Raw genomic sequence first — 144,179 nt, 5'->3', positions numbered from 1 at the left:
CACAGATGGATTATAATGGTAAACTCATATTGATGTAGATTGGGATTAAAATAAACTTCTTCAGTTTTCGGACCCCCTAATACAGTAAAACTGTACATTTTAGAGTGGCCTTTTATTGTGGCCAGCCTAAGGCACACCTATGCAATAATCATGCTGTTTAATCAACATGTTGATATGCCACACCTGTGAGGTAGATGAATTAACTCAGCAAAGGATAAGTGCTCACTAACACAGATTTAGACAGATTTGTGAACAATATTTGAAAGAAATAGCCCTTTTGTGTACATAGAAAAAATCTTAGATCTTATTAATTAATAGTGGGAAATAATCAGTTTTTACAGTTCTATCATCGTTCGCCAGACGTTCTGCTTCAGTTTGGGTTTATTAACCCTTTAGTTTCACTTCATCACACAGCTATTCCCATTAAAGGTATTTGTTAAAAATATTCTAGTATGTGTTCATTTCTGTCATCGTTTCTTCAAAATTAAGTTTTATGTTGGGTGTTTTTAATTTTCATTTTCAATTTTCACTTCGACTCTCCTGAAAAGTCCGCTCCCCTTCTCACTCTTATAATGGGAGAGGCAGGGTGTTACTGCGCCGAGTCGAAGTACTCCCAAACGTGCCATTACGCCATAAAATATAGTTCCTCTTTTAAATCCGCTTAGAAAATGCTACGTTTTATTTTTTACCACCAAACTTGCTCGTATAACTACTCATCTTAAATAGGAAAAACGTTGATGTGTTTGGTCACTTCTAACTTTATCTCTAAATGGTACCATTGAATGAATGGGGCTAAGCTAAATGATATCGAAGCGTCGCAGCGCGCTCCAGCGCTTACGTGCACGCACACAGATGATAGAGGGATGTATCAACAATTCTTTTTGTTAAGGTAATAATATATTTTAATATTGAAAATGAGTAGACTATTTCTTTAAATTGTTTTTATATCTCTATATGTAAAGCCTTTGAATTATCTCTGAAATGTGCTATACAAATAAACTTGCCTTGCCATCTTTACTATATGCACAAAAGTCTTTATTAATATTATTATTGAAATACTGATGGCACATGGACCTTTTTTGGTTTGTGAAAAACAAACTGCAGTTTACGGGACAGTCACAAGCCTCCCGGTTTTAATCAAAAATATCTAAAAATGTGTTCTACTTGGTGGTTGAGAACGACACAGGGGTAAGTGACTCGTGATGAAATTGTCATTTTGGGGTGAACTAACATTTAAGGGTTTAAATTGCTCAAATACACCATGTGTTGATTTAATAGGGTCTTTAGGGCATGTAAAATAAAATGTTTTGATTAATACATTACTTAAAAACCATGCCAAAACGCTACATTTCTTACGTTCTTCACAAACAATAGATGAGTTACTAAAACTTTAGCACATTGGTTCCAGATTAGTCAATGGCATGCCTTTATTCACTATTAGTCTAGAAACTAGTACAAAATTTGTGCACCACTAGAAATAATATTTATTTGCAGTTATATTATTGTTCACCTTTAAGAAAACAATTCATACAGCAACACTAACTGGATGAGTTGACTCTGGATATGTGAACAATGCTGTTGCAGATCAGTTGCAAAACCTGTCTGGGAACACGTGCATTTCTAGATATGTGAAATTGTCCTTGTTATGTCTTGTTTCAGAGTGTAAGCTTTTAAAATGCCAAGACATTCACACATGGAAAGGATTGGATCAAGTTCAGCCATTATAAGCTCCCCTTTTTTTAAGTCTCTGTTATAGTGAAAATGGCTCTACAATTCAAAGGTATGTAGAAGAAACATTCACATTTATTTATACATTTGTGTATTACATTTTGACCGTTTTTTCTTGTAAGCAGAAGAGATTAGGATTGTCATGATGGGGAAAACAGGGGTTGGGAAGAGTACATCTGGAAACACCATCCTTGGACAGGAGGTTTTTCAAAAAGAAACAAGCTCCAAGTCTGTGACCAGGGAGTGCAAGAAGGCGACTGAAATTGTTGATAATAAAGAAATCACAGTGGTGGACACTCCTGGATGGTGTGATGCAGACTTATCTGATGAAGAGCTTATTAAGGAAGCATTTAAATGCATTGACATGTCCTACCCTGGACCGCACGTCTTTCTACTTATTCTGGCAATTGGTCGTTTCACAGAGGAAGAGAAAGAAGCAGTCGAGAAAATACAGGAGGTCTTTGGTGAAAATGCCATTAAATACACAATGATTCTTTTCACAAGAGGAGACGATCTGGAGGACAAAAGTATTGATGAGTATATAAGAGAGGCTGAAGTAGATCTTAAAGCTGTGGTTGACATGTGTGGAGGCAGATATCATGTTTTCAACAATAGAGATAAAAGTCATCAACAAGTGTCAGCACTCATCCAGAAGATCCAAAATATGGTGAGGGACAACAATGGTCAGTACTTTTCCAACAAAACATATGAAATTCTGGGAGAACATAAAAAAACTCAAGGTGATTTACAACAGCAAATGCAAGCTGCTGAACAAGAGAAAGATATAAACATTGCTGAGTTTCAGAGAATGATGGAAGTGTTTGATCAAGAGATGCAGCAGCTGAAATTGAGGGAATCGCAGCTGCAAGAACAACTGAGAAGCCTGGAGACTAAAAATACTGATAGGATAAGTTGTATGCGGACGGAGCTGGAAAAACAAAAAAATAGAGAAGAGACATTAAAGCAACAGTTTAGCTTGAAGGAAGCAGAGCTAAAAAGTATCAATGAAAAGCATAACCACAGAATGGATGAAAAGCTTCAGAGGTTGCACATGGAGAACCAAAACATCTTAACAAAAATACAAGAGCTGCAACTAAAGCAGCACCAACCATTCTCAAAAGCTGCCTTGAACAATATTCGCTGCAATATTTCATAAAAACCTCTCTTAATCTATTAGACCATTTAAACAGGTTTGAAAAAAATGCACACTCCAATATTAATGAAACATCTGACACAATTATAAATGTTATACTATTTACAAGTATAATAGTAATTGAATAAAAGTATTTTGTAATAAGCAAAATTTGACCCCCATCATCTGTCTGTAAAGAATCAAGTTCTTTAGTATGATTTTGTGTACATTTATTGATTTGTCTGCAAAGTATGTATAACAATGTTTATAAGTGAAATGTTTAATCAGCAAAAGCAAATTCTAATAAACAAAAAATGTAAAATATCTAAATATATGTATCAACTGTTTATAAAATATATCTGAAGACTAAAGATGCTTTTGTCAATACACAGAGCCGTAAAAGATAAATGTTACTGCAAATGTATTTATATATCAAATTTTGTATTATGTACTTGAATAATCAATAAAAAATAATCAATAAAAAGTTTAACAAATATGAAATATCACTAAACTACAAACCTATTTTTATATAAAAGACCTGTCTGAAAAATGCTTGGCATGTGGGCACAAATATCCTTACACAGAAGACACATTTTTCACCTTACTTTAAAACATTCAATGTCACAGTTTTTTCCTTCAAATTTACTCTGACTAGTGCAATGGACAGTATCACTGGGAATCCAAAAACAGGCCCAATAAAAATTTTATTTGTCAGGGATGCCAAGCCCTTTTTTGTTCATTTTGTGTACAGGTATGCATGTCCATAGACAGCATTGTTTGAAAAAAAAAACTTTTCATGTGTGTTTTTAAGTTATAAACCTGGCCTTTATGAGTGTTTTTTTTGTCTTGTCCTCCCTATTAAGAAAACATGACTGCTAAACTGATAAGATTAGACATTTACCTTTAAATTTTGATTGTTCCCATTCGTAAAGGCTTTGTATAGACATTTCACATGAGGTAGCCAAAGCACTTGTGACTTCTATACATACATGAATGAATGCAAGCAAACACTATGACTGAATATCAGCCATTTACAAAGCAATGCAATAATTAAAGGTGCAATTTGTAAGATATTTTCAATAAAACATCCAAAAACCACTAGGCCAGTGTTATATACATTTTGTTCAACTGATTACTAAACAGGAACACGGGGTAGTGCAGTCGCCTGTCAATGAGGTTAATATCCACGTGACCCTTTGTTACCGCCTTTACTTACGTAAAAAGCACATGACAACCGGGTGTGCCTCATAAGCCTTGAAAAGTGAAGCCTCTGGCTCTTTGATCGCCTCCTGGTGGCTGGCTGCAGTAGAAGTCATAAACCCCGCCCTCTCCATTCAAACGAATGGGACTCTGCTCTAAATAAAAAAAAAATTTACACTTCCAATAAAAGTTTCCGAAAGATGGTTTTGGTCCTTTCAAGTAGTTGTTATCACGCTGATATATGTTCAAGTCTTCATTATTAGCTTGTAATTTGATGCTATAGAAATGGGGCGTGTCATTATGATTGCCGTGGTTGAATTTGTCGCGCGAGCGTTTGGGCGGAAGTTTGATACCGCGGCTCCGCCTCAGGGCTCCACGGACGATTCCTTTTTCACATGCCCTGGCTCCAAACTGACATTTTTGAGTAACATGGCAGCGCCCATGGCCGGACATTTTTGGCTTCAATTTATTACAATGGTGGGAGGCGATGTCGTGTCGTCCATCTTTTTTTACAGTCTATGATGACAACAGTGTCGTGGGCAAATGCGGAACTTAGTATATAGTGTCTGTTGGGCTACGCGCTCGTTTATAGACTACGATTACTCTTTATCGTCTGACGCTTTACCATACGGCCCAACCAAACGACCCAAGAAGAGTTTGGGACAAGAAAAGAGAAAGAATGAGGATTAATATGGGTGTTGCATTATCTGGATGGAGAGAGCTTTGCGACAACATTTAACTAGACAGAGATACTGGTCTTGCTTCTGTTTTACGCGACAGGTGAGCTGTTTTGATTCGTAACCCTTCAAAAATCGTATGCTATTATATCAATCACAAGATTAGTTTTTAGAATGTAATCAGTGCGTCTTCCCGCAGACGATATAGTGCACATCAAGAGGCATTGTCCTGCAATATAACATAACACACAACATTCAATGGTGTCGTGTCAAAATGGTCATTTTCAGACATTTACTAAGTCCAGTATTGGATAGAGTTTGGTACCGTAGCAGCTACACTGCAGCTTTTATAATTAACATCATAACCTCGCAATAAGAATTGTACTGTCAATACATATTATGTGAAAAATCATTGTAGATTGAAGTTTGAACACTTAATTCTGTGCTTTGTTAACACACCATCGAATTGGACTAATACTGTAACATCTATGACTAACAATTTAGTTTTGAACATTACATGAAACCTTACATAATGAAATAAAACAATGTCATCAAACTTTACCTCATGTGTTAACATGATTTCTCATCCCTAACTGATTGATGGCCATCAGCGGTTGAATTAAAGGCAACAAATCCCATAATTCCACGCTGCTTCAGAGCGTCATTAATCTACGTCATTGTTTTGATCTGGCGCCCTCTAGCGGTGGATTCTACATATTGCACCTTTAAAAACCTTTAGCAGTTTACAGCAAAAAGCATGCTTTTATTAGTGTTAATTAGTGTTGATACTCAGGGGCAGGTCTAGACAATTTTGGGGCACAGACTCAGAGAGGGGTGGCACATATATACATATAAACAGTGAACTATAGTGTAACTAGCCCTACATTGGAGGTAATAATAATGTATATTATTAACAAAGCATTATTCTGTGTGAAAAGGAATTCAAAATAAGTAACTTGAAATGGGATATGAAATAAATGAATGGACAGTAGAAACATGTGCACTGTAAAAAGTCATTCTGCAGGTTTGTAGATTTTATGAAATTGAATATGTAAACTTTATTTAATAAAATTAATTTAATGTTTTTTGGTCATTTTTGTGTTAAATGACTGGAATAAAAACTACTACTTGTTTTTGTGAAGGATTAAGCTATTCTTATTGTGAACCTGCAAAAATAGCAAATGCTGAATAAATCCAACGTAATACAAATGAGCTGTTTTAAATTAAAAACCATTTCAGGTTGATATGCAGGTTGTGAGCGCTGACCTGACGGATTTAGGAAATATTACTGTATTGTGACACAATTCAAAGTTTTCCATACTGGAAAATCCAGCTAAGACCAGCATAAGCTGGTAGCTTGTTTAAGGTGGCAGTAGCTGGTTTAAACGGGTCCTCCCAGCCTGGCAAAACTGGTCAAGCTGGTGGGTCAGCTGGTCTTCCAAAAAAAGCTAGACCAGTTTAAAAGTGACCAAAACACAGCTAGACCAGCTTGCTACACCAGCAATACCAGCTAAAACCAAGTGGGGAGATCAGCTAAAACCAGCTCAACAGCTTATGCTGGTCTCAGCTTGATTTTTCAGTAGGGTTGAAAGCTTTTCAGGTGAGAATGTATGTTTTTAAAGCAAAAATCTGCAGTAGGTTCATAAAGATATTGTCTATTTAAACATTTCCTTAAAGAAACTTATTGACTAATAGTAATGTTACTGGAGTTATCTCCTGCCTTCCTGAGGGAAAATGTGTTCATTTAATTACACAAAAAGTGAGACGAGTAAATCAAGAATTTAATATGTGGATTATTTCAATATTCAAGCTGTAAACATTTCATAAAAGTATTCTAAAGGTTTTAAGACATAAATGCTGTTTAATGTTCCAGTATAATGAAGAGGCGGGATTTGAGCAGCTTGTGATGGCTGTAATTGTATAGAATGGATCTTCTACGAGTGACAGCACAAGGAAAGCTGGAATTGTTAGAGGCCTTAAAGGTGTTCCCAGTGTATGCTTTATCCTCCTCGTATATCCTAATCTCCAGTATCCCAGGCATCTAAAGTATATCTTTTAAGTTGTTTTAGAAACGTTTCTTGGAGCTGGATTCTTCCAAGTTTATAAACAGATTACAGTACCTCAAGTCTAAACTGCTGTCTGATGTTTTGGGTGTGAATCATTAGCTGCGTTTACATGGACATTTGTAATCCGTTTAAATGATCAATCTGAATAAAAATGCTCCATGTAAACACCTCAATCGGACTAAAAAGTGCCAATCTGATTAAAAATCTAATCCGCTTGTTAGGGGTGGTTTATACCGTTTGTAATCCGCTTAAAATGACATGTATACACTTGATCGGATGGATAACTGAAACTGAGATGCTCTGCGCATGTGCCATCTTTCCTTTTTTTAATGGCGGTTGGCAAACCCACTGAAAGGTGCATTTCCGCCACCTACAGGACGGGAGTGTGGAGCATATCCACACGTGCAATGACGTAGAATTGCCGTAATGACATGTGACACAAATAACTCAAGTTTGTTTTGTTGAAGGGAGTCACAAGAAGTGATTGTCTTGTTAATCTTGTTCCTATTATCCGTCCAATTCCCCATAAAGTGATACAAGACAGCGTTGTCCGGTCAGTCTATGATTTCTCTGATCCACAAACGTGTGTGTTTGGACTCGCTCTCGCGAACGGTCCCTGCAGCACTGCGTGAAGTAAAATACGCTTTTTGAGCACACGTGAATGTGTGTTTTTGCTGCTGCTGCTTACAAAGCAAATCTTGAAACAGCGTGAAACTATATTTGTGCAATGTGCGCATGTCAAATGATCAAATCTGATGTAAATCTTGTGTCATATAAACACGCACATCAATCCGATCACATTATTAAGTGTTCATGTAAACGCTATGATAGGATTTATTAATCGGAAGGATTTTAATCCGATGGAGGCAAAATGTGTCCATGTAAACGTAGCTAATGTAGCAGTACACAAACATGGAACCTTCCGTAGTCGGGAAATGTGGACAGATTTCTTTAAAGACTGTAAAGTACTTTTTGAAGTTTACACTGTTACACCATTAAAAATGTGATGCTTTTCTGCTCTTTTGACTGCAATAAAATAAGAATTGATTCATCTTTGTCTGTGATTCTGAAATCAGATAAAATTAACAATACTCAATATTAATAATAGTATTAATAGCTAAAATAGTATAATTGCAAAATAGTATAATTAAGTATTATTTATTGTATAGAGCTAGTTCTTTGTCCTGAATACCCAATATTTTTGTTTAAATAAAAATGTATTAGTTTATCTTTTTGAATGGGTTACTATTAAGGAGTTTGTTAAGTAATTCTAACTCAATTTTGTTGAATGTAATTAAACGATAATGCTTGTAATCTGTTGCCACAATTTTATTAAGTAGATATGACATATTATTGTTTAAAGTGCAGTTATACTGTAATTTCTACACACATTTTTTAAGTGTAGGCTAAAGGGATAGTTCGTCCAAAAATAAAAATTCTGTCATTTCATCATTCATCATTTTCTGACCCTAATGTTGTTCTAAACCTATATGAGTTTTTTATTCTGATGAACACAAAAAAATTATTTTGATAAATGGTAAGCACACAACTGACGGTACCATTCACTTCAATAGTAGGAAAAACAAATACTATTGGAGTATTGTGACAAATGATAAAGATATTTTAATAAATAATGGTAAGCACAGTTGTTTGAATGAATGACTCAATAATTGAGATGGCCATATGTCGCCACCTATTGGCAGTTTAATTTCATGATTAAATGTATCATTAGGTTACCACCAACATTTCTTAATTGCATATTCAAAATGTGTGTCAAGCTACTAATTATTTAAACTAGAGGAGCCACTTGGATATAAGGAAATTGAAGCTTGACTGTGGTTATTATTGTTTCTGACAGATTTTAATTGTTTATGACAGACTATTCAAACCTGTGTAGCTTTAACACTGACTTTGGCTGTGTTTATGTGAAATAAACATATTGTATATTTCAATGTTTTAATTTAAAAAGTATAAGGAAAAAAGTCCTTTGCTTCATTGTTGTCACTGCCACCGTGACCCTGAGGCAAATTACCCATGCTTTGTCTTTACTAAGAGTTGTAGGAGGAAAAAACAAATGTCAGAAAACTAATCGGCATGATAAAGGATTCTTGCATGATTAGTCTTTTCCGGCGTTTAACTGATGACATAATTTAGGTAGTGTTATCTGACTCCAAAAGATAAAATGTCACTGTGTACGAATCAGATTATTACTTTTACACTTACAGAATTTACAGTTATTTTGGTTTAACTCTGGTATCAGTGATTTGGTTTAAACAAAATAAAGAAACACTCACCCTGTCTCGTTCTCGACCCCGAGGACAATGAAACAAACAGACCCAGTTCCGGTAGATGTGAAAGTCGGCACACCGCTGATCTACTGGCCGTCCTTCAACGTGATGCCCAGCTGATGCCTGACCAACGATCACCGGCAGAACCCGCTTAATCTCCTCTAAATCTCTGCTTAATCTCCTTATCCGTTTATATATATATATATATATATATATATATATATATATATATATATATATATATATATATATATATATATATATATATATATATATATATATAATATCTCCCAAGGGTTTTCCCTCCTAGGACTTTTTTTTACTTCCTCGGCTAAAAAGCCCGGGTTTTTTCTCCTAGGGGGTGACTTAGCTTCCTCTTCTAGGCGTTACTTTAGTAATACGTTCGCTTATAATGTTGAGTCATAGCCGCAGCAAATTTAACTGCTTATGCTATCGTGTATTTTGTTGTGCTATCTGTCGTTTTTCTGTGCTTTTCACTGCTTCTATTAATGTACAGCTGCTTTGAAACAATTGACTTTTTTGAAAAGCGCTATATAAATAAAATTTAAAAAATTGAACTTTATAGTCAGACGTCCGTTTATCCCTGCAGGTTTTGGCTGTCGCTTTCAGTTTAGTATTCTAAAATATGTATCCAGGACGCCGCTGACCCGCTGTCCATATACGGTACGAAGCTTGGGTAGGAGCAAGCTTCATTCAGTTTCTGATATATTTTTGAGAGTGCTTGGCCAAACATGTATATTCCCAAAGAAGAAAATGCTGCATCCTGCATACAAACGTGTCCACCGCACAATATGTATACTCCACAGACGCGCTGCAGCACTTGTGCTCATAAGCCTAAACACATCTGTGAAATAAACACACCCAAAGTACATTTCTTGCCCGGGACCATTCACCAAACAAACGTACATATCTTGATCTGATGCAGAAATGTTGTACAGAGAGTACAGGCACTACTAGTCCGTCCAAGCTCAAGCCAGTCCATGCTCCTCTGCGCAGCTGAAGCCCAGGCTCTGGCCTAATCCTCTGACTTCTGTTCCTCCATCTGCCTCAGCTCTTTGCTGTATTGTGGCTCATAAAGGTGCCACGAACAGCTGATTAGAGCATCAAGCTTGCGAAATCACCCTCTTCCATATCATAACGATTAAGTTTTTTTGTCTGTGTTCGTATATTTTCGTAAGTCACACCCACTGATCTGTAATAGGTCTGTTCATGCTCATTCTTTTTGAGATTTCTTTATAAGTTTGTATGGGCTGGCGAAAAGCTTGAATTCTAGGATATTTTAATAGTCATGCTTCAGTAAAGTGAAATACAGAATCATAAGCGTGTTTAGGATGAGCTCCAGCAGATGGTGCTCTTGATTTACAGCGTATGTGACATCACACAAAAAGAGGAGGAGCATCTTTTCAGAGCTCTGCACCAGAGAATAAAGCTGTTTGTCATTTTAGCAGAACAAGAAAGACAGACTGCACTGAAACTAAACAGGTACTCTGATAATTACTCATTTATAGACAAAAAATGTATATGTTCACTGTATTTTTTATTTTCTGGAATATTTGCTCTCTTAAAAAGAGAAATTAGAAAATGGTATGTAACTGTAGAATTAAGTTTTTAAAGCTATCAAACTATATGTTTCAATAAAACTGAGTCAAAACTTTGTTTGATAAAATTTGCAGACTTTCTCACTTTGTCTACATTTTCAAGTTTTTTTTTACTTTTACCTTTTTCAGCTGAGAGCTACAATGGATGAAGTGAGAATTGTTCTGTTGGGTAAGCAAGGAGCAGGAAAGAGTGCGTCAGGAAACACTCTTCTGGGTCAAAAGCTGTTTCATACTGCAGCCCACACAGATCGAGTAACCCAGACCTGTTCAGCTCAAACATCCACTGTGGACAACCAAAGCATCACAGTGGTTGATACACCTGGATGGCCTGATTCTTCATCTGAGACTGAAATCAAGCAGGAGATCATGAAATGCATTGACATGTGCAGTCCTGGACCTCACGTGTTTCTCCTGGTGTTGCCCATCGGAAGATTTACTTATGAAGAGATAAAAACAATCATAGATATTATGATTGAGTTTGGTCCTGAAGCTTACAAACACATGCTACTGCTCTTCACCAGAGGAGATGATCTGGCGGGGAAGTCCATTGAAGACTACCTTAAAAATACACAAGAAGATCTAAAGAATATACTTGAGATGTGTTCTGGATACCATGTGTTCAACAACAGAGACAAAAACAAAAACATTCACAATCAAGTTTCTTCTATTTTACAGAAGATCAATCGTATGATGGCTAGAAATTGTTACACAAAGACTATGTATCAAAATAAAGATCAACGAAGAGAACAAGAGGCATGGCGGAGAAAAGAAGAGAATTTGACAACAAGCAAATATACTACTAAATATAAAAATACAGAAACAAAGACAGGAAAATACAGTGAAATGAATGAGAAAAGAGAAAAACAAAGCCAAATAAGAGAAGTGGGGAAACAGACTGATAAAGAAGAGAGAGACACTGAAACGGTGATGCCCATGAATAAAATATCCAGCAATGATAGTAAGGGAGCACATAGACAAGATTATTATAGAATGGAGCGAACATCTGTTGATAGAAGGGGCACTGAGATGATTATTGAATTACAGAAAACCAATGAAGATATGAAACTTAAACTTGAAAATATGACACTGCATCTAGAGCGTGTGGAAAGGTGTCTACAAGAAATAAAAACTATGCTTAGTGAAAGACTGAATCAAGAGAATAAAAATAAACTCAACACAAAACCTACGGCTCCTAGCAGTTCAGATCTAATTTCTAACCTGTTTAGAAGGCACACATTTTAAAGGGATTTGCATGATGCTTAGCTTTTGTCAGGAAATCACTCCTCATTGCATGCATGATGTTCAGGGAGGGCACAACAAAGTCAATGAGTCATGGGCCCACTAAACCTAAACCATCTGCATTCTATATCTTCACTTCTTTCAGCTTATTACATGATATATTTTTCCACTCTTACCCTTAATTTATTAAAATTCACTCCTCCTTAAAATTCTGATTAAATTGTAATTTATTATATACTATAAGAATATTCATAGTTAGATTCATATAGGAATACATTTGCTCTGATTGATCAGTTGTTACATTCTGTAAACAAATATTTTGTATGACTGCTGAAAATAAATACATACATGTTTGTAAACGTATACCTGTTTTTCTTTGACTGCAAGTGTCTGCAATAAAAACAACTAAAGTGTGTACATCATTTCTTTAAAGTGAAATAAGACAAAGAATTCGTTTTGCAACAAACAAGAATCCTTTAGTCTCCAGTGCCACCGTTTTCCAGAACTGCAACCTGGAATCTACAGAAGTACAAGATTTCAGCTTCCAGGAGACTTTGTTAAATTCTGTGTAATTAAACCTCAGAAAACTAAGACTACTAACCAGTGTTGCCAGATTAGGCGGGTTCCCATCCAATTGGGCGGTTTTGAATTTGATTGTGCTGGGGAAAATTGGCTTGGGCGGGTGTGCAAAATTTGGGTTTGGGATCAGTTGGGCGGGTTTGAAATGTGTATTTTATAGGCTAATAATTTAACAAAAAACCCAAGTGTGCATGAAATTCATTTAACGTTACTAAACACACGCCCACTGCATGTGTTTGTGTTGACGCCAATGCTGCAGCCTCCGGATGCGAATGTCTTAATGCGAATGCTGCATCCTCCGGAGGTCACATTTCTAGGCTCCATACGCCATTAAGAATGTCTTGTTACAGAATATTAACAATTATAAAGTTGACTTTTATTCTTAGTTAATAGTAAATTGTTGTAATATGCTTATGACTTGCGAATGTAATGGTCAGTTAATCTAAATAGATGACGTATGCACCCTGCATATGCAACCTCCGTAGGCTGAAGCCTTAGGATTGAGAAACGGGCATCAATACACGTGGTTGAGCCGTGGATGAATTATCGGAGCATTTCAGGTGAACAGAACCAAATGTTCGGCTGTCATTAAGTCAATTCTGGCACCATGAACTTCAGCCAGACTGTACATAGTTCTGAAAAGTTCAGATGTTCATAGTGTTCTTCAGCATCCTTGCAACAGCCTATTATTGTTCTGCATTTAATGCATAAGGTAAGCCTATATTACAATCTCTCTCTCACATGCACCTATTTATCAGGACTAAAAATACATTATTAATAATAATAATATAAAAGCACATTGGTCAACAGCTGTTGTTTTAAATTGTGCTATATAAATAAATTGTCATTGTCATTGTGCGTGTGGGCATAACGTTAGCTGTATGTCATTTTGCTAGTGTGGTTCTGTTCTGGTGTCGCTAGCTATAATATGGTGCATTAATTGTGGAAGTTAAAATAACTAAATGCTAATCAAAAGAAACCAAAATGTTGGTTTAAATATTTTGGGCGTTTTTTGTGGGTTTGGGACAGTTTTGGGCTGTAAACCATCAACTCTATCTGGCAACACTGCTACTACTTAACAACAGCAATAAATGTATCATTTAGGCCTAATATGTTTTGTTTAATATATTTTATATATTATTCAAAAAAGATAGCTTTATGCCATGAATTGGGGCGTGAAGGTATGCACCCTACACAAAGGAGGCTGCACACCAAACTTTTGAGAATTTAAGGTGGATATTGTTTGAGCATCTTTCTATGATATAGATATACATGTATCTATCGATCCCTTCTGTTATGGATTGATACAAATGGACTGATATTTTACAAAGGACTGCACAATTGTGACAAAACTCATAATTGACCTATGGCTAAGCCACGCCCCCTCCACTCACTCTGACAAACAATCAATATTCGCTGATGGGCGCTATGGCAGCTGTCACAGTAGGGGACATTTCACAGGAGGCAATTGATGATTTTTGGAGACAGAAAAACTATATGAAGAGTTTGTTGAAAAACAGGATAACCACCGTTTTTTAATTGTTCAGATATCTCGTTTTTTGGTTGTGCATTCCAATTAATTTCAATGCAACTGCAGTTGTTTTGATTTAAACTGTCATAACTTAAAAATACAGCTAAGTAGCACCATAAAACAAAATAATAACATGATAACATATAATAATAAACATGTTTTGACAAAAATGTTAAAAAATAGATTTATCTCGTTTTGCAACAAAACTCTTCATATATCATCTTGAAGTCACCAAAAGGGACTTTACTATGCATTGGAGGGTTATATTAATAATTTTATTGTTGAGAATGTTGATGAAAAGCTTCACCTGCAGGCAAACATTTACAGGTCACAGTGTAAACGCGATAAACCACATCTCATTGCCATCATGATCAAATTAAATATGTACAGGTCTAAGTTGCACACGTTTCCGGGACAAGCCTTTTTAACTTACCATTTTGACCAAGAGTCCATCTTTACCAAGAGTACCTCTCCGTTAGTTTGGTGCTACAGTATTTACATGAATCATTCAGCACAACATGCCATTACAAATAACATTGTTATCTCGGTTATTTACAGATACGTTAATAAAACTAAGTGACATGATGTACAAACCAGCTAGAAGCTAACATTAATGTTTTCTAAGGATAACGTTACGTTAGAGATGTTAAAGATAACATTCAAATACGTTGTTGACTTAGCTGAGAACAGATGTAGACATCCTTGTTTAATTTATCCACGTTTATTTGGTGTTGTGGTCTAGCGCATGACTTAATCCAGAGAAGACACTTAATGTTATCTCGGTTGAGATGTGGCTTGGGAAAGGGTAAAAATACACAACGTCACCCAGCCTCTCGGGATACCTAGTTTCGGGTGTTGCATGTACCCCATGCAAACCGTTTGCATTTTAAACTTAAAATGACAAGAAAAACATATAAAACGAATGAAAACTGACTAACTGCAATGCATTTCAATGGACGTACAGTAGGAGCAGAGAATGTCAGAGTGTATTGGGTTATTGGCTCATCTGATGGCTTAGCCATTGGTCAATTGTCAAATGTTTTTTCTGATATTGTATTTACAGTTATCCTTTTAATAAAATGTATTATAATTAATGTTTTCATTCTATTTTCTTACCACAAACATTGCTCTAGTGATCATTTTAAGACATTTTAAGGTAAGGTGTGTGTTTTCCAGAAAAATAATCAACACCCGTAAAACATTTCTCAACCAATAAGAATAAAGCATTCCACAGGCCCGTGGTATAACACTAATTAATGCACCGTGAACTAAGATGAATATCTGTCTTGACATTAATTAACATTAACATATTAGTTAATGCATTTACTAATGTTTACTAAAACAACCTTATTGTAAAGTGTTCCCAATGACATGCTGTCAATAAAGCAGGTGAGAGGAGATCAGAAGTGGAAATACCTGAGACTTTACGTTTTATTTTTAAGCCTTTTTGGGAAAAATGAATTTGAAAAAAATGTGGGCTTCTGTCTTGCTCATACAGACAATTTGAGCATGGACAAGAATGTGATAAATCTTTATTGTAAGTGTTCTGAAAGGGACATGGATTTTGGGTTGATTAGTTTCAGTTGCATATTTAGTTAATACAATCAAGATTATTCACTGTTACTTTACATTTAATTACTTAAAAGCACTATTTAATTTGTTTGATTTTTTTCTTCTATTGTACCTATTTGTGATTTGCTTGTAATTTTATGATTTTTTTAAAATAAATTATTTAATTATACTTTAATTAGTTGTTTTGAACAATATTTAGTTAGGCTAATAGTTTTTAGTTTGAAAATAACTATTATTTAGTACTTTGAAAGTTTTTTATCTAAAACCCACAAAGAAAGGTTATAAAACCTGTTTAGGGAAAGATGTTATGCTCTAACGGGGGCCCATATGTCAGTGTGATCTCCTTGCAGTTTCGGTTTCAGATTGCAAGGCTTTTAAGTGCAACGCTTTAAAATTAAAATTCAATGGAACAAGCAAGCCCAGCCCTTATAAAGTCACTCCTCTCTGATTCTTTGTCATACTGAGTGAACATGGATCCACAATCTGAAGGTTTGTAACAGAAATAAATAAATAATAAGAGGATAAATCATTAAGAACTAAATGTTAATGTTCCTTCTGTTCCCTAGGAAATAAGGTGCGTATTATCCTGGTTGGGAAAACAGGGAGTGGGAAGAGTGCAACAGGAAATACCATCCTTGGAAAGGAGGTTTTTCACAAAGAATCAAGCTCCAAGTCAGTGACCAGGGAGTGCAAGATGGCTACTGAAATTGTTGGTGATAAAGAAATCACAGTGGTGGACACTCCTGGATGGTGTGATACGGAGCTATCTGATGAAGAGCTTACAGAGGAAACAATCAAGTGCATCGACCTGTCCTACCCTGGACCGCATGTCTTTCTACTTGTGTTAAGGATTGGTCGTTTCACAAATGAAGAGAAAAAAACAGTCCAGAAAATACGGGAGGTCTTTGGTGTAGATTCCATTAAATACACAATGATTCTGTTCACAAGAGGAGACGATCTGGAAGAGGACAAACGTATTAATGACTATGTAAGAGAGGCTGCACCAGATCTTAAAGCTTTAGTTGAGGAGTGTGGGGGCAGATATCATGTTTTCAACAATAGAGATGAAAACCGTAACCAAGTAACAACACTCCTAAAGAAGATCCAAGATATGGTGAAAAGCAACAATGGCCAGTGCTTTTCTAACACGACATACCAACTATTACAAAAATACAAAACAAGAGAAGCTGAGTTAAAGGAGCAAATCCAAGCTGCTGAGAGGGAGAAGCGAGCCAAAAAAGCTGAGTTAAAAAAACTGGTGGAGGAGAATCAACACTACAAGAAGAGAGAGGCAGAGCTACAGCATCAACTACAACAACAACAACAACAAATACAACAACAAGAAAATAAAGTCAGAAAATTGATCGACCAGTTTTCAATGATGTCTGCAAAAGATCAAAAGGAAGAAGAAAGAAGAAAAGTAGCTGAACTAAAACAGCAGCTGGATAAAGAAAGGGCTGACAAGGAAGCAATGTTAAAACGCCTAGAAGAAAAGTGGAGTTGCTGTATTTCATAAAAGCCCTGATAATCTAGAGGTTTCTTAAAGGTTTTCAATATTACCCATAATGTATCTCAATGGTAAAATGATTTTGGATTTGAAAAACAGACACTTACTATCAAATCAATGTATGCTTCATTAATCATTTATATTGTCTCTTTTTATTTCTGCTTGCTGCATGATTTAAAACATTGAAAAAAATCTGTATAACGGTTTAGTAAATCAGACAAAATTGTGTTTCTAAAATTGCATCATAAATTCAGTGTAATTTTTGTCTCATAAAGAAAATGTTGTAGCTACTTTCATCCTTCTCCACAAAAACATTGTTCCCTTTCTCACTTTAGTATGGAGGACTCCACCAAAGACACAAAACACAAAAAGTTTGGGCTGGAATAAGTTGTGTTTACTTTGTACATTTACAAGAATGAAATAATTATACTACTAGATAAAAATATCTGAGCCCATCCACTGCACAACAATTTAAACAATATCTGGATCAAATATTAATCATACTACCTAATAATCCGATAATGAAAAAGTTATCTATGTTTATTATGCTATTCAAAGTGTTTTTTACCACCAATAGTTTTACAAATCAGTTTCTCAAACTTCTCAAATGTTAAAAAGATATATTTATATTTTCTTGATACAATCACACGTGCAAGCCAATGTGACATCAAACCAAATGCAACACTTCTTAAGATGACAAATTTTTATGGTTTAGTGATAATTAATATATTTTTAGTGGTTTTTGTATTAATTTTTCACAAGTGTAAAATAATAATTGAATACAATTATTGTTAAATACAACACAAGAGTGAAATGTAAGAGGCGCAGGATAAAAGTCATTTGCTCAACAGTTATTAACAAGGGTGGTTCATTTGGTGGTGTTGGTTCCTTGTTCATGTAATCCACAGAAAACATAAAAAATGAGTTTGCTAAAATATTCATGTATATAATTGTAATTGATAATAAATATTTTTAAAATATGTGACTGTTAGTTAACTACTGTATATGAACTAGCTAAACTATAAATGAACAAACTGAATAAATAAGCACTATAGTGTTTATGTGAATGAAAAACTACAAACTAATGACTTCTGAAAAGTGGTGACTAATAATATTATAAAACAAAAAACTAAAAAGTTAGATTTAGTAATTTATTGGGCAAAGATTTTTATTCAAACAATGAGATGTTGAATTTTTATACTTGCTAAACTTTTTGACATAACAGCTGTATTAATCCTTATTATCTATAAAGTGAATGACACAGCCCTGTTGTTCACTACAGTACATATAAAATATATGAATAAAAATAAATGTACAAATTCAAATTTTAATATATACCCAGAAGTCAATCATCCTATTCTTTGATACTAATGGTCCCAAATGAGGCTGGTGAAATTATGACAGATGTACAGATTTTATTGTCTCATCATTGTTGTAAAAAAAATATTAGGATGTTGATGCGGACACTACTTAAGTATTTTTACTTTCTACACTGTAAAAAATTATTTGCTGCCTTAACATTTTTTGTTGAATCAACTCGGATTTACAAGTCATTTCAACTTACTATTATTTATCTTGACTAAAAATGAGGTGTTATAACTACATGCAAGTTGTTATAACTTATAAAATTAAGTTGACTTTTCTCAACTATATTTTATAAGTTGTGACAACTCATCTCTGTTGACATGACTTGTAAATCTTAGTTGATTTAACAAAAAATTTTAAGGCAGCAAAGTATTTTCTACATTGTACATAAAAGTAAATTTTCATGTATTCGTTTTTTATCAGTGTTTTTCTTTGGAAAACATACATTCCAAAGCATATTATCATAATTTTTATTCCACTACATTTTATAATTTCAAGTTGTTTTATATTTTCTATATACATTTTAGTAAAGTTATTTTACTAAAAGTTATTTAGTTATTATACTAACATTTTTTAGTAAAGTAATTTTTTTCCCAAGATAAACACTCAAATAACATGAAGTACTGTAATCCAGCCTGGTCTCACTGCTAATACATAAAATGTGTTAGTAGTATTTACACATAACTTTGAAAAACACAAAACTTATTTTTTTGTGTTTAAATACAGGCTAAAACGTACATAAAAGTAGCATTATTACGTTTTTACAGCTACAAAATGTAAAACATTTACAAATCTTTCATACCATAAAGATTGCTGTATAATTTCCCTTTAACTATGTTAGCAATAACGTTTCCACCCTAACCCTAACCCAAACCCATAGGCGTAATTTCCACTGGGGACGTTTCAAAATCCTGATCGTATCCCCCCTCTTTCAAAGTTGTTTGTTTTGATTTTTTAACCGCACGTTGTCTTCGCCAAGGAAGAACAGGACCAAGCAGAACAAGGAAGAGTCTGCCGTAAGGGGGGATTGCTTAGGACGATTCTAATGGCCCATAAACTTTTGAAGTCCCCAGTCATGGACTGTGCCGCATGCGCAACCATCCTCATGTGGGCCCTCTCTCCCTCCTGTCGCGTGAGGAGTGAACTTCAAAAGAGAGCAAGCCAAGGTGTGTGTATTTACTGCTATTTGCTATAACATCTGCATATTTCCTTACTATAAACCTTACTATAAATCCAGTTTACATAATGTGACGCTTGAGGAATACAAAACAGATTTACGTTCCCTGTTTTGTTTTATGATTCTGACGCAAAGTCAACCGTTATAAGCTGTTTTAATTAATATAGCCCGTATAAGTAAATTAACATAAACTAAAAATTCTATCAGTTACACACCCAAACGTTTTGTAGCACAATAAGCCAAGGAAATATTTTTATGCATCCAAGAATCGAGTTGATTGTGATGAGACGGAAATGCAATGAATGCTAAACTAGTATTAAACACTAATGTATATTAAAGCTTCTCACCTTGCAACACATTTAAGAACTCAATGGAAATGTATTCTATAATCTGCTATAGTTGTCATCTTCATTGTAGAATCTCATTGATAAAGAACAGTCTGAAGAATCGTTTAAGAGTTTAGCCGTTTTCTCAAATTCACCATTTCAAAGAATACAATTTATGAAACATTATGAATTATAGTAATAATAATGATACAAGCTTTGGTCAAGCATTTATTGACCCAGTCAGGTACATTTCTAAGATGTATTGTTGTTGTTTACAATTTGAAATGTTACAATTTTATTGATGTGTGTGAGTATACAGGATGTCACTGAGACTCTGCCTGTGAAAACTAGAATAAAGTCTCAAATCTTATTGTAAGCATCAGAGTTTGATTTCAAGCATTAATTTCACTATGATTTCAATCGTTGACATGACATTACTCAGTCAACATTAAAGATATCAAGTTTTTATTTTCACCTGTTCTTTACATTATGAAGGGTGATTTAAAGGAGACATATTATGAAAATCTGACTTTTCCATGTTTAAGTGCTATAATTGGGTCCCCAGTGCTTCTATCAACCTAGAAAATGTGAAAAAGATCAACCCAGTAACTTAGTTTTGGTAAAGAATTCTCTGCAAGCATGTGAAAAAATAGGTCATTGTAATTTAGCTCCTATTGTGATGTCAGAATAAGATAATAATTCACAGCACGACTGAGTTTCAATTGCAACACACCATCATCATTGTGATCAGTGTTTGCACTTCATCCGCTCATTTGCATTTTAAATGACACACCCAACAACGGCACACTTTTGCTCAGGTCTACAAAGTGGCAATTTTAACATGCTGTAATTAATTATCTGTGGGGTATTTTGAGCTAAAACTTCAAATACGCACTCTGGGGACACCAAAGATTTAGTTTACATAAAAAAAATCTCATAATATGTCCCCTTTAACAGTAAACCTCCGTGCACGGTCAAGTACCAGCAAAGGGACAGATATGGCGGCTAGATTTACAGGAGATGACAGGAAAAAGCGCTCAAAAAGCAGTATGACAAAAAGTTTTTTTGTTAATAAACATTCTATTTCTCGTTTAATATAAGTGTGTTTGTCACTGCAGGACTTTAATGGTATAAGGAAGTTTTTTTATTTCATACTGTAGTTGCTGTAGCCTAATAGAGAGCTAAAGTTTCTCGCTCTCCGTGCTTATACATTCAGCAGCCTACCTGTCAGGATCCCATCACCATCCACATCATCAGTCACTCCTCCCACTTATTCCCTCTCTCCTGAATTCTAATTCCCAACACCTGTGTCCCATCACCATATCCCTTTAAATATCTCTCTGCTCCCTTTACTCCTTGTCTGGTCTCATCACAAATGGACACCTAGGGCCCTATCTTGCACCCAGCGCAATTGACTTTGTCAGTGACGCATGTATCATTTCGTATTTTGCACCGGCACACAGGGGGTTTTTCCCTTAACAGACGCACGTCGGCAAACTAGTGAATGACCTTGCGCTCCCTGGGTGGTTCAGCGCAAAAAGGAGGCGTGTTCCGGCGCAAACCATCCCTGATGCTATTTTGCAGTTTCAAAAAACAATTGTGCCACTGACCAGAAAAAGCTAGTCTAAAGTCAGTGGCGCGTTGCGCGTGGTTCATTATGCTATTTTAAGGGCGCATGCTTGACCATAATGTATAGCGTGCACAACGCGCACACACTTTGCTTATCTAATCTAGACTCACCCGTACTACTCACCTTGGACTTATCTGTATATCCTTGTTTACCATACGGGAATCCTCAGATCTTCTCCTGCAAAAGAGAGATTGTTATTCTACAGCTAAGTGCATTCCAGAACTTCACAATTCCAGTTTACTCGCCTGTTATTTATCTGCTTCAGTGTGTGTTTCAATTTTATACTGTATACTGTTTATACTGTTATAGTGTTACTATTATACTGACCTTCAGTCTACTTCCTGGCTCTGAGTGTGACAGAAGACCAGACCGAAGAAATCTAAAACACAGCTGATCCCGAGAGGAGTTTGACTCGCAATCCCTTTGCGGAACTGGTCCACGAGGTTCGACTATCATTACTGCCTTCTCCCCTTATAAATCCGCCTTCTGTACCCGAAGACATCCAACACTCTGCTCACCAGCTACTGCTTCCTCAAAACCCTGCTACTTTGTCAGCTGCCTCTGCTAGTCCCATGGCCTTTCCAGCGACTTTCACCGGTGAGGCGGAGGATTGCAGAGTTTTTTTGCTTTAGGTATCCCTATACTTCCAAATGCAAGCACATCAGTTTTCTTATGACTCGGGACGAGCAGCTTTTATCATCTCCCTATCTGGTTGAGCTCTCCAATGGGCACAATCCCTCTGGAATCTGGACTCCCTGTCTAGTTTTCTCCAACACTTCAAGGAAGTATTCGGCCAGACGGTGGCAGACCTCTTTGTTCACGATCAACTCTACAACCTAGCTCATGATGATAACATGGGTCTATAAAATCTCATCCAGAAAACCATACGCCTTTCTCAACATCTGTCAGCCTGGGAGGATGTCCCTACCGCTGCTCTACCTCTGCCTGCGTCCTCGGTTCCTCCAGCACCTGAACCCATGCAAGTTGACTACATACATCTATCAGCCTCTGAATGCCAACGCCGCATCTGACTAAAGCTCTGCCTCTACTGTGGAGGAGACAAACATGTCATCGCAGACTGTCCAGTACGTCCTCCTCGCCCAACGGTAAGCTCCGTTCATGTTCTCCCCATTGTAGAAACCTTAAAACGTACCACTGTGTACCTCCTAACCCCCTGTATTTGTGTCCCAGCCAAAGCCCTCATCGACTCAGGATCAGCTACTACTACAAAAGTGAAACCTCTGAAGAAACGGTTACCAGCAGGACATAACCGTTCAAACTATCTAGGGTAAACCACTGGGTCGAGGTTGTATCCGCCACTTTACGCCCACATTAACCCTTTGAGTCAGATGCCTGCATGTTGAAGAGATCTTCTTAATGGTGCTGGAAGAATCCATCGCAGAACTCATCCTGGGATGCCCGTGGATGTCCAAACATCAGCCTAACATTAACTGGCAAACCGGTGAGATCATTACCAGGGGAGAAAACTGTTTTCAATCATGTTTAACATGCATTCGGAAGTCCCCCTCTCTTTGTTACCCTTCATCTTCCAAATCCAGTTCAGAACTTCCTTTGTTCCACAACTGTCGAGAGCCCTCCGACACCAAGTGGAAATACTCAAGGAATACCGAGCATTCCAGGATGTGTTTAGCAAACGGTTGGCCATTGGACTGTGCCATCAACCTGCTACCTGGAGCCACACAACCCAAGGGTCATATCTACCCTCAGTCCATTCTGGGAACAAAAGGCTGAAGCTGGAGAAGTGCGAGTTCCATACCACCATTGTACAATTCCTTGGATATATCATCGATCAACATGGAGTTCAAATGGACCAGAGAAAGGTGGAGACTATTCGCAACGGCCCCTGCCTACTACAGTAAAGGATCTGCAACAGTTTCTAGGGTTTGCCAACTTCTACCGCAGGTTCATTAATAATTATAGCCTTATCAGTGCTCCCCTCACCTCTTCCTTAAAGGGTTTCCCCAAGTCACTCTCATTAACTCCTAAAGCCATCGCTGCTTTTAAGCACCTTAAGGAAGCCTTCTTGTCTGCACCAGTCCTCATCCATACCAATCCTGATCTTCTGTTCTTCGTTAAAGTGAATGCTTCATCCACAGGGGTAGGAGCCATTCTCTCCCAGTGGCAGGGGAATCCTCCCAGACTGCATCCATGTGCCTTCTTCTCAAGAAAACTTTCCCAGGCAGAGCGGAACTACAACATAGGTAATTGAGAATTGCTCGCCATCAAATGCGCCCTAGAAGAGTGGAGACATTGGCTGTAGGGCGCTAATCATCCCTTCAAAGTCATCTCCGATCACCGAAACATTGAATACCTTTGTGATGCTAAGAGACTGAACTCCCGCCAGGCCCATTTGGCACTGTTCTTTACTTGATTCGATTTCATCATTACCTACAGGCCAGGTAATAAGAACCTCAAAGCAGAAAAACTCTCACGTCTCCATAATTCTCCAGCCATGTTCTTCAGCGCAATCGTCTGGGATATCGACAAATTACCCAGGAAAGTCTCCTCAATCCCGCTCCGCCTGGGGTCCTCAAAGGACTCACCTATGTACCCATGCACCTCCGCAATGAGATCCTGGATTCTGCTCACTCTACTCCGGGCTCTGGACATCCAGGTAGTAGGCGTACGCTCTTGCTCCTCAGTCAAGGGTATTGGTGGCAATCCATTTCCAAGGACGTCTCCCGGTATGTTCAAGGTTGCTCAGTCTGCACCATAACCAACACCCCTAGAAACCTTACTGTAGGTAAATTAGTGCCACTGTCCATTCCTCAACGGCCATGGTCCCACCTGGGCGTAGATTTCATGATCAACCTGCCCAAGCCCCAAAATTTTACCTGTCTCCTAGTAGTAGTCGACAGATTTTTAAAGGGGTGCAAACTTATATCTATGCCCAAACTCCCTACGCCTATGAAACCGGTGAAGCCCTCTTCAACAATGTATTCCGCAACTTCGGAATCCCAGAAAATATAGTCTTGGATAGAGGACACCAATTCATCTCAAAAGTCTGGCGAGCCTTCTTCAAACACCTGGGGTCACTATTACCTTATCTTTTGGACATCATCCACAGACAAACGGTCCGACTGAGCCAAAGATACAAGAGATCGGTCGTTTCCTCCATACCTACTGTCACGTTTCTGTGCACGTTTCTCACTCTCTGCTGGTTGTTATTTGATAGCATCATCAAAGACCTCATTATTCAGTAAAATGTATTTGGCCTTTTCCCTTTATCGGCCGAACAACGAAAATTAGTTTTTTACTATTTTCGGACTAATAATTTCAGTTGCTGAAAATTTGGTGCAGCCCTACTGATAATATAACCTAAAGTGATATTTTCTTATAATGTGGGAGCAGAAGTGAGACTTCGAGAACCAACACAGGTCAAAAGGGGTCTGTGATAATAAAATACATCTGTCTGTCTAAACATCATTCAATCAATTGGGTGAGCACACAGTTGGGTAGCACAGTAGTATGATTATATCAATCTGATCACCAGTTGGTGACAGGGGTCATTTCTATTCGTCAACTTACTTAATTTACATTAAAATGCGGATACCCCATTAGCATTAGGGGTGGATAAACAGGTTTGAAACTGTATAAAGTCTGATAAAGACTTTGTTCAGTGTTTTAATCTTACTCCGCTGGACCCAAAGTACAACATGTGCTTTGTCACTGCTACCACAATAAACATCTTCATTAAGATTTTCGACGCTCCCATTTTTCTTATATTTGTTGAGCCAGCTAGGATGGATTGTGGGGGCAGAGTTGTATTGAATTTTTTTCTGAAGTATTTGAAGCAAAATGTTTAAGTTAATAGGTTTCTAAATGTGACAGAGCGGTATAGTTTTGTGACAAGAGAAAGCAACAGAAACATATCTCAAAATTAAAGTTAATAAAAAAATATTAACCAGCAGGGCTGAGGTTCCCCACTGTAGGAAATGATTACTTAGTCACAACTCAGTTCACAAAGGCAAACACACACACCCCATTGTGCACTCAGATTACACAACTGCACACTTCTAGTGTTACATAGCACACACTGAGGAGTTTGACCAGAAAGGAAAAAGAGGTGGTCAAATAACTGATCACATGGAATCCGGTTCACAGAAGCATGTGATAGTGAGCAATGTTAAAAGAGAAAAATAAACAAACAAAAGAAACACTCAATGCATAAAAAGCAAAGCCAATGGAGGGCTACTTGTTTCTCACACTCTGAGAGCAAACCATGGTTCTGTGATAGTAAAAGTGAAGCGTTAATTCTAGACACACAGCAGAACCAGACACTATACAGTCCTCTTAAAGTGGTGAAGATAATGGTGTTGTCACAGCGGTGTGACACAGCCGTGCAAGAATCAAACCCACAGCAATGAAAGAACACGGCATAGAACGAAAGGGAGAATCCTAAAGTAAACAAATATAATGTTACTACTAATCGTAGCGTCGTACACTCAACATTATAAGTTCACACTAGACATTTACCGAACAGTGCTTTTACCCCAGACATACTGTATAATCATGTACAAGCATGGGTTAACCGTCATCATGTCAACCGCCAGTGTACTGAATGTGATTCAGTCATCTACTGAAACAGCACAACGAGAGCGCCAGGACGATGGGCAAACGACACACTTAAACCAACACATCGTTTTTAATTTCATACACAGATTAAAATTACTGACACAGCATGCTAGCAATGCTCACCTGCCACTATCATTGACGAACAGCAAGGGGAAATTTGGACATGACTCATTCCAGGCAGCAGCCAATCACCACTTAAAAGGGGATTGCACCTCTCTCATCTGTCATTCACAGCTCACCTAATCCAGATACATTCCACCCCCAGTTTCTGCAACTTCTGGTGAACTAAACAAAAACCCACCCCAGGGTGCTCAGTCCCAAGGTCGGAACAAAGCACCAACTGTATTACCCACTCTGCTAGACACAGAAACTGTGCCCACTAATTGTAGGAAGTGGTATCGGTTGAAGTACTGACCTCACATACTCTCCAATGAAAAACAACTTAAACACAAGAGTTTCTCCTGCATTATAAAACTCACCAGATGGTTTCTACCCAGATTCTAAGGCATCACTCAATCCGACAACGAATGAGATGGAGGGACCAATAAATACCTCCTAAACCCATCATAAAATTGAAGTTACAGGCAAATACTACTTCAGCAATACCCTAACTTCAATTTACTCTACTTACACTCTATCACATACAAAGAACATAAAACCACAATTTCCCACCCATAGTAAGGTAAGCTCAGCCTCAGGAAGTTATAGCAACTTTTGCCAGATGGTTCCATCACAGAATCCGAGGGACCTCAACTGATAAAACAGCAAAAGTACAGTAGTACTGTAGTTGTGCCAACCCTAACTTCAGGCACACAGACAATGTCAAGATCTACCCTTCCTACAGCAGTAGAGACCAACAAACCTAGCCTTCTATGATACGCCATGCCCGACATTCCCAAACTTTCACAACCCTGCCCATAAAAACCCAGCTTGCCCTCCACTTGACAATACATTTAGATTATCCCTCTTGTTCCTAGAGCGATTACATATTCTGCCTAGTGGAGCTACTAACTTTCCTAACTGGTGTAATTTGCCCTTCATTGTTATTGTAACCAAGGACCACTTACCACAAACAATAGGGCCATGCAAATTGTGCTGGGATTCCGACAAGAAAGACTCACACTCTGGTTCCTACAAGAGATAAGCCAAAAACATACCCACATACAGTTGTGTTCAAAATTATTCAACCCCAACTGAAATTGATTGTTTTGGCCGGTTTGACATTGATTTTGATCATTCAGTCATCCTGCTTACAATTACATCAAAGAGGCATGTGTAGGTCAGACAAATATAACATAACATTTATAATGAAATAACCACAAATGTCTTTTCTGTGCTTGTCACGGTGATCCGTTTCATGTTTTGTTTGTCTCTCCGATTACGTCACCTGGACATTCACGGACTGATTCATCACACCTGTTCCCTGTTAAAGGGATACTTCACCGATTTAGCATTCAGCTTTGTATCTGTAGAAACCTGGCAGTATTACTGAATGACCATGTTTCCCTCCCTCATTTCCCCCTGAGAGGAGAGATATCTGCATTTTGGTTCTGCAAAAAAGTCCTCCGATGATGTAATATGACGATTTTTGCATCATCGGAGGACTTTTTTGCAGAACCAAAATGCAGATATCTCTCCTCTCAGGGGGAAATGATGGAGGGAAACATGGTCATTCAGTAATACTGCCGGGTTTCTACAGATACAAAGCTGAATGCTAAATCGGTGAAGTATCCCTTTAAGTGTTGTGTATTTATACTGCTGTCTGTTTCTCACCTGTCGCCGGATCATTGTCATTGTCATTACTACCCTGTCTGTTCCCCGTGTCACATTTTGGATGTTCCTGTGTTGCTGTTTTACTCCTCGTGTTTTGTTTCTGTTCATTTTATATTAAATGTTATTTATTTCATGGTGAACCCTGCACTTGCGTCCTCACTCCTGTTACCAGTCGTGACAGAATGATCCGGCCAGACTGGACGCAGCGGGCGGCTCCCCCAGGAGTTTCGTCGAGGGGGAGTAGTGACATCGGGGTTCATTCCCCATCAGCCCCGATGTCTCTTGGGGACCACCGTGAGCGATCGCTCGCTCCTGCGAGATGCGGGAGGAGGATCGGCCCAGGCGGTCCCCCAACGGTTGAGTCGTCGTCGACGGTCCCTCGGAGGACCACCATCCTGCTCGCAGGGGGATCCGGAACGGACCACGCCCGATCATTTCCCCAGGGTGGCTACCGAGAGAGGGTCTCCGTTTCCGCGAGGGGATGGGAGATGACTTCCGGGGGCAGCTGATCGTCGGCGATTCCCAGGAGGGGGGTAATTCGTCTGCCTCGTTTCTCGGAGCGATCGCTCCGGTTCTCCTGGCGCAGTCCGGCCTACCGTTCCTGTTGGTCTCATCCCGGCGGCTGCCGGCTTCGCCAGGGTCCCCAAGCCCTCCACCCCTCCCTTGGACTCTCGCTACCAGACTTTTGTGTTTGTTTTGTTTAGGTGAGTGTCTGGTAGCCACTCTTAGAAGGAGGGGTCATGTCACGGTGATCCGTGTCATGTTTTGTTTGTCTCTCTGATTACGTCACCTGGACATTCACGGACTGATTCATCACACCTGTTCCCTGTTAAATGTTGTGTATTTATACTGCTGTCTGTTTCTCACCTGTCGCCGGATCATTGTCATTGTCATTACTACCCTGTCTGTTCCCCGTGTCACATTTTGGATGTTCCTGTGTTGCTGCAGTCGACTCTTCTTATTCTTTGGAGACAGCAAGGGGGTGCGCCTGGGAGTTCTGGCATGGAGGCCTTCAGTACGCAGGGTGCGCCGTATTGTCTGAGCAGAAACTTCAGTACCCACATCTGACAAATCTTTTCTCAGTTCCTCAGCAGTCACACTCTACGCTTCAGATAGCGCACAGCAGTCGCAGTTAGCATCTTTTTTCTGCCACGACCAGGAAGCGTTTCAACAGTGCCCTTTGCCTTGAATTTGCGAATGATGCTTCCTATGGTGTCTCTTGGTATGTTTAACATCTTTGCAATCTTCTTATAGCCACTGCCCTTCCTGTGAAGATTAATCACCTCTTCTCTTGTCTTCCTGGACCATTCTTTTGACTTCACCATGTTTGTACCCACACCAGTAAATGTTAAGAAGGAGTTGAGTATCACAGTCATTTTCAAGCGGCCGAATGGGTGCTTATTAGGCTTTATTGCTGTTCCCTGACATCCATAGGTGTTTTCAATACCTGATTGAAAACACTTCAATGAACTTCTGTTCTTCAGAGTGGTAGTTCTTTAAGGGGTTGAATAATTGTGTCAATGAAGAATTCACAAAAGAAACATTTACTACTATATTACAAAACCAATTGATGTCATTTTAGTTGCATATGGTTCTTTAAGAAGTCATTGTAGGATTTCATTTTGAATACAATTACAAATGTACACTAAATTCCCTAAAACCCTTAACAGCATTGGGGGTTGAATAATTTTGAACACAACTGTATTGATATTATGAACTCATTCAAATCTTTAATCTTTCTAAATAAATTATAAACGTAACGTGATGAAAACGCTATAAGAAACACAAAGAGGGATCAGACTTCGACAGAACACCGGATATCTTCTCTAATTATTTTCTATTCAAATTATTAAAAGATTTTCAGATGATTTCATCACTCCAGTCTGTCCGGTTGGGGGCTTATTGCAACCATAAACATCTACGTTTATCTTCAAATGGTGTCTTCGACGACGGTATACTATAAAAATGAAGGTTATCTATTTTGGCATTCCTATTCTGACACTCAACAGCACAACAAGACATTTTCTAGTGAGTTATATTGTTCATTTCACTCGTGTCACATTCATTTCCACTGTTTTTCTGCCACCACATTGCGCGCGTGACGTAACTGTGACGTCGACTCGCAAAAGGTCTATACATATGCTTACAAACCAAATGCTTTGGTAAAGTCAAACAAATTAAACATTGAAGTTCATGTTGCACACAAAAAAAACACTTAAGTTTATAATTACTATGTTACAGTGGGTCATAATATATCATATACTATTTTAGTTTGTCAGTGCGTTTTTTTGTGTTAGGAACATTTTTCTGCGCATTTCCTAACTCAAAACATGGATACACCACCTCCTGAGCTGGCGTAGTATTTGAGCGTGCCGTACGCCAACGTCCATATTGATAAATCTCAAAGTCACAGTGGTTTTGAATGTACACCAGGTGTACGCTGGAAATTTGGTGTACGCACTTTTGATAAATGAGGGCCAATGTCCCTTTCTTTATCTATTGATGCACAGAAAGTAAAGGATAGAATTGAGGGTTTTTGATATGGTAATAACTAATTAAGATGTCTTTTATTTACCAGGTTGGTGAGGACACAAGGACACACACACACACAGGAGATGAAAGTGTGATTGAAACAGTGCTCTTAGGTCCCTACGCTGACACAGGGAGAACATGCAAACTCCACAAAGAAAGGCCAGCCGACCCAGCCGGGTCTCTTTTCTTAATCATACACCAGCCCAGAACCTCCACATCCAGCATCTTCACCTCCAAGATCGTCAGAGACCAGCCACCCAGACAGCTGCTGCAATAATCGATTTGCATAACTGAAGAATTTCTGCAAAAACTGTCAAAAACCTCTCACTGAAGCTCATCTGCATGCTTGTTGTCCTCATCTGGGTCTCGACTTGACTGCAGTTCATTGTCATAACCGACCTGAATGAGCACTGCGTAAGGCGAATGGTGGTCCCACCAGATACTGACTGGTTTTCGGACCCCCTAATACAGTAAAACTGTACATTTTAGAGTGGCCTTTTATTGTGGCCAGCCTAAGGCACACCTATGCAATAATCATGCTGTTTAATCAACATGTTGATGTGCCACACCTGTGAGGTAGATGAATTAACTCAGCAAAGGATAAGTGCTCACTAACACAGATTTAGACAGATTTGTGAACAATATTTGAAAGAAATAGCCCTTTTGTGTACATAGAAAAAAATCTTAGATCTTATTATTAATAGTGGGAAATAATCCGTTTTTACAGTTCTACTTGGTGGTTGAGAACGACACAGGGGTAAGTGACTTGTGATGAAATTGTCATTTTGGGGTGAACTAACATTTAAGGGTTTAAACTGCTCAAATACACCATGTGTTGATTTAAGGGCATGGTGCTAAAAAAACAAAGTTTTGTAATGATTGGCGAAGGAATTTCTAAATTACTGCAATACAATACAATAAAATAAAATGTTTTGATTAATATATTACTTAAAAACCATGCCAAAACGCTACATTTCTTAGGTTCTTCACAAACAATAGATGAGTTACTAAAACTTTAGCACATTATTTCCAGATTAGTCAATGGCATGCCTTTATTCACTATTAGTCTAGAAACTAGTACAAAATTTGTGCACCACTAGAAATAATATTTATTTGCAGTTATATTATTGTTCACCTTTAAGAAAACAATGTGTTTAGAAAAACAATTCATACAGCAACACTAACTGGATGAGTTGACTCTGAGCCAGAAACTGGATATGTGAACAATGCTGTTGCAGATCAGTTGCAAAACCTGTCTGGGAACACGTGCATTTCTAGATATGTGAAATTGTCCTTGTTATGTCTTGTTTCAGAGTGTAAGCTTTTAAAATGCCAAGACATTCACACATGAAAAGGATTGGATCAAGTTCAGCCATTATAAGCTCCCACTTTTTAAATTCTCTGTTATAGTGAAAATGGCTCTACAATTCAAAGGTATGTAGAAGAAACATTAACATTTATTTATACATTTGTGTATTACATTTTGACCGTTTTTTCTTGTAAGCAGAAGAGATTAGGATCGTCATGGTGGGGAAAACAGGGGTTGGGAAGAGTACATCTGGAAACACCATCCTTGGACAGGAGGTTTTTCAAAAAGAAACAAGCTCTAAGTCTGTGACCAGAGAGTGCAAGAAGGCTACTGAAATTGTTGATAATAAAGAAATCACAGTGGTGGACACTCCTGGATGGTGTGATGCAGACTTATCTGATGAAGAGCTTATTAAGGAAGCATTTAAATGCATTGACATGTCCTACCCTGGACCGCACGTCTTCCTACTTATTGTGGCAATTGGTCGTTTCACAGAGGAAGAGAAAGAAGCAGTCGAGAAAATACAGGAGGTCTTTGGTGAAAATGCCATTAAATACACAATGATTCTTTTCACAAGAGGAGACGATCTAGAGGACAAAAGTATCGATGAGTATATAAGAGAGGCTAAAGTAGATCTTAAAGCTGTAGTTGACATGTGTGGAGGCAGATATCATGTTTTCAACAATAGAGATAAAAGTCATCAACAAGTGTCAGCACTCATCCAGAAGATCCAAAATATGGTGAGGGACAACAATGGTCAGTACTTTTCCAACAAAACATATGAAATTCTGGGAGAACATAAAAAAACTCAAGGTGATTTACAACAGCAAATGCAAGCTGCTGAAAAAGAGAAAGATATAAACATTGCCGAGTTTCAGAGAATGATGGAAGTGTTTGATCAAGAGATGCAGCAGCTGAAATTGAGGGAATCGCAGCTGCAAGAACAACTGAGAAGCCTGGAGACTAAAAATACTGATAGAATAAGTTGTATGCAGACAGAGCTGGAAGAACAAAAAAAGAGAGAAGAGACATTAAAGCAACAGTTTAGCTTGAAGGAAGCGGAGCTAAAAAGTATCAATGAAAAGCATAACCACAGAATGGATGAAAAGATGCAGAGGTTGCACATGGAGAACCAAAACATCTTAACAAAATTAGAAGAACTGCAACTAAAGCAGCAGCAACCAATCTCAAAAGCTGCCTTGAACAATATTCACTGCAGTATTTCATAAAAACCTCTCTTAATCTAGACAATGTTACCTGGCTTTAAAAAATGCACCCTCCAATATTAATGAAACATCTGACATGTTATACATTTACAAGTATAATAGTGATTGAATAAAGGTGTTTTGTAATAAGCAAAATTTGACCCCCATCATCTGTCTGTAAAAAAGTGAGTTCTTTAGTATGATTGTGTGTACATTTATTGATTTGTCTGCAAAGTTTGTATTACAATGTTTATAATTGAAATGTTTAATCAAAAATGTAAAATATGCAATGTATGTATTAATTGTTTATGAGGGGGGTAAATAAATCCAAGATCTAAAGATCTAAATCCAATCTAAAGACTAAAGATTGTTTTGTCAATACACAGAGCCGTAAAAGACAAACGTTACTGCAATTTTTTATAAATAAAATTTTGTATATGTACTTTAATAATTAGAAAAAAAGCAATAATAGTTTAACAAATATGAAATATTACTGTTAACTACAAACCAATTTTTTCATAAAGACCTGTCTGAAAAATGCTTGGCATGTGGCACAACTATCCTTACACAAAAAACACAGTGGACTCTTAAAGAGCCCCTTTCATGGATTTCAACTTTTTAAAGCTAGTTACAGTATAATGTAGCAGTTTTGAGCATAAAATAGATGTGCAGAGTTACAAAGCTCACAGTCCAATTTAAAGGAAGATATTCCCTTTAACTGAAGGCATTTTTAATGTACTACAGTAAACGCCTGAGATGTAGTTCTACAGTTATTTCCGTGACATGATGACGTAGACGTGTGCATTTGAATAATGCCCGCCCACTAGCTGCTTATACCCGCCCACATGCTGTTGTCAGAGAGAACTGATTTGTTAAATAGCCCAAGTCTGTTTGCTAAAGGTATTGCGGAGTTATTGATTTAATGTAAGAAGCTGTTTTTTATGTCAGGGTAAAATAATATTGTACAGTATGAAGAGTAAGTGAAATAGTGGTTACAGTTTATACAATAAACAGTTGCAATACAATTCCTTCGCACTGAAACCAGAAACTATATTTCTCCTCTCGTCATTTTTGTGATCACTGCTTCCTTAAACATGTAGAGGTCAAGGCTGGATTTGTGCAATATTTGCTCCTAAAGGATTAATCTGTTCCTAATTTGTTACCTAGTGCTTTAGGATCACAACCAGTATACATTATTATGTGTAGATTTATTAGTTGTGTACGATCGTGATGCTGTGGAAACATAACAAATAGTTAAAAAAATTAAATAAACTGACATCATAAATGGGAGTTTTTCACGCGTATTTGCGCCATGTTGTGTGGAGAATTCAGTAAATCATACAAAACCATACACTGTTACAATGTAATCGTTTCAAATCATGCAGTATAGTGTTACATTGTAAACTTGTAAACTTCGGAGGACTGTAAAATAGATCATCTCTTGTGCGTGCACGTTAAATGAAGCCTTTTAACATACTGTAGTCTGTTGTATGTCTTTAACATACTGTAGTTTGCTGTATGTATAACTCAACTGCTGTTTAAACCTGTATAGCTCTAAATCGACAAGCAAATGCATAAACGACGACAATTGTTGGTGTATAAAACGAATGAAGCAGTTCTCGCTTACTAGCTCATTTGACAAGAGCCGCGTGCCGCGGTAAAAGTTTGAGTAGTAAGTGGAGAGAGACGGAGCTTCTATAAACCTCATAACCCCTCTTACATTTATACCCAGTGCCGTGTTTCTCAATAACGTTGTTTTTAATTAAACATAGCGTGCTATGAAGACTTTAAAACCTTTATTACTTACGATGTTAGCGGCTGCTGTCCATGGGAATGGTGCTGAATTGGTAGACAGCGATCTTTCTGCATCCATAGTTCAAACAGGCATGTTTATACATTCATTCATACTTATTTATAACTAGATTGTCTATTCAAAGAGAGTAAAAATTATTTTGTATCCACTGCGCCTTTTTGGCAAGAAAGTATTTGGCTACTTTCATAAAAAAAAACTAGACTTTGCAAAACAACAGTAGGCGCGAAACTATCTGCACTAGAGCTGTAATCGGGCCTTAAAAGTTAGGGCCGAAATGTCCGGAGCCCGACAGAATGCAGCCCGAACCCGAACGTATATTGACAGCTTTTTAAAAGCCCAAACCCGTTTACAGCCCGACATTATTTAAATGTGCGCACACACACAGCTTTTACACAGCTTTTGTCAAGAATGAGAAATTTACACAGGTTTTAACATTATTTATTCATGACTAATAATCTACACGCCACTTGGAAGTTGAAACAAAGAAATAAAATAAGTCATCTGTAACATTGTAACATCTCATTCTAAATAGGCTTATGCAATACACTATAAATATGCCAATAAAATTATTATTTCTTAACGAATTAAATTAAGATAATACATTCTGAATTAAGATGGGTATTTGGCAATAACGAAATTAAGAGAAAGGCTCCGCGGGATTTGCGCGTAGGCACTTCTCTCCATTCATGCCAACATTAGTCTATATCCTCTGTCTAAATTATGTATTTAAGACTCGATTCATATTTAGTTATACATTGAAAAACCTACTCACCAAGATTAGGCTATGTTTTTGATGAGGAAAATCATTAAATCCACTGGAAATGAATTCAGCATGGTCCTGCGCTACTGATACTGCATCCAGCAGCATTGAACTTGACCGCTTATTTACCTCACAAAGCCGGAGCGCAAGCCCGAGCCCGGTCCGAGCCCGTGTAAAATATTACAAATGAAGCCCGAACCCGCCCGAGCCAGTCGGGTCCCGACAGGTCCTGGCAAAGATGTTCAGTGTGTTTACACGAGAGAGTTTGTCTGCGCTGCAGAGAACGGGTGTATGGTATTTTATTTTAGCGCAGATGTTTGGTGTCTGGACATCGACTGTGTTTATTATCATAAAGCAATTCTGCACCAAGGTTTGCCGTCATGCTTTTACACAGTGAACGAGAGTAAGGTTATTATGTGACAGACAACTAGTCCAGTTCTCTTCAGTAGGCTACACAGCAGAGCTTCACCAAAAATGACAGCAAGTGGCCACGATCAGACTGCTGCACCTGTGCTGTGCTCTCACTCTGTCTAAAAAGCCCCGCTGTGACATAAAGCGGTTTTACATTACAGACACTAAATATCTATGCAGACACTTAAATGAAGAATTGTAATACACAATAGATTACCTTTATTTCTGAATATGGAAAATTTACAGATGTCTGAATTTTTGTGACCCTGTTGTTGCAGCCACAACACATCCGAAGTGTAAGGCGGTTACAAATGTAGCATTGTGAAGCATCCTGCTCAATTCGTCCTTGGGAAGGAGTTTCTGTTATATTTGTTTCTTTCTGCAAACTCTCTAAATCTGATTCAGGCTCAAACTGCAAGGCAATACCGATGCAATAGCCTACTAGAGGCAGTTTACAGAGACCATTTTGTTTGATTATCTGTACTCGCTTGAGAAGCAGAAACCCGATTATGGTAATGGGCATTTCGAACGCTACAAGGATTGACCAATCACAATCGTTTAGAATCCCTGACCAATCAGAGTATACTTGCCGTTTGTGGGGGTGGGGCTTTGAAGAGACGCGCTGCAATCAAGCGTTTTAGAGAGAGATGTTGCAAATATCTATATTATGAGAAAAATAATGCGTTTTTTTAACTTTAATTCAAACAACAGATTTGTGGTAGACCACAACAATAAATATATAAAATTTTTTGTGGTCATTTAAGTGGCTCTTTAAGTCTGTTATTAGCTATTTTTTATCTTACTTTAAAACATTCAATGTACACAGTTTTTTCTTCAGATTTAGTCTGACTTCTGCAATTGACAGTATTACTGAAAATAATAAAATAATGCATGTGCATGTCCATAAAGCGTGTAAACTGCATTGTTTAAAAAGTTTACTTTTCATGTGTGTTTTTAAGTTATAAAACTTGGCCTTAATGATTGTTTTCCCAGCTATTAAGAAAAAGTGATTGCTAAACTGATACGATAAGACATTTAGTTTTACTTTTAGTATTATTCCCATTAATAAATGCTCTTCCCTTTGTACAGTATAGAAGTTTCACACCAGGTCACCAAAGCACTTTTATCAATAAAGGAATGAATGAATGCAAGCAAACAAACAAACATTATCTCGATAACTGGCATTTACAAAGCACCTGTAACAATAAAAACACACCTTTAGCAGTTTACAGGAAAAAGCACGCTTTTATTAGTGTTACTAATACTTCTCAACACAGCAAACAATAAATGAGAAACACATCCTATTCATACTGATGGCCAACAGAAATAAAGGTGTGTACTGTATACATCATAATGACTTTAAATTGTTTTGTTATTGCATGAATATTAAGTTATTTTTTACTGAAAATATTTTGTGATATAATACATTCTTTAAATAGTCTTTGTCATTTTTGTAGACGATAAATTATAATATAGAACATACTTATATTCTGTAAGTATTCTGGTAATTTTGGTTCCAACTACTAAAGTTTGGAGCGGTAGTGAGCCAAATTTAAAAAGTCCAAGGTTTTAGAGAGTCAGGTAACAAATATTCAGAAACTTTTACGCATACAAAAAGCATGTCAATACCTGTTTCTGCATAATAAAGAGAGCCTTTAACGTTTTAGTTTAATTTAAACCACTTGTAACATAAAATGCTCTTTTGCCCCAAAGTTACGGCTCTGGTGGCACAAGTTTGGTGGCATATGTTCTTTGAGGTGAAGAGAGTGGCCAGCATAGAAACCTGAGCATGTACTCTTGAATCACAAGAAACGTCATCCTAGCCACCCTAGTTAATGCACAGCAATGCATTTAAAACCACATGTGTATATATAAGTAAACAGAGTTGTTTTTCAATTACAATCTTTGACCACACGGTGGGGCTGTAGGCTTACTAAATTTACTCAAACAGCCACTACAACATTACTTCCTGCTGATCAATTAATTTGTACAAATCTAAGCATTCCTGTTATCATACTCTTATGACAGAAGTTAAAACTTTTTTATAAGATGATCCCCGTCTGATGTCACAATGGGAGCCACATTTCAATGATCAATTTTTCACATGCTTGCAGAGAATGGTTTTATCAAATCTAAGTTACTGGGTTGATCTTTTTCATGATTAGAAGCACTAGGGGCCCAATTATCGCACCCAATTATATGGCAGTGCTTTGGTTATAGTTCTGTGTCTGTCAGAATTAGTGTTAACTGACAATAAATGGGGTGTACTGTTACGACCTCACTTGTGCATCTACAGTAAATGGGCAGTCACGACACTCGTGCCAAACAGTCGGTAGAAAGTTGAACCACATCATGCAGAGCATTTCTGTCTATACAGCCATACCGGTGCCTATTGATTTAGCATGTTGTTTTCTTCCAGATATGCAATTAAACCAACTAAGCCATCCAATAATATATATATACTTGGGCAAGTAAGCCTCCGCCTAGCAACCAAGTCAAACACTAGCAAATGAAACACCTTAGCAACTATAAGGTCTTGACAACACCATGTTAATCAATCACCCACATGACCCCTAATATTGTTGTGGTGGTTTCCTTTTCTTGCCTTAAACCAAAGCAAACCAACACCTTCATTTGATTTCCCGTATTCTAGATTTTAAAACTCAATACATCATTTCATAAATCCTGACACTTTAACTTGACAGCTTGTGCTTATAATTGTAGGCCATATCACCTTGAGGTAAAATGGCTTTTAATGTTTTAAAAGCTGCTGTTAAGAGTCTGAAAGTTATTAACACTGAGGGGCAGTTTTCCAGACAGGGCTTATCCTAGTCCCAGACTATAATGTATGTTTGAGCTGCCTTAACTTATGAACATCTTGCCCTGACATACCTTAACTCATTCCCCGGCAGCCTTTTTTTAAAAAGTTGTCCGCCAGTATTTTTTGTGATTGTCACAAAAGTTTCACAAAATGCCTTCCAGGAAAATGTTCCTCTATAAATATATATACAAACAAATATATCAAATGAAAGAACAGGGGTGTAGTCCAGAAAGCAGGGTTAACGTACCATCAGATTAAACCTATACTTTGGGTTGATCAACCCCAAACTTGCTTACTTAGGGTATGTCGGTTCCAAAACACAGTTTAAGAGTTAGTTCAATCAACCCGCTGAAAGTAACCCAGGGTTAACGCGCGCTCACGGTAACAACATAAAGGCATTGTCAATGGATCACAGATTTCATGAGTCATCATGGAAACGTCAGAGAACTTAAAAGTTTTTAAATGAGAAATAACATTATAAACCAATACTTTCTGTCAAAATCAACGTTTATAATCGGCTTAGAAGTACGTGATTACAAAACAGATGAAATTAAATAATTAATACAAACCAATTTTACTCCATTTAAGTCCAATATTATATGTGTCTCAACGAAAATACACAAAATATTATTTAAATATTATTTAAAAGCCTGTATAAATAATTATAGATTTGATATGATTTTAAATATATTAATAATGTATAATTATATATAATTAAGATTATCTTTTCTCTTACGAAAATTAACAATGGTTTACTACGGTAAAAAAAACATGGTAACCACAAAATAACCATGGTTTTGACAACCATGCTTTTCAAAAAACATACACTGTAAAAAAATCCGTAGAAATTGCAGCCGAGTTGCCAGTAACTTACCGTAGATTTAAATTTATGTTATTTATTGGCAACATTTTGTTCAAAGTTAAATGAACATTTAACATTTACAAGTCTTTGTCTTTACAGAGTAAAACTAAAAAACAGCATCAAGCAAAACATTTTGGAAAACAAAATCTGAAGCAAAAAAACAGAAAAAGGTTGATAATGATTTCTGGTTTCCAGAATGCACTCAAAAAAAATTTTGTTCATTCAACATAATTGAATTAAGGAAAACTTTTCCACGAAATTAGTTTTGGCTTGTACAACAAGAATACAATAAGTTAATTTAAACAAATAATATTTTGTTGCACCAACTTAATAAATATATTTTCATTAGTAATAAAAATATCTTGTTCAATAAACTTAATTCAGTTAAGAAAAACTTTTTCACGCAATTAATTCTGGTCTGTTCAACAAAGACAAAACAAGTTCATTCAAGCAAAAAAGTCTAGTTGAACCAATTGTCAGTTTCAATATAATACTAATTAGCATAAGCACACGTTAGCATGCTAATGACACATTGGATGAACGTGAGAAGACACTGATCTTCAAACAGGCATTAACACAGTTAAAGAAGTACATACGTCACATCCACAACCTAACCACAAGCACCACTCTTCTGGACGATGGTAACCAAACAATTTGTAAAAATATAACACAAACTCCTCTAAATCAATAAGATAAACCAACATTAAACACTATAATGTCTTTCTCTTTACCTAAAAATGCATAAAATAACACTTAATTTAAAAAATTACTCTCCAAAGGCAGTTGCATGCAAAACATGCTGGGAAATACAGATTCGGGCCCAGTAAGTAATAGCAACAAAAATCATTAATGTGGTCCCAATATAAAATGATTAAGTTCAAGTTTTTTTTTATTTAAGCATATTGAACATTATAAAAATAGGTTGAGACAAAAAATAAAAAATTCTTGTATTAACTTGTTTAATTTAAGTTAATTAGACAAGGTGCAAAAATATTTTTTTTGCATGAGGCTGTTATTGTATAGTTTTGCTGATAGTAATCAATGTACCAAAAAAACATGGTTACTACAACTTTACACCAATAAAACCATGGTTAATGTTCGTAAGGGTTGTGGCACATAAAGTGCATAAATCTGTCAAAATGAGGCTTATTTACAGTTTTTTTAAATGATTGTATTGTGAATGCTTAAAATGCAGCACGATAATATTCACTATATTGTACTTATTTTACTTCTGCTCCTTTGGGGGACCCTGTTTAGTTTTTGGACTTTCCATTGTATGACACTGTATCACCATCTTTTTTGACATTTACTGATAGCTGATAAAAGAGCCCTCTTTTAATTGTAAAGCTTCCTTACTGTCCTTACAGGTTTCAATAATTTTGTTATGCTTTTCAGTATACTACAATAATGATCACTTATTTGCATTGGACAATTAGGATGTGCTGTGACAGAAGCGGAGAATAGAAATGTTACATTAGTTCCAATAGTAGCATGTTCTAATATGTCCTGTATCCAGGGGCGCTGCTAAGGATTTTGGGCCCCATGAAAAGAATCTGGACAGGGCCCCCAACACAGCTGAGACTTTTTTCATATTAATTTACATAAAATAATGCGCTTTTATGGTATTTTGACTACCAATGGGGTGAGAAAATTTTACTTGAATTAAGTGTTTAAGAAAAAAGAAATCTTTTTGAAAAAAACAATTTTTTTCTCACCCCATTGGCAGATCATTTTGCTCGTTTTAAGGACAATTTCACTTAAATTGTATATTAATTTGTCTTAAAACTAGACTCATTTACTTAGGTCATTTTGCTCATCAAGTCATTTTGCTTATCAAGAAAAAGCATCTTAATTTAAGAATTTTTTGATATTTCTACTGAAAACAAAACAAAAATACTAAATAAGAAAGTCATTTTTTGCAGTGTTGAATGTTTAACTAAAACTGTGTATTGTTATTTTTCCAGCGTTTTCTTGACCTAACATGGGGAGAAAATTGAGTTCCCTTATCATGCACTTTTAACACTAGAGCGGCCACCAGTAGTCATTTTACAGTTTTTTCGATTGCTAGACGACAGTGGGCACGGCTGGAGCTACATGTGCAGAGCTCTAACTACAGTCTGCAATACCAAAAGTCACGTAAGCTAAACTGTATATCACCTGCAAAACTCACTTCAAGCAACACAACTCTAAACACATGACTCAAAACAGCTCAGTGCAGCCAAACACTAAACACAACCCTCAATGAGATAACACACACTGTCACTCACAACACACTGAGAGGAAAAACACTAACATCAAACACCATTACACAAAATACTAACTTTTTATCTTTACAGATTGAACAATTTCAGTGACTTCATACAAAGTAATGTTTTCTTCAAATAATTATTTATTGATTGATTGATTTATCACATGATTTTTTTAGAACATCATAATTCTTTAAGGTAAATGAAAATTAGCAGTTTGCTTCAATAGTTTGTAGTAATTTATGGAATTACAGTAATGAGAAAGAAAGGTAGAAACTAAAAGTACATACTGTAATTCAAACAAATAATTGAGGGGCTAATCGTGCCTCTCTCTAGCATCAGGCCACTACATGCCACCCTTCTCCCTCCACAAACCCGTCTTCTTTGTTTCATTTCCAAAATTAGTCTTCTTGAGCTCTACCTATCATATTTATACAAAAAGTAATATTTTATATATATATATATGACATTGGACATATATATGACATTGGAATTTATATTTATATAAAATTGCAATCAGCAGTGTTTGAAAGGCACAAGGCTGAAATGAATTCTGTTTTGAATGTGTGGTTCACAGTTTTGACAGCAGTGTGTTAGCATTTGAACAAAGTGCTGTAAATCCACAGTGTTGTGCAGGTTGTGTTTAAAGTCATGGGATAAGTGTGTAGAGTTTTGAAAACTGTGTTCAAGCATTGAAAAATGAACTAGAGTTTGGTCCACATGAACTGCTGCTGTGCAGACTGTAGTTAGAGTTTTGCACTTGTGACTCCAGTTGTGCCCACTGTCGTTTAGCAACCGAAAAAAACTGTAACCGCAACATTTAAACTTATGCATTGCAAAAATGATTTTCAAGAAAAAAATTCTTAGTATTTTTTTCTTGTTTTCAGTAAAATTATCTAAAAATTCTTAAATTAAGATGCTTTTTCTTGATGAGCAAAACAACCCAAGAAAATGAGTCTAGTTTTTAGACCAAAAATATTACCTTTAAGGGATTTTGTGCATAAAACAAGCAAAAAAGTCTGCCAATGGGGTAAGCAAATTTTTCTTGAATTTAGTGTTTAAGAAAAATGTTCAAGATTTTTTTGCTTACTCCATTGGCAGATTTTTTTGCTTGTTTTATGCACAAAATCCCTTTAATTTTAGATATTTTAACTGAAAACAAGACAAAAATACTAAGAATTTTTTCTTGAAAATCATTTTTTGCAGTGTGGTAATAATCTTTAACACTAGAACGAACAAGGCGTCATTTTGACCGTTTGAAATTTGCATAGTCAATAACTTTGTCTAAATAAATCACGTGCATAAATAAACGTGCTTACTTGTCGAAAAATGCTACCGTAGAGACCTGGGGCCTCGTGTACAAAGTGTGCGCGTTAGCACAGAAAATTGCCGTAAGCTATGATCATTGTCACGGACGGGCAGTCCACTAATAATTTAGGCCTACTTACAAACCCACCTTTTCTTGTGAAAAATTGGGTAACAAAATGTCGACCCTTTGCCTCTTTCACTTCTTATTTTTTTCTCTTTCCGTTTTTGAGTTCCAGATTTTTGAGGCATTTTCACTTCCTTGTCAGTCAAGTTGACTATAAGGGAAGTCGTGTTGCCTGGATTATACAATTTGGGCGGACTGAACCATTTTATGACAATTGAGAGGGGGGAAAGGGGCCCACAGACGTTTGTGTTTCCTAAACAAATACATTTTTTGATACCAGGAAACAGCAAATAGAATAATTTAAAGTTAATAATTTTACTATTAAATATTTTTAGCACCACAATTTTGGGGGCTTCTCTGGGCCCCCTCTTACTCGTGGGCCCCGAGAATCGTCATTGTTTACCCCCCCTTTACAGCACCCCTGCCTGTATCATCTGGTATAACCAAATATCTCAATTTCCCTCTTGGCTTAAAAAGTATAGATAGCTCAGGAAAGCAGCTGCTAAAGGCCCATTTTAAAGAAAAATGTGAATTAGATGTATCAGAAAAAGGTGAATTAGAAAAATACCAACTATAGATCAAATGTAGAGAGGGGGCTAAGGATCTGAATTGCATGTTTAAGAAATAAATATGATATATGATACTATGAAATATATAATTTTATTTCATTGCGTACATGATTCTAACTGATAATAGGATATCTCTGAACACTATGCCATGTCTGTGATTCAGTGGGTGTCAGCTCATGCCTATCAGAGACTGCAGGCAGGGGTAACTTCTGTCCCTCAGTAATAATTATTATGATAGGCATCATGTAGTCTATCATGTGCTCCGGAGCAGGTTATCTTCAGAGAGTCAGTTGCTATGGTTATTTACATAACCCGAAAGTTATCTCAGTTTTTGGAACCGAAAGCAGAGGCTTACTTACTCCTAAACTTACCCGGGTAAGTCACATAACCAGCTTTCTGGAATACACCCCTGACCCTCAAACAAACAAAACGTGGGGAAAAAAACTTTTCATCCTATCTTCATTTGTTCTCTTTTTAAAACCTCTTAAATATGGTAGGTTTCTTCAAAAATACAAAATTTTGAGCAAAAAGCTGAAATATTTGCATTTTTGTAAAATAATTTTGTTAAAGATCAGATTCAGAACAATTATCAAAACATACACAGAATTTAAAATTAATTAAATTCATTTTTGCTCCAGTTTTTTTTATAAACTGGGTAAGAGTTAGTTAGTAGTGGATAATAGTGGAATCACAGATTACCGTAAAGTAAAACTCGTCATTGGCAGTGAAATGTTTTTTTTTTTAATTGAGGAGATAACCTGTCAATGGCGGGGAAAGAGTTAACATATCAGTGCCATTGTTTTTTCTCAAGATGAACACAAGTAATGTTTTTTGTAAGGTTTGTTTGTAAAAACTACTAAAATGTCCTAATTTAACTAAGGCCTAGTCCTGAATTAATCTAAATCCTGTCCAGGAAACCACCTTGTTCTCTGCTTTTTGTTAAGAAATGAATACTGTCTTTTCTATATTTAAATTAAAGGTCATTTAAAGCTTGTACTGAAGGATTTCAGATAAGTGTGTTGGATGTTACACCACATTTTACATGTTTTTTATTTACAAATATTAATTTATTTAGAATTTTCTGAGAAATGTATAATGTTGTGATATAAACTTTATATGCATCTATGAAGTATACATAAATCCCTCAGTATATTACATATTCATTTTTAGAGATATGATCACTGTAAAACTTCAGTTTTAAAGGTGCCATTAATTTTTTCCATTTGTTTGCCAGACGAGATTAATTTAATTGGAAGAACATGCTCATTCATTTTCGAAATTTCTTTATAAGTTTGTATGGACTGGCAAAAGACTTCAATTCTAGGATATTTTAATAGTCATGCTGCAGTAAAGTGAAATACAGAATCATAAACGTGTTTAGGATGAGCTCCAGCAGATGGTGCTCTTGACTTACAGCGTATGTGACATCACATAAAAAGAGGAGGAGCATCTTTTCTGAGCTCTGAACCTGAGAATAAAGCTGTTCGTCACTTTAGCACAACCAGACTGACAGACTGCACTGAAACTAAACAGGTACTCTGATAATTAATCATTTATAGACAAAAAAATTAAATGTTAACTGTATTTTTTATTTTATTTTCTGGAATATTTACTCTCTTAAATAGAGAAATTAGAAAATGTTATGTAACTGTAGAATTACAGTTTTTAAAGCTATCAAAATATATGTTTCAATAAAACTGAGTCAAAACTATGTCAAAACTGTTTGATTACTTTTGCAGACTTTCTCTCTTTGTCTACATTTTCAGGGTTTTTATTTGAACTTCTTCAGCTGAGAGCTACAATGGAAGAAGTGAGAATTGTTCTGTTGGGTAAGCAAGGAGCAGGAAAGAGTGCATCAGGAAACACTCTTCTGGGTCGTCGCCCATTTCGAGTTGCAGCTCACACAGATCGAGTAACTCAGACCTGTTCAGTGCAAACATCCACTGTGGACAAGCAAAGGATCACAGTGGTTGATACACCTGGATGGCCTGATTCTTCATCTGAGACTGAAATCAAGCAGGAGATCATGAAATGCATTGACATGTGCAGTCCTGGACCTCATGTGTTTCTCCTGGTGTTACCCCTCGGAAGATTTACTTATGAAGAGATAAAAACAATCATAGATATTATGACTGAATTCGGCACTGAAGGTTACAAATACATGCTACTGCTGTTCACCAGAGGAGATGATCTGGAGGGAAAAACCATTGAAGACTACCTTAAAAATACACAAGAGGACCTAAAGAATATACTTGAGATGTGTTCTGGATATCATGTGTTTAACAACAGAAACAAAAACAATCACAGTCAAGTTTCTTCGATTTTACAGAAGATCAACCGTATGGTTGAAAAAAATGCTAAAAACTGTTACACAAACACTATGTATCAAAATAAAGATCAACGAAGAGAACAAGAGGCATGGCGGAGAAAAGAAGAGAATTTGGCACTGAGACATAAAAGAGAATCAATGAGGGAGAAACACAGTGAGATTAATGAAAAAAGACAAAGCCAAATAAGAGAAGTGAGGAAACAGATTGATAAAGAAGAGAGAGACGCTGAAATAGTGATGCCCATAAATAGCAATGATAGTAAGGGAGCATACAGACAAGATTATAATAGAATGGGGCACATATCTGTTGATAGAAGGGACATTGAGATGATGTTAGAATTACATAGAACCAATACAGAAAAACTTGAAAATATGACAGTGCGTCTAGAACATATGGAAAGAAGTCTACAAGAAATAAAAACTAGGCTTGGTGAAAGATTGAATCAAGAGAGAAAAATCAAACAAACACCAGAACCTACAACTCCTGGCAGTTCAGGTCTAATATCTACCCTGTTTAGAAGGCGTTAGTTATAAAGGGATTTGTATGATGCTAAGCGCTTTTATCAGGAGATCGCTCCACAGTGCATGCATGATGTTCAGGGCCCACTACACCTAAACCATCTGATCTTCACTTCTCTCAGCTTATCACATGATTTATTTTTCCACGTTTAACCATTACTTATTAAAATCAACCCCTTCTTAAAATTCTTATTAAATTGTAATTTACTGTATACCGTTATAATTTTCAAAGTTATATTCATATAGCAATACTGGACTCTTATTGATCAGTTGTTATATTCTGTGACCACAAATGTTGTATAATGATTGCTAAAAATAAATACATACATGTTTGTAAACTTATACTTTTTTTCTTTGACAAGTGTCTGCAATAAAAACAACTAAAGTGTGTACAGAATTAGTTATGTCAATGTTTTGATCACAAATTTTTCATACACCTTTTTACCAATTCCAAGCCACATTAGTCTTAATATATACAATATTTTTATATAGTCATATAAGTAATATATTATTGTTAATGATGGCTGGAAGCAAAACACCTTATATTTAGATGTGCAGAATAATTAGGCACGTTTTCTTTTAAAGGTAAAAGGGGCCACGGTTTAACTCACACTGAAAATTCATTATTAAATGTCCATGAGAAAAACGAAATGCTATAGAAAGGTGTGACCAATAGACTAGAAATGTACATCGGGGCAGCAGGGTGACAAAAATAGGATGAAAATGAAAGATATTAACTTTAAAAATTATTTTAAGCGAAATAACAAAGTATTAGTTTTGTAACCAACAGGAATCCTTTAGTCTCCAGTGCCACCATTTTCCAGAACTGCAAAAAGTACAAGATTTCAGCTTCCCAAAGACTTTGTTATATTCTGTCTAATTAAACTTTAGAAAAAAAAAGACTACTAACCAACAGCAATAAATGTATCATTTAGGCCTAATATGCTTTGTTTAAAGTGATACTCCATCATTTTGTCATATTAAACTATGTTATTACCTTAACTAAGAAGAGTTGATACATACCTCTATCATCTTAGTGTGTGCACTTAAGCGCTGGGGGACATGGCAACACTTTGGTAGCACTTAGCTTAGCCCAGTTCATTCAATGGTACCAAACAGAGATGAAGTTAGAAATGACTGAACACATCAATGTTTTCCCTATTTAAAATGAGTATATAAACAAGTTATATGATCAAATATGATGGCACAAAATAAAACGTGGCCCTTTTAAAAGTTAAAAAGGGTAACTATAATGTATGATGGAATAGCCCTTTTGGGAGTACTTCTACTCGGCGCAGTAACACTCTCTCTCTCATTATGATGTGTTTGGGTCACTGAACATGTGGGAGAGGTGCGAGAGGGTGAAGTTAAATCTGTCAAAGAAAAGTGCCCAGCGAGCCTGATGAGATGTTAACCTCCTGGCTGAACGGATATACTCGAGGTTCTTATGATCCGTCTAGACCAGGAAGGGTTCCGAGGTCCCCTCCAACCAGTGGTGCCACTCACCCAAAGCTAGCCTGACGCCCAGCAACTCCCGGTTGCTTATGTCGTAGTTGTGCTCTGCTGGACTTAGCCGATGGGAGAAGAAGGCACAGGGATGCACCTTACCATCCTTAGAGGACCGCTGAGACAGTATGGCGCCTACCCCGACATCCGATGCATCCACCTCAACAATAAACTGTTCTGGAATGGAAAGAACAGGAGCAGTGATAAACCGGGACTTTAACTTATCAAAGGCCTCCTGAGCTTCATTATTCCAGAGGAATCTCTCCTTAGTGGAGGTCAGAGCAGTAAGGGGCTTAGCAACCTGACCGAAGTTTCTGATGAATCGCCAATAGAAGTTGGCAAAACCCAGAAACCGTTGCAGTTCCTTACAGGAGATGGGGACTGGCCACTCGGTGACCACTCTGATCTTGGCCGGGTCAGGACGTATCTCTCCGGCAGCGATGACAAAACCCAGGAACAAAACTGACTTCTGCGCCTTAACGAATAGCTGGTTCTCTAAAAGACATCATAAAGATGTACACAGATACACAAAGACAAACCTATTAATCATGTCTCTCAGCACGTCATTAACCAGAGCCAGACGGCGCGTTTGTTAATCCGAACGGTAAAACGGAGTATTCAAAGTGCCCGGAGGGAGTATTAAAAGATGTCTTCCATTCATCCCCCCTCTCTTAAGCGCACCAAGTGATAGACATTCCGCAAATCTAACTTAACTCTTTCACCCCAGCGTTTTTAAAAAAAGTTGTCAGCCAGCGGCAACGTTTTCCATGATTTTCACAAAAGTTTAATGCCTTTCAGAAAATGTTCTTCTTCAAATATGTAAACATACAATATACCAAATGAAAGAACAGACCCTCTGCTTTCAAACAAACAAACCAAAAAAGTTTCATCCTGCCTTGAGTAGTTTTTTTGTAATCAGCTTTTGAATATGGGTAGGTTTCTGCAAAAACACCACATTTTGAGCAAAAAGCAGAGATAATTCAATTTTTGTGACGGACTTTTCATAGAGATCCCATTCAGAGCGATCTTTAAAACAGACACGGACATGCAGCAGCTTGCCATAGGGTAATCCTTCCGGGTTTAAAAAGTTGCGGAAGGGCACCACCTAGTGGATATTAGCGGTATTGCGGAAAGACGGAAATACTCGTCATTGGCGGGGAAGCGTTTTTTTCTTGATTGACGAGATATCTCGTCAATGGCGGGGAAAGAGTTAATGAAGAACTGTGCCCCCTGCAGAAGCTCAAAAGCAGAAGACATTAAAAGTAATGTCATTTAAGCCTCTATAATCAATGCAGGGACGAAGGGAACCGTCCTTCTTAACAAAAAAGAACCCCGCCCCTGCGAAAGAGGTGGAGGGATGGATGAGACCGGCACGAAGGGCATTACTAATATAACGGTCCATGGCCTCTCTCTCAGGACCGGATAAAGAGTAAAGTCTATCTTTAGGCGGAGAAGTGCCTGGGATGAGATTGATGGCACAATCATATGACCGGCAGGGAGGAAGGGAAGTGGCCTGGGTTTACTGAAAACCTGACTGAAAACCAGACAGCCAGCGGAACATCAAGGGGAATGGTGATAATACGGCAGGCTCGAGCCAGTGAAGCATCCAGAAAATTCCCCTCTGCCCCAGAATCCAAGAGGGCACCAGAGGACTGTACAGTTTCATTGAAGGTCACAGAGACAGGCAGATGGGTGCTAGAGACGCAGAAGACTTCATTCGCTGCGGTACCAACCAGTACTCTCCTTGGGTGTGAGTCACATGCATCCGAGTTGCATTGGCTTATTGACTGCCATGGAAGATGAGGGTCCCGGGTGAAGGGGAGAACTGGCCGCCTCACCCAGGAGGGTGCGGTGGTGCAGCATGCGGCGGCGATGTCGGAGATCCATACAAGCCTCGACACGTGCACCAACTCGATGAGGAAATCTAAAGATCGAGATAAATAATGCATGGCGATTTCATCCTGGATGTCTTCTTTAATCCCTCGAAGAATTGAGCTCGAAGCGCTGCCTCGTTCCAACCGCACGCTGCAGCCAAGGTCTGGAACTCAATAGAAAAATCCGTTACCAAACGGTTCCCCTGGACAAGAAGGACCAGTCGAGCGGTGGCCGCCTTCCCCTGTACTGACCGATCAAATAGTTTAAGCATCTCCTTCCTGAAATCCTTGAAGGATCGGCAGAAGGGGGCCCGAGCGTCCCAAACGGCGGTAGCCCACTCCTTCACCCTGCCAGTCAATAAGGTGATCATGTAAGCCACCCGGGTGTCCTCGTCAGCATATCTGCATGGTAGAAGGGCAAAAACCAACAAGCACTGTGACAGGAAGGACCGGCAGAATTTAGCATCACCGTCATAAGTGGGCGGGTTGGTGAAGTGGGGCTCCGAATCAGATGGGTGAAGGGAAATGGGAACCCCCAGACGAACCTGTTCCAGCCGTGAGGAAAGCTCGGCCAACCAGGTGGAGAGATGTCCGACCTCCTGCGTGGTGGATATAAGATGCGTATCCTGCTGGCCCAGCCAGACTCCCTGCTGTGCGAGAGCGGCCCAAACAGGATTGGCCTCTGCTGAATCCATATTCCTGGCGAGTTCGTCTGTTGGGATTCAAATACACAGACAAATGGATTCAATAGCAGATGAGTCTTTATTTCACAAAAGCCACTGGGCAATGCCCAGGTGGAATAGAACAAAGTTAATAAGAATCAGGAACCAAGATGCACGAGGAGATAAACCGCTACATGTAGACCGGGTAATTTAAAGCACTGCGCGCCGGCAGAGAGATGTATTGCACTGCGTGCCGGCAGAGAGATATGAAGCACTGCACGCCGGCAGAGAGATAAGAAGCACAGCATGCCGACGGAGAGATATGAAGCACTGCACGCCGAAAGAGGGAAAGTCCTGTGAGAGCCGGGGAGAGAGAGAGAAGTCAGATAGTGAATACAAGCAGGGGAGCTGCTGGACAGCGGCTGAGGTGACCGCTGGCCTCCGCTGGACAGCGACATTGAAAAACATCTGTACTCCTTGGTACTGAAGAGAAGACAGAGGAGATACAGTGGGGCAAAAAAGTATTTAGTCAACCACCAATTGTGCAAGTTCTCCCACTTAAAAAGATGAGAGAGGCCTGTAATTTTCATCATAGGTACACTTCAACTATGAGAGACAAAATGAGGAAAAAAATCCAGAAAATCACATTGTCTGATTTTTTGAGAATTTGTTTGCGATTTATGGTGGAAAATAAGTATTTGGTCAATAACAAAAAAGCAAGATTTCTTTCTCTCACAGACCTGTAACTTCTTCTTTAAGAGGATCCTCTGTCCTCCACTTGTTACCTGTATTAATGGCACCTGTTTGAACTTGTTAGCAGTATAAAAGACACCTGTCCACAACCTAAAACAGTCAGAATGCAAACTCAACTATGGCCAAGACCAAAGAGCTGTCAAAGGACACCAGAAACAAAATTGTAGACCTGCACCAGGCTGGGAAGACTGAATCTGCAATAGGTAAGCAGCTTGGTGTGAAGAAATCAACTGTGAGAGCAATTATTAGAAAATGAAAGACATACAAGAACACTGATAATGTCCCTCGATCTGGGGCTCCACGCAAGATCTCATCCCGTAGGGTAAAAATTATCACCAGAATGGTGAGCAAAAATCCCAGAACCACATGGGGGAACCTAGTGAATGACCTGCAGAGAGCTGGGACCAAAGTAACAAAGGCTACCATCAGTAACACACTATGCAGCCAGGGACTCAATTCCTGCAGTGCCAGATGTGTCCACCTGCTTAAGCCAGTACATGTCCGGACCTGTCTGAAGTTTGCTACAGAGCATTTGGATGATCCAGAAGAAGAGTGGGAGAATGTCATATGGTCAGATGAAACCAAAACATAACTTTTAGGTAGAAACTCAACTTCTTGTGTTTGGAGGAGAAAGATGCTGAGTTGCATCCAAAGAACTCCATACCTACTGTGAAGCATGGGGGTGGAAACCTCATGCTTTGGGTCTGTTTTTCTGCAAAGGGACCAGGACGACTGATCCGAGTTAAGGAAAGAATGAATGGGGCCATGTATCGTGAGATTTGGACTCAAAACCTCCTTTCGTCAGCAAGGGCATTGAAGATGAAACGTGGCTGGATCTTTCAGTATGGCAGTGATCCCAAACATACCGCCCGGGCAAAGAAGGAGTGGTTTTGTAAGAATAATTTCAAGGTCCTGGAGTGGCCTAGCCAGTCTCCAGATCTCAACCCCATAGAAAATCTTTGGAGGGAGTTGAAAATCTGAGTTGCCCAGCGACAGCCCTAAAACATCACTGCTCTAGAGGAGATGTGCATGGAGGAATGGGCCAAACTACCAGCAACAATATGTAAAAACCTTGTGGAGACTTACGGAAAACGTTTGATCTCTGTCATTGGCAACAAAGGGTATATAACAAAGTATTGACATAAACTTTTGTTATTGACCAAATACTTATTTTTCACCATAATTTACAAATAAATTCTTAAAAAATCAGACAATGTGATTTTCTGGATTTTTTTTCTCATTTTGTCTCTCATAGTTGACGTGTACCTTTGACAAAAATTACAGGCCTCTCTCATCTTTTTAAGTGTGAGAACTTGAACAATTGGTAGCTGACTAAATACTTTTTTGCCCCACTGTAATTCTGAAATCCAAAGGAGAGAGAGAGACGGAGGAGGAAAACTGTCTTCACGAGGAGCCTCTCTGGAGAGCAAGGTCTGGCAGAGGGCAAACAGCAGAGAACACAGGTGAAATACTTCAAACAAAACGAAAACAACATGCTAAAGCAAACAAAAACAAGACAGGACTAAAATAAAGACGGGGCTTGAAAAAATGCCAATGATCATACAATGACAAACATTGCAGGGAACTAAAGACAAGAGGAGGATATAAAGCAAACCGAATGGCTGACAAATGGAATCAGGTGAGGGACGCAGGTGCAGAACATCAACGAAAATGAGATCGCCTGGGTGACAGGCATGCACATGTAGAGCTGTCAAAACAGAAAACACAACACAGAGCGAAAACAATAGACAAAGCGGCCGATCAGACAGAAATCATGACACAGTAGATGTACATGTATCCATCCATCCCTTCTGTTATGGATTGATACACATGGACTGATATTTTAGAAAGTGCTGCAGTGCATAATTATGATAAAAATCATAATTGTCAAATGTTTCCTCTGATATTATATTTAGAGTTATAATATTAATAAATAATATTATAATAAATTTTTTATCTTATTAATTAACTTGTAATGTGTTAAAACAAATCCAACTGTGTAAAATACTTCAGTCCTGTCAGTTACTAGGAGTTGCTGAGATGTTTTAAAATGGTGCTATGTTTTTAAGCAAAAAGATAGTGATTAAGATAATAAATGATTGGATTTGGTGACTTACACAACCAAATCAGAAATCGAGGGGTCATATAAGGAGATTTTTTTAAGATGTAAAATAAGTCTTTGGTGTCCCCAGAGTATCTATGTGAAGTTTTAGCTTAAAATACCACACAGATGCATGTTAAAATTGCCACTTTTGTAGGCGTGAGCAAAAATGTGCCGTTTTGGGTGAGGCCTTTTAAATGCAAATGAGCTGATGAAATACAAACACTGATCACAATGATGGTGGTTTGTTGAAATTGAAACTCAATTGTGCTGTCAATTATTTTTCTTTCTCTCTCTGCACTAAATGGCAGTGCCGTGGTATTATTAGTCCCTTTCACACATACAGTCTTTACTGGTAATTTACTGGTAAATTGCCATTAACATGTCATGTGTGAACAGAACCTTACCGGTAAATCAGTGCTCCCAATTTACCAGTAAGACAGGTTGTAAGATTACCAGTAATTTACCGGTAAGCGCTGTGTGTGAACGAAAATTATAGGATTACCGGCATTTAGAACGGACGACGTCAGACCGTGCTGACAGCTTCGGACCAATCATAGAGTTTTAATACAGATGACGCGTTTACCCCCGCAGTGTTTACTGACGTTTCCACACACATATGCTGCTTGAAAGTTGAGCACACCTGAAGTTTACGTCCACATTTCTTCACCAAAGTTGTTTAAAACATCTGACTGCCGAATTGCCGACGTCCTTAGCACGCCCTCTGTGAAGCCTAAAGTGCAAAGAGTACTGTTGTTAAAAACGCATTTTTGGTTTGACGTCGTCTCATTCAATGTTGTTTGGTCATGAGCAACTTCGCGACTGTTTACCACAGACGTGAAAACAACAAAATACGGACCGTGGTTATGAACGACGTGGATTGTTTACAAATACAACACGCCGCGTGCTACAGGTACTTCCGCTTTCTCAACAAATTTACCGGTATTTTGATACTGATGTGTGAATGATGTCTTACTGGTAAAATAACGGAACGCCACTGCGTGTGTGAACAGCACATTTTTGTATTTACTGGTAAATTCATTCTGGTAAATTCATGGTAATTTACCAGAATTACTGTGTGAAAGAGGCTATTGTAACCTTTTGTATCCATGTCAAAAACAGGCGATATCTGAACGGCCTAATTTTTCAGATGCTTGCAGAGAATGGTTTACCAAAACTAAGTTACTGGGTTGATCTTTTAATATTTTCTAGTTTAATAGAAGCACTGGGGACCCATTTATGGCACTTAAACATGGAAAAAGTCTGATTTCATGCTATGACCACTTAAATAAAAACTGTAATTATAATATAATAATAATAATTTTAGCACAAATTCATGTGAGACCATCATCTGACTGTGCGGAAAAAAGACAGACAGCACAAATCACTTGTAACTATGTAACCATGTAAAAGTTGAGTCCACCGTACACCTCAGTAGTGGCTTCGTAATGATGGCCGTGTTATATAACAATGTTTTTATACATCGTTATTACGTTTAGGTATTTTACATTTAGGCATTTTGCATACTAAAAAAATATCTTTAGTCTAACAGAGGAAAGCTGTGCAGTGTGTAAACCTTAGTCTTTCATCTAAAGAGCTGCTCTAGCAAGAGACGCATGCCAGACCGATTCACAATTTTAGTTCTGTTTGGAACAGAGAGGGTAGGACTGGTTTCCAGTGTTGAGAATTTTGCTTCAAAAAAGTAATTTGTTATAGTTACTAGTTACTTTTCACAAATAGTAACTATATTACATCATTCTAAAAGTAACTAATTACCAGTAAAAGTAAATTTTATGTTACTTAAAAAAGAAGTTTAAATATTTCAAATAACTTGGATGTGTCAAATATTGAATATGTTAAATGACTTAGTAATATACAATACTATATTTATATTAGGGCTGTCAATCTTCCTCTATTATCCCATTCAAATTTCATTCATTATTTTTTTTTAATATTCGATTTATAATCGATTATTTAATGCTCAAATTTGACTTATTAATATTTACTATACCTATCTACACACGTTGTAAAAACGGGCTTATGCATTGCCAATGCCACTATGAGCTCGTATAGTTGACTTGTTTTAAATTATGTCCACTAGAAGACATTGCAGTATTACTAATAAACATGTAATTATTTAATAACAGGTGATAGTTTTCTTGCTAATTAATGATTAAGCTTAGACACAAAATTAACAAAGTTGTCAACTTTAATGAAAAATTTCATTATCAACGCAGTTCTCTTTGTTCACGTATGAGGGCTGCGTAGATCGCATCATTAGTTATACAATACTTGCACACAGCACACACATCCCCTGGCCTACAATTTCACTATTCTTTTTTCGTTTAAACAGGAAGTGTGATCTTGAACAAGTATTTTGTCACTGGTCGAAAAGACAAACTTATCCAAACAAATTAGCATTAAAGACATTCCCAAAACGGTCGTCCATAGGACTGCGATCGGTTTTCTCCTGACACTGTCCTCTTCACCTTGGCTGCTCCGTTCTCGTCTTCCTCATAACCTTCCTCCGCAATCGCTATCAGCTCCGCTTTCTCTTTCTCACGTACCTCCTGCTGCTGGTCCTGTTTCAAATGAATTAGCCGATGGAAATGCGGGTCGATAAATTTTTTAAAATAATACTAATATTAGTATTTTATTTTTTTATATTCGATTACTGAAATTCGTTTCAACAGCCCTAATTTATATACAAATGTGTAATTTCCTGAATCCATGAGAACCATGCAAGGATGCTCACCAGTGTTGCCATACCTCATAGTTCTCATGCCTTGCCACCCCATAAATAATTTTCTAGATCCGCCCATGTTTGAATGTTTCTTCTATGTGCTTTCCTTGTAATTTGTTAACTTTTTTAATTACTGACTGGTTGTTTTCAACAATATTTGAAATATATATAGTTAGGCAAATAGTTTTATCGTCATATATTTTAGTTTTAAGAATACATTGTTCAAAAACAATGAGAAAGTTTTTTATCTGGAACCCACAAAGAAAAGTTGTAAAACCTGTTTAGGGAAAGATGAAGTTCAGTGTTATGCCCTAATGAGGGCCCATATGTCAGTGTGATGTCCTTGCAGTGTCTTAGTTTCTGTTTCAGACTGCAAGGCTTTTAAGTGCCATGCTTTCTACATTCAAATTCAATGGAACAAGCTCAGCCCTTATAAACTCACTCCTCTCTGATTCTTTGTCATACTGAGTGAACATGGATCCACAATCTGAAGGTTTGTACTAGAAATAGATGAACAGTAAGAGAATACATTATTAAGAACTAAATGTTAATCTTCCTTTTATTCCCTAGGAAATAAGGTGCGTATTATCCTGGTTGGTAAAACAGGGAGTGGGAAGAGTGCCACAGGAAATACAATCCTCGGAAAGGATGTTTTTCACAAAGAGTCAAGTTCCAGGTCAGTGACCAGGGAGTGCAAGATGGCTACTGAAGTTGTTGGTGATAAAGAAATCACAGTGGTGGACACTCCTGGATGGTGTGATACGGAGCTATCTGATAAAAAGTTGACAGAGGAAACAGTCAAGTGCATTGACCTGTCCTACCCTGGACCACATGTCTTTCTACTTGTGTTAAGAATTGGTCGTTTCACAGAGGAAGAGAAAAAAACAGTCCAGAAAATACGGGACGTCTTTGGTGAAGATTCCATTAAATACACAATGATTCTTTTCACAAGAGGAGACGATCTAGAGGAAAACAAATGTATCATTGACTATGTAAGAGAGGCTGCAACAGATCTTAAAGCTTTAGTTAATGAGTGTGGGGGCAGATATCATGTTTTCAACAATAGAGATGAAAACCGTAAACAAGTAACGACACTCCTAAAGAAGGTCCAAGATATGGTGAAAAGCAACAATGGCCAGTGCTTTTCTAACACGACATACCAACTATTACAAAAATACAAATTGAGAGAAGCTGAGTTAAAGGAGGAAATCCAAGCTGCTGAGAGGGAGATACAAGCCGAAAAAGCTGCGTTAAAAAAACTGGTGGAGGAGAATAAACACTACAAGAAGAGAGAGGCAGAGCTACAGCAACAAGTACAACAACTAGAAGAACAACAACAGCAGCAAAACGTCAGAAAATTGATTGACCAGTTTTCAAAGATTTCTGCAAATAAGCAAAGGGAAGAAGAAAGCAAAAAAATGGCTGAACTACTAAAGCAGCTGGAAAAAGAAAAGGCTGACAAGGACGCAATGATTAAACGTCTACAAGAAAAGTCGAGTTGCTGTATTTCATGAAAAGCCCTGATAATCTAGAGGTTTCATAAAGGTTTTCAGAATTAAACATATATCTCAATGGTAAAATGATTTTGGATTTTAAAAACAGCCAATCATTTTCAAATGCATTTATGCTTTTAAAAACACATCATTTATATTGTCTCTTCTAATTCTGCTTGCTGCATGATTAAAACAATCTGCTTAACTGTTTAGTAACTCATCAGACAAAATTGTGTTTTGATATTGCATCAGATAAAATCAATGTAATTTGTTGTGTGTCCGTTTCAAAGAAAACACTGTTGTAGCAAACATTGCTCTTGTGACTTTCTTACTTCAGTGTGGAGGACTACATCAAAGATGTTTAAATACAGTACAAGATTTAGGTTTACAAAGGTGGTGTTAGTTCTTTGTTCACGTAATCTTTTTTCCACAGAAACATTAAGAATTGGTTATTTAAAAATATTTATTTATATAAAAAATATCTTTGTACAGTAATTGATAATTAATGTAACTGATAATAAATCTGTAATTGATAATAAATCTTTAAAATACATTTAACTACTGTATGAAACTATAAATGAACAAACTGAATAAATAAAAACTGTGGTTTTAATTTTAATGAAAAATTACAAATAAAATTTCTGAAAACCCAAGTGAGTGGTGACTCTAGTACACTGATCATTTTATAAAACAAACCACTAAAAGTTAGATTTAATAATTCATTAGGTAAACAGTGAGATATACTGTAGTGAGGATGTTTATGCTTGCTAAACTTTCTTGACATAACAGCTGTATTAGTACCTATTCTCTATAAAGTGGATGGCACAGACATGTAGTCCACTACATACAAAATAAATGGATGGACCACACCCGATGCCACTTCTGACAGCTAAGAACAGGAAACTGTGACTACAATTTGCACAGCCTCACCAAAATTGGACAATAGAAGATTGGAAAAACGCTGCCTGGTCTGAAGTCTTGATTTCTGCTGCAACATTCAGATAGTGGAGTCAGAATTTGGCATCAACAGCATGAAAGCATGGATCCATCCTGCCTTGTATCAACAGTTCAGGCTGGTGGTAGTGGTGTAATGGTGTGGGGGATAATTTCTTGGCACATTTTTGGCCCATTAGTACCAATTGAGCATCGTGTATCGTTTCTGACCATGTCCAACCCTTTATGATCATAGTGTACCCATCTTCTGATGGCTCTTTCCAGCAGGATAGCGCACCATGTCATAAAGCGCGAATCATCTCAGACTGGTTTCTTGAACATGACAATGCGTTCACTGTACTCAAATGGCCTCCACAGTCACCAGATCTCAACCCAATAGAGCATCTATGGGATGTGGTGGAACGGGAGCTTTTAAGTAAGTTTTACATGGAATTTAATTCAATTAAATTTTTTATATAGCGCTTTTCACAATTGTTAAATGTTTCAAAGCAGCTTTACATGAATAGATGTAGAGGAAAACAGAATAATCGATAGATAATTTTAGAAGCAGAATACAGCGGCTAAGAATAAACCGTACAAGCGTGTGTAGTAATAATGTAACGTATACAGTAAAGTGCTAAGTTAAGCCAATGTTGACTGACTCTCCACGGTATGACAAAAAAAACCTAGAAGAAACCTCCTAGGAGAAGAAAACCATTGAGAGAGATACATATATATATATATATATACATATATATACAGTTGCTACACTCCCTAGGCAAGGTCGTCCTGTAAAGATGACTGCAAGAGCACAGCTCAGAATGCTCAATGAGATGAAGAAGAATCCTAGAGTGTCAGCTAAAGACTTACAGAAATCTCTGGCACGTGCTAACATTTTTGTTGACAAATCTACAATAAGGAAAACATTAAACAAGAATGGACTTCATGGGAGGACACCACGGAGGAAGCCACTGCTGTCCAAAAAAACATTGAAGCATGTTTGAAGTTTGAAAAAGAGCACCTGGATGTTCTACAGCACTACTGGCAAAACATTCTGTGGACAGATGAAACCAAAATTGAGTTGTTTGGAAAGAACACACAACGCTATGCGTGGAGAACAAAAGGCACAGCACACCAACATCAAAACCTCATCCCAACTGTGAAATATGATGGAGGGGGCATCATGGTTTGGGGCTGCTTTGCTGCCTAAGGTCCTGGACGAACTACTGTCATCGATGGAAAAATGAATTCCAAAGTTTATCAAGACATTTTGCCAACTGAAGCTTAACAGAGGATGGACAATGCAACAGGACAACAACCCAAAGCATAGAAGTAAATCAACAACAGAATGGCTTCAACAGAAGAAAATATGCCTTCTGGAGTGGCCCAGTCAGAGTCCTGACCTCAACCCGATTGAGATGCTGTGGCATGACCTCAAGAGAGCAATTCACACCAGACATCCCAAGAATATTGCTGAACTGAAACACTTTTGTAAAGAGGAATGGTCCAAAATTTCTCCTGACCGTTGTGCAGGTCTGATCTGCAACTATAGGAAACGTTTGGTTGAGTTATTGCTGCCAAAGGAGGGTCAACCAGTTATTAAACCCAAAGGTTCACATACTTTTTCCACATTGCACTATGAATGTTTACATGTTGTGTTCAATAAAAACATGAAAACATATAATGTTTGTGTGGTATTAGTTTAAGCAGACTGTGTTTCTCTATTGTTGTGACTTAGATGAAGATCAGAACACATTTTATGACCAATTTATGAAGAAATCCAAGTAAGCCCAAAGGGTTCACATATTTTTTCTTTCAACTGTATATATATATATATAAACAAACAGGATAGGGATATGAAATGGGTAAGCGCATTAAACTGGTTCAGCTGTTGGTCGTTGGTCAGGCATCGCCTGGGCATCACGTTGAAGGAGAGCTAGTAGATCAGTGGTGTGATGACCTTCACAGCAGCAGGAACTGGGTCTGTTTGTCTCATTGTACTCGGGGTTGATGACGAGTCAGGGAGAGATAAACAGAATCCTATTACCATAGGGGGCGTTTGCATGTACTGCAAGTGTCATACAGTATTTTTGATTAAAATCCGCTCGGTTCCAGACAGGCTAACTATTGCGGCATAAGTATATTAACCAGATGAGTTATGTGAATGATTTGTTCTGGACAAACTAACTATTGCGGGATAAGTACATTTACTGGACATTTTATGTGAATGATTTGTTAAAGAAAAATGTCTTAAGTTTAGATTTAACTTGATCGACTGTGTCTGTTCTTGAACATTACTTGGAAAAACATTCCAGAGCGTAGGGGCTAGATATGAAAAGGATCTACCACCTTAAGACACTTTTGATATTCTAGGGATAATTAATTGGCCAGAATTTTGTGATCGCAGTTTACATGGTGGATTGTATTCTGATAGTAGTTCTTTAATATACGAGGGCGCTAGGGCATTTAAGGCTTTGTAGGTGATTAGTAATTATTTTAAATTGCATGCGATATTTAACTGGTAGCCAGTGTGAAGATGCCAAAATTGGACTGATGTGGTCATACTTTTTAGATTGAGTAAGCACTCTTGCAGCAGCATTTTGAACTAGCTGAAGCTTATTTACCTGATTTGCGTGACATCCCCCCAAGTAACTAGTTACAATAGTCTATTCTAGAGGTCATAAAAGCATGGATAAGCTTCTCTGCATCAGATGTAGAGAGCATATGGTGTATTTTTGAGATATTTCTAAGATGGAAGAATGCTGTGCGGCAGATGTTGGAGATTTGACTATCGAAAGATAAATTGCTGTTGAGCACCACAACTAAGCCTTGGAAGATGGCACCACAGTGCAGCCATCTATGGGCAACTTGTAATCTCACATATTATGTTTGTAGCAATTCGGTTCGATAAGCATCTCTGTCTTATTGGAGTTTAGCATAAGAAAGTTATGTGCCATCCAGTCCCTAATATCGCTAATGCAGTCTGTTAGGTTAGAAAACTGGTGGGTTTCGCTAGGATGTGACGAGATGTAAAGCTGGGAATCATCCGCATAGCAGTGAAAACTTATGTTATGTTTCCTGATAATGTCTCCTAGAGGTAACATATATAACGAGAATAGGATAGGACCTTAAACTGAACCCTGTGGTATGCCGTATTTAACCAGGGAGAGATATGACTCTTCCTCATTTACATAAACAAAGTGATATCGATTGGTTAGATACGACCTAAACCAGGATAATACCTGACCACTGATACCTACATAGTTTTCTAGTCTATTGAGTAAGATTGTGTGATCTATTGTGTCAAAGACTGCACTAAGGTCTAGTAGTATAAGAATTGAGATTTCACCACGATCGGATGTTAAAAGGAGGTCATTTGTAACTCTAAGCAGTGCTGTCTCTGTGCTATGGTGGGGCCTGAATCCTGCTTGGAACTTTTCATATGTACTATTATTCACTAAGAATGTGCAGATCTGGCTTGTCACTACCTTTTCTAAAATCTTAGAAAGAAAAGGGAGATAGAAAGAAAAGGGAGATTTGAGATTGGTCTAAAGTTATTATCATCTACCTGGTCAAGCAGTGTTTTTTTAACAAGCGGTCTAATAACTGCTAGTTTGAAATCTAATACAGCTGTTATGTCAACCCAGGACTAGGCCTAGTTATTTTAGGACATTTAAGTAGTTTTTATAAACAAACTTTACAAAAACTATACTGGTGTGCATCTTGAGACAAAACAATGGTACTGATATATGTTAAAATATGTCAGTGCAAAGTGTTTTGATATTAAAGCAGCCCAAACATGCATTTTAATCTGGGACTAGGATAAAACCTGTCCGGGAAATCACCCTAAAATGTAGTTTGTTGTGAAAAAAAGGCTTGTTGAATTATAAAAATGTACAAAAATGGTTCTTTAAAGAATCTTTGACTGAAAGGTTCTTTGAAGAACCAAATGGCATCGCTATGAAGAACCTTTTAAGCACCTTTATTTTTTAAGAGTGTAACCTGACTGGTAAGCCACGTTTTATATATATTGTGATTATGGTCTTGGTACTGTGGAAGACCAGGAGTGCCCCTTAAAAAATGAAATGAAGAATCAATTTATCAATTTAATAATTTGAACATAAAATTGTAAATAAACAAATCAATTTACAGCCAACTGTTTATTTAAAACCATGTTTTAAAATGTAGTAATAGATCAATAAAACTGAAAATCATTTTTAAAATTAAAAATAGATGATTTTAAATCTCTATTTAATTCATGATAAAACAAAATAGTGCATTAATAATTTATTTTAAATTGTCTTTTTACATTTTTAAAAGCGTTGGCCAGTTGCTTTGCTTTATTTATTTGCTAGTTTTTTTCTTTTTCGTTTTGCAGAACGCTTTTTTATTTCCACTTGTCAACTGAGTTAAAAAAGGCCATTGGACCGTTCACTAATGAGGCAACCCATAAACTTTCAATTCTGTTTTCTACACACCCCAGACAGAGATATATACAGAATAAAGTTATTAACCGAGGCCGGCGCAGTTATCATTTTCTCGTCCAGCGTCCTGTTAGAAGGCGTAAACAGCTGCTTCACCTGTAGCCTGGTAAAGTAATTGAATGTTTTGCTTTAAACAAATGGAAATATTGCGTTTATTTTAAAAAAAAAATTAAATGCTACCCCACAGATTTATTGTATATGAAGACTTTGTACCTGTGGATATGCTGAGATGAGATCCGTTTTTAAGAAATGCTTTTCAAAACACTCATGGCTCTGTCTGAATGCTGAAACATTTCATCTCTCCACTTGTTTGTAAATTCTTTATCTCCTGTTTGTTACAAATAAAGTATTTTTAGAGTACAAACCTTTTCTTATTTGTAAATTATTCTTTAAGATTTCACTGATCATGTAGGCTATCCTTCCATTTACAGCAATTAAAAGCCTGCTAATTTTACCTCCATGACTGAAAGAAAACTTATTTCAATACAAATAAAAACAATGCAATTTTTTAACACTTATTTTTTAGTTTACAAATTCTGCCATTTAAATAGGTATAAGGCATGGTGCCAGTGCAAGTGGCCTTTAAAGGGAAAGAGAGATGAGACTCTCATTGGTTTATTGAACGTTATACCCAAAACACACCCATTACTCATTACGAGAATAGAAACAACCCTTTTAGGCAAATTTAGCAAAAGTGGATTCGGACACCTCCTAGACTGTGTGCTTTAGACCATGTGCTAATATAGTTAAAATAGGGCCCTAAAACCATCCACTCACTGTGGCTTCCTTGGTATTCTAATCTTTAAATATGGGCAAAAAAAAAAAAAAATCCTTTTGCTTATGACAATGTGAATCCGAGCTAATTGTAAGCGAGACAAAAATGAAATGCAGTCTGAAATTGTGATACTACCAGAACACGACAGTGTTTCCCATAAATTGATTTATTTGTGGTGGCCCACCACAGAATCAACACTGGCCCCCACAAATAGAATTTTCATTATTCCCATTTACATTTTTATTTCACTATTTAAAGCAGCTTAATTCGGCTTAAAATATAATTTGATATATAATACAGATCAAATACAGATACAGATCAAAGAGTAGAAGTGAAACATATTTCAGGTGCCAACACTAGATCAAACGCAAACATGACATGATGAAATCACATATATGCTAATTAGCGGGTGACGTCATCACCACCACAGTCTCCTCAAAATCCTGTGGGAAACACTGCAGCAGAACTGACACACTAAAGGGCCGTTCACATAATAACTATAACGATAAATATATTAGCATTCACATTATAACAATAACTGTATGCTAATTCCTGATACTGCAAGAGGAGTCTTAAGCCCTATTCGGACGGGATTAGTTTTACAGGGGAAGATGGCGTAATGTAATTTTACCACAGGACGTCGGGTAATATAAATGGTCAATTCGGACGGGATTAGAAATCTCTGTAAAACATTCAGAAGTGGGAGGGGTAACTCGTTGGCGCAGCGCGTCACCTCTCGTCTTCACGTGCACTTTACATTGCTTCCAGATATCAGATGTGCAAACAACATGACACAGACAAAGAAAACGCGAAACACTGTGTTAAATTTCAGTTTGGGGAGAACGTCAGTTTCGTAAACAGTTCCGCGCATCTGAGAAGTGAATTTGACTTTTTTTTAAAGTTTGTGTCGTGTTTTATTCAGAAACTGACCTGCCACTGACTTGTTTCTCCGTGTAGAACGCAAGTAAATGCCTCTTTAAGCGCTTTTATATTTAAAAGAAACCCGCAAATTAAAAGGAAATGACGTGATTTACGTGTATATTTACAGCTGGTCGATTCGCACTGGATTAGTATTACCTGAGGTAATTTCTCCGGACCTTTTTACAGAAGGTAAAAGACGCCGTAATCTTTACTGACATTGTCCGTAATGATTACTGACATGGAGCATTCGGACTGGACTAAAATCACAGAGAACCTCTGATAAAAACTTGCTTTACCCCACCTCCCTATGTAAAACTAATCCCGTCCGAATAGTACTTTACACTTACATCTGTCATTGTGGCTGTTTGATAACCTTGGTGGAGGTGACGCTGAGAAGCAAGCCTGGAGCTCCGTTGAGCTTATCATCTAAATCTAATTTTCTCACTATCTTATTCCTATCTATATAATATAACTTATTTGTTTATCTAAGGAATATTTTACCTTGACGATTATTAAATTGTATGACTAAGCGAAATTATTTATTACTAGTAGCACCCAGTATTAGCATATAGCCCGCTAGCATCACCAGTCTGTGCCAGATGAAGTTAGCATTTGATTACCGCGTGTTTACTGTAAATCTGCCTTCCTTGCCGATCTAATGGCGGATTCATTTGATGTATGTTTTCAGACCTGTCCACACCAGATTAGAGCTGTAATTGGGCCTTAAAAGTTAGACACGAAATGTCCGGAGCCCAACAGAGTGCAGCCCGAACCCGAACGTACATTTAGATTGACAGCTTTTTAAAAGCCCGACATTATTTAAATGTGCGCACACACACAGCTTTTGTCAAGAATAAGAAATTTTCACAGGTTTTAACATAATTTATTCATGACTAATAATCTACACGCCACTTGGAAGTTGAAACAAAGAAATAAAATAAGTCATCTGTAACATTGTAACTATCTCATTCTAAATAGGCTTATGCAATACACTATAAATATGCCAATAAAATTATTATTTCTTAACTAATTAAATTAAGATAATACATTCTGAATTAAGATGGGTATTTGGCAATAACGAAATTAAGAGAAAGGCTCCGCGGGATTTGCGTCGGCACTTCTCTCCATTACTGCCAACATTAGTCTATATCCTCTGTCTAAATTATGTATTTAAGACTCGATTCATATTTACTTATACATTGAAAAACCTACTCACCAAGATTAGGCTACATGTTTTTGATGAGGAAAATCATTAAATCCACTGTAAATGAATTCAGCGCGGTCCTGCGCTACTGATAGTGCATCCAGCAGCATTGAACTTGACCACTCATTTACCGCACAAAGCTGGAGCACAAGCTAGAGCCGGCCCGAGCCTGTGTAAAATGTTAGAAATGAAGCCCGAACCCGTCGGGTCCCGATGGGTCCCGTCGGGTTCGGGCAAAGATCTTCAGCTCTACACCAGATTGGGAAACTCTGGAGGAGCTGCTGCCCGGCCTTCGCAGGTCCAACGTGCGGTACAGCGTGCCTCACATCACCCTGGCCCCAAACGTCAGCAAGAGACCGAGGCGTGCCGCAAGCGAGCACCCCACGCGATGCAGCTTCACCGACCGCCTTCGGGTGAACGAAGACGCCATCGCCCAGCATGAAAACGGTAAGACTCCACTTGTTATTGTAACCTGCACTACTTGCCACATGTACAGTTTAGCTTCTTCCGTCATCATAGAGGGTTTTACATGTGCTAAGTGTATTGAAGTAGTTAGGCTGACGGAGAAGGTTGCAGAACTAGAAGCGTGCATTCGACGCTAGTTGAGGACAGTAAGACCGCTAATGTTTGGACTTGAAGTGCAAATAGATTTGATTGGCTGTCAATGGTTTATGGTTCATCAGGTGGAGAAAAAAACGCTCAGAAAGTGATTCCAAAGATATCGTTTGTTGTATCTTTATCATTATAGTTATTGTGTGAACTCCGCTTTTGTCTTTAATATAAAATGATTTTCAAAACTATATATTTTTATAGTTATCGTTATAATGTAAACGGCCCTTTAGAGTATATAACAAAACAGTTCATATGAACTTTGATTTGGTGCTGTGAAAGCAGTCACAATCTTCCATCTCTGTCTTGTTTACAAGCAAGCCTTGATTCATTCCGCTTCGCGTCATGCCGCACAACCACTTTGGGTGTGAATTAATTTTGAATAATTCAACGGCCTTTCATCAATTCTTCGTACATGTTGAACCATTTGTTTATGGAAAAAAATGCTTTAAAAACTTTAACAGACTTTTCATGGGTTTTTAAACCACAAAATATTGACATCTAAGGTATCGGTATGGTTAAAAAAACGTTACTTTTTATAATATGGTTGACATTTGCATGGAATTGCTTATTAAATCATATAAAATCCTTTATGTACATCTTTATTTTAATTACATTGACAATGTACTGTTTATACCACAGCGCTGTTGAATGCTTAATTCTGATGGTGTTCAATGGGTGTTGAATATTTTTTGTAAACCACACAACTAACCTGTCAAATATCTTTAAATAACCACCAGAGCAATGTTTGAGGTAAACATGGTACAAGCAAAAAATTGACCCCAGTCCTTTGAATTATTTGAAAATAATGCACCCCTGGGTTGTAACAGCACCTTGGGTGTACATTATTTTCGAATAATTCAATAGCCCGTCGTCAATTATTCCTTACATATGTTATTGTATGTTCACCTTCATGTAAACAGTGCTGCATGCAAGTTTAATCAAATTGATTATGCAAGTAACTGAACCTACTATTTTAACTAGTATATAGTTTTTGATTACCTCAGATATATGGACAGGTTGATGGATTGTAATTTCGTTGTATTGTAAAGTACAATGACAATAAAGGCTTCATTCTTTCATTAGTGTGTAGTTGACATAACTTATAAACAAGTTAAAATTATTTAATTTGTTAAGTTAAAGTAAAACAAAAAAATATGTTGATATGATTTTTTACAGTGTATCATGTCATGTTTTCTCTGTAATGTTGATCTGTTATAAGATCACTGCTTTAATGTTGTTGATTATAAAGAACTTGATGGTTGTGAAGACCAGGTTTGTTTCATTCCATTTAATGGGAGTAGCTTTGCATTTTAAAAATGTACAATCAAAACACTAAGAGATCTAGGAACACCAAGGAAACTTGCAAGTACTTATAGATTAATTCACAAACAGGTTTTCTGAGTTTTAAGTTTACGGTATCTTTAATATAAAAAACAACAAACAGGTTTCAGTAGAAGAAGGAAGTTCTGTCACCACAAAAAATACATTCACATTTTGGATTTTAAAAAGTACAAATATGACACACACACACACATACAGTAAATATATGCACACTTACAACATTAATTAATAAAGTTAGCAAACACTAACCAGTCTGTTAACATTAATATTTGCCAGCCTCCAAGTTTGGTAGCAAATCTATGCATGATTCCATGGTAAACCAGAGATATTGCATTATAGTTGTTTTCCAAATTATTGTCATTTATTGTACATGGCATGCTACCTTTCATTTTCCAGGTTTCAGCTCAGCAACCCCGGTTTTGCATATTAAGCTAGCCTTAATTTAAACCCCTATTTGTCTGCTATTAGTGATGCACCGATATAAAAATTCTGATCCGAAACCAAAAAATTTAAGATCCACTTGGCCGAAAAACAAAACAGAAGCCCAAAATGGCTTCTTCTGTTTAACTTTTCTCTGTATATTTGCTTGAATTTAATGAATCTGAATTCTAAAACACAGCATGGGGCTATATTTTGCAGTTGCATGTAAATAATTTTTTCTTAATTCTGAATTGCTGTGCAAAACAACAGTGTAAAAACAGCAGTAGAACTTAATCCAAACTCAAAACTGTGAAAATGTAGCCTATTTAGTTAAACACATGTGCAGTAATATGCACATTTAAATGTAATACACACTATACACAGATAATCTGACTGTTGTTTATTTAAGCAAACGTGGCAGGTTTCTTTTAAAACAATGTTTTATTTTTTTTAAATGACATATATTATTGTTTATACACTCTAAAAACAAACGGTGCTATATAGCACCAAAAGTGGTTCTTTGCTCGTAATCATAGAAGAACCGTTTTTAGTGCCATATAGCACCGGTGAAGCACCAGTGAACACCTGTGTAGAACCATATAGTGCTTTGTAGAACCAAATGTGGTGCTAAAGTGGTGCTATATGGCCCCTATTTGGTTCTACACAGGTGCTTCACTGGTGCTTCACCGGTGCTATATGGCACTAAAAACGGTTCTTCTATGATTACGATCCAAAGCAACAGTTTTGGTGCTATATAGCACCGTTTGTTTTTTTAGAGTGTAGTGTTATATATTAAAAAAGAATAAAAAATTGTTTCTCATTATGAATTAAGACGTATGAAGATAATTTCATAATTTTTACAACACAATGTAAACTTTATAATAAACATAACACGAGCATTCGTCTTGTAACTTAAATGGATTTGAAAAGATGATGTGCTGAGTGCTGACTGTCGCGTCACATGGACGACAGAAGTTGACCAAAGTGTTTTACAAGGGATAAAAAACACAATGTAAAACCAATACAAATATATAAATACCAGACAAAACAAAAACATTAATTAAAAATAAAACAGAGATACAAAAAGCAGACTACAGAGAATTAAAAGCAAGTGAATAAATGAGTTTTCAACTGAGATTTAAAAGAGTAGATAGAGGGAGCATGCCTAATACAAGGAAGAAGGCTATTCCACAGATTTGGCCCGGCAACGGCAAAAGCGCGATCACCATGTTTTTTAAGTTTCACTTTAGGAACTGTAAGTAATGTTCAATGTTCTCATCCTCTTGAAGTGGTAACATTTTTGGACCTTGCCATCCCATGTATGGAGATCCTTGACACTGTCCCGATTATGAGGCTTGTGCAGAATCGGTGCCTTGGGCTGCTAGAGCCCCACCCTGAGTGTGATGGGCAATGCGGTGCAATGGAGGTGTACCAGCAGATGTTAGTGAAGCGTCTTAAGCTGCCCCACCTCCCAGCTAATCCTGGCTCCACCGTTGGACCTCATTCTGCAATTGCGTAAACTGATGTTGTAAAGTTTACCACCTGTGCTCTTGTCATTGGGCTTCCCTTTGCAGATGATCTTCTCTAGCCTGCAGTGACTGCATAAAGGAATGTAACATCCTAGACAGCTGCTCTTTGGCCTTACTATTGCCTTCTTGTGGAGACACGCTAGCTGTGCTATGATCTGGGATTACTTCTTGAACGTCATCAGATGCTCTCACCGACGTCTGTTTCTTGGGACCCATCCTGGATCGCTGCTGCGATGTAACCATGAGGGTAAGGGGGAATGGTAGGAAGGCCCAAGCAGGCAGCAGGATAGCTTCTTCAAATGAGTTTTATTCTATAACATCAACAGGCCTAGGAATCCTGACATCGGCTACTGACTGGGGCATGAGAGTTGACCTCAGGAAACAGTTCAAGTTTCCACAGGAGATCACCACCTCAAATCTCAGACTAGACATAGTTCTGTGGTCCAGAGCAACAAAACAGGTGGTGCTGTTTGAATTGACTGTGCCATGGGGGGAGAGGATAGAAGAGGCCCATGAGAGAAAGCTTGGGAAGTACCAACCACTCACCCAACAGTGTCAACAGCTGGGATGGCGGGCATGGAACTTGCCAGTGGAGGTAGGCTGCTGAGGATTTTCTGTGCAGTCACTTTGAAGCTCCCTGTCCAGACTTGGAATAAGAGGTCCCAGCAGGAGACGGCTTTTGGCAAATAAAGGAGCAGAGACGGCATCAAGATGGCTCAGGCTGAAGCGCTGCAAGCGAGGAGCAACCCACCGGGTGGGGAGGGGACTTAAAAGAGCACTGGCTGTGGAGCCCAAGGGCTGAGGGGGCTGCCCGGGATGCTGGGGTTAGCCGTCAAGCCCTCTGGAGGTGTTGTGGGTAATTGACGAAACACTGCTGAAGGAGGGTACCCACCTGATGACCCGAAGAAAGCACCTTGGACCCACACCACAAAGCTCAGTAGTGTGGACATGTAATATGCGAGTGTTGGCCATCACCTCAAATAGGCGGCTGGGACTTCACCCAGACATTGAGGTGAGAGCGATGATCCCATCGTATTTCAGACGCAGTCCAGTTAAACCTTAGTGGCAATACTCAAAAAAAAGTTAACATAAAAAAATAAAAAATAAAGATAATGGAAAAGAAAAAGTAATTAAATAACCTGAATATGCTATTGTTCTATTGACTAAGAACAAAGCCCACTTTTGCCTATTTAGGCTAACTCACTAGCCCCCAACCTCTCCTCTCAAAGTTTGCTGTAAGGAGGACGCAGACAAAGCCGGATCCATTTGCGGATGTTTATTAAAAGGGACACTTCACCTATTTGCATTAAGCTTTGTATCGTTAGAACCCCTACAAACACCCCTTTTCTCTGTCAAATAGGCACCAAATTCTAAATGTATGTTACATTTCGACTACAAATATGACGCACTTTCAATAAAGATTAATAATTCTACTGGGGAAATGCTTCTTTAAAGACAAGCCAGTCTAGCAGACAAATCCAAATTGTGAGGCAAAGATGGTAATCAAAGGCAGGCAGTCCAATCCAGGCAAACAGGTTATAAGGGTAATCCAGAAACAATAAACAGGTAAACAGGCAATGGTCATGAACAGGCAAATGATACACTCTCAGATAAACACTTGGTATGCAGGGTAAACTGGCAATACTTCGCGTCTAAGCTATGGCAGGGTTTAAATTAAATAGGGAGCAAACAGGAAATGATGAAAGAAGCAGAGGGCGGCGCCATGTCAGAACTCCGGAGAGGGCTCCCTCTGGTGGCCTGGTGGTATGGAATCCCTTCTGGCGCTCGGCGGGGTCGTCCTCGTGGGCGTGGTGGAGGTCGTTCGGGTTTGGCTCGACGAAAATCTTTGATGAGATTGGAATCAAGAATGTCGTCCGAGGCTACCCAGGACCTATCTTCTGGGCCGTAGCCCTCCCAATCAACCAGGTATTGGAGTTGACCCCCATGCCGCCTCAAGTTTAGCAACTCCCAGACCATGGGAACATGGGTGGTTGGAACTAAGTACACACTGGAAGGGGGTGAGGTTGGTAGATGAATACCTCAGCGAGTTTTGAGCGTATTCGGCCCAGGGGAGAAGCTCAGACCATCTGTGTTGTTCTCGGCTGCAATATGATCTTAGATAATGGCTGGTTTTACTGATTAAGACGTTTCCACTTGTTCATTTGACTGAGGGTGATAACCAGAAGTTAGACTGACATTAATATCCAGTTGGTTGCAAAATGCTTTCCAAACCTGAGAGGTGAATTGGGTTCCACGATAGGAGACAATGTCTTCTGGGATACCAAAGTTCCTGAATACATGATGAAACATGGCCTCAGCGGTTTCCATGGCTGTAGGTAGTCCTCTAAAGGGAACAAGACGGCAGGCTTTTGAGAACCGGTGCTAACAAGTGCTAAGGTTCTAAACTCCGGAGAGGGCTCCCTCTGGTGGCGTGGTGGGTGCGATAGAAAAACCCAAACAGAACATAACACAAACAATAAATGGTAATGTTAAACTAAACGAGTGTGTTTTGTCATTAATGTCAGTAAACTTTTTTGTATTGAAGTGACTTGTGATATTTGTGGTTATGTGCACCGCATCTCTGTACGTAACTTGAATGGAATGTAAATGAATGATAATCAAACCTCTGTAAACATTAATGCAAGCATGTACAATATTAAATGACAAGTTCGGTATTTTACACTTAAAGCCCTGTTTTCAGATTGTTTATGATGAAATAGAATGGTTTTGACTGAAATTTGGACATATGCTGCTGGCCCGTGAATTTTTGGTTTCTGGTATCACCCTCCCACTCCCACAATGGCTGCATAGGTGCACTGAAACAATCCTTCCTGAAATGCATTAAACTTTCTTTTACAAAGACGTGAAACTCACCGAGTGGTCAAGGATGTTCACTAATAAGCTCACACAAAAATCACTGCAAAATATGCTTTCCAACACGTTTTATCGTAGTTTTTGTCCAACTCCATTGACTTGTATTAGATATGCTGTGAGGTATGGTGTTACTCCGCTGCCAGAAACGGAAATGTAGTTGTTTGTATTCCTGCAATTGGCAAAGGCGGATTATTGCCACCAACTGGGCCGAAGTGTTTATTATTCAAGCTCTCAACGGAAGAATGTACGGGTGTGAGGCGTTTGGAAAAATAGGTCCACAAGTTTACAACGAATGCTAAAACACCTGTTGGAAAGCATCTTTTAACGCGATCCCTGTGTGAGCATACCACTGAACACCCCTGACCACTCGGTGAGTTTCACGTCTTTGTAAACGAAAGTTTAATGCATTTTAGGAAGGATTGTTCCAGTGCACCTATGCACCCATTGTGCGGGTGGGGGGTGATACCACAGAAACCAAAAATTCTCGGGGCAGCATCATATGTCCAAATTTCAGTCAAAACCATTCTATTTCATCAATCAATGTGAAAACAGGGCTTTAAAGGTTCTCTAAGCAAATTCACGCGTTTTAGACCATAAAACATTTGTTGTTACATACAGCAAAAATCTCCTCACTATCTGCTTGCTTCCTGTCCGCTGATCAAACTGTAAAAAAACACGATCTCTGTAGACAGCCCAGCCTCCACAAACTGCAATAACAACAAACTGGCCAAACCTACATCAGAAACCATAACAAAGTGTTCTAACCAATAAACGCCAAGAAGGATTTGGGGGTTGGGTTTGGGCGCGTTCATGAAAGCACGGAAGGGAGGGGGAGGAGTTAACTACGCTCAGTTTGTTTGAAAACACATTTCAAAGACCACACACAGATTCGCTTAGAGAACCTTTAAGTTTAAAATACCAAACTTGTCCTTTAATGTCTCATCGTCACATATATTGAAATTAAAGTTGCCCTGACTCCCCTCATTTATAATTTTCTAATATTTGAAAAAAAAAAATAAGCAAACATTACGATTTATGCATAACTAATGCAGTTTTGGTAACACTTTACAATAAGGTTCATTAGTTGGTGAACTACATTAGTTAACATGAACTAATAATGAACTGCGCTTATACAGCATTTATTAATCTTTGTTAATGTTAATTTCAGCAATTACTTATACTTTATTAAAATCTTGTTAACATTAGTTAATGCATTGTGAACTAATATGAACAAACAATGAACTTTATTACTATTAACTAATATTAACAAAAATGTACAAATACTGTAACAAATGTATTGCCCATGGTTTTTTCATGTTAGTTAAAACATTTACTAATGTTAACTAACCTTATTGTAAAGTAAACTCATTTTGCTAATCATTTAAAAATTTGCTCTTGTCTGTGTGCCACTGCCTCGACCTCTCCATTATTAGCCTATAGTACCCGAGTTTGTTGAGTTTCGTGATGCATGCTATACACCTTCAAGTATGCATGTACATTAAAACAAATGTATTCACTTTAAATTCTTGCATTTAATTCCACTTTACATTTTTGTAATGTACAATTTTTTTTTTTTTACATTTTAGTAAATTGTTTAATTAGAAATATGAACATCAGCCTCAATGACATTTATCTATTTTCCTTATCTCACGTGACATGACGGGCCAAATTAAAGGTCATTAGGGGCCCTAGTTTGGGCACCTTTGCTCTAGATCCCTGCGCTCTGCCACCGAGCAACAGCCTATGGTGCCATGTTATTGGATCACTGCTTTAATGTTGTTGATCATCAATAACTTAAAGGTATTTTGAGATTAAAATAACCAGGTTTGTTTCATTCCATTTCATGGGAGTAGCTTTGCATTTTAAAAATGTACAGTCAAAACACTAAGAGATCTAGGAACAACAAGGAAACTTGCAAGTACTTATAAATGAATTCACCAACAGGTTATCTGAGTTTTCTGGGTATCTTTAATATCTAAAATATACAAACAAGTTTCAGTTGAAGAAGGAAGTTATGTCGCTTTCATAATTGTGGTTATAAACCTAATACCACTGTATGTAGAAAAAAAACATTAGAGCAATTCCAGCATTATGGGTGTGACATTTTCAGTCAAAACATGAAATCTAAATTCTCAGAGAACTAATTACCAATATATTGAACCATTTGTTTATAGAAAATAAAAAAAATATTAAAAAACTTTAACAGAGACTTTGAACGGATATTCATACCCCCAAATATTGATATTGGAGATATCAGTATGGTTAAAAAATCTTTGGGTTAAAACATAAATTGAATATCTTGAAAATAAACAACAGATAACTAAATCACGTTAACAAAATCAGTCTTCCGATGCAGTATGTGTTATTTACAGCAATAATCTGATATTAAATTGATTTGCACAGATTAATTAGTACTTCTCCTCCCACGTGACATCATCAACTATGTTGTTAAACCAACATGGTTCAAACGACGAATGTGCAACAAAGTTACTATACTTTCAGGAAACAGTCTTGACAAGGTAGTTTGTTTCTCCAACTATGCATCATCGTACTATGTTGGTTCAGCAGCGAGTTACATCGTTGTTCGGAAAACGCACCCCTGACTCGTAGATGCTTTGCATGGGACTGCATTTGGAGAATAAAATTTGATTTTTAATGCCATTTTGTGTGTTTAATGTTCATTTATCTTAGATTTAGAAGGGTTTCTGTTTATTCTTTGAGTTTTGTAGTTACCATCATTCAGAAGTCGGTGCTTGTGCATAGACTGCATACTGAAGTATGTTGCGCTTTAAAGCTGCCCAAAACAAAAATGGACGGGCGCGTTGATTGAATAAATGTTTCGTGCCCTCATCTCACGGAATAATGAAGTATAAATCAATCTGTAAACTTAATTTAGTTTATGTAATCCAAGTTAATATCTTACATTTTGGCATAGGCAGTGTGGTAGGAAAAAAGCATTACGTAGTGAATTTCACAGGAGGTCTATAACAATTTCATGTTATAGACCTCCGCATTGAGCTTTTCCACTGTCATTTCGAGTGCGCGTGCACTTGAAGTTCAAATGGATTTGATTTGCTGTCAATGGTTTGGCGTTCATCAGGCGCTGGAAAAATCGCTCAGAAAGTGATCCCATCGATGTCGTTCGTTGTATCTTTATCCTTATAGTTATGGTGTGAACTCCACTTTTGTTTTTAATATAAAACAATTTTCAAAACTGTATTTTTTTATAGTTATAGTTATTGTTATAATGTGAACAGCCCTTTAGCCTGTACAATTTAGCCCATTACATAAAACAAAAATAGAAAACGAATAGGACTTCACCAATGCAAAATGACAAACCTGGTAACTATAATAAAAGACATAATGAAGTGCTGATATTTTTAAGGTTAGATCAGTTAATGACAATGCCTTCATTCACCATTAGTGAGTAAAAATTATATTTAAAAAATGGTGGTAACAATATTACACATTATAAGTACTTTTTAAAGTTTTTTTAATTGAATATTCTTTAATTTAATCACATAAAAATGCCTAATTGTTAAATTAGTTAAACCTACACCATAAAAATATTATGCTATATCTACTCAATAAAAATTATGGGAACAGATCACAAGCCGTAAACGTAAAATTTACTGATTTTCTTTAGTTTTTAAAAAATATTTATTATTATATAGCACAATTTGATGGGTAAGTAAGAAAAGACTGGTCTCAGTACTGGCATTAGCAAAGTTATTTCTTATTGAGTGAATTAACACATTATTGTCATTGTGTCAACACAATCTAAACACAAGCACCAGTCTTCTGAACAAAGGTACTACAAAAAAACAAACGAAACAGAAACTCTTCTCTCAAAGATAAACAAACATTAAGCACTAACAAGTTTTGCTTTTTAGTGATAAAAAAATAAAACAGCTTTTCATTTAAAAATTTTTTTTCCAAATGCAGTACTTTGCAAAGCATGCTGGGAAGTACAAATCCACTGCCTTGTTAGTTATGTCTACAAATATCCTTCATGTAGCTTCAACACAAAATTATTAAGTTATTTTAGTTATTTTAACTCAAATTCTCATACAAACAAGAATTCATATTTTTGAATACAGTTTAGTCATTTTATTTATTTAGTCATTATTATTTATTAAGATCCCATTATAAACACTGTCATCACGCATCAGCTGTCTGAATGATGACTCACTGATTGAGACAGCCATATGTCGCCACCTATTGGCGGTTTAATTTCATGTTTGAAGATATCATAAGGTTACTACCAAATTTTTTTATTTGCATATTCAAAGTGTGTGTCAAGCTACTAATTATTTAAACTAGAGAAGCCACTTGGAATTGAAGCTTGACTGTGGTTATTATTGTTTGAAAGTTTTTTTATTGTTTCTGATAGACTATTCAAACCTGTGTAGCTTTAAAGGCACACCAGGCAAGTCTGAGTATTATTTCTCTACTAGCTCCCCCTAGTGTCTGGGAGTAAATGCTTTCTATATCTGAGACTTTACGAGACTGAAGGACACCGGGTCGGATACAGCGAACTTGAAAGTGGGGTATTCTTCCTACAGACGGTAGGGGCGGGCGAGAGGGTCTTCATTCGTCATGTAATGAGTCATTTAACCATATACCGACTTACGAAGATGATTTTTCTCTACTAGCTCCCCCTAGTGTCTGGGAGTAAATGCTTTCTATATCTGAGACTTTACGAGACTGAAGGACACCGGGTCGGATACAGCGAACTTGAAAGTGGGGTATTCTTCCTACAGATGGTAGGGGCGGGCGAGAGGGTCTTCATTCGTCATGTAATGAGTCATTTAACCATATACCGACTTACGAAGATGATTTATTAACATAAAAATGCTGCCTTGTGTCCCTTTAACACTGACGTTGGCTGTGTTTATGTAAAATAAAAATAATGTAGATTTCAGTGTTTTGATTAAGAAATGTAAGAAAAAATCCTGTCAACGTGACCCTGAGGAGAATTAGTCATGCTTTTCCAACCACCATTGGCCCAAATGTCGGCAAACCAATCGGCATGATGAAGGATTCTTGCACGTTCTGTATTTTCCAGCACTTACAGATGATGTTTCTTGTGTAACAATTTAAGTAGTTTTATCTGACTCCAAAACATAAAATGTTGCTGTGTAAATACAAATCGGATTGATTATTACTTTTAAACACTTAAAGAATTTGGGTGGATGTTTGTTTGTTTATTCTGGTTTAACTCTAGCATAAGGCTGCTTGTTTACAGAGTCGCACATGATCCACATATCGGCCTTTTAATAATTAATATGCGGGTCAACGATCACAAGCGAATCATTATTGGTTGCTGCCAGATTTCTGACAATAGATTTGTATAATCATGGCATAGTTTCCTATTTACACTTAGATACACTTAAACACTTAGATGAAATAATCAGAGTTTGAGGCGGACCCTATTTAAAGCAGTCAGACAACACTTACATGTTAAACGGAAATATACAAATGTTAATCTCCATGCTTCTACACTTAAACTAATCCCAAGTGCTACTCATATCTCTTAAATCCTCAGCTGATGCACTAACTAAATCCTAGCCTGATTTCAGACCTTGCGGTAACAAAGGATACATCGTAATTACTTGCAGTGTCAACATTTTACAGAGCATTGAGCAACACAGAATAAAACAAGGAGATCTAACTACAGATTCCTCGAGTAGACTAACGTACACGACGCTGTGTCTTAAGGACACGACATAATGGGATTCATTTCTAAACATGGAAAATCCCCCGGAACCCTTTGCAAATTTTCCTTAAATATTCAGAGAGAACAAAGCATTGTAATAATAATAATAATAAGTTGGTAGTGATTGGATCTTGTGAACTCAGTAGCTGTAACTAATCTGTATACTGTGGGTGATTGGTTTACAGGTCTAAGGTGGGAGGTGTCTCTCAACATTGAGTGAAGTTTGCTTAATTTATTGTTCCACTTTACCATTGAATTCTGTTGTGGTGGGAGTGAGACTGCTGTACCACTTGCACTGAGACATTCAAATGATATCAAACAAGACCAGATTCAGAAAACGTGTGAGTTGAAAATGTTGAACTTTGTCGGAAAACGGAGCCACGTTAACCAATCAAAAGCTTGCTCTAGTAGTGACATGATTACAGAAAGCAAGTGGAGTTGCAGAAGCCCCTCCCATGATGCGAATGTCCGCTTGAATGTCTCAATGACTAGAATTTCAGGTGCGAATGAAGCAAGTAAACTCAAAATGTTCAAGCGGCAAAGTACAGTCGTGGCCAAAGTTTTGAGAATTACATAAATATTGGAAATTGGAAAAGTTGCTGCTTAAGTTTTTATAATAGCAATTTCCATATACTCCAGAATGTTATGAAGAGTGATCAGATGAATTGCAGTCCTTCTTTGCCATGAAAATTAACTTAATCCCAAAAAAAACTTTCCACTGCATTTCATTGCTGTCATTAAAGGACCTGCTGAGATCTTTTCAGTAATCGTCTTGTTATCTCAGGTGAAAACGTTGACGACCACAAGGCTGGAGATCATTATGTCAGCCTGATTGGGTTAGAATGGCAGACTTAAGATGTTAAAAGGAGGGTGATGCTTAAAATCTTTGTTCTTTCATTGTTAACCATGGTGACCTGCAAAGAAACGCGTACAGCTATCATTACGCTGCATAAAAATGGCTTCACAGGCGAGGATATTGTGGCTACTAAGATTGCACCTAAATCAACAATTTAAAGGGTCATCAAGAACTTCAAGGAAAGATGTTTAATTCTTGTAAAGAAGGCTTCAGGGAGTCCAAGAAAGTCCAGCAAGTGCTAGGATCATCTCCTAAAGGGGATTCAGCTGCGGGATCGGGGTGCCACCAGCGCAGAGCTTGCTCAGGAATGGCAGCAGGCAGGTGTGAGCGCATCTGCACGCACAGTGAGGTGAGGACTTTTGGAAGATGGCCTGGTGTCAAGAAGGGCAGCAAAGAAGCCACTTCTCTCCAAAAAAAACATTTATAACCTTTATTTAACCAGGAAATTAAAAACTCACTGAGATTAAAATCTCTTTTGCGCAAGTGTCCTGGCCAAGATAGGCAACTCAGTTTACACAGACAGTTTCAGCTTCAACGCGTGAAGTTACAAATAACAAACATACAAGTTACATACATATGAAATAAAACATTAAACTCATTTACACTCCATTAACTTGCTCAGATATTTGTTTAATAAGGGTGTCACGATTTCGATTTTAAATCGAAATCGATCGAAATTAAGTCACAGCTTCGAACTTCGAATTAAAAAATGGGATCGTCGATGCTGCCACGCCCTCATTTCACGTCTGTTCGGCTTGCCAAGCGAGGAAAAAACTCTCAGAGAGTTTCTGTCCTGCATAAAGCGATCATATTTTAAACACGAGGGATGTATGGCTACAACTCCTTGAAATGCATATCATAAACAGGATTAACAGTGATCTGACTTTGGACAGAGCGCAGCTCTCTGCACGTGCGCGATAGTGAGGGAGGCGCAAAGATGCAGCGGGTTATATTAAACAAAAGGATAGTTTGCCTCAGCTTGCATGAAACTCATAAAACTGAACAAATACATAAGGATTACTACTTTAGTTTATGTTCAGACTTCGGACAGATGCGAGAGCGCGTGCAAGTGAGACAGAGAGAAGCGCAGCTGATTATGATGCTGGATTTATTTCAGATGCTATGAGTCCAAGACACACGCATTAAGTCCATGTGCATTAAGTCCATGTTAGAGATACGCGGATGGACTATTATTTCATCCGCAACCGCATAACAAAACTCATCATCCGTCCACCATCCATCCGCAACGTTTCTGACCAGTTTTCAAAACCGCACCCGCCCGCCATCCGCTGACTGGACGATGCAAGACGCTGCTGATGACAGCCGCGAGACTAGAAAGCTCTAGAATATCAGCAGTGAACTGCGTCTCCGATCGGCGCACAGGGACAAAAATAAATAAATAAATAGCCTAAATTAAACGCACAAATTACATAGCCTGCACTGGTGTCATCCTGATTTACCACTTTGTAAAATTTATTCCAGGCAACCCTTTTCTGACATTCTATTTCCTTTGTTTTTAATTCTCATTTTTTGAGTTTGCCACGTACCTCCTTCGCCAGCGTTGATAAGAGCTGTGTCAAAATGCGTCCTCATTTCTCCGCGCTGTTAATGATAGAACGAATGGATCCTTAACAGCTGAGGATATCCCAAACAATTAAAAGCTTTATTAAATAAAAGTGTGTATTTATTAGAAAACTTTTTCTTGTCACTGTTTTAGTATTATAAGTTACGTTTTGTGTTAATATTATTCTGTTTATGTTGCGTATATTTCTAGGTTGATTATTTGATATGCTGTTGAATAGATTAATCTACATCAATGTGTCATATGTTCTAAAATAAATTAATATTTTTCTGATTACATATTTATTTTAATAAGTCAGAATTGTCTCTGCTGTTTTCTGCTGACAGGCGCGGTGGGCGCTACTGGGGGCGTGTGCAGGTGACGCAAATTGTGGGTCCTCAGAAGGCTAGACCGTCTCATTTCAGTTCTCTTCTTGAACTTCTGTGGCTGCCACTATGAAAGGCAGAGAGGTCGCATGCTAAGAAGGACACAGCTAATAACAAGCAGTCGACCGAATTTAATAAAAATAGTATTTTTCGTCACGTCATCCGCCCGATCCATGTAACTGCCAACCGCGCATAGTCCATGTGTGTGCAAAAAGGAATTCTCTCTCTACAAGCTCTCGCGTTAAGTGAAGCCCACAAACCCCTATGCGAGTTGTGCAATCTGCATGTTAATGTTAAAGTATTATAATAATAATAATAAATAATGGCATATCATTTTTGTCTAAATTATATGCCATATAAAAAAATATGTAAAAATCGAGAATCGGATCGAATCGTGACCTTAGAATTGAAAATGTAATCGAATCGAGGATTTGGAGAATCGTGACACCCCTATTGTTTAATAAATATTTAAATTGGCCATATGGTATTATGTTAGTTAAAGGCGGAGTCCACGATGTTTGAAAAGCGCTTTGGAAAAGAAGACGGGCCGACTACCAAAACACACTTATAGCCAATCAAATCAAATCAAATGCCGGGTTGCGTATGTGTGGGGCGGGTCTATCAACAGAAGGTCCAGATTCTATTGGGGTAGGGGTGTGTTTGTTTAGGTGATTTCAAATATCAACATTGGCTTTCAAACATCATGGACTCCGCCTTTAATTTCATTTCAGTCTGAAGAAAGTTTCAATCCAAGGCTGCGGCATGTTTAAACGATGTTTTACCCATCTCTGTTCTGGCATAAGGCACACACAAACTATTGGTAGGCACACACAAACTATTGGTCATTTTAGAACGCAATAAATAGCGACAGTGCAATTTCTGTTTAATAAGACAGCAAAGATAAGAGGGCAAATAACCCAATAAGGCTTTGTAAATTAAAAGATACCAGTGCTTTTTCCTTCTAACAGTCAATGATGACCATCCGACCATTCTGTATAACTCACAGTGGTGTGTTGAAAATCTACAGCTAGTTATGAATCTCAAAGCACCGTGATACAAAGCAGAGAGACAAGAAGATGAGAGGGTGCATGTTGGTACACTACATCCCCATAGTCAAGAACTGGCAAGAAAGTAGCAAACACTAGTTTCTTTCTCGCATTAAATGAAAAACAAGATTTGTTTCTAAAATAAAATCCTAATCTTTTCTTAAGTTTCTACCTCAGACATTTGATATGTGAACCAAAGCGTGGTGTTATCGACAATAACACTGAGATATTTATACTCCGTTACTGAGGTAATCGGACTACCTTGGGAAGTCTGAAGAGAAAATGTGTTTTCAGTTTAGATTTTAGTGTTTGAGAACAGCATGCATTTAGTTTTTTTCTCATTTAAAACCAGTTTCAAGGCACAAAAACGGTTTTGGATTATATCAAAAGCAGATTGTAAATAAGCTACAGACTGTTGTTTAGAAGAAGCTGGACAATATAAAAGTGTCATCAGCATAAAAATTAGACTTTGTGTTTTTCAATATTAAAATCTAAGCATTATATATATATATATATATATATATATATATATATATATATATATATATATATATATATATATATATATATATATATATATATATATATATATATATATATATATATATATATATATATATCAGAGAATGATGGAAGTGTTTGATCAAGAGATGCAGCAGCTGAAATTGAGGGAATCACAGCTGCAAGAACAACTGAGAAGCCTGGAGACTAAAAATACTGATAGGATAAGTTGTATGCGGACGGAGCTGGAAGAACAAAAACAGAAAGAAGAGAGATTAAAGCAACAGTTTAGCTTGAAGGAAGCAGAGCTAAAAAGTATAAATGAAAAGCATAACTACAGAATGGATGAAAAGATTCAAAGGTTGCAAATGGAGAACCAAAACATCTTAACAAAAATAGAAGAACTGCAACTAAAGCAGCAGCAACCATTCTCAAAAGCTGCCTTGAACAATATTCGCTGCAGTATTTCATAAAAACCTCTCTTAGACTATTCTAGACAATGTTCCCTGGCTTGAAAAAAATTACAAAGAAAAAAATTTACAAGTATAATAATAATTGATTAAAGGTATTTTGTAATAAGCAAAATTTGACCTCCATCATTTGTCTAAAAATAAGTATGTTCTTTAGTATGATTGTGTGTACATTTATTGATTTAGTATGATTGTGTGTACATTTATTGATTTAGTATGATTGTGTGTACATTTATTGATTTATCTGCAAAGTATGTATTACAATGTTTATATTTGAAATGTTTAATCATCAAAAGCTAATTTTAATAAACAAAAAAGTGAAATACCAAAATATATGTATCATTGTTTATAAGGTGGGTAAATATTTGAAGACTTAAGATGGTTTTGTTAATACACACAGAGCCGTAAAAGATGTTACTGCAATTTTTCTTATAAATCTACATTTTTGTAAAATTTTGTGTTATGTACCTTAATAATCAATAAAAAAATGAATAAAAGTTTAACAAATATGAAATATTACTTGTTAACTACAAACCTATTTTTATATAAAAGACCTGTCTGAGTTAGGTTTGTCATGTGGGTTAAAAATTATCCTTAAGGGGGTCGCACAACGGACCAGAAGCGTCGCGCCGCCATGAATATATAAACATAACACATTATTTTCTATGAATGTACGCACGTCGGCGGCTGTCCGCTGTGACTCAGGATATTGCTCAAATTTGTCGCGCCACAGAGCGCCACTCAAATAGTTTAACATTAAATAACATCATATTTGTCCCCGGTATGTTTGTTTTTTCAGATTTGGACAGTTACAATTAGGGATGCTCCGATCAGGATTTTTGCAGCCGATACCGATCACCGATTTGTAATCTTCGTGATCGGCCGATACCGATTCCGATACCGATTTTTTTAAAGCTGATATGCAAGCTCTTTGATGACTGTAACTGTTACAATCTTTCTAAATAAAATAATACCACGGATGTTGCCTTTGTTATATTACTTGCAGTAATTAGGTATATTATTGTTTTAATAGAGACTCAAATAAATAAGCACAACAAATATTTATTCTGCATAGAGAAATTTAATATGGCTTTAAAAAATACTTATGTCTCCTAAAAGTACTGAAAATAAAACACTTCACAGACTTTACTGTATTAATTAAATATACACGCATTCGTATGAAGTATAAAAATTCTTTAGTCAAGAGCAGAGAGTGATTTTATGAGAGATGAATTAGGTTACTGCAGCTTTAAGACGTAAGAGAGAGATCACTCTGTTCACGTGCACTGATGACAGGATGCTGTGTGTGTGGGTGGCGGCTGAACGCAGACAAGCAGCTGTGAGGAAAATAAAAGTTTAAACGCTCAAAACTTTAAGACGCATGCAAATAAGAAACTTTTGGCATGAGGATGCAATTGTCCGTGATAGATATGTGTTGTATACGCTGTTTGATGGGGATGTGAAGACGCCTCGCGCTGTTTACCGGAGCGCGTCCTCATACGCATATCTCTGTAAAGGCAAAGAGAGATATACAAATCTGCACGCTGCACATGAGCAACAGGTTGTAAAAATGCTCGCGCTACGTAAAAAATGTATTTTAATTGCCGCCGCATTCAGGATCCTTTTGATGACAAAAGTAAACAGAAAGATCGGTTTATGAGATCGGCAGATTTAGCGAGCACCGATCGAGTCATTTAATGCCATTATCGGCCGATACCGATCGGAGCATCCCTAGTTACAATGGACAGTATCACTGGGAATCCAAAAACAGACCCAATAAAAATTTGATTTGTTTGTCAGGGACTCAATGCCTTTTTTATGTACATCTTGTGTCCACATGTCTATAAAGCGTGTTGACTGCATTGTTTTTTTTTACTCAATGAATAAAATAAGAAAAAAGTTTAAAAAGTTTTTAGTCATAAAACTTGGCCTTGTTTTCCTTGATGAATGTTTTCCCAGCTATTAAACGAATGAAAACGTGATTGCTAAACTGATAAGATTAGACATTTACTTTTACATTTAGTATTATACTCATTCATGAAGGCTCTTCCCTTTGTATACAAGTTTTACATCAGGTCACCAAAGCACTTTTATACATAAAGCCTGAATGAATGCAACCAAACATTGTGACTCAATATCTGGCATTTACAAATCACCTGTAACAATAAAAATCCTTTAGCAGTTCACAGCAAAAAGCATGCTTTTATAGTGTTACTAATACATCAAATTATTTAGATAACACAGCAAACAATAAAATGAGAAACTCATCCTATTCATACTGATGGCCAATGAAGGTGTGTACTACATCATAATGATTTTAAATTGCTTTATTTCTGCATGAATATAAATGTCATTTTTCACTGAAGATATTTTGTGATATACATTCTGTAAATGTTCTTTTTATATTTTTAGACTATAAAATTATAATATAGAATATACTAATATTCTGTAAGTATTCTGGTAATTTTGGTTCCAACCACTTAATTTTGGAGCGGTAGTGAGACGAATTTAAAAAAGTCCAAGGTTTTAGAGAGTCAGGTAACGAATTCAGAAACTTTTACGCATACAAAAAGCATGTCAATACCTGTTTCTGCATAAAAAAGAGGTCCTTCAACGTTTTAGATTAATTTAAACCACTTGTAACATAAAATGCTCTTTCGCCCCAAAGTTACGGCTCTGGTGGCACAAGTTTGGTGGCATATGGTCTTTGAGGTGAAGAGAGTGGCCAGCATAGAAACCTGAGCATGTACTCTTGAATCACAAGAAACATCCTAGCCACCCTAGTTAATGCAGATCAATGCAGTTAAAACCACATGTGTTAAAAAAGTAAACAGAATTGTTTTTCAGTTACAATCTTTGACCACACAGTGGGGCTGTAGGCTTACTAAATTTACTCAAACAGCCACTACAACATTACTTCCTTTCCACTGATCAATTAATTTGTACAAATCTAAGCATACGACTAAAAATTTGATATAATCCTGCTATCAAACTCTTATAGATGACAGAACTTTGAACTTTTTTATAAGATTATCCCCTTCTGACATTAAAAGGGGAGCCAAATTTCAATGATCTATTTTTTCATATGCTTGCAGAGAACGGTTTTATCAAAACTAAGTTACTGGGTTGTTCTTTGTCATAAATAGAAGCACTGGGGGCCCAATTACAGCAATTATATGCCAGTGCTTTGGTTATGATTCTGTGTTTGCATCTAGAGTAAATGGCCAGTCAGGACACTAGTGCCAAACAGTCGGTAGAACGCTGAACCACATCATGCAGAGCATGTCTGTCTACACAGCCATACAGGTGCCTATTGATTTAGCATGTTGTTTTCTTCCAGATATGTAATTAAACCAACTAAGCCATCCAATAATATATATACTTGGGCAAGTAAGCCTCCACCTAGCAACCATGTCAAACACTAGCAAATGAAACACCTTAGCAACTATAAGGCCTTGACAACACCATGTTAATCAATCACCCACATGAACCCTAATATTGTTGTGGTGGTAACATACATTTTTCCTTTTCTTGCCTAAAACCAAAGCAAACCAACAACTTGATTTGATTTCCCTTATTCTAGATTTTAAAACTCAATACATCATTTCATAAATCCTGACACTTGTTGACAGTTTGTGCTTATAATTGTAGGCCATATCACCTTGAGGTAAAATGTCTTTTGTTATTGCTTTTAAAGCTGCTGTTAAGTAAGTGTCTGAAAGTTTTTAACACAACATTGCATGTTATTGAACACTGAGGGGCAGGCTTATCCTAGTCCCAGACTAAAATGTATGTTTGAGCTGCCTTAACGTATAAACATCTTGCACTGACATATCTTCACTCATTCCCCGACAGACTTTTTTTTAAGTTTCACAAAATGAATTTCTTCTATAAATGTATAAACATACAAATATATCAAATGGAAAAGCAGAACCTCTGCTTTCAAACAAACAAAATGGGGAAAATAGTTTATCCTATCTTCATTGGTTCTCTTTTTATAACCTCTTAAATATGGGTAGGTTTATTCAAAAATACAAAATTTTGAGCAAAAAGCTGAAATATTTGCATTTATGTAAAGGAATTTTCTTATGCTGAGTTTACACCAACCGCGGTAGAGGCGTGAAGCGCGAGTGATTTCAATGTTAAGTCAATGTAAAGACGCTTTGATGCGCATTTGGAGGTCTCGCTGTGCGGATATGGCGTTTGGCGCGGCGCGGCATACGCGTTTCCACCCTATTTGCGTGTCTAGTTTGCGCGAATGGTGCTTTTTGTGCATTTTGTGTTTGACGCGAATTGCCGACTGACGCCTGAGTTGAAAAATTTGAACTTTGGCAGAATTTTCGCGCCGCGTTAACCAATCAGGAGCCTGCTGCTGCTGTGGCGACAGCCTTGCCCGGAGTCACTCATTCAACATGAAGGAATGCTTGATATTGTCCGCAGCAGTCACCGGGAGCTATACGACACAAGTTCTTATTTCTATAGAGACAGGAATAAAAATGACCTCCCTCGCTTGGTAGAGTGTCAGTGAGGACATTGGGCAACCTGGTAAGTTGTAATACACATTTCATTTTAGAGTCACGTGACATTTATCGACCTGCGCCGTTTATTTTCCCCCTATAGTAAGGTTACCAAATACAAACTGGCAACTCTCTCGATAAATGCACAATCAACATCAGTCATCTTGCAAACAGACAACCGCATAGCACTTGCCCCTTCCACAAGAAGTGGAGTTAGACTCTGACGCGTGTCAAATGCTTGCTTTTTCTGCACGTCTACTTCGCTCTACACGTGAAAATGCATTCAAACTGTTCAAGCGGTAAAATAGGCGCGGTAGATGCGATTTTGACACCTGAAACGCGGTTGGTGTAAACGCAGCATTAGAGATCAGATTCTGAACAAAGATCAACACATATGCGGAGTTTAAAATTAATTCATTTTTCATGCTTCAGTTTTTTATAAATTGGGTAAGACTGCCATCTAGTGAATAATAGCAGAATTACAAATTATCGTAAAAACTTGTCATGAAAGCGTCATTGGCAGTGAAATGTTTTCTCTTAAAGGAACAGTATGTAGGATTGTGGCCAAAACTGGTATTGCAATAACAAAACTTATGGCTAAAACTGGTACTGCAATCACACAACTGGTGGCCAATACACAAAATGGCAACATAAACATCAGTTGAGGGCTGCAACTCCACTTTTTAAATGACAATATCCTGACCAGACCACTGTTGTCAGTGATATAAGTATTTGAAATGAAAATGATTTATTAATGTCTAGTGACATATCAGGGCCATTTTATGATTAATTGATATACATTTCCTACATCAGGGAGCTACACTGCGACCAAAATGGTCGCATATGCGACCTTTTGAACTGCCGTTGCGACCCTAATTTTTAATGGGTCGCAAATGTGCTACCTAATGTTTTAGACAATATGCTATGATTTACTATGAGCATTTATTAAAACAGAAATGTGGATTTTAAGAATACGTTTTATAACGTGCTCTGAGCCATCAACACGTTGGCTTCATTTTGCGTGAAAGCACGTCGTGTCTCTCCCTATGAGTGTGCGTTTGCGTGCTCAGCTGTTTCTCAATGAATTGGGTGCGACGCGAAGCAAGCTCAGTGTCTTCCATGTTTCTGAACTTGAGCAGAGGTCTTTCTTGAGGACTCGGGACCCGTATGGTTCCGGGTTTATATTTTAAATGGTCTGTCGGGTCCGGTTAGGTCCTAGTTTAATTACTTTGGGTCCCAAGTCTGATTATTATTGAGTTTATAACCCGAGTCGATCGGAAAACGGCCATGAGCGCTACCGCGCTAAAGCTCGAGTGCAGTTTAGCGTGCCTTCGGTTTCTATGGCGATGGTTCTTGTTACGACCACGCGCTGCGTTTTCTTTCTCACATTTTTTTAATAATCTTATTATTAATAAACCATATCTTTTCTAAAACCATATCCATATTAAGTTTGCACAGATTGTAGCAAAAAAGCAGTGCTAATGTCAAGCCCATTGCACTAAACGAGCAAAGCAATGTAAAGTTTGTCACCGGGACAGCAAATAGATTTGAAAATAAAATAAGTGGAATAATATTATTGAAATAATAAGTGGATTAAGCTTTTTAAATCGGCAAGAGAGAAATAGAAAGATAGAGCAGAAGCAGTAAAGTGCCTATCTAATAGAAATTATTACCATTATAACATCAGTCATAACATCAGTCACATTTATAATCTATAGACCTGCACTGTCTATTAATATACTATATATAGTATTGTATTATATTGAGTTTGATAAAAGGGGTCTAATTGCTTCATATATCAGTGCAAAAACAGTAAGTGTTTTCGTGGTGCTTTGACAAACAGTGTCAGCTTTGTTAATGGCAAAGAACCCTGGTGAAAAAATAGTATGCTAAATATATTTAATTTTGATATACTTAAGTATACTTGCAGTCACACTAATGACCAGTATACTTAAAGTGTGCTATTGATTAGTTTATTTAAAGAGTGCTATTTTGGAACAACTAATTTTGTACTTAATATATTTTAGTTGTATATTAATTGTAACAAAGTACAACTTTAAGTGTATTAAGTGTACTTTTGTGTGCTAAAGTGGAACAACTTTAAGTGTATTTAGTACAATTTAAGTACATGACTGTTTTTGTGCTAAATTCATGCTTGATAAGTGGATTTAGAGTGTGTTTTATTTATGTTAGGAGTACATTACAAATGTATTATGAGTGTCTTGCAAACATACAATCAGTATACCTTAAATAGACTGTTTGCGTACGTTCTATATATTTTTGGCCAATCCAAAATTCTAAAAACTGCCCTGGTGAAAAATGAATATGCCAAGTACATTACATTCTGTATACTTTTACATACCTGCAGCTAGATTAGTAATGAGTATACTTCAAGTGCGTTAATAATTAGTTAACTTAAAGAGTGCTATTTTGGGAATAGATTACTTTAGCTGGTAACATAACCAAAATATTTTTTTCCAAATAAATAAAAGCTGATTAAAACAGTCAAAAACAATTCATTTTAAATATATTTAAAATATAGTTTTATTCACAGCATTCAAAGTGTACAGTATTTGCCTAAAAATTGAACAATTACTCATTGAAGAATGTCAAGATGATTGAGTTTACAACGTCTTTCTCTCCCAAATCAACTTTAGTCTGGCAGGTTTTGGTTCAGCCTTAGGAAATCTGAAAAAGAGAGACAATAAGCTCAATTAAAAAGTGTTTAATAATAAAACATTACATTTATTTAAGACTTATTGTATTAAATCTATAGTTTACTGGCAGAGATTGTATAGCAGATATATTTTTACCTAAACTAGAGCTTGACTTAAATGTCATCATATATATTAAGGGGCGGTTTCCCAGACAGGAATTAGACTAGTCCTAGACTAAAATAAATGTAAGAGCTGTCCAAACTGAAAACAACTTGCTCTGACATATCTTAAAATACATCAGTGCCCATTGTTTTACATCGTTATGCACATAAGTAATGTTTTTAGTAAGGCATGTTTGTTAAAACTATCCTAATTAAACTAAGGTCTAGTCCTGGATAAAGCTAATCCCTGTCCGGGAAACCACCCCTAAGAGTTTTCATTATAATGACTTGCCTATATGGGCTGCAAAATCCTCCTTACATAAAATACTTCAGCTCCTAAAGAAAGATTTTATTGTATTAAATTTAAATGTAAAACTTGTCAGAAAGAAAATGCAACAAGCAGACAATTGGGTGGTTTCCTGGAAAGGGATTATCTTAAAGCAGGACTAGGCCTTAGTTTAATTAAGAAATATAAGTAGTTTCAAAAAACATGCCTTAATAAAAACATTACCTGTGTGCATTTTGAGGCAAAACAAAGGACACTGGTGTATTTTAAGATATGTCAGTGCAGGTTGTTTTCAGTTTGGACAGCTCTTGCATTTGTTTTGGTCTGGGACTGGTCTGGTCCCTGTCCGGGAAACCGCCTCAATATGTATATAACGTTATCTAATTCTAAACTGAAGCCTGACTTACTACTACGAATGAATTATTATATCTTAAGAGTTTAAAATGACTTACCATTAGCTGCAAAGTCCTCCCTACAAATGTCTTTGAAAAACTTTAGCTTCTGAGGAAAGAATGCAGCATCATGAATACTAAATACAGTTAGGTAAAAGCCTTACCTCTAAACAGTCAATAAATGGTTAACTTCCACGCTACATTTAAAAAACAGATTTTCTGACGCTACCTTTTTTCATTAACATATACATACACACCAATACATATATTTAACAAAACAATCGGGTGTACTAATTCGATATAACAGGCTAACAGTGCTATCTTTCAAACCTTTAACATTAGCTATAAGCTAAGCTAAGCTACACAGCGAGTTAGACACCGCGTTACTGACAACATTTCGCATTCGAAATATGATAGTCTACTGATAAACTTCAGAATGGTCAAACGATAATCAAATATAATTAATTTTAAGATATTTTAACGTACCTTGGGACTGAATCCGTCCGCCTTGAACGACTGGTAAAAATCAAAATACGTGCGTCGTGACGTCATCCCACACGTCAGATGCATTATTCAAATCTTAGAATTCACTTTTCTCTGAAATGCATTTACGAAAACTGTTTAAGTTAATTAATGTGTACAGCTAAAAGCGGTATGCAATTGACTCAAAAACTACAAAAAAACAAACACTCGTATTCCCCTTACGAAAATGAATGGTTTTTTATGGTAAAAGTTTAGTAACCATGTTTTTTTTGGTGTATGATTATTATTAGCAAAACCATGGTTATTTTGTGGTAAAACACAGTTAATTGGTTTATCCAATGCTTGACTATAGTGAAGTTAAAGTGTACCTTATTATGTTAATAGTATATTACAAATGTATACAATATAAAATGTAACTGAACATACTGCTCTCTCGTAATTTTAAGCCCACGTTATTTCTCCATAAAATAATATACATTTGTACACCCCATATACTTTCAAAATGTACTTAAAATATACTGTTTCTAAAGAATACTAAATAATGTATTTTAGAAATATACTGTCAGTGCATTATTATAATGATAACTTTAAGCATACCGATAAAGTATACCTAAAATACATTTTAAAATAAGTTTAAATTTAGTATACTTTAAAAATTGCACAAAACTTAAACTTTAAGTATATTTTTCTAAAGTATACTTTTAGAAAATATACTAAAGTATAATTATTTTGAAGTATGTTAAAAGTTTAATTGTAAAAAATACGCGCAAATATGTTGTAAGCATACTTTAAATATGTTAAAAGAAAGTACATTCCTTTGTAAGTATATTTGTAATGTACTATTGCAAAGTTAAATATACTTGAAATACAATAAAGTATATTTGTTTTTCACCAGGGAAAGTTTGGAGTGTTTAGATTAATGAAATATAATGTGAAATTAATATTAATTTTCAATAAATCAAAGTATTGGGTTGTGTCACACATTATTAGTTCTTCGTCACATGTATAGTAGACCATTATTTGTCAGTGGGTAATGATTGCCCTTTTTACCGGTTACCACCACCAAGTAAATTTCAGATCTGTGGGAAACACTGACTGCAACGTTTAAGAAAACAAGGCGGCATGTGGTTTAAAAGATGGCAAGTAAAATAAAAAGCATATCTGTATGCAATACAGTTTCATTATTGTTCATTATTAACCAGAGCGCCTTAATATAACTTGAAAAAAATATGTGCAACCAAATCATATTTTGCGCCAGTAACTGAAAAAGTTGGTAGCGCAAGTGCCACCAGTGGAAAAGGTTAGTGTAGTTCCCTGTACATACTGTTCCTTTAAAGGTAGGGTAACAGATTTGATCCTGAAACATTTTTAGTTATGCTGGTTAAAAGTCTCCTCACATCCTGATAGCAATCACTGTGTTAAGTTGTTTAAATGTATTTGTAGAAATTTATGTCAACTGTGAAAGGCTAGGACCAAAAAATGTTCAACCAATCATAGATTTCGGTCCGAACGGACATTTCCTTTTTTGTCCCTCGTACGTAAGCGTAATTTGAATGCCCTCCGCGCAGCGAGTCCACGCAGACACCATACGTCATCGGCGCGTTCACGTGCGCTCACCTCCTGTATGTAAACAGCGAGAATAGCAAACTTTTCTGCTGAATTGACAACCTACACAGGAGGCACAAAATGAAAGTCATGTTTTATAACAACAACAGCAAAAACTGCCTGGATCAGCACAGAGCAAAAACCCAAATTAACATCGGTAACTTTACTGCTTTACCACGAGATGCAAACAGCTGCAGGATGCAAAGGGTCTGAAAGGGTCGTTGCACTGTTTATTTTGGTAAGGTAGGTACGCGATATGTTTGTATTTAGATGGATTCGATATTCTACTTTGATGAAACGTTTTGTTGCTTATGAAAATTGTGTTCGTTTACGGATTAGCGTAACGATATTTACTACGTCTACAAAACCGAAAGTGTGCTTAAACTAATTCTGATGTAAACCAGTTGTTTATGTTGGTTACTTTTGGAAATGTTATTCACGTAGTACTGCAAATTTTTCTTACTGCTGAATGAGACATGAGATGTGACCGTCTGATCTGTGCGTGTTCATGTGTTTTGAAAGAGGCGTGAATTTGGATGGCGATTTGACTTGAGGGCGGGATCGTTATTTCATTGCTACGTTAGCATTTTTCAAAATGTGAAACCCTACCTTTAATTGACGAGATAACTCGTTAATGGCGGGGAAATAGTTAACATATCAGTGCCATTGTTTTGTCTTAAGATGCACACAAGTAATGTTTTTTTGTAAGGTTTGTTTGTAAAAATTACTAAAATGACCTAATTTAACTAAGGCCTAGTCCTGAACTAATCTAAATATTGTCCAGGAAACCACCCCTGAATGTTCTCTGTTTTTTGTTAAGAAATGAATACTGTCATCTATATTTAAAGAACAGCTCATTAAATGAGTTTTCAATAACTTGTGCTTGGGTGGGAAAAAATCATCCTACAAAGCTCAAACATGAGTAACTGAGACTAACAGAATGCTGTTAGCCAACCCAAACTGCAGATCCAAAAACAATAATAGTCAAAAACCTTAATACATAATGTGAAGCTTAAAATGTGTATTTCAAACAAACACATTTCATACAGAAAAATATTAACACATTATGCTAATAAACTTTAGCATGTCCCTCCAAAGTACTGCACATCTATCTGAACAACATAGCAATTCAACTTTAAACCGATATATCGAACAAATCTCATAAACAAAACTCACTACCTCTATTAATTATATAAATAAAATCATATTAAATTAAATGTATAGAATGAATTCTAACAGTTTTCTCATATTATGTTATTGCTGTTAAGCTTTACAAAGAGCACCGTTGGTTTATGTTAAACCTTTACTGCTCTGTGCTGTGCTGTAGGCCTTTATTAATGGCTTCAAGGGTTTGACTGGCTTCCTGTAACTCCATGCTGAGCTGACTGCTTCTTTCCAGAACCTCAGAGAGTTCAGTGATGCTGGCCTGCAACCCCTGACTGTGCTGCTCATAATAGTCAAACATCTGCTCCTTAACCTGCTGACATATCTCACCCACCTGCATAAACACACAGGACCCGGTATACAGCATACAACCCTCAACTAATGTATAATCAATCTGAGTATATTTGTTTGAAACAAAGACGAACAATTAGATACCCTTGCATTTGCTTCCCACTTTTAGTTTTTTTTTTTGCATACAGCTAAATACCTTTTTTAGGAGTTTCTCCTCAAAGCTGTTTATCACATGTTGATCCATGGCCCGTCTCTCATTGATCCTCTCGATAAGGTCCTGTGCTCTTTTTCCAATATCATCAATTCTTGAATTTGTTGGAGACTGCACCGCAACATCTTCCACAGTACTGTTGACCGGTGAACTTCCAGTTGAGGATTTTGAAACGGAGATACCAGAGTCCTCACTGTGCAATAGATGGAAGATGATTACAATCATCATCAATAAACAAATAATCACATGATCTGATACATTATAACTAAGTTGGTTTGACTGGCTCGCCTTTGCTGCTCGATGCCCTCATCCAGTGTACCATATGGCATCGTCTCACCTATCGAGTTATTTCCATCATCTGACACCTGCATTGACAGGAAGTTCAGTAACGTAGACTAACTGTGTTCCGTACACAACGATGTTTCGTACAGACGACCTTTAACTGCCAATAACTCAATAAATAATTTGAGATCAGACACAAAATGTATATCTGTGTCATCCTCATTTCCCCACCTTTCATCCACGATCAGGAAAGAGAACCTCATGCAAACTGTTTCAGTGATTATTTAGAAAGTCTGCAGGGTGCGCCGCTTGTGTTTGAAAACGGCCGGTGGGCAGGCTTACGCTAACAAACTGCAGCTTCGGGGGGAGACAAGTGGGTCCGGGTATCATTCGTTCATTTGTTTTTGCTTTCACATTTAAAAACGAAAAAACGAGAAAACAACTCCTTTTTTTGTTTTTTCGTTTTTTTAGAAAAACGAAAAAACAAAATTATGACTCGATTTTTGGTTTGTCTGTTCCTGCACGGACATCGGAGGGGCCGCTTGGTGTTTCGGTTGTGTCCAGTGGGTGGTGCTGGATCTGGTTGGCGGGATGTGCGTTCATTGTTTTTCAGAATGGAGGTTTTTCAAACAATGTATTTTTTAGCCTGTAAAATTATTGTCTATATATGCATGCTATTTGTCACCCAATTATTTGGCTTCACAGATTGAAAAAATATATTAAAATAGCCTAAATGTAAACATGTTCATGCTTAGTTGTTATCATGCACATTTGGATGATGCATTTATTCTTTGTTTTGGATTTTTTTGTTTGCTTAAATTCTTATGAATAATATTTTTGTAATGTCTCTTTGTTATTTATGGACTGTATGCACATACAGGATTAAGGGGGCAGGACTATGGAGGCTGGGGGCTTAAGTTTATGCTTGGGCCATACTTACACTACAAACATCATGATGGAGTAGCACAAATTACACAAAAATGTTAGTATTTAAATATGGTTACTAGAACAAGTAATATGCAACATGCCTTTAGTCAAAGTTTGGTGGTAGGCTAATACATCGTCATTATAATGCAATATAATTCAGAATGTGCTCACTCGGTTAAGAGATCATCAAAACTCTAACAAAGTCAAGACAAAAACTATATATATATATTTAATTGTCATAGCTATCTGTCCTCCCATGTCAGATTCCCAAATTTGGTCAACAAATCCAACCAGAATGCAAAGACACGGTGCATGGCCACTGCGACCGAAAACAAAAGGAAGTCAGTATCAATCAAATAAATTTTTGGATTGACACAGATTAATGTTTTTAATGTAAAAATTTAAATGTAGAAATATAAAAAGATTGGGAAAAAAGTATACTTTTTAACTATGAAACTAAAACCGTCAGTAGGTGGCGGAAAATCTCTTTTATCTTAACACCTACTGAAATTGACTGTAAGTAGACTCTGAGTAGCCGACTGTGGGTAGCCTACTGGAACCATTTACTCTTCTGATTCTGTCAAAAAATCAGATATTTGCTCGGAGACGCAGCGGATCTGCAGTTTATTCTGTTTTCTTGGACGGAGCAAAATCAGAATGTAGCCTTTAAACGTTACTCAGTAACTTTTTTGAACTGTTTTATAAAATGTGCACTTTTGCTGGTGTTATAATTTTCATATCATAGGCTCTTGTTATAAATATAAAAAACTTGAAATCATTAGGTCTAAATGTTTTTTTTTTTTTTTCATTTTGATGATGACATGTATGCCTATTCCTATGTAACGGAGAGTATGGCGATAGTGCTTCGAGAGCACATAATTTAGTGAACAAATTTATAGAAATGATCATTCTCTTTAAAGCAATGAGACATGACAATATGAAAAATTATTAAGCCTTTTCTAAATGTCTTTTTTTTTTACTAAAAGCCTAATTGAAGCGGTTTAAAGTAGCCGATCGCAATTGAGTTAATGGATCAGCACACGTGCTTTCTTTGAGAAGTAAATATAAATATCTGGGGCCTCATTTATAAAAGTGCCACGTAGGAACTGTCCTACATTTCATCTAAGACCATTTCTGAAATGATCGTAAGTGTGATTCAGAGAAAAGGAGCTTACGCACAAAAAACCGTGCGTACGCCTCTTTTCCAGATGTGCGGTTTATAAATCACAAATTATCTTAAAATTGTGCGCAGCTGAATGCTCTTAGAACTCCGCCTTCTAAACGCCCCTAATTTAATTCATTAGCATATAAATATTAAATTTTCAAAGGCCAAATTCTCTGACTGCTACAATGGCGAGTGGTAAGAAAACATATTTGTTGTCGTTTGCTTAAGTTTTTAATATTTCTAAATTCTAACATGGAAACTTTATTGACATCACTCAAGTTAAGGCGATTATTAGTGGATCTTTCAATTCACGGGTTTCATTTAAATATAGTTTTACACGTAGGCTAAACGTAATATTTCTGTCTTTAAAGTTTTGTTTCAGTTTGCCATGCCTCCTGCGCGGCGGTGTTAAAATAAGATATTTTCGACTTTAAAATTCAAAGATCGTATCTTAAACTGTCGGAATATATTCCATATTGATTCATTTGGATTTACAGATGTTAAACATTAAAATCGATGCATGGGAATAATTTATATTAATTTTTGAAATACCCATCACTCTTAAATGTCGCATGTCCCTTATTGATACATCGAGGCTTCACAATTTAGTTCCTTTCACTACGTTTTAATCATTAAATACGATCGGTTTTACTTTTATTCAATAAAGCGCATGTTCTGTAACATTTACGTGTGCGTTAAACACCGCGAAACAATTTTGCTATATTTTTAAATATTTTTTGAAAAGATGACGAACTACAAAATCGTTTCCTGAACATATAGCTTGGGCACCATCTTTTTGCATTAGAATAGGCCTACATTTTAAAATATCAAAATAGGCCAACATACTTTGTTTTAAAATATATTCTAAAACCTGGTTAAATTATTTTGGAGCAGCGGCTTTCTCCACAGTTCATTCTTGTTCATTTTCTGTGTGCATCATTGTTGCATGTTTTTATGTTTCTATTCTGAATAAACAAACAGCGTAGTTTACACGCTTCGTCCTTGTTGCATTAGTTCATTAAGATAATTCTAAACAGATTTCTGTAATTCAAACAACTCTGAATTGTAGTTGAGAACGTCACGGCGCACTATTAAAACATTTTCGGTAATGTGTCGGTCGGGCCGCGGGCTCGGACACAACGTGCAGAAGCTTCGGTTATGGTTTTTTGTGCCCGGTCTAAGCTCTTATACAGATGATGTTGACGCTGTAAACGTTTCGAATATTTATTTATTTTTTATCAAACATATTCAACACTTTTTTTACATTAGCCAGGGGATGAAAGAGAAAAAGAATTAAATAAAAACATGGAAATGCTGACATACATCAATACATTTAGCAGCTTTCTTGTTTATCAGATTATTAATAGATTTTAGGTAGCCTATTGCTTAACTTCTAATAAAAAATACGGAACAATGGTTTATAATCACCATATTTACATTTATTTATAATAAACGTTGCAAACAAAAGTAACACATTAATCAAATAATATTTCTTATGTAATAAGATATCATAAGAGAAAAAAACTAATTAAATATTTTCCAAACAAAGTCTTAAGCAAAATATATGAATTCTAAAAAAAGAGGGCAAATCTAACCATTTTTTTTTTTAATAAGGACAACTTCAAAACAAATGAAAAAATGTTTCTGTATGTTGACCACAAAAGGTACAAAACAAAAAGTTTCGAATATGCCTACCTGCAATACTGCAATATTGCCACAAGGAAACGTGCGTACGTCAAGTCGGAACCTGACGTGGAGGTAAGTACTTTTCCACGTCAAATACAAGTTTTAGAAATCAGGGCTGCGTTTCCCGATAACGTTCTCCCTTAGCGCGCTACGAAGACTCTTAAGTTAAACCTTAACTACAGGTTTACCTTTTCTAGGCGTGTTTCCCGAACTGTACCTTAGCGGGTTTCTTAAGGTATACTTTCTTACGTACGACGTTACCAGGTGCTGTCCATGGCGATGGTGCTGAATAGGTTGATATCGATTGCTCGACAATCAATTGTTCACTTTATGTAATAGGTACTTCGCTGCTTTATCAGATAGCGGTGTTATTTATTAAAGAAACATTTCAGAAATAGTTCAAGTTACATTTATTGGGAATATCTGGTAAAAATATTTCAAATTGCAAACAACTAAATATAAACCTTGAATATTTTATTTTATATCAAACCCGTGCAAAACTCGCAACTTCATATCCAAAAGTATAATGCATAAACTGCTCCAATGCATCCACTATTCCTTCACTTTAAAGGATAATTTATATTAGGGGTTAATAAATGCGTTGCACAGGGGAATAAGGTGGGTCGTGCAAGTCACCTGGCTTGGCATTACACTAAAAATATATAAAAACAAATTGTTGTTCATTAGTTCACGCGTTTATGTGCTTGGACACTGCGCAAGCAGCGCGTTTAAAATGCGGATAACGCTTAATGGACGCGTTTCTGGAGCCGCGCCTGTCTGTTTACCTTAAATATAACATAAAATATATATTATATGATATATAATTGTTGTATATGATTGTTTTAGGTTTTAGCTTTGATTAGTTTTAATGTGGAAAATTTGTTGACCTTATATACAAGCAATAATCAAGTGGAGCATTTTCTTTTGAGTGTTTATAAAGAATTTGGCATGCAGCTGCCTCAAAGTTAGAAAACATTAAAAAACTTCGATGCAAAGTCGACTTAACATCAATAATAATATTTAGGAAAATCAACAATTATGATTTCGTGATGAATGTGCTCCCGTGGTCTGCGATTTTACTTTATTTGTTTTATTGCAGCTAAAATAGATTCGCCCTGCCATAGTTTCACCAACTCCTCCACCCAAACTCTTTTTAAATAGTTTCTTAAGCCTGTAATAGTTCGAAGCTGATGTTCCTTTGGAAAAAATATAAAAAAATCTAACAACCATCAGTGTAATAATGTCTAATTATGTGAATATTTTAATCTTTAAATAAAAAAATGCCTAATTTAACACGGAGTGTACTTCAACTTTTTTTTTTTACAGATATTTAGTTATATAGACTGCAATCTACACAAGCTTTTATCACAGCGATGGCCCCTAGCGGAGTCAAGTGGGATAAGGTATAGCTAAGAGTGCTTCAGACCAACCTTCCGAACGAACGACTTACAGAAGTGATACGTAACTAAGAACGTTTCGGGAAACACGTATTAACGATAAGGTACAGCTTAAGGTACAACTTAAGAACGACGTAGAGCTAAGAAGGTTTCGGGGAACGCAGCCCTGAGCGTTTGAGTGGATTTGAGCGTACGCACGGTCTAAGATCAAATCTGTGCGTAAAAACGCTTTATAAATAAGGCCCCAGATGTATAAACGTTGCGTACGCACAAAATGGGCATAGAAATATGCGTACGCACATATCGGGATTTATAAAAAATAAACACATTTTGTTTCAATATTCCTGTTTCATTCATGAAGATCAGCACTCGAATTGCATCTAGGAGTTGCACCTGCCTATGATATTTAACAGATGAAAAGAATTGAAAAGACGAAGCCTCTACAGTGAGTGTCATCTGTCATGAGCGCGTCTGCGTGTTTGAAACGCAAAGCTATAAAGAACTGTATGAATAAGTCTTTTCTTCACTCAGCAAACACTAAAGGCTAAAGTTTCATGTAGGCTTTTTAAGGAATGATAAGAAGTTTATTAGTCTTTATCATCTAATCATAGACAAACTGTAAAAAAATAATAGTTTTAATTTTATTAGGCCAAATGACAGAAACAAACCCGAGTACCTATAGACTTTATAACCTGTAAAATGACGAAAAATAATGTGATGTACCAGGACATTAAATAACGTAGCCCATTTAAAGTTTAGCCTAATATAAAGAGACGTTCTTACAATGCGGGTTTATATAAGAAAAATGGGTTGGAAAAACACTAACAAGTATTTAAACTCATTGGTTTTTATATTCTGGTTTCATCTGCTTACCTGTAAATATGCTTTTTTAAGGTTTGTACTGAACTTTCCGTTTGTACTGAATGTTTTATTATGCAAAACACTTAACGCGAAACTTTTATATGCTGGGCTCGTCTACTTGCCTATAGCAGCATATTCTCTGTAATATTGCAGTCTTAATGCATTGAGTCGCGTTCAATGGTATAATTGATGCACTTGCCGCCTGAGATTAAGACGAACATGACCTCCACCATCCGCTGGTCAAAAACATTTAATCTCCCTCTGAGTTTGTTTTCCATTAAAAATTTTATGAATATAATGACACTTGTCTGGCCCTATGAAACCAGTATCAACTTTGACAATGCCAGTGTCTAAACAGTGTTTTTATAATTTCATAAAAACCCATGAAGCCAAAAAATTTATTTTTTGTTATATAGTCACGTATTTTTTTAAATTCTTTTTTCGTGATATTATCACGAATTTTTGCGGGGTTTTTTTGTGATCGTATAACGAATTCCTGTTTTCGTGTGATTATCACGTATTGGTTACTCAACTGTTTTGTCCTATTTTCTTACCATTGTCGCTTCGGTTTATGGTTAGATTTACGAAAAAAGAATAAAAAAATACGTGACTATCACGAAACTTTGTGAGACTGGGTAGGTCATTAGGCTCAACTGTTTTGTTTAAAGTGATGTATATAGCCTACATTTCATTTTTGTTGGTTTTTCTTCAGAAACACGCACAAATACGCATCGACCTACATACAAATTGACCATCAACCTATTGATTTTTATTGAAATGAGAGAGAGTGTATTATTACTTCAAAGTAAACCTTTTTCAAATCCTTTAATTGCAATTATTTATTTTTAAAACAGTCATCTTTTTCTTTTCCTTATTATTGTTATTATCCTTAATTATATTAATTGTATGTCTTTTATTCAAATGGAGAGGCCCCGGTAAATTGACGTTGCATGAAGGGAGGCTCACAAGCTGCCCTTCCCTTCAAATTGGGCAAATTGAAATTGCGAATACGCACACAGCCAAATCCCCGGTGTTAAATTAACACCAGCTCGGTGTTTATATGGGTACCACCAGCAGGGTGTTGAAAGTAACACCAAAGCAGTGTTAGAGTTAATCAGATAAAATCAAAAAATCAAAATGAAAAAAAAAAAAAACATTTAGACCTAATGAGTTCCAGTTTTATATATTTATAACAAGAGTTTATAACAAAAGTGCTATTTTCCCGAACATCTGCACAATCACAAATGTGACATTTTATACAAAGGTTCAATGGAGTTGCTGAGTGACGTTTGGGGGCTGCATTCTGATTTTGATCCGTCCAAGAAAACAGAATAAACTGCAGATCCGCTGTGTCTCCGAGCAAATATCTGAATTTTTCACAGAATCAGAAGAGTAAATGGTTCCAGTAGGCTACCCACAGTCGGCTACTCAGAGTCTACTTACAGTCAATTTCAGTAGGTGTTTAGATAAGATAGATTTTCCGCCACCTACTGACGGTGTTAGTTTCATAGTTAAAAAGTATACTTTTTCCCAATCTTTTTATATTTCTACATTTAAATTTTTACATTAAAAACATTAATCTCTTAACATAATTTATGCAATTATAATTTGCTGTGTAAATCCGCATGCCATATCTAACCAGCCTGTGTCAATCCAAAAATTGATTTAATTGATACTGACTTCCTTTTATTTTCAATCACAATAGCCATACACCGTGTCTTTGCATTCTGATTAAATTTGTTGACCAAATTTAAGAATCTGACATAAGAGGACAGATAGCTATGACAATTAAATATATATATATATATAGTTTTTGTCTTGACTTTATTAAAGTTTTGATCTTCTCTCAACCGAGTGAGCACATTCTGAATTATATTGCATTATAATGACGATGTATTAGCCTACCACTAAACCTTGACTAAAATCAGTCCATAAATAACAAAGAGACATTATAAAAACTATATTATTCATAAGAATTTAAGTAAATAAAAAAATCTAAAACAAAGAATTAATGTATAATTTAAATTGGTATGATAACAACTATGCTTACATTTTTACATGTTTACATTTAGGCTACTTTAATATATTTTTTCAATCAGTGAAGCCAAATAATTAGGTGACAAATAGCATGCATATATAGACAATAATTTTACAGGCTAAAAAATACATTGTTTGAAAAACTTTTATTTTGAAAAACAATGAACGCATATCCTGTCAATCAGATTTAGCACCACCCACTGGACACAATCGAAATATCAAGTGGTTTTTCTAATGTCCGTGCCAGAACGGGAAAACCAAAAATCGAGTCATAATTTCGTTTTTCGTTTTTCTAAAAAAACGAAAAAACGAAAAAAGGAGTTGTTTTCTCGTTTTTTTCGTTTTTAAATGTGAAAGCAAAAACAAATGAACGAATGATACCCGGACCCAAGTGGGACAGCAAAAATGTGGATTTTGGTTTAATTTATGCTTCACACTGTATTTACGTCTTTATAAAATGAATGATATTTATCACAAACTGTTAAATATATTACCTTTTGTTGAAAAAAATATTTAAAAATTGGAACACTTAATGTTTAAAGTCGGTAGCGTCCGAAGACTGTATAAAGCCAGTCGGATAGCACGTCTGTCAGCACTATCTTGTATGCAGTGATTATGTTTAACTTAACTTTCATTATGCTTTAACAAATTAAAGAACATCACAATCAAGCCAAATAATACATTATTTTATATTTAATGTCCATTTTCGCAGTTGAAATCAAGTTTTGCGCTCTGTACGGAACATCATTGTTAGCATGTACGGAACATCGTTTTCCCTCATCATCTTTCGTACACAGGCGGAGGAGTTACTTTTCCTCACTTTTCTCAAAAACTATTGGTCCTAAAGACATCAATCAAAGTTTGACTCATACAATAGGCCTTCCCCCAGAGAATGCGCACACAAACATGCTTATTTTGAGCAAGTTGCTTCGAGGAGTTGCCGAAAGCTATCGAAAAAGCACGAAAGTGTACGGAACACAGTTAGTCTACGTTACTCATACTATATCAGATAATTAAATATTATTAGGAAACATTAAATGACATATATTGGTTTACATATCTTATATAGCCTACCTTTGCTGATGCATGGTGCTGATGACTGGCTTTAGGTGTTGACTGTAATGTCATGGACCCTAAATTTCCAAAAAACTGCTGAGCCATGGCCTAAATAAACATACACACAAACACAATATAAGGAGTTATATAAATAGAATGTGTCGTCACACAATATATTTATATTCACTAGGACCCTTTCAGATCATGGCAGTCTTCATCAATATATAATGTTATCGATTTACTATCATATTTGTGTATTGTGCTTCGACGATATTACATTTTATCGGATTCCCACGATACATACTGTAACTTATCTAAAAACAATATTGTAACTTACCGTTAATATGGTAACTAATTTTTGTTTTGTTTGTGAGCAAAGGTCACATAAGACTAATTTCAGTCGACTTAAGTGCAATAGTGTCCACTTTTTAAAACGTCCGTTGAGTTTTTCGTTAGTTAACATATTAGCGTGGAAGTTCGTCGAGTTCACGTGTCACGTAACGTTAATTAGCAGCTTGTTAGCAAGACCGAGACTGTTTGACTGGATTTATTTACTACAGTAAAATTTTACCGTCGAGTAATGTGTCCCTGAGGGAATTTTTATCGACTGTAACTATTCATACGTGAAAGTAATACAGGTGTGGTAATATTTCCTTAAGTTTATTCAGAGTTGCTTACATTCACTCACGTCGACAGATCCCTCCAGACGATGCGCGTGACCTGCTCGCGAGCGCCTTTCTGATGAAGTAGTAAACGTCGCGTCGCTTACATCAAAATAATGCTACATGTTCATTCGTTGAAAACCTGGGTCTATTTTTTATAATTTAATGCATGTGTAATTTATTAAAACATGCTTTTTGGTAAAAAAAAATATTTTAGCTGCCTAAATATGAAAATATTTTATATATATTTTTATATACAATACACAATTTGACATCAAGTATAGTTCAAGGATTAGTGCATTTGGGATTTTTATAATTCTACACAAAATATCATCTTGCAAAAACTTTTGTGCCATTATAGTGCTTAATAACTTTATGAACCATCAGTTTTCCATTACAGAATTCCTTTACATACAGTAGTGTGTTTTTGGGTCTTATTCCAGTAGAATTTAATGGTGTTGTATTGGTTTTCACCTACCATATAACATCCCACCAACACATACCAGCAAAGGCAGCCCTATATTGTCTATTAAAATCAATAAATTGCCATTATAATCATTAAATCCATTAGAATTTTCAATAATAGTTTCTCATGTTTTCGGGTTTCCTCTTAGTTTCCTCTCTAGAGACTCAGGCCCATGATGTGTAGTACTGTCTCAGGTCAACATCTGAGCAGTAATCCGTAAATGGAAATACATTCAGGCCTGGCCTAGCACGCACCATAATGGACTGCAATAATGAGATGAATGTCGGAGGTCACAGATAATCCTCACTGTTCAGAGGCAGATGGCATATACATGAGCAAAGCAAAACACGCACAACTGTCAAACTGATCAAAAAAACTAACTATCATCCTATACTCAATATAAAGTTTATAAAATCTACACATCGCACATAGAAAATATGTAACAATTGTCAAAATTGTATAATATTTCTGACAAACATGTATTTTGATGATAACATAATTCAATTTAGTCAAGTAAGCAAAATATGAATTTTTCTTGAATTAATAAAAATGCAGAATCACAACATCATACATATCGGGCTGCAAAAAAAGCAAAATGTTCAAATGTGGACAAATGTTCAGAGTAAATCCAGGTGCCAGATTTCACTTAAACGCTCAACCCAAAATAGAAAACTCTCTGAAAGGAAGAGAGAAGAGAACAGGATGTTTAGAGACAAAATTTGAGATTTAGATATTATGAATGCTCAGCATTTGTTCACCTTATAAAATAAGTACAATGTCCTAATACAATGAAGAGAAGATTTTTTTTTATTTGAGATCAGGGTTAGTAATTATATAAGGTATGACAAATTGCTATATCTCTGTAGTATGGTCAAACACCTTTAGTTGTAAACCCCCCAGAGTGAATATTTCTGTTTATTTGTACCCTGTCTTCGCCTTGACCTGGAGGAAATACATGAAGAAAATGTAATAAGGTAGATAAAAGGTCTTTTCATGAAGTGAAACAGAACCACTTACACAGGGGGCTCATAGTCTTCTGTCAAGCCACGATGATTTTAAAGCGGGCCATTAGGAAATCAACAAATCCTATGAGCTCAAAATGTTATGTAAGGGAAATACTGCTTAGCTGTAGCTTAAAATTTATTTGACTATTTCCGCACAGAAACTTGAAAAAAAATAATAAGTTGATGAACAAGCATAAAGATTTCATTAGGTTATTGTTTTTATCTATTATGAGAGAATATTGATCTTCATGTTACCCAGGAATAACACAAAAATAAATGTTAGTCAATATAAAACTATAGTGATTTAAAAGTTAAGAGGGACATTTCACAGAATTTTTTTAAGATGTCAAATAAGTCTTTGGTGTCCCCAGAGTATGTATGTGAAGTTTTAGCTCAAAATACCCCATAGATTTATTTTAAATTTATTATAGCATGTTAAAATTGTAGGTGGGAAATGTGGAATTTTGTGTGTGTCCTTTTAAATGCAAATATTCTGATCTCTGCCATGTTAGCTTAGCGTAGCGCAAGTTCTACCAGGAAACTTGAATGTTACGTCATTCATTTCACAAGGCGCAATCAATCACCCCTGATACTGTGAGTATATAAGCCTCGTACTCACCTGTCTTTGCGTTCGCAGATACTGATGTCAGCATTGACAACCCACCCTCCCTACCACCATCACCAGGTCGTTTCCGTCCATACTCGAAGGGGATTATTCTGGCCTGTCTTCATCTTCAGACAGGAACCGCAAGAATCCGTTACCCCCGGATTTAAACTATGGTCGGGGCCTACGCCAAAGAACTATACTGTGTTACTTTCCAACCTCGGTTGCTAACCACTGTTAAATAAACTCATATCAATTCTTAACCTATCTTCGAGTCTTTCTGGTAGAACTATGGTTCTGTCCCAAATGGCACACTTCATGTGGAATTTCTGTCTCGTAACCTTAAACTGCGGATGCTCGCTTAGTCTACGAATCCGTAGGGTGTCCCATCTGTCATTTTTACCCTGCGAAGTGTGCTCATCAGCACCTCCTTTGCACCCTACATGACGCCATCAAAGTGTGGACTCTGAGGAAGTCCACAAGCAGTGTGTGCCATTTGGGACAGGGTCTAAATGGCAGTGCCGTGGTTGGATAGTGCAAATTAAGGGGTGGTATTATCCTGTTCTGACATCACAAGGGGAGCCAAATTTAAATAACCTATTTTTTCACATGCTTTCAGAGAATGGTTTACCAAAACTACAGTGGGGGCTCGTGACTAAGATCTTTTTTTTCCACATTTTTTAGGTTGATACAAGTACTGGTGACCCAATTATAGCACTTAAACATGAAAAAAGTTAGATCTTTGTAATATGTCCCCTTTAAAACATGCATAAAAATGTGTCAAATATTTTCTTTCATTTTTTTCATTTTCTGTATGTTTTACTATTAGACAGAATTGTATTTATACCTTACCTACCCTTAAAGTTAAGATTTCTGTACATCATAATGTGCAAAAGCAAACAGCAGTTATCCAGTACCTATGAAGGCTGTACAGTCCCAGTGACAAGCTAAAGGTACAAAGTGCACTAGGTCTAATTAAGCATTTAAGTAGAGATTAAACAGTTCCATGAATCAAGAACAAAGTCACAAACTTACTGCCAACAAACAGCCTAAGGGTTTTATGTAATGTCTGGTTATTGTTGCATTGGGTAGGTATTTGCCAACCTTTACAGTGTATTTATTATCAACTGCATATAAACATATTGCTCTATCAATATATTATTTAAATAATAATTTTGCCACCAAAATTTGAGAGTGTGCAACTGAATTTTACATCCGCACATGTGCGACCAGTAAATTTAACCTTTTTTTTTGTGATGTGCCACTGAATTTGAAACAGCGCATTGTACTTTCTGCATCTATCATCAAAGTATTTATTAGTAATACAGTGGAAATTAGTAGAAATGTAAATATTTGGTTAGCATGTTGATTAACGGTGTGTGCCCCTAAATTTTCTGTTTGCACCCCTAAAATTTCCATTGGGGGGCCACTGTGCTCCTAGTGAAAAATGTTAGTCTGGAGCCCTGACATTGACAGATTACACAAATTTACCAATTATGTTTTTTGCTGAATGCTGATGGAGAAAAATTACCATTAGAAATTACTTTTAAAAAATCACCAGCATGTTAGCCATAATTATAATAGGCTATATTGGACGTATTGCACAGTGTTTTATTTCTGCGAATGCAAAGCAAGATTAGTCGAGTAGACGCGAGTCAATAGGAAAACATGTCTTATTCAGAGGGATCACCATCTTCGTGGAATCCTTAACTTAGCGTGAATTAAGGGACGTCAGACGTGAGCAGCACAGCTATTATCAATTCAGTGTGGGCTGGATCAAGACGTTTATCTACCTCTATCCAATGATGAGCAGCGGATTAACACGGCTGGAAAGTGGGCGGTCTTGTAAATGTTGTTCAGGCTGAGAGCTAAATTTGCCTTCAGCCGTGAGGCGCGCGGACGTTGAGCGGCTTCAGCACCGCGGACAGCGCACACTGTACTGACGCGCATGCGCAACACGTCCATTTGACTCTGGATTCGATTCAATTACATTTTATCAATTCAGTTTTATTTATTTAGCGATTTTCACAGTTTTTTGTTCAACATACAGAAAATAGAAATATCATACTTCAATAGCCAAAAGCAATAAATAAAGAAGAACATCGAGCAAAATGAGTCTTGAAGTAATAGATACACACCTTCTGTCGCTACGAAACGGACAGCTGAGATGAAGGTGAGCGAAATAATATTGTTAATATAAATAAATCTAACAAATTTATTAATTATTGATTAAAAGTCATTTAGCCTACATTAGATGTGTAAATTGTTTACAACCTTTAGTGACTTCAATAACAATGTGGAAATTTGATTGTTAATAGCCTACTGTCGTCTTTCTTGTTGCAAAAATAAATACATATCTTTACCTTATTTCTTTATAGATAAAGTAAACAAGTCTGTACAATATCCAAATTAAACTACAACCTTAAAAATAAAGGTGCAATGGAAAGTATTTGGTTTCCCAAGTTTGGTTATTTAATTTTTAACCTTGATCAAACAAATACTATGTGAAGCTATGATGTTTGAATCTGGATTTTTTTTTTACAGATTAGTATACAAAGAGGAGCTTTTTCTGAGAAATCAAAACAACATTCATGGGAAAACAAATGCACATTGGAAATAAACTCTGCCTACTGAGATGGATTTGGTATTAAAAGAGAGACTGGTAATGAATTCAGTCAACGTTACAAGTATCGATTTTACGGAAAAGGCTGGACATGCTTTTCAATACTCCTTCCCAAACGAGGAGCCGATGTTTAAAGACTACAAGCCTGTGGCTAGAGATCTTATACCCTTGCCAAAAGGAGTATTGTACCTTTTAATGGCAGCACTGGTCATTGTTGCAGTCGCCTATGCAATAGTTGGACATCTGATCAAAGACCTGGCAAATGATGTAGTAGGTAAGATACGTATCATTCTGCACTTCTACAATGTATACTCTTTATTAAAAGTGTATGCTGGAGTTAGGCTGCATGCCAACACAAAGGTATTTATTGTTGCCATTGAGAAATTACACGAACCCTAGGTTGCTATCAATTTTTCTAGTGTACTATACAGTAAACCTAATCTAACTTAAATGATAAAACAAGAATGATATTTGATCACATACAAATGTTATAGAATAGGGATGAATAGGAATAACTTTATAAAGTGATTCATTTTTTTAAATTATGTTATAACATTACATGTATCCCTCTTGACAGACTGTGTGCTTGGCCCTAATGAAGAAGATGAAGATAAAGACAGTGACTTGTCAAGCATCAGACCAAGGCACCTACCCATAGCCTTGACTCTCTCCCATTCAAATGCCTTTCACGTGTGGGATCAGGATGATGTGGTTATCCCCATATCATCAGACGACAGCCCTCAGCTCAGCCCTCTCATGCTGACCACTATACCCTACATTCCCTCTTTCTTCCCCACATCCACCACCAACAACAGCTCATCTGTACCCAACAGTCCTGGAGCAACTTATACTATTTCACGAGATATCTGAGAGACAACAAACAATGAAACTTTAATGGAAAGGGCAAAACCTATGATTAGGACGCTGTAAAATGCACTGCATGGGTTGAGACTTTAAAAAGCAGGAAAACAAACACAGGATTCATGGACATAAGTTGTACATCAAAAGACACCTCAGTACATTTATTATGTGCATATCTGAACGTATATTTGTTTTTGGCTGTGTTTATTAAGATCCTGTAACATTTATACATCATCCTCCAAAGTGACTTCCAGACATGCAATTCATCACTGCGTGCATTCCTTGGGAATCAAACCCTACGACCTTCCCTACTTAAATATATCCGTCTGGAACCCAAAAGCATCTTGTTACAGCTTTTCTCCGTATCATATTTTTTCTTGCCAGTTTTTGGATTCGGAAATGTCACTTGGAAATGCAAAAGACGGATTGCTTGAGTCATACTTATGTGTGGTTTTATAAGGCGATTATAGAAACTCCATTATAAGCATTGCTGCACATCATCACAAGTTAACCCCAAAAGAAGGATTAATTTACCAAAAAAAAAACAAAAAAACATCGGGACTTGAAATGCTTGGCATTACATTCTCATTCAGCATTAATGACATAACTCCAGACTGACAGCTCAAATAAAAGCCGAAAAAAACTCATCAGTGTCAGGCGGTCTCAAAAGGAGCGTCGCTTTACAGGACGCTTGGAAATCAGAGCAGGGAACATTTGTTTGGATGGATGCCTAAAGCCAAATAAATTGAAAGGATCAAGAAGCTTACTGGATGATTGAGACGGGGCCTTTTGGAAATTGTTTAAACATTTGAATGTTGGATGTCTTTAAACATTTCTTGGGGATGGTTTTGCACTGGAATAAAATTCATGATGTTATAAATGATCACAATTTCTGTAAATAAAGAACTGTGATATAAACCAATATTCCTTACTATTTAACATTAATATATGTATACTATACATTAAAAAAGTGACCCGATTGTCAAGTATGGTAAGGTGCAATGCCCACAGTCTCTTATAAGAAACTAAAAATTAAGGCTGTCAAAAGATTAATCGCAATTAATCGCATCCAAAATAAGTTTGTGTTTACAAAACATATGTGTGTGTACTGTGTGTAAATATTGTGTATATATACACACACATTCATGTATATATTTAAGAAATATTTGCATTTAAATACTGTATATACATATGTATAATTTATATTATAAATATTTTATATATAAATATAACCAATTTTTCTTAAATATCTACATGATTGGGAGGGTTTTATATATAAATATAATTAATCACAGTACCCACACATATGTTATGTAAACACAAACAAACATCTTTTGACAGCCCTACTAAAAATATATTTTTAAAATAATATAGAGAATAAAAAATACTAGTGAATTTCATTTCTGGTGGTTAATTATTTGAATCCAGTTTAGAAATTTGTATAGGTAGTAAATGTTAAGCTGTGACTACACTAAGGCTGATCTCAGGCTATTTCCAATCGACAGGGCATTACCTTGACCCGGGCACTTAAGATGTTACTACACTTACGTAAACAAGACGTAATCCTTCACAAAGGATTCCCTTGTCTCCTAAATAGCAACCAGTGAGCCAAGACATTTATAATGAAGCCCAAAAACAAAATATTGCCAAACAAACCCTCTCAAATCAGGACTGTGTTCATTTGTTATATAATGTGTATATTGTTTTACCTTAATAACCCTTATAGAGGTCACACACACTGTGACTTTGAGGAATATAACATAGGAGCCTCGAGACGTCTTAAAATGAGGAAAACAATGATACACCCCCAAAAAAAAATTGTTTTATCCAAGCATTGGGTCAAAAAGGGACAAACCCAACCTAAACAATTGTAATTTAAGCTATGCAGGGTTGTTTAAACCCATTGTTGGATCAAATTGAAACGTTTTCTGGGTTGATTTAACCCAATGGCTGAGTTTGTCCAATTATTGAGCCATTCAGCATGTTTAAATAGACCAACAATTATGTGTACACTCAGGGGTCCAACAAAGAAATGTTGGGAGAAAACTGATTAGGAAAATTTACATGAAGGGCAGAAAGCTTAGCCGTGTTCACTGGATTTAAACAAATGGTGTACAACCTTCACTTAAACCTCTTGAGAGTTTTTAACAGTAGACAAACACGGGTATCTTAAAAGATGTAATTGTCTTACAGTCTTTAAACTTTTACAAGGAAACAGGCCAGGATTTACAAATGGCTATAGTTTCATTAAATGCATTATTAAATGACTTCAATAGTGACTTGAAATGATTTTAATTTAGCATTTCTATAGTAGAGGACTTCAATAGGTTTTATTGTATTACAGGCTGTGGGAAAAATCTGTGTGGCTCTTTAAACAAAGCTCTGATGATAAACGGGCGTATCTGACTAATCACATTATTTAAAATCATCAAATATGATACAGTTGACATTAGAAATATACAAATTAACCAATTCTCCGAAGTCAGCAGGGATTTCTGTATTTGGTATTGAGTGGTACACAATATCTGTAGGTTGTCAGATTTAGCATGCAAACAAGTGAATCGTTTTTTCACGTTACTCGAATCCCTTACAACTTTGATGTCGGCCTATCCAACACAATCCTTTCAAACTCAATGTCCGAGGAGAAGAATGTAAATCAGGGTGACTTGGTAACAATGGAGTGCCATCAAGACTATTAATGAATCCATATGCATTGCGTATTTCGACAAGCCTTTGTGAATGAGTAATCCTGCGTAGACAGACGAGTGCGTATAGTTTAAGAGTCCAGTCGACATATAGGGCTGTCGTAAACCATCTGTAGGTTGACTTTGTGCCCCACGAGCTCCCGGATGTTGTTGATGCCATACTTGATCATGGTAGGCCTAACAGAAAGCGAAAATAAAAATAATAAAGGTACGAGAAACAAATGGACATATATATATATATATATATATATATATATATATATATATATATATAGCTGTTTTATGTGGAATAACAGATACTTATAATGTATATATGTATTAAGTGTTGACTTGCCTCTCTAAGGACAGACCCCAGGCGATGACAGACACGCCCTCCGGCAAACCCATTGGCAACAGCATTTCCGGCCTGAAGACCCCAGAGTTCCCCACCTCAACCCACTTCTTTAAACCTGAGAGAGATTTAGTTTGTTAGGTTTTACATTATCAAACTACAGTTCAAATGTTCAATGTTTTTTTTAGATATTAGTGGAGTATGTGGAAACAAACACCTTAAGTCGCCTTTTTACTGTACACGATAAACGACGGCCAATTAAGCGGAAGTCAATTATTTCCTATGGAGAGTCGCAAAGGGACTGCATGAAGTGATGACCATCTGCGGATGAGTAATTTTCGATCCGTTTTGGCTTTGGATACGTACAAATTTTTTTTACTTTCGCGACTATACCACATGATACACACTTTACATTCGTCTACATTTGGGTCCAAAAAATTGCCATTTGGTCGGACTCGGGTCTAATTTTGTCGAGTTTGTCTCCAGTCGTGTCTTTCTTTGAAAAAAATTATTTGTGCACGTCGGGTTCGGGAAAAAAGTGATTCGGGTCATTTCGGGTCGCATACATTTCTTTGGACCGAGAAGACGTCTAAAATGAGCTTCTTTCCCATGTTGGCAAAGATTTACGATTAAACTAAAATTTCATGACGAAACTGGTGGCGAAACTCTGACAGCCGTGTCCAAATATCATGAACAATGGAAAGGCGGCTTTAATATATAATATGATATATAATAATTCACACAGTTCTGCCATTTCTATTTGCGATAGATAGATAGATAGATAGATAGATAGATAGATAGATAGATAGATAGATAGATAGATAGATAGATAGATAGATAGATAGATAGATAGATAGATAGATAGATAGATAGATAGATAGATAGAGAACTTTACCTTCATGATAGCTAAAAACCTCCATGCTAGGTTCAGTGTAAGGATTGTAAGCAGGCTTGAAGCGTAATTTTGTAATTCCTGAAATAAAATATAAAACCATAATAATCACAGATAGTCTAAAAATTCAAAATCGAGCAATTTATCCGTTTATTGAGAAACACTTCAGTAGGGTATTTATCATGTTAAATGACTGTGACACAACTTTTACACAAAAACAAATCTTACAAATCTTAAATTTTTGCATATTGGGAGAGGCGTTCAACTAAGATGAACTAGTTAAGTAACTACTTATAAATACCTAGTTTGGTAAAGAACTGGTGCAGAATGCCCATGAGGTCACCCAGGGTCAGACCATAGTCGGCCACCACGCCCTCGATCTGATGAAACTCTGCCAGGTGAGTCGCATCCAGCGTTTCGTTACGGAAAACTCTATCGATGGAAAAGTACTTCACTGGTGTAAACTTCTCCTATAAGACAAACAAAACCACCAAGATCTCAAACACTGCTTGCTATATGTGCATTTTAATGTTTTTATTAAACATTGACAGAGTGCTTCCTCACCTGCTGTGCGAGTTTATACAGCATCCGAGCGCTGACCGCTGTGGTGTGTGTTCGAAGGATGTTTTTCTGAGCCTCTTCAATTTTCCAATCATACTTATACCTTAAAATTCATATTAAATGTTATAATAATAAAAATATCTAATAATACAGTACAGAAAGAAGGAGATTTTTATATCGCATATCTACAAATTTTACATCTCGCTCGTCTTACCCTTGTGATCCGTAACCACCTTCAGAATGAACCTTCTTTACTCTTTCCAGATAGTCCTGAGGAAACTCATGAGCCAGTGCTGGATCTAAAAAACACAAACATCACAAAAATAAGCAAGTGGTATAATCAGAGACAAGTCGATTTTAAGTTTAGCAAATCTCTGACACAGAGGTGATCATTTAATTTACCAGAAAGGAAAAAGGTGTCGTGTTGGTCTCTCGCTGGATGCTGCTGGGGCTGAAACAGGGAATCAAAGTTCCAGAAGGAGCTCTCGATATAGTTATTAGTGGGCATTTCTGTGAACCTGTGAATGATAGACAGAATTAATATATATATGCAAATCACCAATAGCAGTAAGGTGAACTCAAAACACTAACACTATTATAAGATTATGAATCACATCGAGACCTATTTTCTGGTTGCGTTGAATTATTTACAGTTTCTCCAAACCAGATATCATTGTAAATATGATTTATTACAAATCTGACTACATGATGCCATTTCTCAAAATAACTAAAGATTGATGGCTGAGGTGGGTTAAGTGTAATGGACAAACCCCATCTCGAGGAAGATCTGTCTGAACTGCGTCCGGACCTTCAAGAGCGGATGCAGGTGACCGCAGTCTAAAGCCACGCCCATTGCTTCAAAATTATAAGGCTTAAATTTCTTCTCCTTCCAGCTTCCACTGAGAAAACGACAAAAAGACCAGAAGAAAACAAGATTCAAATGAGACACGGTTAAAGACCAGAGAAAAACAATGCACATATCGGAGATGGAAAATAAAAGGACAAATATGCAAACTAAAAAATGTCACCTGGCGATCATCTCTGGTGTGAGTTCTGTCTCTGCTTTTGTAATGGTGGTACTGAAGTTGCTTCCTTTAGCTATCAAGTATGACTTAACCGTCCTGAAATAACAAAAAGGGAGAATAAATATATCAGAAGAACATTAATAAAATAAACGAGAGAGAAAAAGTTTCATGTGAAAGTTTGATTCTAGGTTGCATGTAAAAAAAAAAGAAAAACCTATGGCGCCTCCTACTGATCATAATGAAAAACAACACAAACCTGCACTGGCATAGTGCTGTATCATAACCCAAAAATAACAACTAATAATTATTTAAGTTTTAAAAAAACAAATTGCACACTTTTTAGGTTTCCTGCAATCTGATGTAGTGTGTTATTTACAAACTGTGCTTACTCCTCCCAAAAATTAAATAGGCATATAAATATCAGGTGTAAACCACAGACTGTATTAAACATGGTCTGTAACATCACACATAGGTTTCTGAAAAGCATTTTTGAAGCCCATCTTGTCAGCGCATCACTCCTTGATAACCAAAGATGGGAAAAGAGGCGGAACATGGTGGAGCTGAAACCACACCCACCCAGCTTGATGGTAGTGACAGCACAGCAATCCAGGGTCACCAAAGTGGCCACGCCCTTAACTATGCAAAACTTTAAAGCAACACCAAAGAGTTTTTTTTTACCTTAAAATAACATTTCCAAAAAAGTTCATCCACTCAAAACAGGGTGAATGGCACTTTCACATTCGCTTTGCAGCCCTCTATCGGCCAAAACCGCACTAAAGAATTTCCAACCGTCAGGTAGCGGTCCTGTAGTTCGAGTGAAAACTACAAAAACTTGCTTTACGGCAGACCTACAATCCAATCAGAGCCAGCTATGCTGCAGTATTTACGACAGTGTTAATGATCAATTACGCTTTTAACCTGTAGGGGGAGCAAAGAGCAATAATTCTTTAGTGTTGCTTTAAGGTTTAATTTAATTTAAACGGATGAGTTGCAAAAAAATTCACCCCCCTCGCAGTTGCCATTAAGAGCAAAATTAGCTATATAGACCAAAACCCATTATTGTACCAGGATGTAAAGTCAGACATTTTAACATGGGGAGGTCTATGGGATTCAACCCCTTTTAGAGCCTGTCTATAATAATAATGACACATATATAATAATATATATGTCAATGATATCAGGTGTAAACAGGACTCTGTCTTACACTTCAGCAAGCAGTTTTCGTTTCTTCAGTTCATTCTTTTCTTTCTCTTCCAGTTTTGAGGATTGTCCCTTCTGCACCAGCTGCAGTTTCCCCCTCACTGTGTCTTCAATGGTTTCCACCTGAAACATGAGTTCATAACACACACAACATTAGTTACTAATAATTAGTTTAGTTATATCTGTGCAACAATGTAAAGATTAGACTACTTGATATAAAACTCACGGTTCTAAAGATTCTGGGTCCTCCCTCATGACCTTTATCCAAACGGATCCATTTGTTAGACATGGCCTTGCTGAATCCAACCTTCCCGCTTGGCATTTTCTAAAAAAAAGTCACAGGCTTCACATGTTTTAAAACATTTCAATATATGGGCAATTGCATGCAAATGTCAACTTTATCGTGAAAAATAAAGATTTTGACAGAGGATTTCAACATACTAGTAGCTCTGATCTCAATATTCGGTGGTTTTATATACCCATGTGACGTCTCTTTAAAAGTTTCTGAAGCATTTATTTTTATTTTTGATTTTCCATAGTTGTCGGGTAAGGGCCGGTTTTAAAATAGTCATCCATAACGGTCCTAAATTCTCAAAAAATGGACAAAGGAACATTAAAATATAATAACTTTATGCAGAAGTCAAATTCACAGACTTTTACTGACGTGAGGCGTGAGCCTGTATAATGTATTGTACACCGCGGGTTTATAAAAATGTAGCTTAAATGTGTGAAATTCATAAACAGTGATAGCCAATATACAGCTGTTTAAATTACAATTAGCAAATGGCATGGACCTGGAAATGGTATTCCTTATGTCACAAGTTAACAAGTGGATTACATTTTGAGAAAAGTTAAAGCATCAAACAAAAATCCCTGAAATTCCTGACTTTCAAACATGATATTCCAGAAATTCCATGACCAATGGGAACACTGTTATATATTAGAGTAATCCATTATTTATTTGTTGGGTGTAATTGCTTCTGGTTTGTTAGTTTTTATTCACAGAAATCCTACAAACTATGGCATCTCTTACAAAAATGTATGTCCTTTTTGTCACATCCATAATGAATGCATATTTCTCTTATCTAAAATAGAAATCACGTGTATATGGGTGATTCTCACGAAACCATTGAAACACCACGGCACTAATGATTTTAGCTTTAAAATGTGTAATATAATAACCTTAAAAAGCATCAGAATTGACACAATACTGTGTTCTACCTTGCACAATGTGTGATTTCAACATAAGAATTTATAATTGGAAATTTTATCTCATTTTCTGCTGAAATTCTCATTACCGCAATGTGTCCAGCTGTGTTTGAACATGCGTTATGTTGTAATTTAATCAAATTAACACAAAAATATTAAGAAAAAAAATAAATGGATGTTTTGCTAGACTACTTTAGATGACAGAAAAAATATTTACAGAATATTCATGTATAATAATAATAATGAAGAAAAATCAGGAAAATGATGTGTCCATGCCTGATGTTCTCATACTCCGCAACACTTTTTGAGAACAGTTTAAGCACACATACAGAATTTTAATAAAGTTTGATTTTGAGTGACCAAGCACATGGACCAGTTACTTCAAGATGGCTACCAGGTAAGATCATTTTTTTTACAGTTAATTTGAAATATTGTCTTGTCAGAATGCTTACACGACATTTTGATTATCATTACCGCAACAGATGCTTATTAAATGTTAATTTAATTAATAGAAGCATAATACTTTGATTTTAAATGAATGTTCAAAATCTCCAAATTATGTTCTTTCAGGTTTGTCATGTCATTTTGAAAATATGTCAGTGTTGATGTTTTCTGACTGTTGCGGTAATGAGATTTTTTAGGACTAATTTTTTAAATTATGTTACAAAAAGTTTTAAATGGTAAGTAAAAGTTTTTAAATTAATGTTCCAATTTACTCCAGACTTTGGTCTGGTGGGAAATATATTAAATTTAAGCTATTTTTACATTTTCATGCTTGACATTTTTAAAACCAAGTTTTCGTGAGAATCACCCATAGACTGATATTTTTCTGATGTCTAGAGTCTTTCATCAGGGGTCTCATTTATAAATCTGTGCGTATGATCCTTACTAAAAGTCTACGTAAGCACAAAAGCCAAAAATGGCATATGCCAAAAAAATATTAAGACTCATAAAACAAAGCAATGTTCCCTTTACAAATCACAGATCAGCTGCAAGTGTGTGTACATGAATCATCCTCAGATCCCACCCTGCAAGTTCATTCTCCTGCCAAGTTTGTTTGTTATAGATCACAACCTTTGCGTCGGAACTGGGGTATGCACTTTTCCAGACCCATTTATAAATGAGATCCCAATGTTTAGGAAAATATAAACAGATCAATCAATATATGTTCAATATACTGGCAATATATTATCTGAGAGATAATATTTTAGCATGACTACAAATGTTACGTGCATAACGCTGGAATTACTTATATGTGTGCATTTATTGTAAAGTATTGTGTAAAGAAAAATAATTAACAGTACAAGTCGATCATTATTTTAACATAAACCTATTCAGGGACGTACAAGACCCTTGCTGTCATGGTTTCTTGTCCTTTACTGTCTGAATGTTCACGCTTACATATATTTCTTAAGTATCTAAAGGATAATGTATGTATAAATCTCTCTCACCATGAGTTCATTCTGTGGCAGACCCTCAGCGGGGATGGCATTGAAGACTCGGGCTTCATGACTGCCCTGTTCGGCGATCTCAGAGCCCTCTCCTGTCAGCTCCCAGTGTTTGGAGGATCTCTGTTCTGCTGTGATCACCTGAACACATCATCCACCAATCATAGGCATTCATATTAGACAATGCACCAACAAAAAACCATACAAATTCTAATGTTTTCCATTACAAAACCATTATGAAGCTTTTTACCATTTAAACCATTGCAAAATTCCTGTAGTGTGTTTTGGGTCTTAATCTAATAAGATTGTGTCTATTGGTTTCCATCCATCAGATAACATCCCATCAAAAGAACCCAACACGTTACCAGTAGAGACCCATTCTAGTTTCCATTAAGACAAATACAATTCCCACTACAACCATTCATCCATTATAATTTCTGTGATGGTTTATTTTGGGATGTAAGTTATATAGACAGACACAGAGATATGTAACTTCAATAACTATATTTCAAGTATATTAGTAGCTACATATAATCTGGGTAGATAACTTCTACATAATTCAACGCTAATGCACTGCAATCTCATTATGATATGCCGTTCAGACATTGAATGAGTCTCATTGACAGGACTGTTGCATCAGCCGGAGATGTTTACCTCTCCTAAAGCCTGCAGACTCTTCACAGCTCCGACGATCAGCTGATGATCGAGACTGAGATTCGCTGCGGCATCCTGACTGTCAATACCGGAGTCGGACGCCTCCACTAGCCGCAATAAAGACTCTAAAAGACCGGTGTCAGCCATGCTGAAGTCGCCTTCTGCTCGGATGAGGAACCGGACGTGAGGTCACGCACACTACCGTAACTATAAGAACAGACGCGCGCGATATTATAATTACCGTAAATAACGAGAAGAAGAGCTGCGCTTGGTGCGCAGACTGATCGAAAAATGACATCAGAGTACCGCGAAAGCTATCCCGGTACTTTGATGTCACGCTGATCTGTTTGCGCAGCTCCTCAGGAAGCCAAACACAAAACACACTTCTTTTTTTCTTCTTTTTCTTCTGAATAATTATTGAATAAAATAATTTGTGAGCTTTTCCACACATAGTTTTATATTATCTGATATTTATTTTATGTTATTATGTTTTTCCTTAGCCCCATACTCTCTTTTTTTTACTATCGCGGACAATTTTATTGAGAAAATGTATATGAAATAAAATTTTAAAAATAGCTAAACTTTTGTTTACCAAACAATATTATGGTTACATAGAAACACAATAATAATGATGAAACCTATTTTTTATTTCCGTATTTTTTATTTCAATGTTAAGACAACACACAGAACAAATGGCATCATAAAAAAGACAAACAAACAAAACATTAAGTTTTCATTGTTTTCTCAGGCTTAAAGAGATAGTACACCCAAAAATGAAAATTCTGTCATTATTTTCTCACTCTCATGAAATTCTTTGTTTTGATGAACATGAATAAAGACATTTTGAGGAATGGTTGTAATCAAACAGTTTGTGAGCCCCATTCACTTAGTAGTAAATAAGAATACCATGGCAGTGAATGGGGTCCACAAAAGTTTGATTACAAACATTTCTCAAAATATCTACCTTCATGTTCATCAAAACAAAGAAATTTATACAGGATTGTAACATCATGAGAGTGAATATATGATGACAAAATTTTCATTTTGGGTGAACTATCCCTTTAAAATCTTTGTTTACATTTGTTAATGAGAAAATACATTTGTGTTAAATGACCCTTGTTTTGGAAATTCCCTTGTCCCTTAAAATTACGGGACAGACAGTAATATCTGTGGACATTGGCCTTAGATGGGTCATCACATGAAAGTGGGCATTTATGGCACAATGTTTACAGGACAAACAAATGGTTCGTCTCTGGATCTGTAAAAACCCTGAATTGCAAATGATGTTTCAATAATGGGCATTCCCATGATTTCATATGCAGCGCTGATCATTGTGTATTTAATGATTGCAGACTAAAACATATTGACTTTGTTGCCCAATACATCACATTTATTCCAATATAAGCTGGAACGAAGACACAGTCATGGAGGAAAGTTTTGAACCTTCATTAGAAAAGAGCTACGAGCTTAAAACGGAAAAAATGCTACGCTTCATTTTGTTTCTGATGTGCTTTATGCATTTAAGTCACACGGGTAAGTTCATCATGACTACTGCGGCAATGTTCAACTACGTTTATATGATTTAAATATAATTTGAACATTTTTTTGTATTGACATGTCTCAACTTCTGTCTGCAGGACTCCGTGTTTTGGGAAATGTCACCCCAAGACCCATTACTATAAATGGCACGTATATAAACCCAGAATTAGGCAAGTATCACGCCAAGTTAAGGATCCTCTCCCAGAGCTGTCTGGATATTAAAGAGAAATATGGTGCTACTCAGAGTAAGTAGGCTGCCCTGATTAAAACTTTTACATTTGGGAATATTTCATTTTTGGACTTTGGAGTTTACGGTCTTTCCTGCAGAAAGAAAACAACCAAATCTAATGTATTGAATGGTTAAAATGGGAATTGTATTGGTTTTAATGGAAACTATAGTGGTCTCTGTGGGTCTTACGGGTAATGTGTTGGGTTCTGTATCTAGAAGATTGTATTCTATTGAAATAAGACCAAAAACACTACATAAAGCAATTTTGTAATGCTTTAAATGGGGGTTCATAATGGTATTTGCAATGGAAACCACCAGTATTTGTTTGTTCAACAGGGTTGGCATTGAAATTTCTATGTGGGATTTTTATTTCACTTTAGATGGTATATACTTCCTGACAACCAAGAGCGGTACAGTGTACCAGACCTTCTGTGATATGACCACAGCCGGAGGAGGTTGGACACTTGTGGCCAGTGTACACGAGAACAACATTCATGGGGCGTGCACCGTCGGTGACCGATGGTCAAGTCAGCAGGGCAATGACCAACACAGGCCAGAGGGAGAGGAAACATGGGCAAACACTGCAACTTTTGGAACGGCGGAGAGCTCGACTGGTGACGATTACAAGGTGATAAATCACGACACTTCAACTAACCATCACTGAATAAAAAGGTGATGATCAATGGCATTTTATTTGACATCCTACAGAATCTTGGGTACTATGACATTCAAGCACAGGACGTGGCAGTGTGGCACGTTCCCAATAATAAAGTGTTGAAAGATTGGACGACTGCTGCGATCCTTCGCTATCATACAGAAAGCCACTTTCTTCGTGAGCATGGTGGAAACCTGTACCACTTATTCAAGGTAAATCACACAGTGCTTATTAACTTTCTAATATACAGAATGCAGAACATGTTAAAATAATTTCCATAAGCTAGAGTACTTAAGTACTGAAGTAGTCTCAGCATAAAGAACATTTGTAGATGTATTGCTAAAAAAATTGTTGGCGTAATGCTGTGAAACAGGATATTTTATATAAAGGCTAATTGGACAAAAGCCAGCTGTAAAAAAAAGTAGAGTTAAAGTTCGATATTAAGGGCATTTTCCAATCGGAAGTGATCATCCCTATGCCCTGTTCCCTTTGAAGTTTATAACTCTTGATGTGTAAACTTTAGAGGTAGTTGTGCAATTGTTTCTCAAACACACTTCGCGAACAGAGTGAAAAACAACGTCTTTAATCTTGAAAAAACAAGCAAGCTGTTCTCAAATGGGCGGTGTGTCTGCTGTCAGGGCTAAAAAAATACTTTTTTTCTATGCGGTTTGGTTATTTGTGATCAGGTGACTAAAACCGAAGTGTTATAAAAGCGATAAATATACCAGGTTTTTGCGTGTTCGCAGATTTTTTTAACGAAGATGGGAACAATTGTGTTTATTAAAATACCCATATGTGTGGACTAGGCCTCAACTTTCAAATACCGCTGCAACTTGAATGGATGCTCGTAATTGTTTTAGGGGCAGGGCCATGCTCGGTGGCTCCAGTGCATCATCAGGCCACCGTTTTAGCCCCGCCCAAACTCTGAACACAGAAATGTTACCTCCACAATTCCCCATATGACAAAAAAAAAATTTCTGGCCAAAAATATATTTCAAAAATATTCTAAATACATTTTGTAGAAAGTAATGCTCTCAACTGAATATATTTTTGAGTTTGGAAATATGTTTAGTTTTAACCTTCATGTTTTAAAAATATTTTTCAAAATGTATTTTAAAGGCAAGCAAATACATTTCTAATTTTACATCCCATATGAAAAAAAATATTTTTTGCCTGAATATATTTTAAATATATACTAAATAGAAGTTAATTTTATATAGTATATTTTTGAAGTTAAAAATACATTTAATTTGAACCTTTTTAAAACTGTTATGTTGGAGGGCATATATTTAATGCTTTAAAATGTATTTACTTTTAAATATGTTTCAAAATATACAACAAATGTCCAAAAAATATATCAGTGAAAATATATTTTTGTAATAAACATATTCCAAAATATATTTCAGCAAATATATTTATTGGCCATTTTTGTAGGCTATATTTTGAAATATATTTACCCTTGTGCATTGTTCAAATTTACTACCTTTCTTGTTGTTAGGATGAAAACATCCACACACAAAATGATGCGTGCGTGCGTGCGTGCGTGCGTGCGTGCGTGCGTGCGTGCGTGCATGAAAAAAACATATTCTGTAAAAATCTTCTCTGCATTAGATTTATGAACATAAAACAAAAACAGCCACTAAAGGTAAAAAAGTAAAAACGGATGCTACACAAAAACTAAAAATGCTTCAAAGCCAATGTTTTTACCAATCTTTGACATGCCCAAGACTGTACTGTAAAAAAGGTTTTAAAAAATCGCGCACACGCGCACACGCGCACACGCACACACGCACACACACACACACACACACACACACACAAATATGCTTTTATTATGCTTTTATAATTAAGCTTTGTTTTTGCACAGGGCTACCAAAGGGTTAATAGTGCCACATGGTGATCAACAGTCAAAATGACAAATTTGACCTCTTAGCAAAAGGAAAAAACCACCAACATTAAAAAATGCATGATAAAAAGGCAATCATAGCAATCAAAAAATGTGGTTATAATGGAAGTCAATGGGGCGAAAACAGCCACTAACAATAAATGAGGGAGAAAAAAATTAAAACTGATGCTACACAAAAACTAAAAATGATTCTAAGCCAATGTTTTTACCAATCTTTAACATGCCCAAGACTGTGAAAATGGTAAACAAAAATCAAGTTTACAATCACTTTTTATATCGAAAATCGGCCATTTTGTGTGTTCTTTTCCCAAATCAGTGACACCACTTATGAACTTGGCAATTAAAGAGTTAAAATCATGGAATTTGGTAGTTTTGATTAGTACTGAGGTTGGTTAATCGATTTATGAAAAAAATTTGGAAAAATATTCATCTGATACATTTTTATAGCCGTTGAATTTAGTGGATGTTGTAATATACAATAAAATATATTTTTTGCCGTATTGGGTCAGCACCACATACTTTGTCATGTGTTTCAGCAATACATTTGTTTAGAAGCAATTCTCTGAAGTGACTTTACACTGACTTTAAACAAAACAAGCTGCAAAAAACAAACAAACAAATGTGTATAAAATGGACTGACATATATAAAATCATCAAACCTTTGCTAAATATACTACTAGTCAACATTTTAAGTGGATCAAAACCTTTCATAAAAGTTGAAAGTTAAAATATTGAACAATACGTGTTCTTGCCTTATAGGACAACTTTGAATGTTGACTAGTGTATAAAGATAATATATCACATAGACACTAACATTTCTAAATTCTGTTCCTGTTTGGACAGAAATATCCTCTGAAGTTTGCAGCAGGTGAATGTAAGGCTGACATGGGACCCAGCAGTCCAGTAGTATACGATACTGGAGACAAAGATTCAACTACAGCCCTGTATGGATCATCTTTAAAGGGTATAAAACACCTACAAATGAGAATCAAGTAAAGCATATAATAATGCTCATTATTGTGTTTTAATTGAGATGTTTTTCATCTCAGATGAGTTTGAGTCTGGTTTCATCACATTCAGAGCATTTAACACGGATAAATCAGCCTTAGCCATGTGCTCTGGAGTTAAACCAACTGGATGCAACACTCAACATGTAAGTAAAGCTTTCCTCCTTGTTTAAATGAATCAATATCACAAGCATAGTGTTGGTTAAGTTACAATTTTGTGTTTTTCAGTATTGCATTGGTGGTGGAGGATTTTTTCAGGATCGTCGCCATTGTGGAGACTTCACGGCTCTTGACTGGAGCGCCGACAAGACCAAAAGTGCATCTAAAGAAATGATTGAATCAACGGTTATGCTATTCTATCGATAAAAGTATCAACAGATCATTCATTAAGTTTCAAACTGCTGTGAAAGCATGCGTAACAATGTATTAAATAGAAATTGGGAAGGCTAAAGCCTTGCTTTGAAGTAAACTTTTGGTAAATAAAAAAACAGAACTGCAATAAAAATAGTTTACTTATTACTTTAATTTCTATATTTTCATTATTTACTCCCATGCCGATCTTTAAATGGTTTTGCCACCAAAAGGGGTAACCTAGAAAAGCGCTTGCTGAATAAGACCAATAACAACAGTCATTTAGTTGGTTAGACTTTATCTATGGAATTGCAAGACTCCAACAAATATTTGGAGATATGACTGCATTCATAAACACCAGAGATCCTCCAAAATAAAATCCTTTATTACAAACACCACACATTCTTCTCCACATTGTTCAGAAAATAAAAAGGTCCCCCGTCCCAAAAATGCCAAATGATACACCGACCTGACACGTCACGACCTTTACATTCACAAAAGCACTTAAAACATATCACAGGTGCATTCTAAAAAAAAAGTTAACAATCACAGGCAAAGTCAAGAAATGTTGCTGGTCAACTGGAGGAAGGAAAAAAACAAGATAAAACAAAAGATTTACAACTTAACGCATCTTATATTTTTACATTTCCGAATGGTTAAAATCATATCTGGATGCCACTGCGTAATAACTAACATCAGGTCTTCACATGCTATGCTTCAGACAGCAGTTTAGGGAAAGTTCACAGATTTCAAGAACCGATAAGGAATACAACTTAAAGAAACATAGAAATACACTATTCTGCACAAAGTCTAAAGACACTGCCATTTAAAGTCCAAGGTGGTCTGATGGTGATCAAAGCCTAAGATTGGGAACTCTACAATGAAAAGCGGAATAAGGGCAGAGCACACAAATATGGTCTGTTTATCTGTACTGGTAGTTCATATTGGGATCTCCTCGACCGTATCCAACTGGTCCACTGTTGTAGGAAGTGTTACCACCAAAATTCTGGTTTTGGTTGGCTCCACCCTGTTGTTGCTGTTGCTGCGGTGCGTTGTAGTTTGCTTGGTTGTTGTATCCTGCGAGACAAATAAATCATACAACTTTAAATTTTACAAATAAACCGAATAAATTAGTTAGAACACACACATGTGATCGATTTTCCTCACCTTCATAGCCGTAGTCCTGCCCTCCGGTCACCTGGGACGGATAAGCCGTGCTGTAGTTGAAGTTTCCACCTCCGCCTTGTGGTTGGCCGAAGTTTTTCTTGGCCGGTACGAAGCCCTGGTTGTACTGACCGAAGCCTGAACCCTGACCTGCTCCGGTCCCTTGAGGCTTTGTGTTTTGGAGCATAGGTGGCTTTTTGGGAGTTACTTTTGGTGCTGGAGCAGGGGCTGTGTAGCCTCCTTCATTTTGGTAATATGAACCGAAGCCGGGAGGTCCTGATGATCCTCCGGTAGTGTTTGCGACTGGTCCGGTAGGTCCAGGACCCGAGGCCACCGAACCACCGTTTGATCCCTCGTTATTGTAGAAATCTGTAAAGGGACCAAAGAATAAAATCACTCGGATTGATCAAAGATTTACAATAACCAATAATTATAAATTACAATAATTGATACTTCACATAAGGATTTGACATACATTTTCAGACGGTTTTGAGTTTTTAATGGCTTTTCTTTCAGTAAGAGCCTAAAAACATTTTTGCTGTACATTGCATCTTGGTACAAAATAAACATCCATACATGGTGATGGAAAAAAAATGAAACCAAAATGTACTTTCATAGGTTGCACAGTCATAATGTTAAATTAATTTGTGCATGCTTTTTACATTTATTGAACCAAAAACCTAAAAACTTTTACAGCTTTTTGTTATTCATGATAAATTAGGTTGTTTCCAACCTGACTTCAATCTTTTTAACATTCAAACATAATAAATATTAGTGATGCACCGATGTATCGGCCACCAATATTTATCGGCCGATTTTTGATGAATTTGAAACCATCGGCATATCGGCAATAGCACGAGAAAGGCCGATACCGATTGATTATTAATTAACTGCATAAAGAAATCCATTATATGTAAAAAATTAGTTAATGTTGTTAATAAAATAAATGCTGAATAGCAAAAACCACCTTTGAAGGTTGTCATGCTATCTTATTATATTTGTTTTAGCTTAATTTGTGCCTCTCTTATCATGTTGGTCAGTTGAATGTTAATTAGATCCAATCCATGTTCAGTTAAAATAATTTGATGCAGAAATAAACTAGCTAATAGACCAACTGTATAGTATTGTATACAAGTGTTTAATATCGGTATCGGCCAGAAGTTGTCTGTTTAAATCGGTATCGGCCCAAAAATCGGTGCATCCCTAATAAATATCCAGTATTGTTTAAAAGTCACGTTACAATAACGCCATTAGCCAATTATAATTGTTCATAAAATTTTATTTTATGGTTCCAGATTTTATATAACTGGAATAAAATGATTCCAATTGGATTAAAAAAAAGTTGTTACTACTGGTTAGTTTGAATGCAACTTTAGCAAATGAATATTCACAGCAAAAAGTCATCACAAAACACACACACGCACACAAATGTGCATGCAATATCATGCGCTTCTCGTCAGTAAAGCCAGTTCCTTTATTAGTAATAGACGGTTTCATCGGACGCACGTGATGCACGTCTGGATCCGAACTTTACTTCCGGTTATTTTTTTTTTAATGGTCTGACTAGTTGCTAAACTGATCTCTTGAACAAATGCCTCATCGAAAATAACACGTTTTGGTGTCCTATATAATCTATGTGTTGTTGTTTTTGCTTGTTATATAAATAAACTATATGTTTAAAGTACTTTTTTGTTATTAGCCGCTTGTTTATTTTGTTACTGCTGAAACCGTCTATATAAAACACCATCAGCTGCTTTCAGATGGAGCGGCATCCACCACACAAAGCCATAGTTCACTGACAAGCTGGGCCATATCATATGCGTATCGCAGGCGATACGTCCGCGATAATAAATGCAAAATAGCCCTGATTGTAAGTGAACTACGGCCCCGTGCAGCAAATGCCGCTCCATCTGAAAGCAATTTACAACTAATTAAGAAACCGACTGACGAGATGCGCAATGACAATCACATGGAAATTATCGCCCATCCCCAACACACACACGCACGCGCACACGACCTCAAACCTTCGAGATTTATCATCGAGATTTATTAAATGTTTTGTTTGTCTTGCAGGTAAAAAAATGTACACAGATTTTATTATGAAGCAACTAAATACCAAGCAAACTATAAAACAATAAAAATGCCGCAAATAGATGCTTTGTTTGTTCACTGGTTCACAATGCATGTTTAAAAAAAAATCTGCATCTACCCCTTTCCATAACCCGTTAAGAAACCCATTCTTTACAGTCAATGGTATTCACCACAATACAAAAGATTTATTTGTCATTTAAAAAATTAAAAAAACGACATGACAATGCACAGAAGAGACTAATTGAAATGTAATTACTACTGACATAATTTCAGAAAAGTACAACAAAACCGGAGGCAAAAATGGCTCATACAGTGACTTCAAGTGAAAACTGAAAATTCAATCACAGCACGAAAAACAGGTCAACGACCAATCACGTCTTTTTCTGGTTTCCACAGCAGCCAAATGCAGCATAGTCCCATTTGCATCCACAGTGTTAAGGTGATCGTCGGGGAGTTTTTTTTTAAAGGTGAGATCGTGGGTAATACTTCACAAGTAAAATTCATAATGCGGGTAAACCAAGTCTCTAGTTTTCATTTATTTTGCATGCTTATTGAAAAGACTCGTCGGATTGTGTCGCAAATTCGTTGTTGCCATAGGAGTCTGAGACAAAGTCACCTATAGGATGAAACAGAGCAGAGAAGCACAGAATTAGATCTCTTCTGTGTTATTGATTTGGCATGCCATGACCAAAGTCGATGGACATGAGTCAATAATTTCAATCAGTTATTAAGCTGAATCAATTTGGGTTTTTTTTGTTTGCTTTTTTTAGATTTCTCTGCTCCGGTCACCCTAAAGAAGGTCTTTCCTCAGAAAATGGCATTGGCATGTGGGAAAGGTTTCTCGTTTTTCGCCGAGGAAAGTTTGCGTCCCATGGCTCAACAAAGCAGAGAAATCAAATGGATGGCGGACAGAGCACAGACGTAGATCTATGTTCATTGAATGTCGAAATGTCCAGTAAAAAGATCCAGAACCAGTTTAACTAAAATCAGGAGTAAATTCAGACTTTCAAAGCAAGATGATATTCTGATGTCAAAGGCAACAAAGACCAAAAAGAGAACTCTGAAAAAAACATTCTGGATATTAAAAGCCATAATGGCGATTCTTGCTATGAATAAACTAAATGACATCATCGCCTCCAACTAAAATACGAAAAAATACTCACTGTAGCCAGTGTTAGCATTGCTCCCATAGCCATATGATCCATATCCACCTAAGTCAAAAAAAAAATAAACTAATTAAAAACATTTTCAACTAGTCTTTTTTCCTCTAATGAAAGATTTAGAAAAAAAGAGTAAAAGAAAGAAAGAAAGACAGAACGAACGAACAAACAAAAGAAAGGATATAAAGAACGAAAACAGGGATAAAAAAGAAAGGTAAAAGAACATAAGAAACAAAAGAAAACAAAAACAAACAAAACAAAATTGAAAGAACTAAATAAAGAAAAAAATTGAAGACAGAAATAACAAAAGACAAAAAGAACAAAAAGATAGAAGGAAAGAAAAACAGAACAAAAGAAAAAACAAAAGGTAGAAAGAACAAAGAAATAATTTATGAAAGACAGAAAGAAAGAAAAATTAAAGAAACAAAACACAGAACGAATGAAGGTTTAAACGAAGGAACGAAAGACAAAAGAAACAAAAAGAAAATCAGAAAGAATGAAAGATAAAAGAAATGGAAAATAGAACAAACAAAAGACAGATTTTTTTTAAAACAGAATGAACAAAAGACGTAAGGAATGACAAAAGGAGCAAGAAAGAAATAACGTAAGACAAAATAAACGAAAAAAGAATCAACGAAAGACAGAAAGAATTAAAAATAGAAGGAACAAAACACATAATGAATGAATGAATGAATGAATGAATGAATGAATGAATGAAGGAAAAGACGACAGAAATAACGAAAGACAAAAGGAACGAAAGACGGAAGGAACGAAATAGAAAAACAGAAAGAATGAAAGATAAAAGGAATGGAAAATAGAACACACAAAAGATAGAAAGAACAAAAAATAAAACAGAATGAACAAAACAGAAGGAAAGAAAAGATGAAATAACGAAAGACAAAAGGAACGAAAGAAAGAAAGAATGAAAAATATAAGTAATGGAAAATAGAAAGAACAAAGGACAGAAAAATTTTAAACAGAATGAACAAAAGACAGAAGGAACAGAAAAAGGAGCAAGAAAGAACAAAAAGACAAAACGAATGAAAAAAGAACGAATGAAAAATAATGAACAGAAAAAGGAATGAAAACCAGAAAGAATGAAAGATAAAAGGAAATGGAAAATAGAACGAACAAAAGATAGAAAGAACAAGACAAACAATTTTAAAACAGAATGAACAGAAGGAACGAATAAAGGAGCAAAACCGAGAAAGGATGAAAACCAAAAGACAAAAGGAATGGAAAAAAGGAATGAAGAAAAGAAAGAAAGAATAAAAGAAATAGAAAATAGAACGAACAAAAGAAAGGAAAAACACACAGATGAAAGAATTAAAGAACAAACAAACAACAGTTAAAACAACAAAAGCAAGAAAGAAGACAGACAGAATGAATGAAAGATTGAAAAAAAACTGAAAGAACAAAAAAGACAAAAACCTAAAATAAATAATAAGAAATTAAATAAAAGTAGAAAGAAAAACAGCAAAAAGACACAAAGAACAAAAAGATAAAGAATAGATTTTTTTTATAATAAAGATTACCTTGATTAAATCCTCCACCGTTGTTAAATCCTCTACCCCGCCCCCTTCCACGCCCTCTTCCTCTGCCCCTAGGATTGGCTGCCAGGTCACCAGGAGGCCCACTCATCATAAATCCAGTGGGATGCTAAAGAAAAAAAGCAAATCAGCCAATCAGAGATAACATTCTCTCTTTCCAGCAAATGCTAATTAACAAGAAATCTGATGAAAGGAGTCGTACCATTGAAGCCATTTTCTTTTTCTTGTTTGCGTCCGCATTTGAGCCTTCTGGGAAGAGCTTCTCCAGGGCTGCCAATGCCGCATAAGCCTTCGCCACCTTTTTATTAGAACCGGTTCCCTGAAACTTCTCTCCATCGATCTCCACCTACAGAGGGCAAATATAAGAAACATCATGATACACAAAGCAGAAGTATTTTAGTTCACTAGTGGAGATCACTAGTATTTGCCCAGTATAAATAAGGTTACGTATGTTACCTCCATGACGAAGCGCTTGTCATGGCTTCCGCCTGTTTCAGAGATGAGCTCATACTTCAGTCCCCTGCGTTTCTCATTTAGCTCCATCACCGGATTCTTCCCATGTTTGGTGAGGATAGGGCCCTGCGCTCGAGAGTTCTGATAGACCACCAGAAACCAGATTTCAGATTCGAACAAGCCACTTTTTACACTTCATATTATGCTGTCAGATGAACTTCAATACCTCGTCATTAATGTTGTCCGTGTTGGTGGATGCTAGCTCTGGCTCCATTTGTGCCACTGGTGGTAGCACGGTCTCCTGTGGGGTCACCAGTGGCTCTTCTTGTTTCACTGTTGTTTCGGCAACAACTCCGGTAGGCAGACCCATATCTTGCAAGACCTAGAGGATCACATTTAAGATGGATTTAGTTTTTGGCATGGTAAATCTTTTCTATCTTTTAACATATCAAGGTCTCTTACTTTGACAGCCACATGTAGCTTCGCTGCACGTTTGGAGGGACCTGAAGCTTCAAAGGTCTTTCCATCCACCTCCACAGCCATGGTGAAAACCGGCACGTGAACCGGACCGGTCTGAGAGATGAGTTTATACTGGAGCCCTGGCTTCAGCTGGTTCAGTCGCATCAGAGCATTCATTGCCTGCGAAGGTTCAGCCTTATCGTCCGTAGCTATGGGGTGGAAACAAAGTTTATGATCTGCACAGACACAAACAGTTGTACTTTGTTATGTGCTAAATAAAAAGTAATATTTACATTTCTTCTGCAACTTCTTTTTCTTCTTATTTGGATTCTTCTCGTCTGTTGTCTCCTCCTCTATAGGGCGTTTCAGTGGGGGTACGTAGTTCGCGCTGGGTGGGATCTGAACCGTGTAGCGATAGATGACAGAAATTGAGTATTTTTCTCACTTAGGTCAAGCAAGCAGTTCAATTTCATTAATTCTCAGTTGCTGTAAGTATATAGTTCTCAAACTATTCTTCAAAAAATACAGTATGCGTAAAGAAACATACTAACAAAAGTGTGAGATATTAAAAGATGCGTTTTGTGGAGTAAAGGACCACAGTTTTACCCGTGTAGTCTATAATAGTTTCACTTCTTGGTTTTCTGGGCATCTTCGAGGGGAGCGGGTCCATACCAAGTACTTTGTGCAGCTGTCCAAAAGCAGAAAGCCTCAAGGCATGCTGTCAATCAAAAAGATGACTTTCTCATTAAAAATCCCAAACAATTAAACATAGATAAGTATCAAATATACAGCGAATTCGGGTTATACCTGAGCACTTTGTGTAATGTCCTCTCGTTGTTGGGTGTTCATGTGACTAATGGCATCAGTTGGTTCCTTTTCACACGGGTCACAGATGCCAGGACCACCTAAGAGCACACACACACACATTTTAACAGGTCAGAAATAGCTTTTATAAATTTCAAGGCAATTGATAAAGTTGCCTCTGCAGTATAATTACATTTTTGGAAAGGTCTACATTTAAATGAGTCATCTACTCATATATTTTGGAGTAAATTAGTAAAAATGATTTTATTTTACAGCAAACTTTGTGCTCCGCTACTTAAATATAAAAAAAATTGTTTAATGATGCAGTTTTGTACATCTAACTAAACACTGTGCTATTTTGACACAATTCATTTAATTCAATTCAATTTATAACTTTTTGGGAAATACAATATTGGCAACAGCATTTGTTACATATGTAAGCCTGATGAATCAACATTTTCCACCACTAAAGGTCACCATGCAAAATAAAGGCGCAGCTTGATGACAAAAATTTAAAAATCTTAAAAAGCAAAAAATTTGGCCGGTCAGTCTGCACATCGCTGCATGTAGTGGGACACATTTAACATGGTTTAAACCAATAACATTACTAAAAGGCGACCCTATGAACAATGGCATAACGTTGTCAGGACTCCAGACGCATTTTGCCACCAAAATTTGAGTGTGTGCCACTGAATTTTACATCCAGTCGCACATGTGCGACCAGTAAATTTGACCTTTTTTTCTGATGTGACACTGAATTTAAAACCGCACATTGTACTTTCTGCATCTATCATCAAAATATTTATTAGTAATACAGTGTATTACTTGGTAGAAATGTGAATATTTGGTTAGCATGTTGATTTACGGTATGTGCCCCTAAAATTTTCAGTTGGGGGCCACTGTGCTCCTAGTTAAAAAAGTTAGTCTGGAGCCCTGTGGGTAAACCAGTGAACTATCTGGATTCAATCAATCATTAAAAACCATTTGGGATAATGCGAGAAGACTTAATATATAAACCTGTGCTAGTAATTTTTGGATTTTTAATGCAGAAATCTTACACAGCGTGCCTTTACACCCATTAACGGGTGCTGTACTATGAGCAGGACACCCGCTTACTTCAATATTTTACATGTAAATTTTAATCTATAACGACAAACTATATATATAGCTGAAAAGGTTTAAGAATGCAGTTTTCATATTTCAAAACCTTTTAGCAGTAATAATAATGCAGTGATAGTAATTTATTAATTTGTGACAAGAGTATGCAGCAAATCGTTGACACCTAGTGGCTGTTGTTGGTAAAACCACTAAAAGTGTAACACACCCCACTTGTGGTGATAATTTTATGTATAAAATATATACTTTATTGCATTATTTTATTCATTATAAAAAAAATATATATAACAATTTTTGATTTCATTTTTCACCTCCAGACAGTTGAAAAACTTTAGGTGTCATATTTGAAAACAAGATTAAGATTAGGCTTCTAGACCAAAAAAATGCCAGTTATATTAATTTGAAGGTGTTCATCATCTTATCACCATGCCTCCACTCTCCACTCAAAAAGAGCTGTGCCAGTTAAGGGGCTTTAGGGGGCGTGCACACCAAAGCTTTTACGCCAGCGGCCGGCGCATGTTTTCAATTGTCAATTACCAATGGAAGCTCTCAGTTTTTCAAATAAGCCAGCAGCCAGCTTTTTTGTGCTGAAAGCCGGCGCTCGAGTTTTTTCCGCGCTCAGCTCTGAGCACCGAGAGCTGAAAGATACTCAACTTTGGGTGAAACGCTCCGCTCGTCAATGTCAGCTCCCACACGCCTGTCCAACCACAGTGGAGGAGGGGCGGGACAAGTATCAACCAACTGGCTCACAGCTCTAGTATCACATCTACCAAAGCACTCAGCTGGCAATCGGCATCCTCCAGGCATTTTTAGGCATTTCAGACGCTTTGGTGTGTCAAGCCCCTAAGGAGGCAAGAGCAGTGAACACTGACCTTCCAAGAGGATTCCAGATCCAAGACACTCTAGAACTCTGCGGAGGGCTTCTCCCGCTCCCATTGGTCGGTTCCCGGTGCCAATCGCTTTCTCGCACAGCAGTTCTAATGGCTTCAAGAAATAAGAGGCATTAAAATGAATGTTTTTCTACCTGCTGAACATAATCACAGGATTAGAAATACCAGAACAAGATGACACGAAAGGCTTTTGGGACTCACCCATCCAGTGAGAGGTGCCCAGGTGGAAACACGAGCGCACAAATCCCTAAAGATGCGGATGACGATCACACAGGATCGGAGTCCATTAGCCCTGGCCTAGAAACACAAGCAGGAAGGATAGACCCACCAGTTTATTTCATAGACTCACAATGTGGCACAACAACACTAAAGCAAAGTACGAACAAACAAAATGGTGCAGATACAGAATAACGTGTGTGGCTAAGCATTAGCAATGTGGTGAAGGTGGTTAAGATGTACAAAATACATACTGCTCTATTTAGCACCTTTGTATGTGACAGATATTATTTCATGAAGTTCATAAAAAACATCAAGATTAAAAAAATTACAAACTCAGCTTATCTTTTGATTTCTGATAAAACACTGAATATCAGAATTGTGAGTTGATAAAAGCTAGATTATTCTAAAAGATAAAAAAAATAAAGAAGCTATTGTCTTTAATCTGGAAGCTGCAGCTGTATAATAAAATATGCATTGCAGAGGATTAATGAAATCCTGAATGGCAGAAAAGGTGCAATATTTCATTCTAGCACAAAGAAAGCTTTATAAAAAATCTAAACATACCAAACGTAACTAGCAAAAGCACCAGCAATAACCAAGTAAAACAAACTTTAAATAAAATCACATTTTGAGTTCAAAACAAGTTTAACTATTCATAAACAACAGTTGTACAATTAAAACTTATGGTACAAATAGCAAAGATGGGGTTTAAATTGGACATCTCATCATATGAAACAATATTAATTCTATTAGACTTCAATACAATGTTTGCCGATACCTCAAAATAAATTCGATTCACTTTAATCATATTTAACCTAAAAGTATAGTTGTGTTTTTATGCATTTGCAAGGGTCCGTGTACAGTACCCGCGCCAGTATTTTTCAGAAGACGAAAACATGCGCTTTCGCAAAAAGGTGGATACAGTGAACATAAGGTGCGTAAAAATAAAGGTACCTCATATCGGTATTTTACGTGTGGCATCATATAATTTCAGTTTTGAAATATATTTTAATATAAATCAAATTAATTTTACAAACTTTATAGTTTATATAAACTTTCACAGCATTATCATATCGCGTACTTGAGCAAGTATCAAACTTCCCTTAAATTTCGTTTGGCGTTATGAGACCATCCAATTTAGTTTTGATTTTAAAACACTAGTGACATTAAAGTATCATGGCTGTTTTAAAACACTATTTTAATATTAGGGCTAGGACAACGCGTCGACGTCATCGATGCTGACGACGCAAAAAATACGTTGACGCAAAATATTAACATTACACCACAAATTCTGATAATAAACTTGTAATGAACCCAAAACGTTCCTCTTTATACTGTCAGATAATTTTCGTAATGATTACAAGGCTTGCAATAATAACAAAAATGCAAGACCAGCAAAAGATAAGTCTTCATTAGGGCTTCACAATAAATCGCATGCGATTGTCATGCTCATCTCGTCCGCAAAGCCGGTTCCCTGAACAGCAGCAAACCGCCACCACCTGCCCCCAAAAGGAGCGGCATCCACCACACAAAGCCGTAGTTCACCGACAAGCCATTCATAATCGCTGATGAATCGCCTGCGATTATGAATAGGATATTGCCTAGCTTTTCAGGGAACTACGGCTTTGTGCAGCAAATGCCAATCCATCCGAAAGCAGCTAGTGGCGACCCCCTACTAATCAAGGAAGCGGCCCCACCGACGAGATGTGCATGACAATCGCATGCGACCCATCGTGCAGCCCTAGTTGTCATGTGTGTCAAATAATACGACAAAGTAGAAATATTGCACCCAATATATTGATTCTGTGACAGTCTGAATAAAATACTAGCATGTCCCAGTTTCTCAAAAACACAAAACTGTCTAGCAATGTAATACACAAATAATAACTGTTAAGCTAATCAGGGAGAAGTAAGACAATTTAAACCATTCAGCAAGAATATAACGTATTACCATAGGCCAATACACTCCCACAAATAAATTAATATACGAAAACACTGAAAAATCCACACAAAACTGAAAAGATAAAGCATGAAATAATGTTAACACGAAAACTGAACAAAAACGAAAACTCAACTACTAGAAGACAAATAAAGACAAGATGCAAACCTGGAACCACTTGGCGTGGCGGAGAGACGCCAATGCAGCCAGGCATTTCTGCCTGTCCAGAACATCCGGGGGATCGTTGACTGATAGCGTTTCTATTGGCAGGTGGAATAAGAAGACAATGTACAGTTTGACCAAGGGGGTTTTTCTGTCTCTCGGCCAGGGGGAGAGGAGGCAGATAACCCCTACCAAAGGCAGTGTGGAGGGGAGAGGAGGAAGAACTACCCCATGGTAAATAAACCGACATATATAAAAACAACCATCTGGGACCGGGTGAACAGATTTAAAAACCGGGTGAAGATCTTTATTTCCCTTTAAGAGGCATGCAGGTGTATATATTTACAAGGAACTGATACATATTAAGAGGAGGGTTTGAGAATTTTTATGTGCCCTAAAATTATTAAGATCCGGATGCTTTTATGCGTAATAGGGAAACCCCTCCTCCTCGCCCCCGCTTTGTTCAGGGTGCACTGCCTTGCCCCTTCCGAGACAGAGAGTGTCCAGTTGGTCAAAGGTCCAGCGTCCCTAAAATTGACAAACTAGAAGGCTTGACAGAGAGAATCAGATTTTGAACCACAGGCAGCAGTAGTTAGATACACAAAAGGTATTATCCAAACAAGTCCACACTGCAGCAAAACTGATGGCTTGTGATGTCCTGAGGCAGGTGTCATTAACCGTGGGGTCACAGATAGGGCTAGGCTTCAGTTCAGCCTCACCTCTATATTTATTTCTTTATGTTTGCTGTCCGGTCAAGAAAAATGTGTGTCTGATTTAAAGTCAACAAGAAAATCCATTTAGGACCCATTATAGTGTTTGTTGATGAAAAGAGTCAAAATAGCCATTACCAAAAGGTTAACATTTGGTTACCAAAGGTGGCATCATCAGAAATGTGATGTGGTAATGTCAGATGTAAAGCAAGTTATAACATTTAGGCCAGGTTTTACAGACAAGGCTCAGCTAAAACGAGGTCTAGGCCTGGTTAGTTAAATTAGGGCGTTTAAGCATATTTTTTAAAAACATGCCTTAGAAAAATATGTTACTGGTGTGCATCTTAAGACAAATCAATACCTTGGCATATTTTAAGATATGTATGTGCAAGTTTTAAAGGGGACATTTCAAGATGTCAAATAAATCTTTGGTGTCCCCAGAGTACATACGCATTCAATTTTTGCTTAAAAAAAAGACACTTTGTAGCTGTTTTTGAGGCACGTCCTTTTAAATACAAATGTGCTGATCTCTGCACTGGTTGGATAGTGCAGATTATGGGGGGTATTACCCCCTTCTGACATCACAAATTTCAATGACCTATTTTTTCACATGCTTGCAGAGAATGGTTTACCAAAACTAAGTTACTGGGTTGATCTTTTTCACGTTTTCTAGGTTGATAGAAGCACTGGGGACCCAATTATAGCACTTAAATATGAAAGCCAGATTTTCATGATATGTCCCCTTTAAGATCCGAACATGCGTTTCAGTCTAGGACTAGCCTTAAGCCTTGTCTGTGAAACCGGGGGTTAAAGATGTAATAAGGCCAGGAATAAGCAAAAGATCCATTTTAATTTCATGTTGACTTTAAAACTCACCCTCTATACTATAAACTTTAACTGTGATCCACTAAATTACTATTAAGCACTCTGCATACAGTGTCTGTACATAGACTTTACATCGTGTCCAAATGTCTAGCATTATCTATAACCCCTATGGCCCGCTTTAAGCCGTTTAAAGGCACAGGCAACAAGTTCTGGCGACTCTAAGAACCAGAGCTCAGTAATGTTTTTGCTTCTCATTTTTGCTGCAATGCAAACTGTTCCAATCCTTCAATATATGCACACATGCAAACAACAAGGTTTGTGATTTTTGTTTCCTAATTCTCAGTAAGCCTTCATGAAACTTTAAAAAATACTTTAAAGGGTAAGGGCCATGTTCCTCTGCTTCTCATTCCCATTTTTTTTTTTACTGTATATTGGGCCATCAAAACTAAACATCACACTTTAGGTGGCAGTAAACATAGCAAACTGTGTTACATGGCTATTTTGTACACAACATCCCCAAGCTCCATTGAAGGCCCAATAAACAATATCCCTGCCCGAGTCCGTCCCATCTGCCCTTCCTGTCTGTGGGGTGAGGGTGGTTATAGGTGGCGTAAGATGTGCAGGATCAAACTCTACCTCCAGCTGCTTGCTTCTCCACCTCCTCCCGCACGAGAGGTGACGTCAGGTGAATGGTCAAAGTCAAAGGTCGCTCTTTGGAGTTTTTGATGACAATGGTGGCCTCGCGGACAAAAGGCTTGACTTCATATTTCTCTTCGGTGATGACCTACATGAGAGATATTTTACAAGATGGGTAATATATTATAGTATACTACACTACTGCACTACAGAATTGTGCTCCATAGGAGATGCACCAAAATATAATCATTGCAATAATACCGCAAGAACTACTAAACTGGATCTGTAGGAACTAAAAAAGGACTTTGTTAAACAGGATGCATCATGTTGATGACCTTAAGTTGCTCGGCTAGATTCTCTGCAACCTTCTTCAGCAAGGTGATGGTGGGTTTGTCTTTGCACAACAGCACAAGCTCCAGGTCCAGATCTCCCTTCAGCAGAAGACCTTTAGCGACCAGCCCAACGCGCATTACTCCGCGCAGAGACCGTGTGAGCTGGTCCCCAGGCTTGGGCTCTCTGGAGGACAACGTAGAAAAGGCAAAATCAGGTTTAAAGTACACAAAATGCATAATGGGCAAAAGTCTGAATACAAGATCACTTACGTCTCTTTTTCTCCTTCCGGCTCCAAGGTGTTTGCTTTGGCGGTTCCCTTCTCTTGCTCGTCCAGCCAATCAGAGACACCCTTAAGAGCTCGTTCAGTGTGGGACACCATGTTCTGCACTCCCTCGAGCTCTTCTTGGGTGGGATAGATGGTCGAGTGCCTGGCCATGACGTGGCGATCATCATTGACAAAGATGCGCATGGAGCGGTGACGAATTGGAGGAGGCTTTACAGAAACAAAGTAATAAAAGCGTATATTTAAAATATATATAAAGCTAGATATAAATGAGACATCTGTAGTCACAATTTGCAAGTCCAAATTTACAGATCTTCTGTGGGTAAACACCTACACAGTTTAAACATAGATCTTAACATTGTGTACTTACCATAGCTGCAATAAAATGGTGCTTCAGGTTTGCAGTGTTGGTCTATCCGAGACAGAGAAATGCTGCTCCAGTTGGACTGTAATGAAATACAAATGCAAGTTATTTGGGATTTCACCTCCAAAATTCAGCTCATTCGCCTACATAGCGATAAATACTCCAAAAAATCAAGATGGAAAATGCATCAAGCAGTTTGTTTAGATGGATGATGAGATGGGTTTATTAATACAAGTGAACCTGAACTATAAAGCGCCAAAATTTTGTAAGCTTTCTGGGAGAAATGTTAAAAAAACTCTGTATGTTGCCTGTTGTTTTGGTTATATTGTGCAAGCCAATTAACGGAATTAACACGTGCGCATGATGTCACAAATATCTCAGATTCGCGTTTACATAGTTTACACAAACGACTTCGCACTTGCACCGTGAAACCCATATTCAAAAGTTTTCATTTTAATGAACCCAAAATGCCATTGTTGTGGAAACAAAGAGCTAAACCACATAAAAACGTTCCCATTTACAGTTGAAATCATTGCTGTGAAAGACAGCATATTTCAAAGTAGGGCTGCAACTAACGACTTTTTTCATAGGCGATTATTTTGCGATTAATCGACTGATAGGTAAAAAAAATCTAAATATTCACTCACTTAGAACTTTCACTATAGTTAGAAAAAAAAGTGCCCAACTTTGCTTACGCTGTATGAAGAAACATCTATTATCAATTTTTTTCGATTAGTTGTGGCACCCCTAGTTCAAAGTGCATGAAATTAACAAACCAAAATTTTCATTAATGATGGACTGGAAACTTTATTTACTGGATTGAAATGCCATAATGCTGTATTGATTGGTACTGATAGAATAGGTTTTGTTGTACTCTTGATTCTGTTTTTTCCAGTCGCATAAGTGATAACTAGAAATTCTATCTGTTCGCTCAGGGTCACGCTCATCTCTGTATCTTGGTGGTGGGTACAAATGAAATTTATTGCATATTTTCAAGGACTTTTTGCGGAAATTACTAGTAATAGTTTTACATAACAGAGCATCTTACTTTAAGTTATTATAGTTAACCAAACAAAGACCAGATCCAGCTCGAGATGGTAAGCTGCCCTTTAAAATAAACATGTTTATGAAAACAAAGGAAATTTTTTAATTTAACATTTTATACAAGAACACAACTAAACATTCATCTCAATATTTACTTTTAAAAGATGGGGTCGTCGTTGCAAAGCAAAACCATTGTTGGACACAATTTCAAAATCAATACATCATAAACCATACAATTACGGCTAAAAATAACGAAATATGCACGCATGTATTCATTAAACAGCAAAAACAAAAGCATTATATGTTATCGTTAAGAAATACTCTGGGTCAACTCTGTATACACAACAGCTGTGCGGCCATTTTAATGCAGTCAGACAATGAGGTCGTGTTCACCCGAGAGCTGAAGCATCATGAAAGAAAGTAGTCACCAAAATTACATTCATTATCCGAAATACGCTGAAAAAAACGTTGAAATTTAACATATACACAAAAAATGTATGGAGCTTGCCTCGTTTTTAAGAACAATGAGAGACATTAAACATAAAATGGTCGTGGCCCTTCCCCCAACAAGCTAAGCTGATACATTTATTGCCATCTGAATGTGAATTTCCGTTAAACACGAGACAGTAAAAACGTTTATGTAATTCATTTAGACACACGTATTAAATTATTCTACAATTATTTCTTGGCTGCAACGATTTTTAATGAAAGTACGACGTGCTAGCATGCTAACCGTTAGCCGCCGCCTTTGCGGTAAATATTTACATATTTGCAGACTACACCAAACAGCCTAAAATAGACATTAGGAGTAAATGTAAATGTATTTATCTACAATTACTTAATACCAAGTTAAATATTGTAGATTTGATATATTTTATGATCAACTCACCAGTTCAGCGACGAAGATGCAACCAACCGCTATGCTGCCGCTGTAGACAATCAGCGTGCCCTGGGCTGGCCGTGGGATAAGATGACGCATGACACGTGATTCCAGTTGACCAATAGGATTAGTCAGTGTGCCGCCGAGGCGGCGGGGGCGTGTATATTGCGAAATCAGATGCATTTAAATAAATCGTGATTTATATGGAAGATCATTTCAAATGTCCACTGAGACTTATTAATACGTTTTGTTGTCAAGCCATTTATTTTACGATATCCTATGAATAAGTTTTCTTATTCACGTAAAAATTTAGACGTTTATATATTCTGTTTATACGAGGCCATATGATACGAGGCATAGACAGTGCAGGACACGGCTTTAGTCGATTGGGGGCGATGCAGCATAATGAT

General features: G+C 36.7%; 8 protein-coding genes and 1 long non-coding RNA gene across 14 annotated transcripts; 5 read left to right on the top strand and 4 right to left on the bottom strand.

The window, feature by feature from the left end:
• Positions 1-1,859: 1,859 nt before the first annotated feature.
• On the top strand, positions 1,860-2,929 carry LOC141350914 (GTPase IMAP family member 7-like). Its single transcript, XM_073856759.1, has one exon. The coding sequence runs from the start codon at positions 1,871-1,873 to the stop codon at positions 2,882-2,884; it is 1,014 nt and encodes a 337-aa protein (XP_073712860.1). The 5' UTR covers positions 1,860-1,870; the 3' UTR covers positions 2,885-2,929.
• Positions 2,930-10,841: 7,912 nt separating this feature from the next.
• Positions 10,842-11,953, top strand: LOC129425868 (GTPase IMAP family member 4-like). Its single transcript, XM_073857659.1, has one exon. It carries the CDS (start codon positions 10,852-10,854, stop codon positions 11,950-11,952), a length of 1,101 nt encoding a protein of 366 aa, XP_073713760.1. The 5' UTR covers positions 10,842-10,851; the 3' UTR covers position 11,953.
• A 4,093-nt stretch (positions 11,954-16,046) lies between these two features.
• On the top strand, positions 16,047-17,147 carry LOC129436615 (GTPase IMAP family member 7-like). The gene is made up of 2 exons (XM_055194844.2): positions 16,047-16,120; positions 16,198-17,147. Exons 1-2 carry the CDS (start codon positions 16,102-16,104, stop codon positions 17,145-17,147), a joined length of 969 nt encoding a protein of 322 aa, XP_055050819.2. The 5' UTR covers positions 16,047-16,101.
• A 14,906-nt stretch (positions 17,148-32,053) lies between these two features.
• On the top strand, positions 32,054-57,966 carry LOC141350850 (uncharacterized). The gene is made up of 5 exons (XM_073856684.1): positions 32,054-33,064; positions 45,732-46,817; positions 48,550-48,742; positions 49,816-50,067; positions 57,012-57,966. Exons 1-5 carry the CDS (start codon positions 32,062-32,064, stop codon positions 57,964-57,966), a joined length of 3,489 nt encoding a protein of 1,162 aa, XP_073712785.1. The 5' UTR covers positions 32,054-32,061.
• A 32,647-nt stretch (positions 57,967-90,613) lies between these two features.
• LOC129437342 (uncharacterized) lies at positions 90,614-92,753 on the bottom strand. Of its 2 annotated transcripts, XR_012359374.1 has the most exons (4): positions 92,077-92,753; positions 91,651-91,699; positions 91,205-91,248; positions 90,614-90,782 (listed from the first exon to the last, which is right to left on the bottom strand). It is a non-coding gene; the product is annotated as an uncharacterized lncRNA (long non-coding RNA). The 2 variants fall into 2 exon arrangements; XR_012359373.1 differs by lacking the exon at positions 91,205-91,248 and having other exon boundaries at positions 92,077-92,749.
• A 1,926-nt stretch (positions 92,754-94,679) lies between these two features.
• LOC141348996 (synaptonemal complex central element protein 2-like) lies at positions 94,680-105,503 on the bottom strand. Of its 4 annotated transcripts, none has more exons than XM_073857662.1 (5): positions 105,444-105,503; positions 104,774-104,863; positions 95,633-95,709; positions 95,330-95,537; positions 94,680-95,176 (listed from the first exon to the last, which is right to left on the bottom strand). In XM_073857662.1, the coding sequence occupies exons 2-5, from the start codon at positions 104,858-104,860 to the stop codon at positions 94,982-94,984; spliced, it is 567 nt and encodes a 188-aa protein (XP_073713763.1). In that variant the 5' UTR covers positions 104,861-104,863; positions 105,444-105,503; the 3' UTR covers positions 94,680-94,981. The 4 variants fall into 4 exon arrangements, with proteins under 4 accessions (XP_073713763.1, XP_073713762.1, XP_073713761.1 ...); XM_073857661.1 differs by having other exon boundaries at positions 105,434-105,499; XM_073857660.1 differs by having other exon boundaries at positions 105,093-105,462.
• Positions 105,504-113,250: 7,747 nt separating this feature from the next.
• On the bottom strand, positions 113,251-121,195 carry LOC141351150 (phenylalanine--tRNA ligase alpha subunit). The gene is made up of 13 exons (XM_073857647.1): positions 121,001-121,195; positions 120,350-120,487; positions 117,916-118,014; positions 117,694-117,812; positions 116,493-116,585; positions 116,235-116,363; positions 115,867-115,982; positions 115,679-115,763; positions 115,468-115,567; positions 115,205-115,373; positions 114,907-114,984; positions 114,015-114,129; positions 113,251-113,857 (listed from the first exon to the last, which is right to left on the bottom strand). The coding sequence occupies exons 1-13, from the start codon at positions 121,145-121,147 to the stop codon at positions 113,752-113,754; spliced, it is 1,494 nt and encodes a 497-aa protein (XP_073713748.1). The 5' UTR covers positions 121,148-121,195; the 3' UTR covers positions 113,251-113,751.
• A 1,191-nt stretch (positions 121,196-122,386) lies between these two features.
• LOC141351149 (intelectin-like) lies at positions 122,387-126,855 on the top strand. The gene is made up of 7 exons (XM_073857645.1): positions 122,387-122,533; positions 122,638-122,784; positions 123,149-123,396; positions 123,477-123,635; positions 126,173-126,293; positions 126,379-126,482; positions 126,565-126,855. The coding sequence occupies exons 1-7, from the start codon at positions 122,425-122,427 to the stop codon at positions 126,700-126,702; spliced, it is 1,026 nt and encodes a 341-aa protein (XP_073713746.1). The 5' UTR covers positions 122,387-122,424; the 3' UTR covers positions 126,703-126,855.
• Positions 126,856-127,051: 196 nt separating this feature from the next.
• LOC141349022 (interleukin enhancer-binding factor 3 homolog) lies at positions 127,052-143,917 on the bottom strand. 2 transcript variants are annotated; one of them, XM_073857643.1, is made up of 19 exons: positions 143,779-143,917; positions 141,852-141,927; positions 141,468-141,691; positions 141,201-141,381; positions 140,866-141,013; positions 138,701-138,792; positions 136,576-136,671; positions 136,357-136,468; positions 134,372-134,469; positions 134,179-134,282; positions 133,858-133,976; positions 133,568-133,773; positions 133,332-133,487; positions 133,109-133,246; positions 132,855-132,998; positions 132,638-132,761; positions 131,106-131,153; positions 127,855-128,220; positions 127,052-127,764 (listed from the first exon to the last, which is right to left on the bottom strand). In XM_073857643.1, the coding sequence occupies exons 2-19, from the start codon at positions 141,852-141,854 to the stop codon at positions 127,610-127,612; spliced, it is 2,514 nt and encodes an 837-aa protein (XP_073713744.1). In that variant the 5' UTR covers positions 141,855-141,927; positions 143,779-143,917; the 3' UTR covers positions 127,052-127,609. The 2 variants fall into 2 exon arrangements, with proteins under 2 accessions (XP_073713744.1, XP_073713745.1); XM_073857644.1 differs by lacking the exons at positions 127,052-127,764; positions 127,855-128,220 and adding an exon at positions 129,877-130,558 and having other exon boundaries at positions 143,779-143,916.
• Between the last annotated feature and the right edge of the window lie 262 nt (positions 143,918-144,179).

Source organism: Misgurnus anguillicaudatus, chromosome 19 (assembly GCF_027580225.2).
Source record: "Misgurnus anguillicaudatus chromosome 19, ASM2758022v2, whole genome shotgun sequence".
Taxonomy (NCBI): domain Eukaryota; kingdom Metazoa; phylum Chordata; class Actinopteri; order Cypriniformes; family Cobitidae; genus Misgurnus; species Misgurnus anguillicaudatus.
This window is presented reverse-complemented; position numbering and strand designations above follow the sequence as displayed.

Excerpts from the sequence above, each read along its gene's own strand:
- LOC141350914 (XM_073856759.1), top strand. The coding sequence starts at position 1,871 with ATGATGGGGAAAACAGGGGTTGGGAAGAGTACATCTGGAAACACCATC.
- LOC141351149 (XM_073857645.1), top strand. The coding sequence starts at position 122,425 with ATGGAGGAAAGTTTTGAACCTTCATTAGAAAAGAGCTACGAGCTTAAA. Across the intron at positions 122,534-122,637 it reads TATGCATTTAAGTCACACGG|GACTCCGTGTTTTGGGAAAT; the intron begins GTAAGTTCATCA and ends TTCTGTCTGCAG. Across the intron at positions 123,397-123,476 it reads CGACTGGTGACGATTACAAG|AATCTTGGGTACTATGACAT; the intron begins GTGATAAATCAC and ends GACATCCTACAG.
- LOC141349022 (XM_073857643.1), bottom strand. Across the intron at positions 136,672-138,700 it reads GCCACGCCAAGTGGTTCCAG|GCCAGGGCTAATGGACTCCG; the intron begins GTTTGCATCTTG and ends TTGTGTTTCTAG. Across the intron at positions 131,154-132,637 it reads CGGTGGAGGATTTAATCAAG|GTGGATATGGATCATATGGC; the intron begins GTAATCTTTATT and ends TTTTTGACTTAG.
- LOC129425868 (XM_073857659.1), top strand. The coding sequence starts at position 10,852 with ATGGATGAAGTGAGAATTGTTCTGTTGGGTAAGCAAGGAGCAGGAAAG.
- LOC141350850 (XM_073856684.1), top strand. The coding sequence starts at position 32,062 with ATGGTGGGGAAAACAGGGGTTGGGAAGAGTACATCTGGAAACACCATC. Across the intron at positions 48,743-49,815 it reads GATCTTGGCCGGGTCAGGAC|GGAGGAAGGGAAGTGGCCTG; the intron begins GTATCTCTCCGG and ends TATGACCGGCAG. Across the intron at positions 50,068-57,011 it reads CCAACCAGTACTCTCCTTGG|TTATTCCCTAGGAAATAAGG; the intron begins GTGTGAGTCACA and ends TTAATCTTCCTT.
- LOC141348996 (XM_073857660.1), bottom strand. The coding sequence starts at position 105,218 with ATGTTAACTAACGAAAAACTCAACGGACGTTTTAAAAAGTGGACACTA. Across the intron at positions 95,710-104,773 it reads AGCACCATGCATCAGCAAAG|GTGTCAGATGATGGAAATAA; the intron begins GTAGGCTATATA and ends CTGTCAATGCAG. Across the intron at positions 95,538-95,632 it reads GAGGGCATCGAGCAGCAAAG|TGAGGACTCTGGTATCTCCG; the intron begins GCGAGCCAGTCA and ends TCTATTGCACAG.
- LOC141351150 (XM_073857647.1), bottom strand. The coding sequence starts at position 121,147 with ATGGCTGACACCGGTCTTTTAGAGTCTTTATTGCGGCTAGTGGAGGCG. Across the intron at positions 117,813-117,915 it reads GACCCAGAATCTTTAGAACC|GTGGAAACCATTGAAGACAC; the intron begins GTGAGTTTTATA and ends CTCATGTTTCAG. Across the intron at positions 115,374-115,467 it reads TGTATAAACTCGCACAGCAG|GAGAAGTTTACACCAGTGAA; the intron begins GTGAGGAAGCAC and ends TTTGTCTTATAG.